General features: G+C 41.9%; 1 protein-coding gene and 1 long non-coding RNA gene across 2 annotated transcripts; one reads left to right on the forward strand and one right to left on the reverse strand.

Moving 5' to 3' along the window:
* Nucleotides 1-8,402: 8,402 nt before the first annotated feature.
* On the reverse strand, nt 8,403-114,320 carry LOC123644695. The gene is made up of 3 exons (XR_006737221.1): nt 114,280-114,320; nt 95,640-95,772; nt 8,403-8,449 (listed from the first exon to the last, which is right to left on the reverse strand). It is a non-coding gene; the product is annotated as an uncharacterized LOC123644695 (long non-coding RNA).
* Nucleotides 114,321-134,349: 20,029 nt separating this feature from the next.
* On the forward strand, nt 134,350-140,183 carry PENK (proenkephalin). Its single transcript, XM_045560923.1, has 4 exons — nt 134,350-134,512; nt 134,596-134,652; nt 135,095-135,235; nt 139,198-140,183. Exons 3-4 carry the CDS (start codon nt 135,098-135,100, stop codon nt 139,861-139,863), a joined length of 804 nt encoding a protein of 267 aa, XP_045416879.1. The 5' UTR covers nt 134,350-134,512; nt 134,596-134,652; nt 135,095-135,097; the 3' UTR covers nt 139,864-140,183.
* Nucleotides 140,184-144,179: the final 3,996 nt, after the last annotated feature.

Below are 144,179 nucleotides of genomic sequence, written 5' to 3' on the forward strand. Positions count from 1 at the left end.
TCATTGTAAAGCCAGCTTTGGGAGTTCTAAAGAACCTTCTATTTACTTAAACGAATACAATTATCTCATGATGGAATTTTTAAAGTCTAATTTGAAATTCAAGAGATGAGATTGAAATGCAAAACTGATCATCAACCCTCCCCTTCCTGGGAGCCTTAACACCAAAGCGTAGCCTTAGGAGAACTGCAAAGCTGCAAGAAGGAAACAAAATAAGAAATGATGGAGTAGGGGAAAACACATTGGGTGAAGTTCCAAAGCTTTATCCTATACATTTATATTAAATTAGAGAGACTGCAATTTTATTTGTGCCTTATAAGTCCCCTGGTATCCTGGTAAGGAGATGCTTCCTGGGGGATTTGAAAAGCTCCATGTGTATGTAGTAGTGTTGGCTCGGTTATACCAAAGGGTCAGAAATACTCATTTACTAACAGGGAAACACATACATAGGCCAGTAACCGTCGTCACTATCTCTCCCTTAGCTGGGGTCTGACTGGAATACAGAATTGGTCTGAGCCTCTCAGCAGCTCTGACAGGGTTTTGGGAGTCAGTGGGGGCTCACACAGGGCCCTGCCAGAGCATCCTCCTGCCCTGGTTAGCATCCCACCCATCAGACAAGACAAATTCCCTGCTTTTAGCTTAAGTCAGTGGGAGGTTCCCTCAGGGAAGAGCTGCGGAGACTAATTGCTGGCAGCTGGAGGACCCTCGCTGCTGGAACCACTTGTAACTTTTGCTCTGCCAACAGCCCTAGGAAAAATGGAGGCGCTTACACAAGGGACACCAGGAGACAGACATGCTCTGGAAGAAAGCTAACCACTGCGTGTGCATTGTGTTTGAATATGTTAGATTCAACTCCGCCCGCTAGAGACTGGCCAGAGTCCAGGGCTACCTGCACCGGGAGCTTCCCCAGGAAGAAGGCCACGCGGCACTGGTCACCGTGTTTTACGCAGCAAGGATTAGGGCACGAGATCTGATAAATGATGTTTTCTCCAACATGTGAAAACGTACATGAGTAAATTCTGTTTGTTTATGCAAATCATCACGTTCAATAATAAGAGAGTTAAGAAAAGGGGACCGTGACAGAGATGCACGAGGCAGAGGGAAGGCGCATCTGAGCGACACACACGCACGCGAGCTCCCCATTCCCACCGCGCTGGGAGCAGATCATCCTTCAGCTCCTGGTCGCTAGGCCCTGTCTGTGCGGGTTGAGGTCTCTCTTTTCAATTATTTGTAGGCCTACCTAGAGAATAAACCAGCCGGCAGGCATCTGGCCCACAGGCATGGTCTTATCTTTAGTAATTCTTCCCGCCACTCTGCGGGTCCTAGTGACAGCAAGTGAAGCCTCCAGCCTGCGACAGTCCCAGTCCCCGTGTCATCAGGTTGTGGGCGGTCACTCGGGGCAAGCAGGGCTGCGCATCCTTCACGTACACCTTGTTTCAAGAAAATTCTTAAGAATTCTGTCCCCTTATCAGACTTGGAGAATAAAATGTTTTGATATGTATAAAATGCCTTGCCCAAACTCAGAAAATCATGGCATTACTGTGACTTTAGCTGGAAGGATGTGGCTCAGTCGGTCCCCCTTATTTTGGGGGAGAACTCGGAGGCCTGGTGGTAACTGCCATTTTTCACTTGGGCAGTGAAGGCTGCAGGACTCAAGACCGGTCTCCTGTAAATCATGATTCCCAGGTATTGAGTGGCACTCAGTGCTGACACTAAAACATGTGCCAGTTTCTTCTTCTTTCACATTATCTATGTTCTCAGCCTTCATTCTGTAGAATGCAATTTTTTAAAAGTGTGGGTTCTGCAGTCAGATTGCCTCGCTTCGGACACTGGTTTTACCATTTAATAACTCTGAGACACTAGATAAGTTACTCAGCATTTTTAAGCCTTTGCTTCCCCCTGAAAATTAGGAATAATAACAATTCTTATCTCAAAGGTTTGTCGGGAGGAGAAAGCAAAGTAATGCCGTGAAGTACTGAACACATAAGAAGGCCTGACCCATGAGAACTGCGAGTAGGATTATCGTCTACCATCTCTACAAGAGATGATTTAAGATCCTTTGCCTGCTTTCTGCACAAACAGAAGCCGTGGTTTTGCTTGAAAAGTAAGGCATTGATCTTGGCTAGCAAGAGGAGAGAAATCTGAGGGAGCGTGCTGTGCCCGGGTGGTTCTCCCTTCCCCGGGGACACCTGAGTGTCAGACCTCTCTGGGACACAGCAGGGGCCGTCTTCACTAATCTGAAGGCTCTATCTGTGGAACAATTTCCCTACAAGATCTTGGGACGCTATTTCCAGATTATTCTCTCCACATTATAGCTCCCACAAATCCCTGCCACTATCGTGATCTATACTCATAGGGGAGCCCGTGTCAGGCTGGGGCACCCACCCGGGAACTGCTGGATAGAAGCTCATTAGTTTTCTTGCTGTTCTGCAAATGCTCTGGCAGCCCATCGTCAGGGGAGGTAAGAGCTGGGGGAGAGCCCGGGGGGGGGGGGGGGGGGGGGCAGCTGCCTGGGGCGGAGCAAGAAGAGCGAGCACCTGCCTTTTCCAAGCCTCCCGGAAACTAGGGTTTCCTTGCAAAGCTCGGGGAGACTTGGAAAGGCAACGTGGGTGTAGGGATACGTGAGGTGTCCCTTGAGTCAACAGAGAAGCTCGGCTCAGCAGGACCCAGAGGCTAACTTGAACATGTTGTCTCTAATTAATCTTTTTTTCACAAAAGTCACATTTTGAGCCTTTAGGATTTTATCTTCTTCTTTTATCTTCTTCTGCTACCCATCACAAACTTCTCCCCAGACGTTTTCCTAACTAGGGCAGAATGTCTTTGCCCTATTTGCTATTCAACCGTATGTGTCTGTATGTGGAGTTTTTTGTTGTGTCCCAATACAGTAAGTGGTGACACTCTAACCAGGTCCTTAACCTGACCCCCCTGGCCTTCCCACCACACGCTTGCTTTCCTTGCTCTTGTGGTTAAAATGCTGCAAACCATTTCACATGGTTTTCTCTTATTCGTCTCTCTCACCTGAAAGATGAGTTGCCCTGCAGTTTTTCCAAGTTCGCTAGATTAACATCTTCTGGTTCTATCAGGCAAATGCAACATCTTTCTTCTCTTCCTGCCCCTCAGATTCCCCTGATGGTGGCATTTCCCTGGCCACACGCTAAGGAACGCCCTGCCTCCTCACTGATTGCTCGGACCCTGAAGCGCCTGCCAAGCTGAGCCAGGGGTCCCAGCTTAGGACCACACTTCTCTGCACCCTCTGAGGCTCTGCCCGATGACACGCCCCAACCCCAGCCCTGCCGGCTCCCATCCGATTGGTCCCTGCAGAGTCCTATACTCTTCTGTCCCAATCTAATCACTGTGGGACATGTCAGTATTCCCCATAAGCATACTGAAATGGAGAGCTTGTGGTCATTTATCATAGTCTTTAATTTTCAGTACAATAATTTTTTAGTCTAACTGGAAACATTTTCTAATGTTTAAATAAAATATTGTGAGTCCTGTCTGGTCGGGGAGGGAGCTCCCTACTCAATTCAGCCCACAGCTACTTGCTTGTGTTCTTACTAAAGTGAGGTTGTGTTTCCATACCCCGGATACCAACAGACTGGCAAATCTTTAGACACTGTCCCACTGGGGGACTGACTGAGTGGAAGGAACCAGATGATTGGCCTAGGTTGAACCCCCCTTATCTAAAAGGAAAACTTCAGAGCTGGGATAAAGGCTGAGAAGGGATCAGCCATTTGCTATGCTTTCTGGAGGTCTGAGCAGAAGGCAAAGTCACCAAAGTGTGGCTGCACTTCCAATCACAGATAGATACGGGGTAGGGGGGAGGCGGGGTGTGGAGGCTACTGAGGAAGCTGCACATTTGCATCGCAGGCAGATTCAAAGTCAAAGCCCACAAAGGGAAATACGTGTTTTCTCTTCCACGTGTAACCTTGAGACAAGGCCGAAACAGTGTTTCAACCCAGCAGAGTCATACCTTAAGTATATAAAAGGGCAAAAATCCAGTAAGTCACAACAAGCATCACAGCCCCTGAACAATCTCAGAGACTTTCAGAAACTTGCCCAGATGATTTGAAAAGACATTATAAAATGTTCTAAAATAACTGTTATGCACAGCAACCAAAATATGGAGGGCCGTGTTTTTAGTGAAAGAAGAGGGAAAAAGAGGCAAAGTTTCTCAGAATTACAGAAAATTTTCAAAAGTGCTCAAAGTTCCCAATAGTGCTCTTGAAAATCAGGCCAGATAAGATGGCTCTTTAACTTTAATTGTATTTTTTTCAGGGATTCTTTGGCTTCCCAGTGTTATTTTTTAAGTGCCCTCAAAACTGTGACTAACCATGACCTCCGTCATTCTCCTGTAGATTGTAATGACAAATGTTGTGTTCTTGGTAGTGTTCAGGAAATGTGAAAAGATCTTATGTAAAATTTTCACTCAATTTTATAAAAATTTTAATGTGTGATTCAAACACCACTGCAGATATGATCCTATTTCTAAATGGCTCACTTATAAGCTATGTTCCCAATTCCTTCAGATGTTTTCTCAAGTTGAGGAGTCAATGACCCAGTCTAGGGACGGGACGGATGCTCTAGGCAGGGGCCACAGGCAGGCTGAGGACAGGAGCAGGGAGCTGGGCCCTGTCTCCTCTGCCCCGCCAGGCCCATCACGAGGTGGGGATGGCCCCCGACATGTGCTAAACTGCTTGTTGGAACCTCAAACTCATCCACGCATTTCCCAATGCGCTTTGCTTGTTACGAATGGTCTGTCTCTCTTGCATATCTCCAATGCTTACATTTCAAAATGTGATTCTGTCTCCTTTGTTGCTCTGATCAGATCCTATGTTCCTTGATGGCTGAGACCTTATGAATCCTTTTGTCCTCCTCCAACGTTTGGCTGGAACAATGCTTTGTACCCAGGGAAAGCTCAGTGAAATTAGTGAGCAATAAAAGAATGTATAAACGTCTTCTCTTCCAGTCTTCCCCCAAGTTCTTTCCTACCCGTCATTTCCTCCCACAAACCTCAGCTCCACTGCTGTGGGGTAGGGAATCAGATCAGTTGCAGCCACCGAGAGCCTGAGGGAACTGGGCAGGTTCATGCCACGGCTGTGGGCTGCTGCCAGAGGGGCCAGGCGGAAGGCAAGGATGGGGCAGGATGGCCGCAAGGAGGGTTACAGATGAGGGGATGTGGGGAGCTGGTGGGAAGAGGAGAAGGGGCGGTGTTGGGAGTGGTTCAGAACAGGCTCTGACGCCACCTGGATTCCCGTCCCAGTCCTGCCGCTCACGGGCAGGATGGCGACCCCTCCACTTCAGTCTCCTTGAGCCCAGAGTGAAGACAAGACAGTGCAGCCCTCCCAGGGGTGCTATAAAGATAAAAGATACAACGTGGGCAAGTAACTTTGATAGAGTTCTGGCACATGCTAAGTACTCACGCTTCTTGGTATTACTGGGGAGGGGAATTAGAGTTCAAAGGGCATAGAAGCGTCCAGGAAAAGGTGAGCTTGGCAGTTACCTACACAATTCTAGCTCTCGTTTTATCAAGAGTTGGTCCTGGTTGCCAAATAAAACTGTCTCCCACTTGGCGGTGTAGACAGGATGCAGGGAAAGGGGTATGGAGTCAAATGAACCTGAGGTCCGGTCCTGCTGACTGGCTCTGAGGCCTTGACTGAGTCCCACAAAGCCTCTCCGAGCCCAAATTCCTCACCGGGGGAAGGCTGGGAACAGCAGAGAAGCAAAGTGAAAGCACCGATTACCACCCGGACAGCTGAACGCCCAAGAAAGTCAACTCTGTCCCCCACCTGCCCCCGTATATGTGAATAAAGAATCTCTGCAAAGATTTGGAGCTTAATGAACAAATGCCTCATGTTTATTTCTTTAATCCAAGCATGCAAGCAAATTGGAAATAATTGAAATGCTGAAAGAGAGCACTGCTTGTGTTGAGAGCACACTAAAGGCCATAGCCCGTCCTGTCCGGGCCAGGGCACTCATCTAATGACATTGTAGAGTGCTCGGCAAAAGCGCTGGTGCTCTGGGAGTCTGGCCCAGTGCAAGAGGCGCTACTTCGCTTTACGCTCTTCCAGCGCCACCAAAAGCATGGCGCACTGCACACAGTATGTGATCATTTGTTTGTTTTGCCTTTCGGTGTGAGCTGTGGGAACACTGATCTTTGCTGTGTTTGGTTTTATGTTGCTTCTTTTTTTTCCCCAGATCACACTCAGGGAACACATTTGTGACCACATGTCATTGCTACTATTTCTGATAATGATATTTGGTGATTCTCTATGTAAAAGAAAATTCTATTCCCGAGAATGTCACTGAAAAGACAAGCTGCAAACAAAATGATTAAAAGGCAGGTAAACACTCAGTTTTCTCTTCAGATCACATAAATCTTTTGCCTTTTAAATGGCAGATAAATAATCAACTGAAAGCTACAGTCCAATTGCTTCTGAATACTTTGAACTGCAGATGATGTGTTTAAAGCTCTGACTCTCCTAAGAGTTCAAAGGAAACTCCAGAAAGGCACAGGATACACAAACACTCCTGTGTGTGACCACTGCGCACGGGCACCGCCAAGCGTGGGTGTGCTGCCTGCTGGCAACGCTTGCCCTTCCTGGCAGAGCACCATGAAGTAAAGAGACTGGCATGAATGGACACATGGATTTCTCCAGAACACAGGTCACTTGTGTCAACTTGGACTTGGGAAAGTGGTTTTTCTAACATATGGTAATTGGGTTTGTTTTGAAATAAAACCAATACAAAAACAATGCGTCTTTCTTTTTTCTCTTCCCAAAATTTGAACACAGTTACGAGCCTTAGATTAGAGCTGCTTGTGATATGCTAGACTATTACCTGTCAGCAAGCAGTGGAGGAAAAGGAATTGAATTTAGATTTAGGGCTTGCTAGCTAGCAGAACACAGCAACTGGAGAAAACAGCAAAAGAATGAGTAGAATATTTTGGATTTTTTTTTCTCCTACTTAAAAAAAAAAAAAAAGAAAAAGGAAGGAAGCAAGGAAGGAAGGGAGGAAGGAAGGGAGGGAAAGAGGAATGGAAATCTCAGTTCCTCCTAAAAAGAATCGAAGACAAACTGCACTTTATGAAGAGTTACAGAAAATTACCACCATGATAGAGAAAGGCAAAGGATGTAAGGGAACGATCTGTGTGACTGAGAAATGGCACATGTGGACTTGCTCCGGACATCAAATATTTAAGAGAAATAAAAATGAAGAAAACATTCAAGATGCCATGAAGTTCCCAAGAGGAGAAAGCATACACTTGTCTGTAGTTGAGTGAGCACATTTTGTCTTATTGTGACAACTCGAGCCCTCCCTGAGGTGTATTATGTTATGTAAGCAAAAACTAGTAGGTAAAAAACAAGTTGCTGGCAATTTCTTTAAAAGGAAAAATATCATCCCAATAATTACTACAAAAAATCTCTGGAAACATATTTGTTTTTCTAGCTACTGTGCCCAAAGCTGCTGCTTCTACTTCATCAAGAACCACAGACAATATGTTCCACCTCCTCCTCTGACATGGTGACTGTTCCCTAACTAGCGCTCAGCATTGTGACAGAACCCCGGGGAGGGGGAGGGCAGTATAAATGCAGTTGACAGTCAATAACATGAACCATTCTATGTGGCAGGCACTGTGCAGTTTCCATAGAATCCTCTCAACACTCCTACAAAGTAGGTATGACATCTAGTTCTCAGATGCGGAGTCTCAGAGAGGTTATCTACTATAACTGGTGCCAGTTTGTGCAGATGCTAAACAGCCTACACATTTTCCCCTCGGTCACACCGCCATTACTTAGCTGGAGAAATAAAACTAAGCCATGAAGCAATTAATAAACCATAGATAGCAATACTACGTTGGAATAAACAAATGAATGTATGGGGGGATTCAGAGGAAGAATACAGAGGTACAGAAGAGATAAAAGAGCAACTGAGTCTTGGCAGAAGACAGATGCTTTTCAGAAGGGTTTGCCTTGACGTAGCTCTTTTACTGGGGATGTGGGGTGTGGATGGGTGGGGTTGAGAGAGAGCAGTGTGACTGCTCAGAGGACCATTCCAAGCAAAGGCACTGGGGCAGTGGCTGGCACGGTGAGCAGACAGGCATCCCTGAAAGGTTTGTGAGGGGTCATATGGTATGTGAGCGCCTGACTAAGTTCACTGCAAAACTTATCATCCAAACAGAAGGTTCTGAGGATGAAAAGGAGCACCAACTAGACGACACTCTATGGTTCCAGTACAAGGTGGGATGGCCCAGGACAAACGGGGCTATGTGGCCACCTACACTTGATCCATGTGCCAGGAAGCCCAATAAATGTAAGTAAATTAAACTCACCTCTGAACCTGTTGTCATCGTAAGCCAAATTTTACGTGTATCTTTGTGTGTTTTCCTAAGGAGAAGATTGATGGTTTCCATGACATTTCCAAAGAGGTCTGTGGTTCCTTCCCCATCTGCCTCCAAAAGCAAAAACAAAGGTTGGAAACTACCTGACCAGATTGAAGGAGCATGTTCAAAGAGGTGATGGCCAGATAATATTTCATCTTAGAAGATTAGGCTTGATGCAATAGGAGACAGGGAGCATTTCAAAAATCCAAAGTAACATGATAAGACCAAGAGAATAATCTGTTTCCATGAGTGGGGTGCTGGCTCCCACAAGCTGAGAGCCATCCACTCAAAATTGCCAATTGCTCGCCCCACTGAGACCTCAAACTCCATGCGTGGAACAGTGCACTCAGGAGCAATCCCCCAAGCCTGCTTCTTCCTCATCTTCCCCTACAGTGAAGAACAGAACCTCCATCCACCCAGCTGCTCAAGGTGGAAACCTGGGAGCCTTTTTTCTTCACTCCCTCTTTATCATAGCAGCCACCTGCAGACAAGCCCCAGTCTGGAACCTACTTACTACCTACTACTGTCTCTCTCAGCACCCTCCTTGTCTCCAACCTAACTGCCAGTACACTGGACCATGCCAGCATCATCGCTGCCTGAAACCTGTGATGGCCACCTAGTGAGGCCACCACAAGCCCCTCCTACCTCCTCCAGCCCAGGCTCCACACTGCACCTAAAATATTCTCTTTCAAAACCCAAATACAACTTTTTGTTATTTTCTGTTTTAAAATCTTTTCACCAATTCCCTCTGACCCTAAAAAAAAGAAGCCCTAAATCAATAAGCAGCCGAGAAGTTCCTGAATAACTTAGTCCTTTCCTCAGTGATGACATCCTTGTCCTCCCAGCCCCTGCTCCTAAAGACACTTTTCATGCCTGTAGCACCCATCACACATGTGATCACCGGTCATACCTGTCTTTCCTGTGGCCTAAAGGAAGCCCCGAGATCTCATGCTCTCAGCAGTGCCTGCACACTGCGGCTGCTCTAGAAATCGTTTTCCAATGAATGAATGAACAAATCACACATGACCATCAGTCTTACACACACACATGCACACACACACCCCGCCCCTGCACACCCGTGTGATATGAACTCTAAGCAAAGCCTCTAAAAGCAAGTTTGGGCTTTGGCAGTTAAAAGAGAGAGAGAGAGAGAGAGAGAGAGGCTCCAGCAAGAGGTAGACTGGCAAAATATTTCCGTGGGCCCCTGCTCAGACTGCTGCTCCAGGCTAGCTGGCCACTCTCTGTACTCCATGCCCCGTGGGGGGCCTTACCCTAAAAGCATTTATATCAACTGTGGGAATTTACACCTGGTCTATGCAAAAACTTTGCTCAAAAAAGACGACTCTGGAGTTCAATAATTATTTATGGAATGAATGAATGGAAAGCGAGTGGCCCCTCCCAAAAGTGTGAGGCTTGAATGTTGCCTTCTCCTTTCAGCATTTCCCCTCTGCAGTGTGCCCTGTGTCCACTCCTGTGGGCCACCCGGGTGCCCTCAGCTGTCTCATCTCTGAGGAAAAGACTGTAAATGAAATCATCCTAACGGTGTAAATGACTGCAAAGGCACAATCATGTGTTACCAACCTAAGAGTCATTCCGCAGAAATAGGAAAGACAATTTTAAGCTAAATGAGTGCATTGTAAATCCAAAATTCCAAGCAGTCGCTAGCTGGCACGGTGTGAAATAAAGACTCCTTGATACCTCTCAACACACAGCAAATGGGCAACTGCTTTCTCTGCCCATTTGTGGAACCTGCTCCTCAGGCTAAATTGCCTTGTTTGCTGCCTCTGTTTCCTGCTATTCAAAATCTCAACTAATTGGCCAACAGCTGAGGTCAAGGTGCCTCCTTTATACTGTCCCCTTTGACTTGCCCTCAGACATCTTGCCCTCCCTCGCCATCATTCTCTACCATACTCCCAAAAAGTGGTTTTAAGGAGATCACCTCTTCTATGAAAAAGAACACCCAGGAATCACTTAATAAATAAATACTTGTGGAGTTAAACTGTTTGCAAATGAGTAGACCTCAAAATTGGCCATGAGTTCTTCTTATTGAATGCTAACTTTGACCCCTTAAATTATTCAAAATTATAGCATTTCCACTATTTCAAAACCATGAAAAGAGTTTGGCAATTTTGCCACATCCTGGATTAGTTCCTAAGGAAAACTGGACCCTTTCTGCAAGTGGTCCCAATGCTATCATGATATCCTTTCTTTCCCTGTTCTATGCCCTTGGCCATGACTAGGCAATGGACTAGGAAAGCCAGTGGAGTAAATTGTTTAGGAATTTTATTCATCCTTTTAGATGAATTTTGAGGAACGGCTTGAATTTTGAGTAGTAGAATGGGACTCAACCATGGAACACCTGGAACAGCAAGCTGGGGCGTTCTGCAGCATGCAATAGCATGATCTGAAAATTGCTGGTGCTTGTAAATTATTCAAGAAATATTAATGAGTGCCCCTGGGACAGTGTTCCATGTTAGGAACACAGTCAAGAACCAGAAAATAACATTTCCTGCCTTTGTGGGACTTCCAGATGAGTGGTCAAACTTGTGAAAGATTCAGATCTCCAGGATGAATTGGCGGTTCAAAAGGTTTCAGTTTGGACAGCAAGGAGGAGGCATTTCTCCAGTGCAGCCTATGGGCTGCATGGACATATGAGATGAATAAAAGGGTGGCCAGGATGACTCCAAGGTGTTGGGTCTGAGGCTCTGGATAGCTGTTATTAATAGTATTAAGAGAAAGATGGAATTTTGAAAGAGTTTGGAGGGCAAGTTGATGACTTTGATTTTGGATATGTTCAGTTTAGGAAACATCATAAAGGCTGGTTGGAGATGTCCAACTGGCAGTGATGATACTAGACCTAAAGCTTGGGAAAGAAAGGTTTGGGAGCCAAATGAACACAGCAGGCATTGTATTAATAGAAGTATCTGAGGTTGACCAGAAAGAAGATAGAAAAGGGAGTAGGGACACTAAACTAGTCTTTGTATCCAAAGTTGAACAAAAAATCCTACATTACTTGCATTCTATCATCCATGTTTACACCCACAGCTGTGGTGCCTGTGAAATATTATGATAAGGGCAGAGAGGAAATCTATAATTCAGTGCATTCTGTCCTCCTTAAATGAATAAAAATCAGATGAATCCACACCCTAGAAGGGAAGAGGTTTGCAGCATTTCTGCCTGGGTCAGCTATTCGCCAGAGTCCCTGATGGTCTGGAATCTCTCAGGTGGCAGGTCCCAAGCTCCCTGTGCCTTTAATTAATAAGAGAGATCACAATGTTCCAGGCCTGTGTTGTTTGCGAGAGAGATGAAGTTAGACAGTTGCTGAATGTATTCCAAAGAAAGAACTCACAACAGCAGATGCCTGATACAGACATCCATTTACTACTGCAAATCCCACAGAAAGGGTAGTTTTGCTGGCATGGAGGGGGCACTTATCAGGGGCATGGAAACTGATAAACTTCTGTGGCCCCTGAAACACTGTCTGAAACAAGCAAGCAGCTCAGAACCTACAGGTTGATCAGCATTTGGGAACCAAATATATTACAGATGAGATCCTGAAAGAGCATGCTGTGCAAAGGTCAACTCCTAAGCAACCAAAATGCTGTGTTGTTCTTGGTGCAAGCCAGGGAAGACTCAGATAATTTGGGAAGAAGGCTCCGCAGAGATGTGTATAGAGGAACTCTCTTAGTTTTTAAATTGTTTGATGAAGAATAGTAACATATTTATGTTCAGTGTACTACTCAGAGATCACACACATAGGCTTTCAATATAAAATAAATGTGATAAGTAGGACATTTATATAAAGCAATATAATTTGAGGAGGAGGGTAGAAATTGGGAATACAGTGAATTTGAATAAATCAAACACCCTCATACTGTTAATTGCCAATGGATTCGGTAAAACACTCAGAAATATACAAGTAGGACAAAATATGTTTAATGCATCACCTAAGTCATCTATACAACGTTGTTACCACATGTTAATGGCTGTTTCAGTCTCCACAAGAACATGATGGTCCCATTCTAAGCCTGACCTGCTGAGGGTGCATCTGAACCATTGTTCAATTTTGAGTACCCCACTGGAAGCTGTTCAAAACAACAAAAAACAGCCACAATAAGACATAAACCAAAAGCTATGCGACAAGGAATTATTGAGGAAGCTTACATGTTTATTTTAAGAAAAATAAGATTTAAGAGGAGTATGTTACTGCAAGCATATATTTTAGAGGGTTTCACTTATTCTTAATAACTATATAGGAAAAAATAAGAACTAATTTTTTCATTTAACAAATATTTCTTGAGGCTCTGCTATGCACTAGATGCTTGGTATACAAAGTGAATAAAAACAGATGTATCCTTGCCCTCTTGAAGTTTACAGTCTAGCACAGGAGAGGATAACTTATCAAATATCCAGGCACAAAAGTAAAAAGTCTACAAAGAGGTGCAGGCCATAGGGAAGCGCATAACAGAGGACTTGACGAAGCCAGGTGGAAGAGGCTCATTTCCTCACAGAAGTGATTCAAGGAGATACAGATGTGGGCTTAATACAAAGAAAATCATTTAAAGAATCATTCACAATGGGCTGCCTCTGGGGGAAGTGAGCCTCTCGACCCTGGAGGTGTTCAAATGGGGTCTGAATGTCTGGTGGCTGGTTGATTTATAGAGGAAGTCACCCACTAGGAAGGGTTATACCACATAAGCTGAGAACCCAGCCAACCCTGAGAGTGGGGAATCTACAAACAGAACACTAAGCAGTCCCCATGAAAGCTTTGCTAGTGGGCTTTTAACATGTCTAATTGAATAGTGCTTTGTAGTCACAAAACTACAAAACCAAGCAACCAGAGACATTTACATATGTATGAATATACAAATGTACCTGGACAGAGACATAGATTTATACATATCTATATATGAGCATATATAGATGTCCATGTTTTTAATTACAATAAGCAGTTATCCATATCATTTTATCAAAGCAACGCCATTGCCCCTGCCATTCTCTCTACCTATGTTTTCCATTGCTTTCCTTCCCCTTTTCAGACTCAACAGAAATACATTTTGGTAGCATGCAGAGATAGAGCAAGGATTAAATACAAGACTTTATGATGTGCATTTGCTTTACATTTTTATCTTAGTACATAGGTTATGATACTTTAGAACAGGGGTCCACCAACAATGGCCTTTGGGCCTGTCTTTTATAAATAAAGAACACAGCCACGCTCATCCATGGCACAACGTCCATGGCAATTGCAACGGAGAACTTATGGCCTGCAAAGCCTAAAAATATGTACCGTTGAGTCATAACAGAATACAAGGAAGCTCTCATAGCTCCCTAGGGTTGTGTCATAGGCACCTGCTAAACATAAATAGGTTAATCGAGTATCAATAAGGGTCATACCTACAATGAATTAAAGTGTTAAATATAATTAAATTAAGCCAATATGTTAATAATTATACTTTAAAAAATGCACCATTTATCTTTGGGATATAGGTAGGAACCACTCACTATTTTGAAAACTGGTAAATCAATGGAAAAAACATTTATTCTGCCTTTTCTATGCAATCTGTACTTCACAGTAACTCAAAAATTGACAAAAGGAAGTTTCTCTTTATAGACGTTTTTCTAGCTAATGAATAATAAATGAAAAATTAGAATTTTACGTTTTCGTGATTTCTAGGAAAGTAATAGATGTAGACAATACTCAGTTGTCGGTAGCCTGACAAGAAAAGAGACAACCTAGATGTTGTGTGGCTCCTGATGAGAGGAAACACCACCACCACCTTGGAGAAAGTCTTATTTTAAAAAAACATTAAACCTGAATCCACTCAAGCCTCTAGATCTAACTACCAATTTACAGAAGACACAGGGACCAAAGAACATGTTTCCTAACACCATGGGCATGAAATTCACAAACATGTAGACCTCAGAGAAACTCTGCAGGATGAATGACCCAGCAAGCTCAATAAAAGAAAAAAAAAAAAAGTAAGCAGAGATGAAGGGGAAGATTACAGATTACTGAAATAAATTAAGAGATATATCACCAACCTCAATGTATGGAACTTACTTCAATTCTGTTCAAACATATACACTATAAAAAACAAGGTCTATTGGAGAAATGTGAATACCAAGTAGATGTTTGATGATATTAATGAATTATTAATTTTTTAGATGCAATAATGGTACTGTTTTTCGTAAAAAGTACTCATCTTTTAAAATACACACTAAAATATGTAGTAATGAAACAATGTGATAATTTTGCTTCAGAATAGTCTTTGGCATGGGGGAGTGGGCAGAGGGATAGATGAAAAAGATGAAGCACATATTGACAGTTGTAGAAACTAAACGCTGGCATACTGGAATCAGTGTTTTACTGTCTACACTTTTGTATATCATGAAAAACATTCAAAATAAAAGGCTATTTTGTCTTCTTTTCATCTAGATCACACAGAAGTGTAGTGATCAGAATTGCAATTAGGGACAGGTATACAGGTACAGCATTTTACCAATGGAAAAAAGCGTAGAAGTCAGCTCTCTAGCTTGAGAAAGAAATAACCGAGGATCTATCCTGTAGCACACATGGTACAGGATAAAAAGCAAGTCTATGTCTCATTCTCCTTTTCTGCTAGAGACAGCAGGACTCTTGCAACTCCATCCTGAGCTCTCTTCTCCTCGATTGTTCAACTTGGGGGACTTCAGAGGGAGAATCCCAAGGAGGGGAGACTGACATAGATCAACACAGACTGGCTCCGTGTGTATGGGGCTCACAGACCTGTGCGAGCCAGTCATTTCAGAGGAAAAGGCAGAGTGCCGTGGAAGGAATAAATCGTGCTTTGTTTTTAAGCCAAAATCGTGTCTCCGTTTTTAGAAATCAATAATCCCGATCCCACTAATTTCTTAATGAGTAAATGAAGGCTTTTATTTGTTTCCGTCCTGTGTCACACAGCAAAGTAGTAATAGAGGAACTCGGCACTAATTCACTCAGCCCACATTTAGTCCTCACCTACGAGGTGCCAGGCCCTATGCTAGGAATGGGAAACACCGACTGAATGGAAATAACAAACGGGTCTGTGCAGACCCATCTTTCCAATCGGCCGGGGATCCCTGGCCGTGGATGCCCGGGCACAGGGGCACACAGCCCACCATGTGAGCATCCTCCAATTTTATTCATTAGCTGACTGATCCCTTCAGGCCCCTTCGAGGCAGGTGGTGGAGGCTTCCTTTCGGGAGGACCAGGCATTGCTTCCCTGTCATCCCTGAGAGCTCCTGGTTGTCGCCAACGTCCACCTGTACTCAAGAGAAGGGTTAGGGGCTGGCAGCCTGTCACCTCCTTTGTACCTCATATGAGAAGCTGCTTCCTATGCCCCCGAGAAACATCCTCTCCCACGTTGGGACCTCCAATACTACTGCTCCCAAGTTTGCCTATGGCTCTTACAAAAGTAAACTTACATTTTTGATGTTTTTTTTCTGCAGTTCTACAACCATAGAGTAAGTGCTATGAGTGCAGTCGTCAGCAGTGCCACTCCCAATCTCCTAAACACAAGTAGCAGATTGCTCTCCTCCCGGTGGGGTGGGGATGCCGTACTTCCCAGTGCTCCTGGGAGAAGCACACAATGAAGCCCCAGCTTCAGGCTGTCCCCTGAGGGGGTGTTTGTGTTTTTCCATCAAGGTGTCCCAAATGCAGAACAAGAAGTTTGACATATTACAGGTGTTTGAAAAACCTCTGTGGACTGTATTGAACGAATGAGTAATAAATCTGTGAGCCCAGTAAATCTGCAATGAGCTCCATTTACAGCCAGCCCCTTCTGTAGGTACAGAGTAGATAGGCCATTAAATATGAAATGTCCAATTTCAAATCAAAAGCATAGTTTATTATATCTTGAACAAGAAGCATACACCTGAACTGTTGACACAGTTTTGCCATCTTAACGGTAGCTTGTTTATGCCAGCAACGAAGGAGCCTGGAGAGCAAGTGGCAATGAAATCGCAAAAGGCTTTTCCACAGCTTGTTGAGAATTGAACATTTTTCCTTGCAAGAAGGGGTCCAAAGCCTGGAAGAAGTGGTGGTCAATTGGTGCAAGGTCTGGTGAATAGGGTGGATGACAGAGAGTTTCCAAATCCGGCCTCTGTAGTTTGAGCAGCATTGTTTTTGGTGACATGTGGTCTTGCATGAGGATTGTTCTGTCACCATTGACCAATCTCGACTGCTTAATCACAAGCATCCTCATCATTTAATCCAACTGGTTGCAGTAGATACCACTGTAATGGATTGACCAGGTATCATGAAGCTGTAGTGAATAATGCCAGTGCTGGACCACCAAATAGACACCATTAGCTTTTTTGATAAATATTCAGATTTTAACTGTGTTTCCACACTTCATCTTTATCCAATCATTTGTCAAACACATGTGATTGTCAGAAAGAACCCCTTTTTCATCACACATAACAATATCGTGTAGAAATGGTTCACTTTTATGTCATGACAGCAGAAAAAGCCAAGCTTCGAAAAGATTTCTCTTCTGATGCTCATTTAATTATGAGATACCCATATATCCACCTTCTTTACCTTGCCCATTTGTTTCAAATGGTCCAATATTATTGGAATAGTTATGTCAAACCTTGCTGCTAGTTCACACCTAGGTTGAGATGGATTTGCTTCCACTACAGCTTTCAGCTCATCGTTATCCAACTTGGTCTTAGGTAGCCCGTGTGGATCATTTTCAAGATTAAAATTACCAGAACGGAACGTCTCAAAGCTTCGATGTACTATGTGCTCATTAGCCACATCCTTCCCAAGCACTTCATTGATACTTTGAGCTATCTGTGCCGCATTGGTTCCACAATGGAATCCATATTCAAAAGTAACATGAATTTTTGACTTTTCCATGGTTTCACAAAAATTGCTCTAAAAAAATGTTGAAAGATAATCACAAGACAAAACATGCATTTGAAAGACTGAAGATGCACCTTCACAATAAAAATAAATAAGAAGTGTCAAAGTGAAATGTCGGAGATATCAACTGTCAAACTTAGTACTTAAGGAAATCGGACATTTCTTACTTAATAACCTATTGAACAACTACTCTTCATGCTATCACAGTTATACCTGAGTTTACAGCACTACTGCACTGTTGTCATTTGGAGTAATATGCAAAATTCAGCTGCATTGAATAATGTATCATTTTAACTGGTGTCAGATATGCTTTATGGTATATATCAAGATGCCATGAATTTAAGTGGAAAAAAAATGCTTGAAATTCTTTAAGTGCCACTTGGAATTGAGTCTTGCGTTCCTGCAAAATTAGGAAGAAAACAAATTTAACTAGGTGCAGCCAAAATGATGGCTGTTTCTAGAATAAGGCAAAAGCTTCTCTAAATGGAATAAAGTACCTTAGGGAGGCAATCCACCCTTTAACTAGAAAACAGGTTAAAATGTAGAAATATGAGAATGCTGAGATCTAATATTTTCTTTGAATTTTTTTTTTTTTTTAGTATTTCACAAGGTAGGTTTTTAAAAAGAGGATTTCTCTATTTATTTTCATTTGAAAAACAGCTTTTCAAATAGTTTATAGAGGACGGTCTGATTTTTCTCTCCTAAAGCAGTTGCTTTAGCTCCAGCGTATAAGCAGGTCACAGAATATAAAAGGACAGCAAAGATCAGAGAATCTCAATAGCCAGTTATCAAACTCCAAGCACTGCTTTCTTTTCAATAAGGTTGACTCCCAGAAACATTCATAAATGTCTTTTTTTTTCCTTTTAAGATATTAGCTATCCCAAAATCAGTGACACATTTAGACTTATGATTTACTCTTCAAGTGGACAGAGAGCCACTTCAAAGAAATATAATTAACGTATTTCTAATTATAAAATTGGAAACTTAAAATCATTAAATGCACCTAATAAAACCTAATATGAAACTCCAAACAAATCCTTCTAAAGTTATGAGAAAATAGACTTTTAATTTTTTTTTGCCTAATTTCAAATCTATTAACAAACAAAACAAAGTTTGAGTGCAATAGACTTTATATCAATGTAATCTCACCAAACTTTTGTATTTGCTACTCAAGATTGTTTATGTAAACTAACTTGGGAATGAAACTATAATTTAGATTGTTGAAATAAATTTACTTATCTGATTAAATGTATTTCTTTGCCTTCTCCAAGAAAGAACTCAAGCTTTTGTTTGTAATCCCTAAGTAATAACTTTTAATTTTAAAAGCCTCTCATCGTTATTTAAAACCCAAATGGTGTAAATCTGATGCTTCTGAAAAAGAAATTACCTGGGTCAGAATTTTCTCAACATCTATGAATTAAAAACCCTAGTAAAATAGTCTCTAAAGACTCAAAAGGATTCAATCTGTTTGGGAAAATATGTTTGTCAGGCATGAGCTTTTAGTTTTCCACTTAACTTTGTTTTGCAGTTTTACAGTAAAAGAGTTGTTTCTGCCATAATTAAAAGATTTTAAGCAGCTGCCTGACTGTTCTTTCAGTGCCCTAAGGGGTTTGTTTTTCTATAAATATGTAAACTTATCAAAGGAAACAAATAGACTTTATGTGCATCCAAGGTCTATTAGCTCATTAGAGGTGGGAATTTAGCAAATACAGCCAATAAAGAAAATAAACAAATGGGCTCTCTGGTGCCCCGTATGCCTCAGTAGCTCCAAAGGTTTTCTCCAAGGGGTTGTTTTCACCAGAGAGAAGAGATAAATTGCTCATCCTTCAGGGTGTAGTAATTTCTTCACAATGAAGCACTTTGCTCCCTGTTCACTTGTGAGAGTAGGAACAGAGAAAAGCCTTCTTAAGGTCTCTAAGAAGCCCTAGGAAGTCTGATGAATTAAGAATCTGCCTTTGGAACTGGGAAGGGAGCAGGCACTCCATAACTCACCTGATGAACGTGCGCGAATAAGGTGAGCCCCAAACCCAGTGCTGGCCTGTCTGCCATGCTCTCTCCTCTAGGGCTCCCTCCCAGCTGCCTCTCTGCAGTCCCGCATGGCAGCCTGATTCTCACCAGCTCCACCCTCAACTTCAGCTGGCCTCATGCTGCCTCCCGCCCTCCCTTACACTGCCCTGAACGCCCCCCAATCCCCAGCAAGCACATGTGCACACATCTGCTCCCAGGAAACATCCCTGCCTTCTCCTATCGAGGCACCTCATTAGTGTCCCAGGAAGGCCTTACGTGGAGCCAAATAGCTCATGCTCAGAGCTTAACAGCGCAGTGTGGCCCAGGGAGAAAGTGCCCAGAAGAAGAAATTTGAGGGTGCTGTCCCAGCCCTGTTGCTAATTATTGGCTTAACACCCTGTGGACAAATCACTTATGTCCTCTGGGTTTCAAGTTCCTCATTCTTAAGTGAAGCATATGTAGTAAATGATCTCCAAGGCGCTTCCCGTTCAAATATGATCTTCATTCATACTGGGGTATTACAGGCTGATGAGGGCCGGTCATGCTCCCCACTCTCAATCCTGGGGAATTTTTATGTCACAACAGCCTTAAAGCCTTGATACCAAAGTAAAGGGGAATAGGAATAACTTTTTAATGGAAATTTTGTCAAGATGCCACACTGCATTATTTTAATGCACACAAATTATTCAGGTAGGAAGCTAAGGCATTTAGGAATTCTCTAGCATACTAATATATTGGAAACTTTCAGTGGTGAAGATATAATAGACTATATTCACACAATAAAATGTATTTTTAAATGCCTATTTTCTTTGGCATTTGTGAAGCAGAAATGACTGTTATTAAGTGAGCTCACTTTATATATTCTACAAAGTAGGTAAAATCTGTCCATAACTTTTGAATGATTACCTTATTTGGAATTGGATATAGAAACACTCATTGGGAAAAAAAAGAAACCAGATACTCAACATGACCCAATAGTAGGGCGGAACCATGAATATTTAAATCACCAAGGAATTGCTTATATTTTCTTCTCCATAAGCTCATATGTCTTTGATTGTAGGTACTTGTCGCACTTTCATTGCGAGTTTCCTGGGGACAGAAATTGAGTTCTGTTTCTCTTGCATCCCTTCATGACAAGGGGTTCCCGGGAGATCCTTAGGAACCACAGGCAGACGACCTTGCCTGGCAACTAGAGGTTCAAGGACACTCTGATGAGGTCACACAGGACATCTAATTAGAGGTCACAATGCAGAACTGAAGGCATGTATGTGCTGAGATGTCCCTTTTTCCAAATGTCACATGGACAATCACAGGAAGATCTTCAAGTCTTCTCAAGGACTTAAAGGACAGGAAAGAGAAAATTCCTGTGGGCCGTTTGCATGGGGCTCTCTGACAAGGTGTCTTCTCATAGCCCCTCTCAGCCCCTCTCAGCCCCCCTCAGCCTTCCTGGGCCAGAGAGAGAGGGAGAAAGTGGACCAGAATGAGCTGTGGTTTCCAGACCCCTTTCGTCTAGAACTGGATTATTCTAGGAATTGCCCGGGAGAAAGGAGACTTAAATTCAACACAAGGATTAAGCCTGAAGAGGTATGAGGGTAACCAGAACCCTGAAAACACATCTGCTGTCATGCTGACCTGTCCCCCCAGAATGTTTTACACGGATTCCCTCTTTATTTCTTATGTAGCAAGTACACACATGCACTGCTTATCTACAGCACAACCGCCCCCACCCCAGCAGCACAGAAAAAGCCCCATCCAGTTACCCAGAGCTGTGCCTTCATGTGAATTCTCTGGGTGGGCATGTGCTCGCTACCTTTCCCTTCGTTTTCTGCTCCTGATACAAATGTCTACTCCTCAGCCCCAGCAGCATGAGGGCACATCTTCTCTCGTCTGGTCTAAACAAGCAGAGTCCTGCGACAGTTTGCTTCTCTTTGTGTTCCTCCGTGTCCCTTCCAGTCACACCCTCACCACACAGCCCAGACACCCTGCCAGCTCCTAGCCACTTTCGTAGGTCAAGCTGTGAGCCTCCTCCCTAGGGCAGTAACCTCCTGACCATCCACAAGTTTGTCTTTCCAACAGCTACAAGGACAGCCCTCCCTTTTTCTGCTCAAAAGCAGGGGCTCCAGGATGTGGCTGTGCACCCAGCCCTCTCTGCCAAGGGGAGGAGAGAACTGGCCTCCCGAGGTTGTCCCAATGGCTTTGAGCTCCCCGCTGTCTGGCCAGCAGTGGTGGTCTCTTCCTCTACACAGATGACATCCTCTCTGGCCAGATAACCTCAAGAAAACTCATAGCTTTTCTTGCAACTCATAAGCAAAGTTTCAGAGTTAATGAAGCCTCTACCATCTCCTGCTATTTCTGAGGTTGCAAGTACAAACATGGAACATCTTGTCCAGGGCTCTGTCCCAGGAGATCTCTGGGACTACCCTGGCATTTATTTCCCAGGGCTTGCTTAGCCTCCACTGACACAAATCTTACACCAGAGTCTTCTGATGTGGGGGGAATTCAAGTTCAGCTGCAAACCTTCTCCTACAAGAATGTGAGAGTCTGCAGGAAGAAAATGTTCTTTTCTAAAAAATACTTCAGCCTTAGATTTCAGGCAAATTCAAGATAATTGGCACCTTACTGAAATGGAGGGGAGCTGGAATTTGAGCTTGTACATATTTCTTTCCTCTCTCTCCAAATAAGATTTTACCTTTCAGAAGAAAGGAATAAAATTCAAGAGACAGAGTTTTATTTCCAGTTTAGTCACTGCATGCAGTTTTTATGGTGTAGCCACTTTGTGTTTCAGGTCTCAACCTCTCTCTTGATCTATCCAAATACTAATAATAGAAGCAAATGCTAACATAACTCACTGAACAAAATACACTGGACTAAGACCTACCCCTAACCCAAAACACTTATACTCAGATTAAAAGATTCATAGCTAATATCTAGCACTGATTCACCTAACAGTGACAGAAGTAATTCACATTAATAATTGTGAAGACAATTATTTTTTTAGGCTGGTCTAGGCATCAGAAGTGCAAAGATAGTAAGAGCCCTTAAGAAACTTCCAGCTTTCATGGAAACTGCAGATCAAGGAAATGTCACATATTCTGGTATCAAACAACAACCTGGGGGTTTCTTTCTGTAAGTCACAATTCTGGGGTGCCCTGTGCTCTTCAACATGAGAAAGTGTGTACACCCTTGGGCACCCTATTGCTTTGTGCATAACTTTACCACGTCCAGAGAGGGGATCCCTTGATTGTAGCTGGTGTCATGAGGTGTAACCACTTCAGAAGAAAAGAGGCCTAAAACAAGACCAAAGAGGTCAAGAACAACAACAACAAAAAGATGTAGGAAACAGAAATGGAAAACTGAAGTATGAAGCTAGTGGGAAAGCAGGCGCTGGAATGTTCTCACAAAAGGTCTATCACTTGCCAAGCTTTGTGCTAAGCACTGGGCTACAAAGATGAAAGGCCATGGTCCCTGTCCTCAGAGAGCTTACAGTCTAGAGGAGAGCCCAGCAAATAAAGAAACTATTATAAATGTATTAGACCATAGTCTGAATGGACGTGCACACCAAATGCAGTGAGAGGAGAGGTAACAGGAGCCCTGAGGCCGGTCTGAGGTGAAAAGAAGATACGGCAAAGAAGGCAGCATTGGAGTTGCAACACAATTACGTCTGTGAGTTTTCCAGTGGCAAGGTGAGGGGAAGGTATTCTGCCTGCTGAAAGGGCCACACATTCAAAAGTGTGAAGGCCTCAGACAGCGTGCTTGTCTAAATGTGGGTAATTGCATGCTATTTAAATATAAAGTGAGAGAAAGAGAGATAAAGAGAGAGACTAAAAAAGGGAAGAGAGAGAAATTGTGTTAGGCCATAGATAAGATTTGGCAGCTACTGACAATCTAGATCAGAAAATACCGAATATGCAATATAATGCAGTTTACAACTTCTAAAAGAATTTTTTACAATGAGTAAATAGACGAACCAAAAAATGAATTGGAGAATTTTGATGATGGGAGAGCCATGAGCATATTCAGAAGATGGGAAGATTACAAAGACCATTCTGACAGCAACATGTATTCCTAGAAGTGAGGCAGCTGGACAGTAAGGAATTGGGGTGATCCTGCAGCACAGCTGTGTCAAGCAGCATTAGAAAGGACGAGGGATAGACACAAGAAGTGTGGAGGATCTTGCATGGACAGACTTGCTGATAGTTGACAAACAGAAATAAGTCCGTGAGCTCTCAGAGGTTTCTGACTTGGATTGCTAAATGGATCAGGGAGCCATCATTTGGGAGGGAAACACAAAAGGGCAGTTGGTGAGTCTGGTGTGGGGAAGCCACGTAGAGAGATGTTTAATAACTAGCAGCTAGAGCTCGGAGGAAAGGGATTGCAAGAAATGAAGCCTAAGAGTTTTTCTTTGAATTTCTTGTCCAGATTGCCTTGCTCTCTTGATATGCAACTTCTGTCTATGCATATTTGATGAATAAGTATACAAAACACACCTGCTACTAGCAGGCTTAAGCAATATGTTGACAGGTGGAACAGGAGCCACAAAAATGAAAAGAAGAAACAGGGAGAAATTATAAATAGTAGAAGAGAAGCAGCCTTATGATATGCGTAGGTAAGTAGAAGAGGAATAAATTGTACGACATTGATCAGTGCATTAGACTAGCAAAAGTAAGTAGTAGTAACTAGTAATATCACCCAGAAAGGAAACCAACAAATAGGAAGAAAAGAACAGAGATAAAGAAATGGCAACCCCTAAGAAGGAGCAAAACTTCAGAATTTAGATAATATCCTTCCCATGATAACACAAAGACCAAGTACAAAAAGATGAAGCTGGACACTTGCCTTATACTATTTACAAAAATTAACTCAAAATGAATCCAAAACCACTGGATTTGGCATTGGTATGACACCAAGATCAAAAGAAAAAATAGATAAGTTTGACTTCTAAATTAAAAACCTTTGTTCATCAAAGAACACAATCAACAGAGTGAAAGGCAGCCCATGGAAGGGGAGGAAGTATTTATAGATCACATATCTGATAAGGGACTGATATCCAGAATATACAAAGAACTTGTATAACTCAACAAAAATAAAACAAACAACACAATTTAAAAATAAGCAAAGGACTTGAATAGACATTTCTCCAAAGAAGATATACAAATGAGCACATGGAAAGATGCTCAACATCACTAATCACTAGGGAAATACAAATCAAACCACATTGAGATATTATTTCACACCCATTAGGATGGCCATTATCCAAAATTTAAAAATTAAATTTAAAATACAGAAAATAACAAGTATTGGCAAGAATGTGGAGAAATTGGAACCCTTGTGCTTTACTGGTGGGAATGTAAAATCAATGGTGCAGCCACTGTGGAAAACGGTATGGCAACTCCTCAGAAAATTAAATATAGAATTACCATGTGATTTAACAATGCCATTTCTGGGTACATACCCAAAAGAATTGAAATTACTAGTTTGCTGGGGTTGTCATAACAAGCAACCACAGATTGGGTGGCCTGAACAACAGAAATTTATTTTCTCACAATTCTGGAGGCCGGAAGTCCTAGATCGAGGTGTCAGCAGGGTTGGTTTCTCCTGCAGTCTCTGTCCATGGCTTGTGGATCGCTGTCTTCTCTGTGTCTTCACATGGTCTTCCTCTGTTCGCCTTACTCTCATCTCCTTACAAGGATACCAGTTGTTAGATTAGGGCCCACCCATACAATCTCGTTTTAAATTAATTACCTTTTTAAAGACTCTATCTCCAAATATAGTCACATTCTGATGTCCTCAGGGTTGGGACTTCAACATATGAGTTGGGGGGGTGTGGATAATTCAGTCTATAACATCCGTGTTTAACGCAATATTATCCACGATACCCAAAACGTAGAAACAATCCAAATGTCCATTGACAGATGAATAGATAATCAAAACATGGTGTATACATACAACGAAATATTATTCCACCTTTATAAGGAAGGAAATTTTGACACATTACAACACAGATGAATCTGAAGACATTATACTAAGTGAAATAATTCAGTCACGATAGGACAAATATAGTATGATTCCACTGTATGTATGAGGTTGCTGGAGTAGTCAAATTCATAGACACAAAAAGTAGAATGGTGGTTCCCAGGGACTGGGGAGAGCACACAGTGTAGAGTTAGTGTTTAATGAGTATAGAGTTTCAGCTGAGGAGATGAAAAAGTTCAGGAAATGGATGGTGATGATGGTCACACAACAGTGTGAATGCACTTAATGCCACAGAACTGTACACTTTAAAATGAGTAGAATAGTAAATTTTACATTACTACAATTTTTTAAAAAATAAAAACATACAGAAAAATTAAATTAATTGCTATATTTTTGTTTATAGCCCAGCTCAGGGACTTTGATCAATGAGGAGTCTAATTTTAACAACAAACTCCACTACCAAAATAGAGCATTGCGAGAGCTGGAGCTGACCACCTCCATTGCAAGAGGGTTTTCTTGGTTTGTGCTCACGTGCATGCTCCTTTGTCCCATCAGACTTCACTGACAAAGCTCAAGTTCAAAGATGAAATTGTCGAGAATTTCAAGACAGTGACAGCAGAGCCTTAAACCCAGCATGGGCCATTCTGAGCATGGACCCCATGTGACTATGCACGTTGAACATCAGCTTGCACATGTTGGTGAAATCCTTAAGGGGCTGTCTAGGAAGGCTCAAGGTGGGCAACAAGACAGCACTCAATGGCTTATCACTGCAGGGTGGTTCCTTCACCAAAGCATCCACTGAGTGATGCTCAGAACATTATCAGCTCTGGTATTCTAGTATTGCCACATCGAGATACTACTGACATGCTTCTCAGTGGCATTTCCATCCAAAAATAAGCACATTGATTTAAAAAATCAAATACACAAATATAATGCATAATTAATACTTAAGCAGGAGCCAGCAGGAAAGAATCATGGAACACTATCAAATCATCTAACAAGGCAGCACACCTCACAGACAAAATCTCAGCTACGGAATTATGTTTCAAATGTCACCTGATGAGCTCCTCAAAAGACGTTCTGAATTAATAAAGGATATTGAAATGCATGCTTTTCTTCTGCTTACAGCTCTACTCATTTTAAAGTCATGCATGTCCAGAGTAAAGAGAAAATTTTAGGAAAATTGCTTTTACATTTCTTTTTTCCCCTTCATTATAATTCAGGAATCCTTAAAAATCATATAAACAGGCTGTAACTTCATGATGCAACAAAAGCATCATAAATAAGGAAGACACATCGATTTTAGTTAAAATGAAAGGAGCAGATACAGCATAACACTTAAAAAAAGAAAAATCCCAGTTTTTCAAGGCACAGAGAGCAAACACACTGGCAGTATTCTGCATTTCACCATTTCAGTTCACATCTTGGTGGGATTTACTATCTACTTTGAAGGAGAGTATTGACATGTTCAGCCTGTAATGGAATAATGAATATAGGCATCAGTGATCGATTGTTACTAAAACATGAGGAGTTGATGGAGAAGATTACAGTGGGTAGATGAGGTTGGCAACCCAGGATCTTATGGGTCAACCTTAATACTGCCCAAAAAGACTGTATGTGTCTCCTCATAGAAATATACATCACCACCTAGGAAGCATTAATGCAAAACATTGAACATGAATCTGATCCGGCATCTAGATCTAACCACAACTTAGAAGAACATGGTAACTGTATATTAGTGTGATTGTACACCCATCATGCTAATCATCGAAGTCCAGAATGTGGTGAATGCTACGTGACAAACAACCTGGTTTCTTTCGTAAATAAATTGCAAGGAACCAGAAATGTCAGAATGTGGACACCTATAGATGATAGAGATTTAAGCTACAAATCAACCAAATGTAATGAACTCTATTTGGATTCTGATTCAAACCAACCAACTGGGAAAAAAATGTCTGTGACAATTTGGACATTGACTGCGTAACCTGGTAATATTTAAAACTCATTATTAATACTTTAGGTGAGATAATGGTTGCATAATTGTTTTTTGTTTGTTTGGGGGTTTTCATTTGTTTGTTTTTGTTTTTGAGACAGAGTCTCTTTCTATCACCTGGGCCAGAGTGCAGTGGCATCATCATAGCTCACCACAACCTCAAACTTCTGGGCTCAAGCGATCCTCCTGGCTCACCCTCCCAAGTAGCTGGCAATACAGGCGTGTGCCACCATGCCCAGCTAATTTTTCTATTTACTGCAGAGATGGGGTCTTGCTCTTGCTCGGTATGGGCTCGAACTTCTGGCCTCAAGCCATCCTCCCACCTCAGCCTCCAGAGTGCTAGGGTTACAGACATGAGCCACCACACCTGGTCATATTTATGTTTTTAGAAAAAAAAAAAAAAAAGAATTAACTTGTAGAGATAAATACAGAAACATTTACATATGCAACTATTAACAATCATATGACGTCTGGAATTCAAAATCATCCTGTGGTGGGGGATGAGGAGCATCCATCAGACAAGACTGGTTGTGAGAAGATAATAGTTGAAGTCAGGGGATGGGTGTATGTGGGAGTCATTTTATTATTATATTATTATAACTTACACAATTCTCTATACCTTTGCATATGTTTGAAGTTGCCTGTAATAAAAAGTTTAAAACATAAATTTTTTAAAACAGTATTCAAGCAATGGTTTCAGCCCATTGTTAGGGTGCAGTTAGGGGAGGAGTACGCCTCAGCAAGGAGGCGGGTGCAGGCAGAGTTTCCCCCAGCCGCCAACGGTTGAGGAAACAAGATTAAACAAGCAACTCCATGGGGTTAAACGATAAAAGAAGGAGTGATTCAACACAATGGGAAGTTGTGGCTTTCCCCTGCACAAAGTATATGCACTGGTAGCAGAGGGGTGACCGAGCGTAACCTTATGACATTGCTACATTGTGGTTTCACCACCCCCTGGCCCCCGCCCCATGGATTTTCAGAGAGAATTATGGAAAACCATGATGCAGGGAACGGTTTCCACCCTAGAAGCTTCAGTTCACCCATCCATAATAAAAAGAACAAACCTTGTATTCCACAAGGTTGTCTCCACTCATGGGGACCAACCTGTCCCTTCTCCGGGGCGTACTCTCACTTTGCAAATAAAGGCTGCTTGTGTGACTTGTGGATTTATGGCTTGTTAATTGCTCTGTCTGTCATTCCTCCAGCTGTGATTCTTCGGGTTGGAGGTTAAGAACCAGTCATCGCCCTAACACCATGAGCTGTTGTAGTCTTTATTCATATTTCACTCCTCTTCACGGTGTCTTTAGTGACACCAGGTGTGCATGTTACTCACCACACTATTGCTGCCTCACAGGAGCTGTTGCTCTGTGCCCACAACTTACTTCTCCCCCTACCCCCCACAACCCCCACACCCCCCACACCCTTTCTTCTGTTTCCTGCCTAGAAACAGAGAATTCAATACAAAGGAAACACATTTACCCATTGGTTGGATTCTCCAGTGAACTTAGTCTGTCAGCAGTTAGTCTTCATTCATCCTTATCTTTCTCTCGAGCACTGAGATAGACACCAAGTACTTAACACTCCTTGGTATAAACAGATGAAAACCATGTAATTATCATTTTCATCCATCTTTTTTGACTTCCTTAACCAAAGTCCTTCTTCTATGATCTCATCAAACTCTTCAAACTTCTGCTAGCATGCTCACTCATTCTAGTGCAACTATTGCCTTACATATACCTATTCCTACCTGCTTGTTCCTCCACTTGAAAGTGAGGTTGTGAAGGTAGCAAGTGTTCCCCCCTTATCCCTCTATTTCCAGTTTGACACACATTAAGAATTCAATAACTCTTTTTTTTTTTTTTGGCAAAGGAATTAAGGGAGGTAAGAGAAAGAGAAAGAAGAAAGGAAATAGTTAAGTAAATACATTGAGAGATTGTGAAGATAAATAGTTTAAATGTTTGACCCTTATATCTTACCAGTCTTGTTTGATAAATCTGTAGGGTTCATACTTTAAATCTGAATCATGCTTTACTACTTATGACATGTTTCCACAAACTCTCCAATTGTATAAGAAGACAAGGGCTATAAAAATCCACAAATATGTTATCTAACGAAAATGTTAGAGTTTAGTGCCCCGGTTTCCTTGCCGCACTGCCTTTGTAGATATAGGTGTGACAGAAAGCAGGTACATGCACTTTGGCATCTCTGCAAAGGGCTTTGTGTGATGTTCCTTTGATCACAGCCCAAACTCTTCTTACACAGGCTCTACGAGTCGCTTAACGATTGAAAGACATAAAATGGAAATGAAATTATGCCCATGTTAGATCAGTAACTTGATTTTTATTTTCTTGGACACACAAGCTACAAAAACAAGCTGTTTGTGTTCCTGCCCAGAACCTGTCGTTTGAGCTTTTCTTTCTCTTCTCAATTCTTCTGGACCCTACACAGGTATGCACTCTTCCTGGAATACTTCAGGTAATTATCTTCAAGCCCCACTGTGATGATGCTGGTTCTCCCTTTACTATCTGGGAATTAGACCAACTCTCTCCAGAGGACAGTGACCTGAACACAACACACACACTCACAATTGAATACCAAGGGGAAAAACCACTGGATAAAAATAGTACTGATACGTATAACATATTCTGTTTGTCTTTCAGGTTTCAGCTCAAAATTCACTAAATCACAGTTTTCCCTGATCCCCAAACCAGATCACGATCCACATATTGTTCCTTCAAAACACCTATAATCAAGTCTCATAATTCTGATGTATATTTATTTGTGAGCTTCTTTGATGTCTCATGGCACACAGTAGGTGGTCCACACACAGGTGATGAACAAACAGTACTGAGTAAACATCTCTCAGAGCCTGCATAAGCACTATGCTAAAGAAAAATATTAAGATTTCATCCCAATTTGGAAAATGAAATTGGTTCATTAAAAATGCATTTTTTTGAATACCAAATTAGGTAAAAATTGCAAAAAATTAAAATTCCTACCAAAGTAAAATAGAGCAAATGTGTATACAACTTCAAAATTTATCAAAATGGACATTATTTAAAGAGGAATTAGTTTGAAAGGTTCTAAGTCTTAGTTTATTTCATTTCTATGTGTTCAAAAATAGTGAAATGCATAATTTCTAGGACATAGTAACCAAATACATTTTATTTAATCATCATCCCACATGCTTCTACCTGTCGGGAACAGATCATCTTTATCAGGTCCTGTCTGTTTTAAGTCAACATCATTCTATTCATCAAGTTGACAATCTTAAATGGAAGTCAGTGTTCTATTTGATTCTCTGCTATCATAATGTGCCTGCAGCACAACCACCTTCAAATTGCTTTTTCCTGGGGAAGATTGCAATATGATAAGCTCACAGCAGAGAAGCCCTAATAAATCAACTGACATAGAGAATAAAAGTGAAAAATGTACTAAAAGAGGATGTCAGATCTAATTTATTTTTAAATTTATTCTTTCAGTACACATATCTTTTTTATGTTGAGATATTATCTTCAAATCATCCATTCAAGAGGAGACTTTCAAATTAATTTAATTTCCATATCATGTGCAAGCAAACACAATAAGCAAACAAACAAAATAGTCTCTCAGTGACCAAGCTGTGTTTTTTCTTTCTTAGTGGATACCTGGAGGCTGCACTAACTTCTGTGGGAACTCAGGCACTGTCTCAGAACGTGCATTGGTTTTTAATACAAATTTAAACCAGAGTAGCTAGAAGAAATGGTTCTGGGGCCTACCAAAAACCAGGGATGTCTATTGTCTTAGTCCATTCTCCGCTGCTATGAAAGAATACCACAGACTGGGTAATTTATAAAGTAAAGAAATGTATTTGGCTCACAGTTCTAGAGGCTGCGAAGTCCAAGATTGAGGGGCTGCCTCTGGTCAGGGCATCATAACATGGTGGAAGTCCTCACACGGTGAGAGAGCCTACAAGATGCAGCATGCAAGCCAGAGAGAGGGTGGGGACTGGAACTGCATCCTTTTTTAAATCAGGAACGCACTCCCATAATAACAGCACGAGTCCATTCATGAGGGTTCTGCCCTCAACAAGCAATGGCAAGAGCACACAACATGGCTTAAAACATTGTTCACTTCATACGGATTCAGAGACAGGCAGTGACAGAGGTGGTCAGGCACACCAACAATGCCACCAAGGACTCTGTGCTTTTTACCCTTTCTCATGATCCTTAGCATGTGAGCTTTTGCCCTTGGGCTTCTCTCCTTTCAGACATCATGTGCTCACACAACAGTTGTTCAAAGGGGGAAAAGAAAAAAGGCAAAAGGGGCTTTCTTTTTGCCTCACTCTCTTCTGTAAAGGAGAGAAATATTTCCCAGAATTCCATTTAAGCTCATTGGCCAGAACTGGGTCACATGCAGAACCCTGGACCAATCATTGGCAAAAGAAATGGGGTTAATATGATTAGCCTGGATCAAATACAATGCAATCCCTGAGTCCTCACATTGCCAAAACAAAAGGAGAATTTACCATTTGCTAGATGTTCAATGAACCACAAATTACATATTCATCCCTCAAAGATACCTATAATTCCATTTTTAGCAAGGGACACGCAGTGAAATAGGATAAGATCAAAGTATAAAAGATTGATAAAATATTAGCCCTGAATAGTTGAAGTTTTAATAAAAGTCTAAAAGAGTTTTATTCTTACTTTTAAGATAATTCTAGGTGTGTGATATTTACCATAAAGACTCCATTACTGAATATTAGAGATTTATCATTTTCCTTTCACATAATGACCTTTACCATTTACTAAATGACATTTGTTAAATTAAATCAAAAGTCCTGCAAGAAGAAACACGCAATTGTAGAGAAGCATCTAAATGTTAATGCTGCAAGCCCATGGATAACCCTTACGCTGTCTCTGCAGAGGCTATTTCATCACTGAACGTGTCCGGCTCACCACCACTGAGGATACCAGCAGCACCTGTTTTCTACACTGTCATCACCATTATTCAAATGCCACATAAGGATTTTTCAACCACCCACATGTCAGTTTACCTGACTATATCATCACCCTACTTGTGTTTATCATTTTGTCCACAAAGATATCAAAAGGGACTTCCCAAGTTCTCACTTGAACACAGCTATACCATTTCCCTGGTGTACCGGTACACAATTGTATCCCAAAACTTTATTCTGGAAAGATTTTTCCTGAGAAAACACGCTGACTCCCAGATCTCAGCACTTAGGTTCTCACTAACTGTTCCTTTGAGAATCGCCCACTAGTGTCACCTTGGCTAAGCCCTGAGGGCCACTCTCAGAGAGGAGCACAGCTGTCCTTCCTCGCTTCTCTGGAGCAGTCACGCTCCCTACAGCTTCTCAAATATCACATGCACTGTGGTATCGTGAGGCATCCCTGTCTGTTTGGCTCTATCTTGAGACAAATGCTTCTGGAAAAGGATCCCAGATCCTTTGTGTCCGTATTAGTTTTACTCTGAAACATCCTTCAACTTGCCGTAAAGCAATGGCAGCCGAGTGAAGGCTGTGTTTTCTCCTTCTGATACCTCAGCTTATGCTACCTGCCCAGAGAATGAAACTTTACACTTACTGTACATTTCCTTCATCCAAACATGATGTTGAAAGGAACAAATATTTATTTTCTTTTATTCAGAAAATGAAACACCTCTGACAAATTTGTAATGACCATCAATTCTGGGTGATGGGACGTGGAGTCTGATACAGCATTCTCCACTGTCCTAGGCTTTTACAAATTCCCAACAGAAACAGGGCCTTTAGAATCTTTTAAGTTTTTTCCAGTGGAGAACCAGCAATTTTGAATTCCCACTATTCATTCAGTCAATACTTAAGCACTTTCTGTGCACTAGGTGTTGAGCTAGACACCCAGGAAATGCCATATCTAAAGTGTTGGTGATGGCTGGTAACCGTCTCAGTGTTTTCTGCACTTCTCTGACAAGGGAGTGGAGGCACAGAGAGCTTATGTAACTGGCTCAGTGTCCCACAGATAATAAGTGGAGGTGCCAGAAACCCACATTACTTCCCAGTTTGTTTGGGTTTATTTTTCTAACACTACTATTAAGAATTGTGTCACTTTGTTCAACAAAAATACAAAATTGGGAAAGGAGAGCTGCTTCAGTAAATGGTGCTGGGAAAACTGTATATCCACATGCAACCGAAAGAAACTGAACCCTTATCATACACTAACTAAAAGTGGATGAAAAACTTAAACATAAGACCAGAAACTGTATAACTACTAGAAGAAAATATAGGTGGAAAGCTCTATGACATTTGTCTGAGCAATGATTTTTAGATATGACCCAAAAAGCAGAAACAAAAGCAAAAATAGATGAACAGGATTACATCAAAATAAAACGATTCTACACAGCAAAGGAAACAATTATGAAATAATGAAAACACAACCTATGGAATGGGAGAAAATATTTACAAACCATGTATCAGATAAGGGGTTAATATCCAAAATACATAAGGAATACAAACAACTCAATAACAGGAAAACAAATAGCACTATGAAAAAATGGGCAAAAGACCTGAATAGACATTTCTCAAAAGAAGACATACAAATGGCCAAGGAGTGTATGAGAAATGCTTAAAATCACTAATCATCAGAGAAATGCAAATTAAAAGCACAATGAGGTATCACCTCACACCTATTAGAATGGCTGTTATCAAAAAAGTGAAAGAACAAGTATTGGCAAGGACATGAAGAATAGGGAACCCCTGTACGCAGTTGGTAGGAATATAAATAAGTATAACAATTATGGAAAACAGAATGGAGATTCCTAAAAAAATTAAAAATAGAACTACCATATGATCCATCAATTCTATTACTGAGTATATATCCAGAGAAACTGAAATCAGTATGTCAAAGAGATATCTGCAATCCCATGCTCACTGCAGCGTTGTTCAGAGTAGCTAAAATATGTAATCAACCCAAGTGTCCATCCACAGATGAATGGAGAAAGAAAACATGGGGTATATATGCAATGGAATACTATTCAGCCTTAAAAGGGGGGGAAATTCTGTCATTTGTGACAACGTGGATTAACCTAGAGGACATTATGTCAAGTGAAATAAGCCAGGCACAGAGACACAAATACTGCATGATCTCACTTATATGTAAAATCTAAAAAAGTCAAACTCAAAAATGCAGAGAATAGAAAGTTGGTCACCAGGGGCTGGGGTTGGGGGCAGAGGGAAGGATGTGGGTGAGGTTAGGAAGATGTTGGTCAAAGAATGCAAAATTTCAATTAGACAGAAGAAATAAATTCAAGAGATCTATTATACAACATGGTGACTATAGTCTATGGCAATGTATTGTATTCTTGAAAAAATTTAAAATAAAAATATGTAATAATTTTTAAAAAGGGAAAAAGAATTGTGCCACTCGATTATACCTTGCTTTGCTTATGTGGCTCTCTCGTGCAGTTAGCACTCACCCTTCTTATTCCTGAGCCACTGATACACTCTGTGTTTGTAGAGTGGCTGCTTCAGGCTTTAGACACTTCCCAGTTGCCATCTTCAACAGGATCATCCATAGCTCTGATGGTGACATTTCAATTTTAGTGTGTTTCAACTGACTCCAAGAGTATAACTCTGAGGCACAGCCACCCCCAAAGGCACCAAGGCAGAAAGCCCAGGAGAAACACAGGAACAAATCCCGGTCAGGAAGAGATGGCGTGAATTCTCCTCGGGCCCCAGAGCCACTGGCTCTCAGGCCCATCCCTCGGTCTCCCGCCTTGCTTTTGCCCCCGTGCTTTGCTCTGGACAACGACGGTAAACTCTACATCCCATAAACCCAACCAATTTTCCCTCTTTTGCTCTGCAACTTCGGCTCTGACACGTTGCGAAGTCCCTGTCCCCGGCTGGAGTTCCTGATCCCGCCTCACTTTCTGTGCTCAGAACTCTCCCGCCTCCTCTGAGTTCCCGACAAACACGACGGCAGAATCCGCCCTCAGAGGCCTGGTGCACTCCAGGGCCGGCTTTCCTCTTGGTGCTGGACAGTGAAAGCACAGCTGTTTGTTGTACTCCTCTTTGTTTTGTTTTATGTTATTCTTACTTAGCAAATAATGATTCTGTACATGTATGGTGGGGACGTGCGAGGAAAGCAGAGACTCGGTCAAAGAGAACGAAGTTCCAGTGAGATGGGAGGAATAAGATCCGGTGACCTATTGCACGGCATGGTGACTATAGCTAATGATAATGCATTACTTTTACTACATTATTTTAAATAATAATTTTAAGTAATATATTTCAAAACAGCTAAAACAGAAGATTTTAAATGTTCTCACTACAAAGAAATGATAAATATTTGAGGTGGTGAACTCTCCAAAACTTACATTCTTACATTCTTTAACCCTCGTCTAATTAAGCCCAGAGTTCCCATCTGTGGCAGCGTGAGACTGGAAGATGATTTAATGAGGGAGCTGTTGAAAGCAGAGGCTGGGGCCAGACTCCTCGCATGAAACCCTGCTTCTATCAAGTGCTAGCTGTGTAACGTTGGGTAAGTCATTAAGCCCCTCTGTGCCTTGGTTTCTGTTTTATATAAAATTGGATTGAATATAGAATCTACTCGTAGAGATGTTACGAGGACGAAATGAGCTAATACTTATAAAGTGCTTACAACCATGTCTGGCACACAGAAATTACTATGTAGTAGTACTTGACAAACACTAAGAGGTAAATTTTTTTTTTTTTTTAAAAAGAGAGATAGCTTTGACTTGTTACAGAACCAAAAGAATCTGAGTTATTAATGCCAGATTTGGGGATTGTTAAAATGTTCCTTTGCCTTAGGTGTAGAAGGAAGAATTTGATCCCCTTAACGTAATGTCAGGCTATGAGGAAAAGGAAATGTGGTTGTGGTTGGGCAGAGTGAAGACAAGATTGGAGGAAAAAAGCCCCACTAGTCTTGTGGGGACTTAAGGCAGCCACGGAAGGAAAAACTGATGCAGAGCCGCCAGAAACCAACCCCGAATGTAAGGAAGAAGGTATAGACAGATGGATCAACTCTGAGGATGGCACTGCTCCAGGAAGAAGCCATGTGACTGATACCTCTTCCCAAATGGTTCACACGGTCACTCTTTTTTCATTTACAATTTGTATAAAATCAATCACACTCCATTTTTTATTCATACTAAGTGCAGCTTGATAGTGGGTCATGCTGGCACTTACTGAGCGCTAACCCACACTGGGCGCCGCAGGGAGCATCATCTCAATTAACACAGCAATCCTGCAAGAGGGATACAGTGGCTGGCATTTTGCACAAGCACCTGTGGCTGAGACGGGTCGTAACCTCTCTCAAAGTCACAGAGCTAATGAGAGCAGAGGTGAAACTCCAAGTCAAAGCCATCTGCCCCCAGAGTACTGTCAACCACTCCACTAGGCCCCATATCTTACAGTCTTATGGGGCAAATCCCTCCAAGTGGGAAGAACCACAGAGGAGGAAGGAGACAGGTGGGTTTGTCTCTGCTCTTGCCCTGCCGTAAACCAGCGGCACTATTTGTATTTGAACCAGAGCAAGAAAATCCTGAGGCCGGGCCTGTCATATTCAAGACAGAGATCTTGCAACTCTGGTAAGGACGAGCAAGAATTTTAACTTTTATGATACTTCATTTAGTAGCTTATTTTATCATATTTTGCCAAGCATGAAGAACATTTAACCTGGAGGCTGTAAGTTCCACTTATAAGGGAAAAATAAAGAATTAACTCAGTCAGAAGTGAGAAATCTGTAAGAATCAAACTCTCATTTCCTCCTGGCTACACAGAGAATATTTTTTTCAGAGTCAGTCAAGATGAAAATCAAACACAGGAATCCACAGAAAACACTTCTGCATTACTGAAGGAGTGGCCGCTGCCGCCAGTGCCCCCAGGGAGCTCCGCTAGGGGGCAGCACCAGGCACTCTCCGCTCTCCCTCTCCAGCTCCCCAGGCCAGCGCTGTCCCTGGCCGTGTTAGGGACTGACTTCTGTTCCTGCGGGAGGAATTAGTGCCCCCTTTGGCCCACAGGTAAACCCCTATTCTCCCATCTGGCCTTGCTAAGTCCTAAAGCTGGTATTTTGATCTCTGCTTCTCAGGCTCTAATATGTCTCTTAGTTGGATCTGACCCCAGGAAAAGAAAGAGGAGGCTGTCAACAGCAGCAACAACTAACACAGAAGTCATGCTAAATTGTGCCCTTGAACTTGGCCTATTGCAGCATGACTATTGATTTAGATGTATGTCAACAAAATGAATTTTGTTGACCATTTTAAATACAGGAGGGAATGCGAAATGTCTCAATTTCTGATTCCCTGCATAGTCCCAAGGAATATTCTGGAACTGTATTTATACTGCCGTCCATCAACATAAGTAGTCATCTCATCACTTGGCACTAATGAGGGTCTAGGTCTCTGTGCTGATTTTTGTTTCTGTGAATTTTAGAAGCTCCTGCACCCTTTCTTTTTCCAAGTAACGTGTTGGCATTCTACTGATGCCTCATTATCCTTTCAGCCTTCTTCCTTGAGAGGAATGATGCTGCTGTAATTTTTCTAATGACTGTTTAAATGATAATATCTTTTAGAATTAATTGGCATTTTTTATTACTTTCTTGATATAAGAGCAAGTATTTGAATTTACCTTGAGAAGCCATCATCACAGACTCCGAGGGCTTGTGTACCTCCTGGGTTGATGAAAATGGCAAAGCAAGGTCTCCCCTTACAACCTCAGCCCTGCTCTGGGGACGGTTATGATGATAAACCCTTCTGGAGACTTTCATTCTGCCTCATTAACAACTCATATTTATTTGACAGACACTGGGTCCAGCTACTCTCAAATGTCCTTCCTACTAAGCACAAATTAGTCGAAAGGGGCGACTTTATCCAGACTACATGAGTAAAGCAAAAGTAGAACTGAGATGCCAAGAAACATCTAGAAAAGATTTCTTGGGTTATGCTGTAAGTTTTTTTTAAAAAAGAAACCAATGTGTTTAACAGCTGACAAAAATCTTCAAAAAGACAACTAGGAAGCACAAATGTTACCAGCAAATGTGACAAACCATACAAACATAAGCTACTTAGGATAGTAAGTCGCTACTAAAATGGACTTTTTAACTACTCTGGGAGAATCTTTGATATGAATAAAATTCTGTCATGCTAAAATTTCCTGCTGGCTGTACAGCTCTCCCTGCTATCTATACGCTGAGCATTGCCTATTCGGGCCAATTCTGCAAGATGTTTTGTTTTTTTTTTCAAAGCAGAGAATACATAGTAATTCCTGTCCTGGAGAAACTAGAAGGCTCTTAAATGGGGAGAGAAGAGATACAAATATGAAATACTCAGAGAACATTTTAAAGTAATACACATACAATCTCAGTGTGTACACAATGTCTGTAAGACATTTATGCCTCCCTTACCGGACTTAAATAAATCAGATAAGCATAAGCACAGAAGTAGTCTTGCAGTTTATTTTTTTTTCCTTCTTTCAATGACAATTTCTTGTCTTTTGTTACAGGTAGCATTAGTTCAATGACATTTAATTCCTTAGATAACTACATAAATTTTTTTAAAAAATAAGCAGGCAGTTCTTCGATCAGCAAAAATAAAAGGAAAAGAAAGGGAAAAACTTTTAAAAAGACTAAGTGACTTTAAAAAATTTAACCCCTTTTTGAGTTTGACTGAATTCAATTACATAGTCCCTGTGCAGAAATAATTCTAAAGAAGTAATCCAAGCAACATTTCTCAGCTGATTCAATTTAGTTAATAACTGGCATTGTTGTCAATCAATCAGTCAAACACCAATTAATTCATAAGGTGGCTGGAAAGAAAGCTTAGGGCAAAACTTATGTTCTACCTTGGGAAGTTATTTATGTTATCAATGTTTGTATTAGACTCATTCGTGTTTCCTGTTGTTTGTTAATTTCTGCCCTTGATTAGTTTCTTCTTTTAACTCTCCTCCTAACCTCATCACTTGCACAAGTCATGATACCCAGTGTCGGCTGAGCACTGGCGGTGGGACAGCTACTGCTCTACCCATGTCCTGTCTTACGAGCAACAAGACCTGTTGCTAATCAGAAGTGCAACCAGAGAGAAGATTCTCCACAGAGTTCTCATTTGAGTACCCTATGTAGCATGATGAATAATGTCTTTAACAATATTTTCATAGCCATAAACCCAAATTTCATAAAATTGTTTCTTGTAGGGTCTGTCAGTTCAAGCTTTACATCTCAAGTGCACTACAAGAAAAACAAACACACTAAAAGACGAAAACAAGGCATCCAGGCTCTCTGTAACTGACCAGGGGTCATGTACCCTTCTATGCTCTCATTTCATAAGTCTTACCACATATATTCCATATATATACTTCTGAAACAGTGTTTCTCTAGCCGTTTTCCCTGCTCTGTGAAAATGGTCCTGGGCCATGCAGATATTTTCGCTTTGGCCAGCTGGTAGGATGTTAAGCTGTGCCAGTGAGGGCCACTGGGGAGGCTCTGCAGGAGTGTTCCTGTTTCGGGCAGGCTCCTCCACGGCAGGCAGCTTCCCCGTGCCCAGCTCCTTCAGGGCATGGTGGCCGGGGGTGTGGGCAGCCTCCCTCAGCGCCTCCATGGAGACACACCCCTGCAAACAGAGAGATTTCCAGAGGGTGGATTTCCTACAAGTGCTACAGGTGCAGCACCACAGTGACGTGACCCATCTGCCGTCAGTGAACCAGGGCTGTGCCCTCCCCATTGGGGTCTGGCTCTCAGCCCTTCTCTGGGGATCCATCTCAGCCCCAGGGCTGGTGGCTGCTCCTTACATCTGCTACTGCCATTTTCTTTAGCATCTTCTACTTCTTATTAACCAACTCTCATTAGCCAACTCAATCCCCTGCTACAGTTAGTAATTCTTTACGTTAAACTTTCCCTGTCCAAATTTCTGGGTGGTTTCTCTCTCCTAACTGGTACCAAACTGATACTTAGAGTAACTATCAATAATAATGATTAATACTAAAGTCATATCTTACTAACACCTCTTGAAATTAACCAAAGTTAACCAAAGGCCAATGCTCACCCATTACCTTTTTATTATCACCCCTATTATTATTTTTATTTTGGCACCAAAATAAATCTAAAATTAGTTATGAATAATTGTTAGTTGAGTGATACAAAAAACAGTTAAGAATTTTTATATTTGGAGGTGAGGGGCCTCATTTTTTTTCTCTAGTGGGTGCTGTGGTTTAAGGTCAGGGTTTGCTTCCTAGGAGTTAAAATAGCTGCACAATAAGAGTCCCTGATGGTCGTGAGGGACCACCAGGTACCAAAACCAGGGTATGGGCTGTACAAATATTACCTTATTTGATTCTGTTAATAAAAGTCTTCAAGGCACGTATTGCTGGTGACCATTTTACAGACAAGGTAACTGAGCCTCAAAGAAGTTAGGCTCAGATTCACGTAATCCATAAGTGGTAAAGCATAGATTGAAAGCCAGATTCTCTGGGACTCCAGAGAAATTTTTTCCTAACACAATGCAAGGAATCATGGCAGCTTCTGCCGAAAATCTGTGGCCAGACCTTTGCTGCCTCCACATAACAGCGGCTGCGCCACTATTGCAGCGTGGCCCCTCTCTTTATTTTTCTCATTTATCAATTTAGTCTCATTCCCTGGATATATATGCAAAATAATAGACTCTCATGTTTTCACATATCTTGGATAACTCTAATCTCTTGTTGTGTTGGGCAAGTGACAACTTATAATTAAAAATAATTCTTCACACTTTTTCCTCTTCACATACACATTTCCTGTTCTAACGTACTGCCTTGGGATCCCTAACTAATGGTGAAAAATAAATTTTATATTTCATCTATACCTTGATGTGGAAACAAGCATCTCCTTTGATTGCCTCTAAATAAAACACTTCCATTAGAAGAAACTGAAGAATAGTCTCCCAGTTGCTAAAATGTTTCACATACTTTATCATCTCTTACTGAGAAGAAGACTATTGGAACCTTGTTTGTTTACAAATTGCAAAATCTATAAAAATAAAAGAACAGTATCCATAACTTGAATTTAAAGTAAAAATTTTGCATCGACGGGTAATTGTTGACTGCTTACTAACTTGTGTGATAGCGCTGTCACTTAACACTCAACACAGAACACACAGTTACAACAAAACGCTGGCTGAGAATGGAGAAAAGTTAAAGGGCTTATATTCTCTATAATTAAGAACTTTCTCCTAACAAAGAACAATCACAAAACATAGGATGGTTCAAAGACTATAAAAATCTTTACACAGAGGAGAGAAACAAAACAAACACCTAGTTGGCAAGGCCATCTCACCAAAACAATCTAAGATGTATAAAAACAGAGATCCGTTCAAACGATGTCCACGCAAGACTCAGCCGTGAGGAGGCGGCACCTGCTGATTTCATCTGCCCTCCCCAGCAGAGCCTCTTCCATAGCACAGGAGCTTTTTCATTGTTTTGGACTTGGAAATCACATTGTGTATTGCTCTTACAGGGGACGACTGTAGTTTTTAAAATTTGAGCTTCAAAATGCTAGGCTAATGGCTTGGCCAACTGAACTGATGACCAAAATGGAGCCTCATTCCAGCTTCCTCCTTGCTGCTAACACTCAGTCCAAAATAATTCTTCCAAGGAAAGTTGAGACAGAAGCCACAAATAGCCCTTTTTAAAAAGTGTATGATATCTCCTGTTCATTGGCTTTTTAAGACTCTGAGCCATCCAACTTGTACTGCAAACCATGGGAAACCTTGCCATGCTCTAGTTTTAAGGCAGAATATACCTTACACACTCTCACACAATAATTATAACAGTAATTCATCATTTAAACTCAGCCAAATGTTCCAGTTGTTTGGGGAGCATTCTATTCAATGACAATTTTTCATCATTTTAGAGACCAAACTATAATGACTATGAAGCATAAAATAGCTTAATTCAAGCTTCTGCTAAGATGTAGACATTTAAAAATGCTTTTGAAACTTGATACCTAAAGTCTATTCAGAAAATCATAGTCATACGTTTGAGAACCTTTTTGATTAAGAGTAGCTTGTCTCCACAAAATGGATTTTTACATTATCAGTGCCCTACATGACAAAAGAAAATTTTTTGCAGAGAATATTAGGACAGAATCAAGTTCACAAAATAATTGAATGATGTGTGAGCTCAGGTTGCTGTGATTTATTGCTGAAGTCGTTTCCATGCTCCTCAAAATTGAATTCTGTGACCTGAAAATCTAGGAGTAGAGCCTGAAGTAACTTCAAAATTGTTAATTCTGCTTCTTTTATATTAAATTTTTGTAAGAATTTTCCACTCTACTTCTTATATAAATCTGGGGGGGGGGGGCGGTTTAAACAGAGAAAAATTCCCTAAATCTTCACATACGGTCAACTCTCCACAAAGATGTTCCTTGTTTGTGCTGTGGTTTCTCACATCTGCTGGGAAACCACAGCACACCCCGGTTTGAGGAATACAGCTAATCAAAGCAGGAGGGCCTTGGCTATCTTTGAAAGAATTGTTTTCTGTCTCTGACAAGTTTTCTTTTTCAGTAAAATATTAGGTGCCAATAATCCCCACTAAAAAAACAAAAAAAGGTGTTCATAAGAGCAACAATCTACAGGGAGAGACTGTCCGGAGAAATTAACCCAACTGTGCCACCTGAATAGTCAGGTGTGGGGCTCGGAAGCGCCCACGCTGTCCGCCCGGCCTGCGCGCCCCTCCCCTGCGCGCACCGCGGTCCGGGAGCCGCACCCCTGCCTCCCAGGCTCCGCAGAAAGCACAGCGCCACCAAGCCGCTTGGTGTCCTCAAATCCGGGAAGGGATTGAAGTTCAAGGCTCACCATTCCTGCGTTTTCAAAGCAATGCCTTCCAAACACTAAACAGCAGTTATTTGCCATGTTTCTGTTTCTGGTGCCAGAAACCGGGCTTGTCCCCTTCACCGCTTCGATCCCAGGGCCGGGCAGAGCGCCCGGCACACACAGGGGTGAGGGTGGGGAGTCGGGGAGAGCCCCGGCCCCAGTGGAGAGATCTGGCGGAAGCCGCCTAACGTCTCTCGCCGTGGAGGGCTGCTTTGAGAACTGATGAGACTGTGTACAGTGTTTGGCGCCTGGTGACTACAGTTATGTTCCCCCTCTTTAATGAAGCCTTAATAGAGCAGAGGATGGAGACAAGATGAACCGCCCCCTTCGCCACGCTGAGGAGCTTAAGCCTGGTGTCCCAGCTGGGTGAGCCACCACTCCAGGCTGCCCAAGGCAGAGGGTCTCCCTGGAAATAGAATTTCAGTGCTAAAAGCCCAAACAAACCAGGGTGGTGGGTCATGCTCTCTTCCGGAACACAGTAAGATGGGGGGACCCCATAGAATGGGGTCCAACTATACCAAACTGCTGAAAAATACAAATACAGTCCTAAGCCCCGCACTGACCGGACAGACCTCCTCTTGCCTGAGGGGACCCCAGAGAAACCTTAAAAACTAAAATCTGGGCCGTGATGGGACGGGAAGTCAGATGCGACTCGTTATACCCCCTCCCTCTCTGGCTGCCAGCAGGCTTCCTTCCCCAAGGGTTAGGCAGAAACCAGCCCTGTGGACAGACTTGCTCGCCACTGACCTCAGCGACTGCCCCTCCTTTCTGCAGTCTCAGCGCGACAACTGGCCAGCGCTCCCCTGACGAGAGACCACCGACCACGGAGAGGCTCTGACAGTCTGCAGAGGCTGTGCACGGAGAGCCTTCATGTCTTCTGCTTCACCTCTCCACGTCAGAGGGCCACAAACTCCACCCTCCGATGCTAACGCTGCCATTTTCTTAACATGCAATCCATGAAGGCGCATGAAGCTCAATTGCTCCTACGCGTTTCTCCTTTCGTAAATATTCATAACTCCTCCTATAGCCTGTTACATACGTATATTTGGCCACCCTGCTCAGCATAAGTTCCTGTTCCCTGTCGCTGCCTTTCCCTGGAAATGCTTGCTCTCGGCTTCTGCCCGAGGCTCTGCTGCCGAGCCTCCAGGACGGCCACCTGCAGGCTGCAACCCTTTACGAGACATGAAGCTCTCCTTTCCAAATTTATGAACCTCTTCATTCCTCACTTGGCACTGCTAATATTTGACCGTTTTTAACCTACCAAAATGGCAAATTTGCATGCCTCAACCGGACAATTGTCAACTCCGGAAATGGTGGCTCCATGAGCTGCCTCCCATCCACTCCTCTTGCCTGGCTGGTGCCAGTATCTGAATTCACTCCAAGGCCTTGAGGGGGTGTGTCCCTGACGGAGTGGGTGGTCCATCGTAACAGAGGGAAATTGTAAGAATTATTCAAAAGATTCTCTTGTCCAGACTCCACAGGCCACAGACATGTTTTTTGGAAGAAAAAATTTTTCTCTGAACTTCCCAGATAAACAAAAGGATTTCCTGAAGGAAGAAGTGTTTAATCAGTGAGAGGAGCAAACCCAGCTGGTTCCAGCAGGTAGTGCTGAGGTCACTTGTATCGAGCTTGCCAGGTGATTTTGACCATCAGCTCATGCTGAATTTGGAGGCACTAATGCTTCCCCTTCTAGGTGCCCTTTGAAGTACAGTGACTCGTCCATATGGACTTGGAACCCCCGGGGCTGTCTTCACCACACACATTAATCAGACTGAAGTCAATTGGTTTTAAGTTACAAGGAATCTGGCCAAGAAGGAAACACACCACCTTTTGTGAATCTCTCTTACAACAGAATGAAAAAGCAGGGAGACAGAGGCAGCTACTGAACTTGAATCTGCAACGTGTTGCTTTGATGTGATGCAAACAGAGCCAGAGTCTGTGATGTTCACTTTTTCTGAAATTTAGTTCTTGGCTTGTTTGAGAAGAAGGTATGACATTTTCCATTCAACTGTAAAATGGATTTGGGATTTTCACTAGTCACTCCCTGGAGCTTTTAAGCAATAGAAGCCCAGTGAGGCAATGAGAAACTGTTGCTCAGAAAAGGACTTGACACGACATCCAGTTATCTCTTACTATCTGAGACATGAGAATAGGAGTCTGGAAGCAGCAGGAATTTGTGAAGCTTGGCCCTGTATTCAGTTGATAAGCAGAAGACTTTTGGTGGGAGTCCAGCCAAGCTATCCATTTTTGTTACCATTTATTAAAACAGCAGGGGCGGAGGTCTTTCATGTGCAAGGGCCGGATGGGTTATCCGCAGCAACTTCGTGAAGACCCTACAGTGATTTCCAATTTTCCCAAACACAAAATCTTGCACATTGGACCTGGCCCACATTGGAGCTGGCCATTTCCACCATTTCTATCCTTTCAGCAAATGTGCCCGGTCTCCCGTGCCCGCCCTCCCACTCCCAGAGCTGTCACCGTGGGAAGGGTATTCAGCCTCTCTGTCCCAGCCATTTTCCTCATCTGAGAAATGCACCTACTCACAAGAGAGCACGTGTGAGGATTGAACTAATACCTGCCAAGTGTTTACAGCAGATGCTGGCATGCCGTGAATTTCCAACGAGAACTGGCTTTATTATTCTTCCATTCTTGGTTTTCTCTCTGGTTCAGTAATTCTAAACTGTTTTCAAATATAAGTTTTATTATTATTTATTATATCTGTATGGTAGGGCCAACAGATCAGGAGACAACTGCCGTTGAGAAGATAGTTATACTCATAGATCCCAAGGTGGGGCTTGCCACATGGGGGGACATGGGGACATGAGTGACTTCCATGGGGAGGATGGGCAAGGTAGGGTAAGTAGGCTCAGGATTGGCTGGTTTGAATCATTTCAGGGCTCTAGGGCATAGGGGCTGTCCCTAGTTGTCTGGTTCCTGGGGTGACCAGGGCAGGGGACAGTGGCCCAGAGTGTGGATGGCCCAGAGTGTGGGATCCCCAGAGAGGAGGCGGTGGGGGGTGAGCTGTGAATTGGTTGGTTTGCATGTGAAAGGTGAGCTCCCAGAGGGGTTGTTTGTTATCTCCAGGAATTAACTAACCTTGGGAGGGGCAGTCCCTCCAGTCAGCAAGGCCCCAGCTGTCAAAGTATGAAGAAGAAAAAGGAACAGGCATGGTTAATAGACACGCTCTCCTTCCAAACCTCTGGAGGCCAGTGTCTAAGTTCACGCTATGCTCTTCCTCCCCCAGCTTCACCAAGTTCTCCAGGGGATCACTTAGGACCCCTGGTCAGTATATGGCCTCCCAGAAAGTGGAGGCCAGCCAGGGCAAAAGTTGGTCCCTTTCTTCTTCTTTCTGAAATCCAGAGGCATCGGCCCTGCAGTCCCAAGTCCCTGCAGGTGAGGTGAGAGACGCAGACTGACCTGAGTGAGAGGCACATAGAGAAGTGGGGAGAGGCAGGAACAACATCCACTTTTCAAGGTTGTGTCTCCTTTCCCCTCACAGAGATATGAGAGTGACAGTTCCTGATGGCCCCTTTCCCTGCTTGGAGTCAGACGCGGTGGAGAAGGACCCAGAGGCACACAGGTGGGGACGGAAGCCGCAGGTCTGGTGTGCATGAAGTGGAACTGGAAACACGCAGTTTGCTCTGGGGATGTGACAGGGCATTCACACCCTCCTCTCGGATTGCACTTCCCACCAGTCCACAGAGTGAGACCACTGCAGACCTCTCCACAGGGGAGGAAGTGTGTGGCCCAGGACAAGGTGTTCTGAAAGAGAGGCCACCCAAAGATGGGAGCTACCTGGCTCCAGCTCCTTCTCCCAGCGTCACAATAGGACCCTTCGATCCCCTCCCTCAGGGACCCGGACCATGTCTGCAGGGCAACGAAAGGAGGGAAACCACTCTCTAAAACTCCCGAAAGGGAGGAACTTCTTATTTTTTATTATGAGGCAAGATGGGGAGGGGGGAGAATGATGTTCCTACAAATGTACTCGTTCCATCCCGACCAACAGCCTCTGCCTGCGCTTGCTGAGTGCCGGGCTTCACGCTGGGTGCCGGGGAGATAATTAGGTAAAGTTCCTTTCCTAGAGCTCACAGCCTGGCAGGAGAAAGAAAGGCAGGTGAAACAAACCACTCTAGGCCACTGGGGTGTGTATTAGGTGTGTATCTGAGACCTGGAGCAGGATGGCTGCCTATCACCACACACACACACACACACACACACACAGCCAAGAGTCCACAGCAGCCACGTGTAAACCAACCTCTCCCAGAATCTCAGAAAGGCCATTTTACAAAGCAGTCAATAGTGAGCTCCTTGTATGTGCTCGTCCACGAGGATTCAAAGAAGTATAAGGCACAATGTTTGCCTTTTAGAGAGGAAAAAACAGAAAACAAGATCAACATTATTTCTAAGGCTAACGTGATAAAGGCAAGCTTGTGGTAAATTGGTAGAGACAATATAGGCAATCAGAAGAAGGAAAAACTGCCATAGACTGGCGTCACCAACAAAGGCTTCCTGGAGAAGTCAAGTCTCTGTCTAGACTTTGAAAAATGTGTCTAGACAGAGAAGGAGGAAAATTTCCAAATGAGAGAAACAGCTACTTGAAACTCCCTGATGCAGCAGGGTATGAGGCACATGGGGGAGGCCTTGGATTTGGTAAATATTCCATCAGAGCCTGAGGAACAGTAGCGTGTGTCTCCTTCCCTGTTGCGGGATAGCAGTTTGCCTGCTGCTCAAGGTAGGAAGGGACTTCCAACTCAGCCAGCTGACAGCCTGGTGCCCTCTTATCCCTAAACTCAGAGGACGGCAGCACTGAAGGAATGCTTGGCATAGCTGAGGCCAAAGGGAGAAAACACACAGAATAATCCTTCCATCTCCAAACCAGCCTGAGCCTGGCAAAGAGGTTGCAGTCAGATCTGCCAACTTGTCGCATTTGCCACCCCAGCTGGCCGTGTGACCCACAGGGCACAGTGACAGCCACTGAGGCACTCCTGCCTCTCTTTGAGGACAACAATGGAAATGGCAGTGAGCGTGCCAGTTATCTCAGAGCCACTTTCTAGAGGAGCACCCGTGTTGCCACCTTCCCCAGGACCCCAGGAACCTGACAGGCCACCTTCTCCGTTCCTCATGACCACCTGGGCACCATGCCGAGTCTTTCCCTGCAGATGTGCCTTTCCCTTGTGAGCATCCCCCGACCCCACCTTGGTGTCCACATTGTGCATGCTCATCCTTGGCTAATTTTGTGTTGAGGGTTGAACGGTGGAAGATTAATCCAGTCTAATAAACCACCCAAGACAAGCGCTCAGCAACAAATCCATTTTCTTGACAGTTGTAAGATTTAATCTCCTTGTTGCTAGAGGACACCATGCACGAGGTACAGAAGCTTGGTTCCTCCAGTCTGCATGTCCCTGAAGCATTGCACTGTGACAGCCTCTCCTGGGAGAGGAATAAACCCCTGGGGTGAGTCATTGCAGTGCTGGCAATATGGCTGTGTGTGGAGCACCGTGAACATTTTACCTTCTGATAAATAAGTTTCTCCCAGAATTGACACATTCTTGGCCATGTGACATGATCTAAACTAAGTTTCCTGGGGGTTTTCTTTTTCTTTTTCTCTTTCTCTTTTTAATTGAGGTTTTTGCCTGACAATCTAGAAACTGAACATACCGTGACAGGTGATGCTATTTGAAGCATTCATTACTGCAGGGATATGAAGAGGTGTGAGGCGTGTCCCCCAACAGATTCACCTCCCTCTGTCCTTGGAGAAAGTTTCTGAGCTTTGTGGAGCTCATGTGCCTCAAGTTCATGACTTTCGTGTCTCCCTTTGTCCATGGCACAAATAAATCTGTCACAGCAAACTGCTATAAACAGGGGTCTGGAAGACACGTGCTGGGGCTGAGGATCCAGCAGACCTGCCCCGAGTGTCCACTGTGTGCCTGGCCCCGCCTCAGCCTGGGGCAAGCGCTGCTTGGTTTAATTCTACCAGTTATCCTGCAGGGTAGATATATTGCTATCCCTATTGCACAGATGTGGACACTGAGTGACTGAAAGGTCAAGTACTTTTCTAAGGTGGTTGAGCCAGTCTTTGACTCTAGTCCAGGCAGAGGTTCTCAACCAGGGGAGATTTTGCCCCTAGAAGGCACTTGGCGATGTCTGGAGACAGCGTGGAATGGGAGGGGAGGTGCACTTGCATCTAGTCAGCTGAGGCTTGGGACACTGTCCAACATCCTGTAGTGCCCAAGACAGCCCCACAGCAAAGAATTTTCCAGCTCCAAACGCCAATAGTGTTGAGCTTAAGAAATCTCATTCTAGTGGTTGACTCCACACAGAGAGACAGCAGTGGGGTTTTCTGGACAAGTTATCCTTGTCATGATTCTGGTTTACATGAAAAAGAAAAGAAAGAACGTATTTTTCACTCTGTATGATTTGGTCCAGATTCACTTGGAAGTGTTCAGATGTCCTGGGAGGCAGCATGACTCCTGTCCGTAAGCACCTTGCATATCTCTGAGGCTATCTGGAACTGCAGCAAGAGCAGGCGTAAGAGATGGGGCGGGGCAGGAAGTAGTCCCCTCCAGCCCAACACTGTCCTTACTTTACACCACAGGAGGTGCACAGACTCACAGAGGTGTTCCAGGAAAGGCTGCAGAGCCTACCCCACCCCGCACGTGCACCTGGCTGTAGGATGGCATGGCAGACTGCACACCTGTCCTCCCGTGTGAAAATCAGAGGCCACACACATAGGAGGCCCACCCATTACTAGTCATTATTCTCTTGATGTTTCACAAAATTCAGTTCATGCCCTTATCATACATCTTACTCCATAGTAATGTTCATGATCTGTCTCCACTGTTAACTACGGAGATGGTTCTTATTTGTCTGCACATATTCCATGCTAGGTGCATAGTAGGCACTAAATAAATTTAGTCTTTCGTTCAACAAACTCTACAGAGCTCTTGTGAGGGGCCAGGGCAGAGCACTGAGCACAGGGCAGTCTCGGTCCTAGCCTCACCCTCAGGAAGTCTAATGGACAACAAAGAGAAGACACGGAGAGAGGACCGCTTGATTGCGTAACCAGAGCTGTGGTGACACCAGGAAGGAAAACCCGGGGTGCCAGGAGAGCACGCAATGGAGGTGTCAGATCTGGATTGTCAAGTCAGAGAAAGCAAACATCAGTTAAAAAGTCAGCCAGTAATCAAGAGTGCTGTTGACTGAATTCTGTTGACAATCCTAAGGCATTGCTTTCTCTTTTTTTTTTTTTTTGTGATAAATCCTAATATAATCTTTTATTTATTTTATTTTTTGACAAATAAAAATTGTATGTATTTATCAATTACAACATGTTGTTTTGAAATATGTATGCACTGTGGAATGGTTAAATCGAACTAATTAACAGGTGTGTTACCTCACATAGGTAGCTTTTTTTGTGTGTGGAGAAACCACTTAACATTTACTCTTTTCACAATTTTCAGGAATAAAATACATTGTCATGAACAATGGTCACCATGTTGTACCATAGACCTCTGGAACTTGTTTCTCCTGCCTAACGGAAATTTGTGTCCTTTTACCATTTCCCCAGGCCTCCCCCACCCCCACCCCGCATTGATTTCTTTCAAATAAGATGATACTTTCCTCTACACACATTCCTAGAAAACTTTTTTTCTTTTTAAATCGGCTCTATTGCAGTATCTTTACATTCAGTGAGGTGCACCCATTTTTGGTCAAAGATGAGCTTTGACAGATATCTACACCCATCTAAACACCACCACGACCAGGATACAAAACCTTTCTATCACCCAGAATGTTCCCTCCTGCCGGTCTGCAGCCAATCACATAGCCCCAGCCCCAGGCATCCAAGTTATGATAAGCTCCATAGGATTCATGTTATCCTTAATTCTAGGGCTCTAGTGTTGCAAGATAAAATTCCCACCTACATTATTTCCTAAAATTTTATTTGCTGCAACAAATCGTAGAATCAGCAGCTTCCAGTAGAAAACTGCCTTTATGGAAAGGATAAGATAAAAACAAATCGTTGTTTGTGAAGCTCAGAAAAATGCTCTTTCCTTGGGCAGCACTGGGGATGGCTTTGGAGGCGGAGGAGGCACAGGCCACATGGTGTGAATTACACAGGGTGGGAAAGAAGGCCCACAGCACCCGCCCACCGCGCCACTTCTCCAGATCCCGCATCGCCCGCGGTATGTGCGGCTGCACAGGATGCTGTCGTCAAGGAAAGCTCCCTGGAGAGGAGGTCAAATCCGAGCTGTCACTTCTTATTATGGATTCCTCATCCCTGGTCAAAAGAGAAGCCTTTAACACTTGGGTGCTATGAGTGCAAGGCTAAAAGGGCAGGTGGCACGAAGGAGGGCCAGCCACACCTAGGACAACCCTCACCTACCCCCACCTGGAGCTGACAGCCTCATCTGTCAGATGGCAGACAGATTGCCCAGAATCCACTGGGCTCCCAGTATCTGTTGAATACTGTATCCTTTGATTTCCTTTTCTTTCTCTGAAGTTTGTTCTCCTTGGAAGAAGAAGGAATGGGTGAGGAGAGGGAGATGGAAACCTCCTTGAAGATGAAGAGTCGCTGGAAGCACTGACACAACCATGGAGAAGGACTCATCGTAAGTGATGCCAGCCCCCTTGGCAACTGCTTTGTGCCCTCCCTGCAGCTGAGTACCCCGAATCTACCTTCCTGACTAGTGAAACAGGGCCTGGGAAAGCAAGGGGAAGGAGAAGGGGAGTTGCCGTGCCTCGCTCTGCTGCAGGAACAGTGTTACTGTGAGCAGAACTGCAGATCAGCCGCCAGCTGTGCACGTCGGGCCAAAACAGAACGAGTGGGCCGAATGTTCTCCTGGACTTCCGGAGAAAATCGACTCCATTTTGCAACCTCCTCCATTTTCCCTGGAAATGTTATGCTCTAATCAGCCTCGTGCTTGGCTACAGGGAAGCAGCTGTGGTGTCCAAACAGCGGCTGCCGCCTAGAAAGACTCACACACTTGCACCTCCACTGCATCGATCCGTCCACATCATAGCTCCTAGCATTCCCCGGGGCCCAGGCTCACAAACTCCCCCAGGCCTCCACCAAGTCACCCAGGGCATGTGTTGCAAGATGCAGCAGGACGCAGTAGGGAGTGTCTAACACGTGGAGTTAGCAGGCTCGAGTTGAATCCCTATCTGCCCCTTCCAGGTAGGGTGACTGGGCAAGTTAGTTGACCCTAAGACTCTGCGTTTTCTCACCAATACTAGGAGGATAATGACCACACCTGTCTGGGCAGCATCACAGGGCAGGTGTGAGGAACAAATGCAACAGAACTCAAGAAAGGGCTTCGTGAGCTGGACCACGCAGATGCCGTCCTCTTCCTCACTAGCACTAGCACGTCCGTTCCTGAGGCGGGAATGCCTGGCCCTTTTCGCACATTCCTAACACACATCGTCAACGGGACTGGGGGCTGGGGGGCTAGCGTGGTCCCAGGCCACACACAGTCTCTGGGACCTCTGCAGGGGTGGCTGAGAGGAACGCCGGGTCGTTCCTTATATCCCAGGCATCCTTGTACAACCGGAGTCTGGGACCTCTTTTCTGTTCTCCGTGGAGAACACTAGGGGACTCTTCACTCTAAATTCAGTGGCCGTGTTCCGTCTCATGCACTATTGCTTGAGGTCAGCTTAGGACAGGGTGGGGAACGTGAATCAACCTCTCTCTCCTCTCTCTGCCTCTGTCTCTCTCTCTCTCTCTCCCTCTGTCTCTCCCTCTCTCTCGCTCTCTCTGACTCCCTCTTTCCTCTGCTCCCTCTGTCCCCTCCTGCCCCCACGCTCACTTCCTGCTGCGCTGCCCCTGGCTCAGGGAAGTCTGGCCTGGAGCTCAGGCCGGCCGTTGAGATGTCTGGCTGTGCAAACGGCTGCTCGGCTGAAGAGCGAGCGCCTCGTCACGGAGACAGCATCTGTTTCGCCTCGTGGGGAAAGGAGAACCGTAGTTATGCCTTTTACGATGAGAACACTAGGCTGTGCCAAGCACATTATTCCAATGCAGGGGAATTTCGCTCGTTGTGTTGCCTTCCCTCCTCACCCTTCCTGTCCCCGCTCAGCGCTCTTCCTCTCCCATTATGGTGTCTTTCCTCAGCATGAGAGCGCAAATGTTTCCTGGCAGCTAGCTGGGAAGGGGGATGAAAAGGCACTTTTGATTTTTATTATGTAAACAAATTCATCTCAATTCTAAGAGACCTCAGAATCAAATTCATCATGCAAGAATCCCGCTATCATCAGATGAGCTTCTTAGTGGATTCAGAATGGATCTGTCACCCTTTGCCGTTTCCACCCAGGAAAATCTAAGTGTGAATTGGTGACTTTTAACAATCTAATGATCGTCTGTATGTCCAAAAGAGAAAGCGGCATTCATCAGAGCTACCTTTCTTTCTCTCTCTCTCTGTCTTTTTATTTCAGAATATTACAGGGGTACAAACACTTTCGTCACATAAATTGCCTTTGCACCGTCCGCGTCAAAGCTACAAGCGTGCCCGTCCCCAGACAGTGTGCACCTCACCCATTAGGTGTGAATTTACCCATCCCCTCCCCCTCCCACCTGCCTGATCCCTGATGAATGTTACTTCCCATATGTGCACATAAGTGTTGATCGATTAGTACCAATATAATGGTGAGTACATGTGGTGTTTGTTTTTCCATTCTTGTGCTACTTCACTTAAAAGAATGGGCTCTAGCTCCATCCAGGTTAATACAAGAGGTATTAGTTCAGAGCTACCTCTTTCTCCTCTTTCACGTGTGACTCTAATGGACAAAAAATCCTACAGACAGAGGCCCCGTGGGACAGGGAGAGGGAAGGCCATACCAGTGCAAGGGTCCATGGCCCCTTCCCACCAAGCACATCCCTTCTGGGCACTGTTGGCCCCAGGGGGAGGTATGGCAATTCGCCCCCTCCCTGGCCATGATGGGGCTCTGGCCACCAGCCGACAGATGTTGCAGAGACAGGAGCGCAGGTAGGAGGAGCTCCCCATGGGGCGGAAGTGCAGGGCGGGCAGCCTCCTCTTACTACACTGCCGTGGCTGGGCTGAAATAGTCCTCACCTCCACTCAGGTGAGCAAAACACACCTGTCTTGTTTATTTTCTACTACTGATCTTTCCTTTCTTAGTCTCCCACCCCAGCACCCAGCAAGGGAGGGGGAAAGTCCTTTTGAACTTGCCAGTTCTCACGACAACAGCGTCCTCAGCTTTCTGTCTGGTTCCTCCTTACAGCTGTCATTTCAGATGCACGCTCCTTGTCTAGCTTCTCCTGCCACAGTAGCACCTGGCTGGTGGAAGTCCGTGAGCTCACCTCTGCTCCCAAAGCCCACAGCTGGGCACCTCAAGGACAGCCTTGTCCCTGTCAGGCCTGACATCCTTCTCAGCTGCTGGTGTGGCCCTGCATTGGCTCTTATGGGCCCTGAGGGTCCCATTTTGTCTGCCCTGCAGCTCTGGCCAAACAGGTCACTGGGCCCCCTGTGGTAAGGCCCCTGGGCACTCACCGAGTGGTTCTGATGTCAGCTTCCCCACCTATCCCTTGGGTACATGGGAACTCTGAGACACTGTCCAGGCCACCCAAAATAACGACAGGCTCCTCTACCTACATACACCCAACTGACGTCTTATTTACTCTGATGTGGCTGCAGGGTGCTTCTGATGGGCCCCGTGCACTCCCAGGTCCCCGCGCACTCCCAGGTCCCCGCTGGTAAAGGGACAAAGGCCTATTTGCTTTCAGCTTTGTTCCCATCCTATGGAAGAGCACCCCCTGTTTGTAACGTGTGTGCTTAGGGTGGGGCTCACGCAGCTCCCAGGGCGTGGTGGCTGCCGCAGTCCCTCCGTGGTCCTTGGGCCAGAAGGAACCAGTTACCCTGCGCCATGCTCCTCCCTCCCAGGGGGCGTCCACCTGACCCTTTCCTGGAATAGAGCAACTATGAAGCAGAGTGAGGACACCAGCTTGCCGGTAAGAGAAAACCCCAAGTATTATCCCCATGATATGTCCCTAAAGCTTCCTACCAAAAATAATAATAATAACATAAAGTCATAGTCGTGGTTAAAGGAAAAAGGAAATGTGGCCATTCATCTCAATGTCGTTGAACTTAAGTAATCAAAGACTGTGATAGGAAGGGAATGGTTTAGGGGAACTTCTTATGGTGGCAAGATTTCAGAACTAAAAGTTCCAGAATCCTAGAGAGCATTTAGGACATTTCTGGTTTTAGTTTTGTTTTGTTTTGTTTTGTTTTGTTAGTGTGAAATGAAGTTTATGGAGGAAGGACAAGATAGGTTTACAGAGCAAAAGCAAGATATACTCTCCACAGAATGACAGACAGATCCCCCCCAACCCCCCGGTCATAACAAGAGGACCACACATCCATTTTGTAGATGAGAAAGTTGAAATGCTGCAAGTTGAAACGACTCAGCCCAGGTCCAGTGGAAGATTTAGCACCAGAAATCACAAGTCCTGGACTACCAGTAAAGTCAGACGCAATCAGCCCCAAAGTTTCCAGTGGTTAGCTATAGATAAAAGAAAAAACAAAATAACACAGGTAAACAACAACAAAAAAACAAACTAAAGGAGTACCAGGCCAAGGCAAGGCACACACCCAGCATGATCTGCTGGGAAGAACAGATGCAAACTGGAGAGATGTTGAGCAGCCTGGGATCCCTAGGCGAGTAGGCGCTGCTCCGGACTGCCTGGGTGTCGCCCAAAAGTCCAAATGTTGAAGCCCTACCCCACAATGTGATGGCATTTGGAGATGGGGCCTTTGGGGGTGATCAGGTCTTGAAAGTGGAGCTCTCTTGATGGCATTGGGGTCCTTATAAGAAGAGATAAAGAGAGCTTTCTTCCTCTCTCTCCCTCCCCATGTGAGGACACTGTGAGAAGACACTCTGCAAAACAGGACGAGAGCCCTGAGCAGAGCCTGACCCTGGTGGCCCCCAATCTCAGACTTCCAGCCCCCAGAACTGTCATTTATAAGCCACCCAGTCTGTGGTAATTTGTTATGGCAGCCTGAATGGGCACGGACTGTCATGTCAAAGGAAACATCAATGCCATATTGCTCCATCCATGCAGTAAAGCCTTTAGAAAGGTACAGTACATGCCAGGCACGAGAGTAAATCAGGGCAGAGCAGCAAATGAGAGCAAAATGGATAAAGAGTGAATCTGGGAACTTGAGAGCATGCATTCCAAGAACAAAACGAAAGAGGCCACAAACCGAGCAAGAAGTCAAAATAAAGACAGACAGAAATGTAAGAAAGAGTCCAGATTCCAAGCGAGATGTCTAGGCAAATCCCATACCATTTTGAAGATTGCTTACTGAATCGACTATCTACCTTAGGTGAAAAGCTTCTCTGGTGGTTCTGGCCAAGGCAGGAATCTCTCCCAAGAAAGAATCTGCAGGAACGTGCCCTATGCACCTGCCCACTGGGCCAGGTCCTTCCTCCTCTCTGCCTCCCAGACCCAGCTGCTACAACACCTGTTTCCAACTTTGCTGCTTTGCCCCCCAAAAATAACCATGTGGACCCACCAGAACAAAGGCTTCTGGGTAGCTAAATGTTCACCTTTTTATTATCATTATTTGGACCAAATTTTCCTCTTTTTTTCCCTCCTCTTCCCCTCCTCCCTATACTCTTTGACTATGTAATGGAAATTGGGAAAATCAGAACAATAAGACCAATTTGTCAACAAGCGTGATTCCAGCAACAAGGATTTCCTAATTACAAGAAATTCTCCAAATGGTGACACAAAATTCCCAACTTAAATATGATCTGGCTTTATAGAATGGAGGAGATAAATGTCTCATGGGAACCACCTGTGAGGTGTTTCTGTTGGCAGAGAGTATAAGACACCCAGTCATTATTCAGTAAGTATTTTATAACAATGCATTGCATTATAAATGCTACACCTAGAGGATTTTTAAACTATTCTTTTTTAAAAATTTACATCCACCTTCTTCCAAAAAGGATTTAAGGTGGGGCAAAAATGCCATTGCCATTTGTATGTGGCAGTTTCCTTTGATTTCATGCCCTCAAGATTCTAACATGGTACTAGGTCTCTAGTTTGCTTTGCATTTACAGTTGGCACTTAAACAACATGAGTTTGATCTTAGAGAGTTCACTGACAGGTGGATTTTCTTCCACCTCTGCCTCCCCCAAGACAGCAAGACCAACCCCTCCTCTTCCTCCTCCTCAGCCTCTCAACCGTGAAGGCAGAGACGATGAAGACCGACCTCCACTTAATGGATAGTAAATACGTTTTCTCCTCCTTATAATTTTCTTAATAACATCTTCTTTTCTCCAGCTTACTTTATTGTAAGAATATAGTATATAATACTTATAACATATAAAATATGTATTAATTGGTGGCTTCTGTTATTAGTAAGGCTTCTGATCAACAGTGGGCTCTTAATATTTGAGTTTTGGGGGAGGCAAAAATTATAAGCAGATTTTTGACTGTGCGGGAGATCGGCGTCCCTAACCCTGTGTTGTTCAGGGTCAACTGTTTTATATTTTATAATCCCTAAGGAAGAAAATAGACACATGTTGTAGAATTTTTTTGTTATAATTACACTTTTTCCCCCCTTTTTCTCTTCCATTCATTTGGTAATCCCATGACATTTCCATCATTAAGAGAGAATTGTGGATTACGTGGGCCTTCTGTTATGCTACGACACATGCCTCGCACCTCAGAGAACTCACTCGTATATTCTGATTAGAAGATGAAGTGACAGGCACAGGCCCCGCCCAAGTCCTTAGCCTGGAACCTGAGCCCTGCCCTCCACCCACCTCCCGCACACGCCACTCGCCCCGGCTGCCGTGGGCTAATCTGGTACCCTGTGTTCCCACAGACCTGTTTTTACTCCTTACTTTCCATCCACCTTGGGATGTTTTTCCCCAAATGATACTGTGAAATCTCCCCCTTCCTCCACCTCTCTCCATACACACTCTCCTGGTGTTCCATTTCCAGGCAATCCTCCCTGGCAGTCACTTATATCCATACCTCATTACCCATCTAGCTGCAGGAATTGGCTCTGCTATCAAGGTTGGTGCCAAAGTAATTGCAGTTTCAGCATTGTCGAAATTTGCTGTTTGCTATTGGAATACGTCCTTAAATAAATGTAGTTATGTTATATGGCATTTTAATGCACATTTCTTGCTTTATGTTTTTTTGCTAATGACTTTACTTGCTGTTTATTTTATATTTATTTTAGACTATGGGCATGATTGTAGACAAAAAGCAAATTCGAGCCATATTCTTATCTGAGTTCAAAATGGGTCGTAAAGCAACAGAGACAACTCGCAACATCAACAATGCATTTGGCCCAGGAACTGCTAACAAATGTACAGTGCAGTGATGACAGTTCAAGAAGTTTTGCAAAGGAGAGGAGAGCCTTGAAGATGAGGAGCACGGTGACCAGCTGTCGGAAGTTGACAACGACCAGTTGAGAGCAATCATCAAAGCTGATCCTCTTACAACTACACAAGAAGGTGCCAAACTCAAGCTTCTATTCTACTATTGTACGGTAGTTTGGCATTTGAAGCAAATTGGGAAGGTGAAAAAGCTTGATAAGTGGGTGCCTCGTGAGCTGACCAAAAATAAAAAAAAAATCGTCGTTTTGAAATGTCGTCTTCTCTTATTGTACACAACAACAACAAACCATTTCTCAATCAGATTGTGACATGCGATGAAAAGTGGATTTTATACGACAAGCGCCTACAATCAGCTCAGTGGTTGGACCAAGAAGCCCCAAAGCACTCCTTAAAGCCAAACTTGCACCAAAAAAAGGTCATGGTGACTGTTTGGTGGCCTGCTGCTGGTCTGATCCACTACAGCTTTCTGAATCCCAGCGACACCATTCCCTAGAAGTCTGCTCAGCAAATCCGTGAGGTGCACTGAAACTCCAACGCCTGTAGCCAGCATTGGCTAACAGAAAGGGCCCAAGTCTTCTCCACAGCAATGCCCAATGGCATGTCAACATGTCACACCACCAACATTTTGTAAGTTGAATGGATTGAGCTATGTCATCCGCCATATTAACCTGACCTCTTGCCAACCGACAACCACTTCTTCAAGCATCTTGACAACTTTGTGCAGGGAAAACGCTTCCACAACCAGCAGGATGCAGAAAATGCTTTCCAAGAGTTCATAGAATCCTGAAGCACAGATTTTTATGCTACAGGAATAAACAAACTTATTTCTCGTTGACAAAAATGTGTTGGTTGTAATGGCTCCTACTTTAATTAATAAAGATGTGTTTTAGCCTAGTTATAATGATTTAAAATTCATAGTCCGAAACCGCAATTACTTTTGCACCAGCCCAACGTTTTGCTGCCATTCTGCTCCCATTCACTTTGAATCCTGACCAACACACACTGCTTTGACGTCCCGTAGGCCTCAAAAAGGCAAGCCCCAAAGACCCACATTCTTCACACATTCATTCATTCATCTCACAGATATTTCCCTAGTGCCTAGTATGTGCAAGGAATTCTCTAAGTTGGGGCTGACTCAGGAATATCTTGCCATGTGCTTTTCATCAACTTTTGGCTTGGTCTGCTCTCCTTGATTCCAAATTCCTGGCCTGCACCTCATACCTCATAGCTGCACCTCGGGCCCTGGGCATCTAACTTGTCATCCTGATACCACAGTGGAATTCCATGGTCTTCTCCTACTTCTTATGAAAACTTCTTGCACCTGGACTTGGCACCCTGAGTCTTTTCCCTGAGTCAACACTCGATGGTTCCCCAGTGGGCCCTCGTCATGCCGTCCCTCCATTGCTGCCCTGACACAGGAAAATCATTTATTTATAGATCCACAGTATATGTGCCTTTACTGAAAACTAAAACTAAAAAAAATCAGATTAAAAAAATCCTTGAGAGTAGGTAATCAATCTATTAATATTAGTCTATTTACTGTGCTTATTCAAGTGTGACTTGTACAGCAGAAGCTCAGTTTCTTTCTGTTTTGTTTCAGTGAGTTGCAGGATAATAACATTTCCTGGCTATGATTTTCATCTATTCCTGAGTTGCTTTGGCTTAGCAAATGACTGGGTTTGAGCCAAGCTAAGGCCACCTCAGAAAGTCACTGGGCATTTTCCAACAGGCCAGTGGGGCAGTTTGTTCTCTTTGTTCTTCTCGGGTAGTGAACGCCTGATCACCCTGCAGCTCATACAATTGTGAAATTTTGATGTGGAAGGCAGGGAAGGAAAGGCCATCTTGCCCCTCATTCCATCCTATGTCGTAATTCAGCCTCTAGGGAGACTGATGGTGACAGACATTATTTATGTCACCAGAAAGTTCTCTTCTGGGAAAAGTTTACTTTTTCAACCTTCCTACATATGGTAAGTTAAATTGGTATATCGAGCAAGGGACAAATGCCACTGGATGTTCTAGACCAGCCAGTCCCCCTCAGTCCAGGGTCATTGTCACTGATGGAGGACAGAGTAGTCTAGGTGGTCACAGCAGCCCAACCAGCCCTGGGGGCCCTGGGGGCCGAAATGACACATCCAGGACACCAATTCCCTTCTATTAGGGTTAATCAAGTGATAACTCCCAGGAAATTTCACCCAACAATCTTACTGCTGCTTCTTGAAGTAGTACAAAATGTCAAGTTTCTCTTCCACAATAATAATTGTTGTCACAAAGACCAAATAATAATACATTTCACGTAAAGCACCTGGCTGTTTCATGTGGTTGAAATAAGGAGATGGTCATAGTATGATTTCACAAATCACACACTTTACTGCCATATGAAGAGATGTTTCTCATTGTCCACAGTTCTTACAGAGGGGAGAATAACAAGAACAAGGCTCACAAGAACACACTCGCTAGACGAGGTACACTAACTGCTCAGTGAGGGAGTTCCACACTTACAAGGTGCTCAATTAGGATGGAAGCAGGCCTCTGCAGACAGTAAAGTGTAATTAAAGATTGAGGTGTGCCTTTGTACCCATGGTTCTCAGAAGAGAAGGCATCCAACACAGCAGGGATCTGTGACTACACGCAAGGTCCCTGGACCCTAGCTAACTGTTTTGTCAGAGAAGTGGCTGACAGAGTGAAGCCTAAGCTCTCAAAGTGCCTGTCAAACTCTTGAGCTTGTGTGTGTTTTGGAGTCCAGAAGTTGAGGTCGACAGCTGACATACGGGGTCTCATAAAGTGTGAGGTCACATTCTTGTAGGGGGCAGGGGGGTTGAGGAATCTTCCAAGTTCTTATCACAGCAAGATATATGTCACTAACGTAGCAAACTGCCTAAGTGTTTGGAATCATTTCAAAGCTACGTAACACTGGCACAATACCTGGCACAAAATGAGCATTTGATATGTGCTGGCTTTGCAACCTATGTTTTAAAAGAGCTGGAGTATCTGCCTTTGGTTTTCTCCTCCTCTCCAGCTGTCATCCAAACCTAATAAGTGGTCCCTTATGGCATGAATCCTTAACCAATTCTTCCACATATTCCAGTGTAAACTGTGTGTGCGAACATAGTCCCATCCACCTCCTGAGGTGTAAACTTTGTATAAAGTATCCCTGTAAAACAGACTAAGTCCTACTTGTAGCCTTTGAAATGTATGCCTTTCTCATACTCCTATTTTGAAAAAATATAAACAATTCCAAAATTTCATTTAGTTCCCTAGATTTTCAAGAAATAATATCTTTATTTGAATTACAGCAGGGAGTTAATGTTTTTGCTATTTACCCTTTGTGAAATACTCCAACGAGAACATCTTGGCCAGGATCATGGCTCCAAAGATTGTCATGTACAGATCTGCCCTGGCCTTTCAGAAAACAGATATATAATTTCCCAGTTGTCTCTAAGTGACCAAAATGTTCAAAAGATGCCAAACAAATAAGAATGAAGAGCACACGAGAAGGCATATGAAGTATACAAAAGGAGGCATTTAAATGATTGTGTTTATGCTCTTAAATGAAACCCTATAAAGTGACAAATGGTAAAAGATGCTGCTGTATTTCCCAAATGCAGCAGTTAAAATATTCTACTCCAGAATGACAAAAAAGTAAATAAATTCTTTCATTAGAACTTATAGTGGATGAGTTCTTTTAATAGAAGATTTCATTTTAATCTTTATCTTTCTTAACAGTTACACCTTAGTTTGTACAGCATTGCACAAATTTCAAAGACACTACCATAGACCCCCAAACTTTCCAGGAATCTGACCATTCAATCTGTTCAACTCCCGATCTGACACATGAGCCTCTTCGCCAGCATCCACCATTCCGGGCCTGCGTCCCTGAGGCTCTGGCGATCCATCCCCTCCCACAACAGGGAGTTTATTTCCTTCTAAAGCAGCTCCCTCCACATTTATGGCTTTGTGCCTCAGAGTCAGCTGCGAATATTTTACTCCCACAACATGGCGCTGGGAACTGTATTCCTGTAAGATTTATAAGACTGATATTACTAGTTTATATGAAAAACATACATATTTGATCTCCACCTGCACCTGCATTTTTTAAAACAATAAAATGCCGCCCAAACGTAGGCATTATCCAAGAAAACAAGCATCACTGTGTTCTCTAAGGCTGAGGAAATGAGGTTTAAATAACGCCAGCTGATACCCAAAGCCCCTCAACAGATGAATCAGTAACATCTCATCAGCAGTCAAGAGGCCTCCAACTCCTTCCTAAGACAATATACACATCAAATCGAGGAGACTAGTTACAGCTGGTGTAGTCTTTTCCCCACGGATATGACTGGAAATTTTTTGACTACAAATAAAGCCGAGAGTTCAACATCTTGTCTCTGAGAAAAATCAAATTGAAAAATTTAATAGCCATTTTGATCAAACAAGGAAAATAGACTCAGCTTGGTTCAAAATTTAGTACATCACCAGATGTTTCTTTCATCAAGAAAATTACGGAAATTCTGCAAGAAAGATACCTGCTCTGGAAGGCAGCGAAGAAAGCAGGCTTCCGAGATCCCTGCCCATTCTTAGGGCTTCTGATTCCACTGGTATGTTTGCTTCTGAGTGATACCATGAAGATACAGCCTGCCCTTGATTCTCCAAGACTCCAACATTTGGAGCTGGGTACTGTGGCTTTAAATACTATGTAGCACTTAGATTTGTATGCCTACCAGCATCATTATGAATTAGCCTCTCTGAGTCACGAATATCCTTCAAATAAAGCTATGAACAAAAGCTTAGTAATTTCTAAGTTGCACTTACTTTTCCACACCATGGTTCCAGAAATTTTTTTCTAGGCACGTTTTATTTACCATTAATTATCAAATTACTTTAAATTGGCAGTATTTTCAATGTGTCTCATATATCAGCAGGTGCTCACATTACTCAGAGTTTTTGAGTCATAGGAAAGTTAATTATAATGGCTTTAATTATTTCTCTGCAACAGTAAAAATGGACCCTGAAAAATACCATTTGGGGGTTAGTGTTTGACTCACAGATTAAAATGAGCAGTGATTTTTTTTTTAAATCCACTGCATTAAAACACATAATTGGATACAAAAGATTCAGGTGCACCTTGGTTCTGTAATTTGTTCTAAGTGGTATAATTTTCAATTATACACAGAGTTCAGTGTTCATTCCTTGAATTTTTAAGCTGCAATTTTTCTTTTCTACCTGCAGCTCCTTTGTTCAGGCTCGCCTCTTTTTTGACATGAATTATTTGCATTCCTAACTCAACAATAGATACATAGCTTCCAGAATTTTACTTGTGCAACTGTAAGATGAAAAGTATATGGCTTGGGAAATACAGCATAACCTTGGGGATAAAAGTTACAAAAGTTTTCTCTAATAAGGAAAGGTTTTGAGAACGGTATGTGGCCGTTCCTTTCTCTCTCTCCTTCAGGCAAGGATCAACTGCCTTTGACACCGGACACCATCATCTGATATAGTGTGATAGTCACCAACATTGTACTTTCCAAAAAGGTCACTCCCCATGTCCTTCCCTTCGCCCTGATTTAAATACAGCAGGAAGCCCACAGCCATGGTGCACCTGGCAGGCTTGATTCACCTGGAAATGTGTGAGGGTCTGAACAACAGGTTGTTTACAGAGTCCAATTCACATCAGACAGATTTAGATGAAAACTCAAATGGAAAATCACACTTCTAGTAAGAAATTTTGCTGGGGCATCAACATTAAGACCCAAAGATATCTTGGGGAGAATGAGTAATAACAAAAATAACACTGGTAGCAGTAGTGAACTGACACAAGAGAAAGAAAAGAGCATTACTGGACAAACCTGCTGGAGGCAGCAAACCTAAGAATGAACTGGTCTCCAGTCTTCTTCACATCTCTCTTTCAGACACTGAGTTGCCTCACCCTTTCTTCTGACTACAATAATTACATTGTTTCAAGAAGACCTGCCAAATCTGCCCTTAGAAAAGAAAGTGTGAATTGTAACAAACGATGTTCAGGACTGTTGAAAGATTTATGGAAAAAGTCTGTAAGGTACCTAGAGCCTGACATTTAAATGACAGTTATTTTTATTTCATTACAGATAAAATATGCTATCGTGTGCTCAGTGGGACACCATGTTAGCCACGTAAGTAAGGTGCATAAGGATTATAATAAAATGGAAAACTTAATCTTCCATTGGTAAATGAAAAATCAAAAAACAGAATTATTTCAGCCATATAAAAATAAAATAAAGCAAAGAAACAAAGACCAGAAAAATATGTCATTCAATTCACCTGTGTTGGAAGGTGGGCCTTTAAGTGATTTTTCTTTTCCTAGTTACAGATTTTTGAAGTTTCCAGGTATCCCATGTTGATTATAAGTATATACTTTGTGATAAGAGAAAAATCAGTTTTATTCATTTGAAGAGGCTCCTGTCCCTACAGCACAACGAAGGTCACATTTACCGGCTGCTCTTTGTATACCAGCCACTGTTCTAAGCACTTTATGTGTATTACCTCATCGAATCCTTATAATAGCCCTACAAAGTGTGCATTATTGTTATTCCCACATACAGATAATAAAACTGAGGCATAGAGACGTTAAAACTGCACAGCCTCCAAATAGTAAAAGTTTCCTACCATCACGTGGCTTTGGAGTAGCGAAGCCAGCACTGCCTCCGGGGAGTGTGACTGATGCTGGTTCCGCTGCCCACCTGCCACTCAACCCCGCCCAGGCCGGCCATGACCCTGAACACAGACCCCTCCTTGAAGACCCCCAAAGCCTTGAACTCCCTTCCAAAGAGCTCAGATTTCCACCTTATAGCTACAGTCAAGGCAACATGTTCTGACTGACAGAGCCTTAGATTGAGAGCCAAGCCAAGGGCCTGTAAACTTTATCTGGCTCCTTCCTTAACCATTGAATAATTACTATCACCTCTTCTGCCTCTTCCACCCCACCCACTGATCCTCACTTGTAGCACCCATAGCTCTACCGTCTGCCAGAAATTGGAAACCTAGACAATCCGGCCAAGTACTGATCCCTGAGTTAATCTTCTTAGAACACTCTAAAATGATAGCCCCAAGGTCATGTCCAACTAATTCTTAATGATGCTAAATGCTGGAAGTGAAATTTAAAGGCTTCAGATTTCTCATTGCTCTGTACCATTTTCTTTGCTAATGACTACACAAGGCTAGCTGTGGGCTGAAGAATACATTTTCCTATCTTCCGTTTATTTCAGTCTATCAAGGGGAGTCACTATGTAATTCAATTCAAGACTGTGGTATAATAAAGAATTTTTTTTTTTTGAGACCAAGTCTCTCCGTCACCCCGGCTAGAATGCAGTGGTGTCATCATAGCTCACTGCAACCTCAAACTCCTGGGCTCAAGTGATCCTCCTGCCTCAGCCTCCCAAGTAGCTGGGACTACAAGGCTCACCACCACACCCAGCTAATTTTTTCCATTTTTAGTAGAGATGGGGTCTCGGTCTTGCTCAGGCTGGTCTCAAACTCCTGGCCTCAAGCAATCCTCCCACCTCAGCCTCCCAGAGTGCAGGATTACAGGCATGAGCCACTGCACCCAGCTAATAAAGAATATTATCTGGTCTTTTTCTCTCATTCCTAGCACAGAGCTTCAAAATACTCTGGAATTTCCTCCATGATTGGAGTGTCTTTGTTATGCTAATGAGGTGATGTGTGGCAGGGCTCCTGGATATCTTGAAGATGGGCCTGGTCACCAGAGAGACCATGCACATATTAGAGATTTGGGACTTTCATTTAGCCACCTGGCCTCTGGGAAAGGGAGCTAGGGATTGAGTTCAATCATGTGGCCAATGGTTTAATGAAATCTCAATAAAAACTCTGTGCACCAAGGCTCAGAGGAGCTTCCTAGTTGGAGAGGGAGGGCTATTCTACAAGGAGAGGGCACAGAAGTTCTGCATCCCCTCCCAGGCCTGCTCTGTGTTTACTGTTTATAATAAAACTGTGATAGTAAGTACAGAGCTTTTCTGAGTTCTGTGAATTATCAGACCCGATAGCATGGTCAGGCAGAGGTATGGGTGGCCCTGGGGACCCTGGAACCTGCTGCTGGCATCTGATGTGAGGGCTACCTTGTGGAAGACTGAATCCTTCACCTGTGGAGTCTAACACTAGTGTCAGAATTTAACTGCAGTACACCCACTTGGGGAGGAAAAGAAGCCAGAACAATCATAACTGGCTTTAATCCTAAGCCTAATTCAAAAGTACCCAGGTTCAGACAAATTGTTTCCCCACATTGTCCTTGGAAATCTCTGCTTGGTTACAGATCATAAGTCATGGAGTAAGTCAGGGATCGCCAACAAAAGTAAGTGAGAAAGGCATCCCAAACAGGGCAGGGGGGGTCTATGTGGACCCAGATTTTTCATAGTGTAATAGAAGGCCACAAGAATGTCTTTTGAAATATTGATGTGCCAAAAAACTACTGTTAGAACATAGAATATCCAGGACGATGCATGTCACCAGAGGACAGGCCGAGGGTGCAGAATGACAGAGCAACATGTAGCTTTCCTTGCAAAAGACAAGGGACGCAGTGGAGACCTCCATTCTCAGGAAGAAGCCAGCCCTCGGGAGGTGCTACTGAGGGGCATAGTTCATGCATGCCCACCTCCCCCAACTTTCATAACTCTTGCATCTACTTTTTTAAAAGTGCAAAAGACACAACAGTCTGAATTCCCAGTAATAAGGGCTCAGTTAAGTAAATTATAGGACATCCATCTAAAGAATACTATGTAGCCATGAGCAATCGTGTTGTAGGAGTGTGATGGTGTGGAAAGCTATTTGCTATAGATTAAGTGGAACAATGAGTGATCGAACAGTGCCTTCGGAGGAGCCTCTGTTTGTCCCAGGGGACAAGGCAGCCTGGATTCTGCCCATGATCACCTTCCCTCCTTCCATCCTTCCAACACCTTCCTCGGGCAGCCCTTGTGTGGCCTCTGGCTGCCATGCCCAGCATCCCAAATGCTCGTCTTTGCCAGGTCCTCTTCTCTCTGCTGGAAGAATGACAAAAGGAGGGAAGGAGAGAGTGGAAATGGGGGCAGTAATGGCTGACTCTTTGGTCTTGCCTTCTAAGGCTTCATCTAGGTAACCTGATGCCTCGGTGTGCTGACTACTGAGGAGCTCCAGAGAGCTGCAATGTTTACCCCTCCAGGAAGGGTGCCTGATTCTAATTGAGCCATTTATTCTAATTGAGTCATTTATTCACTGCACAGAAATTGGGTACCTGTGGAGTGGCGGGCACGAGAGGATGACAAAGAATACAAAGATAGAAAAGACAGTCCAGCCCAGTGAGCGAGCGGCTGACAGCAGCACATCCGATCCCAGGCACAGGCAGCCTGGAACGAGGCGCAAACAGCTGTCTGCATAAGTAAGAGAAAGCTTCACAGAGGAGACCATGTCCACTGGGCTCTTAAAAGCTGAGCAGGAATTTGTCATGCAGAGAAGAGTGAAGGGAAATTCTAAGAAGGATAATCAGAATGTGAAATGCTAGGCTCAGCCTGCTGTGGAAACAGGAAGAAGTCAATGTACGTGGAGCATAAAAAGGAGGTGGATGTATGTCTTCATTACAGCACTTCACTCACTATTTTTAAATCACTGAACTGTTTATCTGTTCACCCCTCCAGACTGCAAATTTCCCAGGTGTGTCTTAACCATCGTTATTTTCCCTATGTCTTGCATGTACTAGGTATAACAGTGGGGTTGAATATAAAGGATTTTGTAACATGCTGAGTGTGGGTATCATCCTATGCACGGTTAGGGTGAAATCAGAGACTCTGCTGAAGACTTTAAACAACAGGATGAAGGAAGCACATCTGTCTTTTAGGGAGGAAAATCTGCTGGATGTGTCTGTGTTGGGGACAACAAGGAATAGGTCCCGTGGTAGGAATTGGAGGCAGGAAGGCCCACTGGGATTGTGATGACGTCACAGATTTAGGAAACTGATGCCACAGATTCCATAGAGGCTGGGGACTGAGGGACTGCTAAGAAGATGTAGTCAAAACTAACCCTATGAAAAATAGGTGGCTGGCAGGCATCCACCATGATTGAGAATAGAAAAGCCAGGTAAGTTTTAAGCTTGAGAGGATTAACCTAAATTTTAGATTAACCTAAATTGACGTTGATGTCTAAAGCTCCCAGGGGAAGCAATCAGTAGGCAACTGAAACTTGGGCCTGGGACTAGACAGCAAACGGAAGCAACGCAGATTTGGTAGATGCCCCAATGGGACTCGGAAAGAGGACTAAGGACATGACCAGAGTAAACAAACCACAGAAACGCTCAGGCAAAGGAGGGTGGATGGGGGAGGGAGAAGGGTGGTCCAGCCTGCACAGGTGGGTGAGCTCAGAAAGGCTGCAGGGCATTGGGAACCTCAGCAGAAGGGGTTTCAGAATAATTGTGGGTTATTGCAATCAGGAATTGAAGAATTGCGGAATTGGAGACTCTCATGAAGAAATCTATGGTCAACCAAGGTCCTCCTGGTAGGTGTGCTGCTGCAGGAAGCTGTCCTGACCTTCCAGCATCCAGAACGCTCTGTTGCCTACCTTTCTGCATCTAACCTTCCTGCTTTCTGCCGCCCACCTTCAATAAGCCCAGGCTTGAAAGCAGAATCACAAAAAAATTACTACAATTCTTTAGTACAGAAGACTTGCAAAGGAAAGTCAAATCTCCCAGATATCAGGATAAGAGAGGAAAATGCATCCACTTTCTGCACCAGCCGTTCCTGTGCCCAACTAGTCTCATTTAAATGATCCAGTATCTGTCACCCTGAACTGAGACCACATGACACAAACTCATTTAGAGGAATGGTTCTTTCTGTGCATTTCCTTTTGCTCCTGCACAGAGTATAGTTTAGATCCTCCAGGTACAAGAGAGATAAACCACTTACAACAGGGTAGTAGTACCTTGAAGATGAACTACTTGGCCCACCACCCATATTATACAACACATATTTATGTACTTCCACCTCTTTGATATTTAGTATGCACAGCCCAAAATGGCAATGTTATTATAAAAAGTAAATTCCCCCATATTCCTAAAATTACAAATATCCATTTCTTATAATGTAATAAGACTCTATGATAAGTTTAGCACAGACTCATTGTTCTAATTTAAATATGAGCACAAATTTCTCTTTAGCATATTAGGTAATATTTTCTAAAATTTTAATATTTTTAACTATGTTATTGTCAAGGTAACTTCATATTTCAGTTACAACAGCTTAGGAAAGAGAAAAAGAGCTATGATATTTCAGAAAAGAATGAAGCCTGTCTGAGTAATAATGCTGTCATACTTTGAAATTCAAAGGAACGCATTTGCTATCTTTATCAAAAAGAATAAAATGCCACTTTATTTGGAAAATTATTCAGAACTTATTGAAAAACAACACAAGAGAGAGAAATGGCTTCTCTATAATAAAATACATTCAGTTGATTGACTTTTGGGGGAAAAGGATTATAATCCTTCAAAAGTATGTGATTTCCAGTGACATGTGAATTTACATTTCACAGCTACTTTTACAATAAGCCTATATCCATGATCTTGGGTAAAACAGGGGAGAAACAAGAGAAGGCATGCACATACATATTTTTATTAAACAAATCTTAAAGCCATGTTTTATTTCTGGTTGAAAAACAGCTCCAAGAGAAAAAAACAAACCAAACAACAACAAAATAGAAAAGTTAGCACTCTCTGTAGCCAGTTCAGGATATAATATTGGAAAATCAGTCCTTCTACTTATCCACACCTCAAGCCAAATTCGGGAGGGGCTGGGACCAATTATTTCTCCCACCAGTAAGCCTCTAAAGGAAAAGCAAAGTGGCTGAAAGATATGCAGTCTCTTCAATGGTGACCTGAATCAGGTCATTCCCAGAACGAAAAGGGCATCAGCATCTTCGTAGCTACTGTTCCCTCTGCCAGGAATGCTTGTCCTCTGCTTCTTCCCTGCTGCTCAGTCCTTGTCATCCTGTGCAATGAGATTCACCTCCTCAGGGAGACCTTCCTGAGTCACCTTACCCACACTGCTTCTGAAACAAGCTCTTCTCTCTCCTGGAATCCTGTGTAGTGTCTCCATTGCTCTAATTCATATCTGTTATTACCTTATTATTCTATTGTTTCCTAGCATACTGTCTGTCTCCCGAAATAAAACACAAGCTTGTTGCTGAGCCTCCCCTAGGACTGGAGCAGACACTCAATAAACCTTTGAACTCTATTAAACTTGTAGTCACCACCAGAAAAGAATATTTTCATGAATTTTACCAAGAAGGCGGGTCTTCTGTGTTTCAGACCTTGGAGGTCTGTATCCTGTCCAAGCAGTGTCCCCTGCCTGCAGGTGGAGTCCACTTGGCAGAACAATTTTCTCCAGAAGCTGAAAACTGCTTGGGAAAAGCCGCTCAGAAAGTGGTCAGTGTTTGGGCCCAAGAAGAAAGAGGGCTCCTCGAGAAGAGAAGTGGAGCCCTAGCCCATGTCTGAAGCTTATTTCCACTGTTCCATTGGGAAGCAAAGAAGCGAGCTCCTTGGGGAATGGGCTTCTCCCTGGACCCTTCTCCCTTATTCCATCCTGTGGCAGCTGCATTAACCCCTCACAGCCCAGGACACTCCCAGCCTCTCATGTTTCAAAGTCTCACAGACTTTGGAAATGATGCCAGGTTTATACGGAGTAGATGCTAGTTTTAACAACCTGCAAGTGCACTATCATTTCCTCCTAAAACATGTTGAGATATCTACGCATGCCAAGGCTAGGCACCTCCTCTGACCCTCAGAAAGGTCAGACCCTTGGAATTTGAACTTGTTCCTTTGGGATAAGTCCTATCACCTGCACTCACTAACAGACTATTTTTTTTCCAGTGAGGTTCCATTCTGTTTCAGGTATTCTGCACTTTTGATGACAAATTTTTTTTTAAAGGGAGATAAAATCAAACCATACATTTAATATGACTATTGTCATCCCTCCCCTCCAGAAAAAGTAGAAATTATTCAAAACAAGGTGGTAAAAGAGCGGGGCTTCTAAACCCTGACTTCAGGCCAAAAATAACACAAATGCAAAAAGTGATCACAATAGCAGTCCGCGTGCTTTGACAGGGGTGTGTAAGAGAGGTGGTGAGCAATGTGGAAACCCCTTCAGACATTTGCAGAACTTCTGAGTGAAAGTGAAAGCCAAAATTAACATTAAAAATACAAAGTATTTTTAACCCAACATAAATTAACAATGTGCCTATTTCAGTTCTATTGCTCTAGAAATGACTATGTCCTTTGGAAAATCTTTAAATAACTTGAGATTTCCGCCATTAATTTACTATTTCAAGACTTTTTCTTTCTTAACTGCAAGATATCATTATGTTAGCAGCTAGCTGCTGAAACCTGGCTGAAGTTCTCCCATTTCATACTCTAAACAATGAAATTATTTATTGGTAATTGTGTTCCTTATCTACCTACTGGTCCATTTGTGTGGGCAAAATTTCAAAATACCTTCCTAAAAAAACATGATAAGAAAAATGTGGCTGCAGGCATTGTGAGGAACTCCCACACAGTACGGCTCAGAAAAATTGCCTTTAATGGGACTGCAAACTAGTGCAACCCCTGTGGAAAGCAATATGGAGATACCTTAAACAGATTCAAGTAGACCTCGATCCAGCAATCCCATTATTGGGCATCTACCCAAAGGAAAAAAAGTCATTCTATAAAAAAGACACCTGTACCTGAATGTTTATAGCAGCACAATTCACAATTGCAAAGATGTGCAAACAACCCAAATGCCCATCAATTCGTGAGTGGATTAGTAAATTGTGGTATATGTATACCATGGAGTATTACTCAGCTATAAGAAATAACGGTGATATGGAATCCCTTTTGTTCTCCTGGAGAGAGTTGGAACCCCTTCTATTAAGTGAAGTATCCCAAGAATGGAAAAATAAGCGCCACATGTACTCACCAGCAAATTGGTTTCCCTGATCATCACCTAAGTGCACATTTGGGAATAACACCAATTGGGTATCGGACTGAGGTGGGGGGTGGGGAGAGGGGATGGGTGCATACCTACATGATGAATGCGATGTGCACTGTCTGGGAAATGGACACGCTTGAAGCTCTGACTCAGGGGGATGGCGGGGCATGGGCAATATATATAACCTGAACTTTTGTACCCCCATAATAAGCTGAAATAAAAAAAATTAATCCTCCAAAACTTTGCTGGTTTTCAGCTACAACTCCTTTAGAATAGTCCCTGTCTGGAGATAGAAGAGCCACAGAGTAAGATTATAATAATGTAGGCCATTTCTAGAAATTTCCCATAGCTTTATTACATGGACAAGGACAGTAAAGAGAAACGGGGCTGCAGGGTTGGGAATGGGGCACCTGCTGGGTGAGTAATAACAGTATTCGAAGGAAATTTAAAATGCCTGCTGGAAAGCAACAAACTGCTTCAGTATTGTCACCAAGACAGAATCATCACCATAAAACTGTCCTCTCTCCTGCCTCCTGGACACTTCGTGTCTCTTTAGGTTAAGCAGAGAGAGGCCTGTGTTGCCGCCGCACCCCTATGCTGCAGAGGGGCTGCCCCCAGCACCAGCCCAGGTGCCCACCCGCCCCAGGCCCAGAGCAGACCAGGTGGTTCTAGGTAATAAATAGTCAAAACTTCTTCTGGAGCTAATTAGAGCTTTACTGTGTCTCAGACACTAGCAAAATAGAGAAGCCTCTGATAGCTTTAGGTCTGGAAATACGTTCTTAAAAAATGCTAAAAATTTAACATGCTTTATAAATTCTTTAAAGACATTTTTCAGTTTTGTGACATACCATTAATTGCCTACATGTTCCAACTTGCAGAGAGGAAAGAGTTTCTTTCTATTTATTTGCTTATTTATTTGAGACAGAGTCTCACTCTTTTGCCCAGGGTAGAGTGCAGTGGTGTCATCATGGCTCACTGCAACCTCAAACTCCTGGGCTCAACCTGTCTTCCAACCTCAGCCTCCCAAAGAACAAGGATTACTTTGGGAGGAAGAGGTGGGAGTATCACCATACCTGGCTGATTTTTTATATTTAAAAATGTGTACATCATAGTTCATAATGATGATTTATTTCCAGAATAGTGATTCCTGCTAGGATTATGTATAAAATATCACATATGGATTTATTAATATATATAATAATGCATAAGTGTAGTGTATTAATTATTATGACATAATCTAGGGGCAGAGATTTGTATTAATTTATTTCTCTTTAAATTAATAAATATTTTACTTAAGTAAAACCATTATATATTGATTTATATATCATTTTATATATAAACAAAACAATACACTGAGTATTGTTTTGAGCCATCTGTAGCTTATTTTAAATTCTAATAAACTTTAAAGATGTTGAGAACTACATAAAATCAAAGGAAACTTTTCATTCAAATAAAAAGTGCAATGAGCCATTCCTAAATGGCAACCTGGTTTTTAACTATAAATGGGAAAAGTGATAAGAGGAGGCCCTGAAAATCTAAGTTATGCAAAATGTCAACTTATTCCGGGATGGCTAAACCCAGGATCCACAGTCTAGGCTTAACAGACAATATGGCTGCAGAAAAAGAAAATGGAGAGTAGTTGTTATAATCAGGAAAGACCAAATGATCAAACAGATATTCACAAGTATCTGTGGATAAATTTGCATTATATTCACCTAGAATCAATTGTAATTTCAAGTTTGATCTTGTGGTCTCAGTAGCTTCCATCTATAATTCAATTATGATAAATGCCATAATGATGCTGACCAAATCTCAGAAAGGTGCTCTGGCAAATTCCTAGATTAAATAGGTCTCTTAAAAGGAAAAAAAAAAACCAATAAAAATAAAAAGAATCAAGCTATCTCATGAAAAGCCATATTAAGCAGCTAACTTTCGACTGCTTTGTTAAGAGTTATCACTATACCAGACAGAGACTGTGTCTTAATACTAAGCATACTAAGTACCAAATACTAAGTAATGTGGTCAGCTTACATTACCACAACAGCCTCAAAGACCACTGAACTTAATTTTCTGCTATTTTGTGTCATGCATAATTTGAAATTATCAAAGAATTTTCTAATGCTCTACTGCTGTCCTAGATTAATATGCTTTTCTCTTCTCTGTCAAATCTTGAGAAATAGTAGCACTAAGGATGCAAATTTGCTAAAAGTGCATGGAGGCAAGAAACAAATTCTCTTCTTTTTATGCCATGAACACTGTCCTCACCTGCCTGAAGTTTCCAGCAGGGGAACTGTATATCAAGCAGGCACAGAAATGGTCCCTGGTGTTCAGGGTTTACAATCTAAGAAATAGCTTATTGGCGAACATATCCCTCTAAAGAGTAATCTCAGCTGGTTTTAAGTCTATTTCCTTTTTTATTTATAGTGAAAACTGGTACCAGATAACCCTTGCAAAAGCACACCATGTCATTTCCCTTTTAAAGAACGTGCAATTGTTTCCTACTAACCAGTGGATCTGGTCTCTGGATTAAGATTCATGGCCCTCCATCATCTGCCTCTGCTTCCTCCTGCCCACATTTATCTTCCTGTACCTTCTAAAATAAATCCTAAGCTCCAGCCAGGATTCTAACTGTTTTCGCTACTTACACTCGTTCTTGTGGGTACTGCCCCCCACTTGAAATGCCACTTGATCCACGCCACACACACATACTCACTCTACACACATCCCAGCCCTGGGAGCCCCCGGGAATCGTGGAGACCCAGGTTGCACTCCAGGTCTCCCCTCATTGACATTGCTGAAGGAAACTGAATTTGAAATGTGCCTGGCACAAAGGAGACCCTCAGTTAAAGTTAGCTCCCTCCCTCCCTCACCTCCACTTCTCAAAGCCCTAAGCACCTAACCCTGCGCAGGCAGAAAGTGGTGCTTCTGCTGTAATTCTGCTACGGTTCACGACATGCTTAGAATTCTTCTTATGGAATTGTCTTCACTACTGTTTGGAATACGTTTGGTTACAAGTCACCGACAATCAGACAAACAGATGCTTAGTAAGTCAAAGGCATATTTTGCTCATGTAACAGGACATCCAGAGACGTGCAGTCCCGGACTGGGATGGCAGCTCTGTGATGTTGTCAGAGTCCCAGATCCTCCGATTGTTCTGCCCAACCACCCTTAGGATGTGGATTTGTCCTCAAGGTGTCCTCACAGTTGTAAGCTGACTAATCGTCCCACCGTATCTGTACACAGGCACAGAAGAAGGCCAAAGGGCCGAAAGCTTTCTCCACCTGAGGCTTTGTCTTTTAATTAGAGAAGAGAATCTTTCCCAGGAACTTCCACCTGCATGTTGTTGGCAAGGACTGCGTTGCCTGGCCACCCCGAGCTGCACACAAAAGACCAGAGATTGAATGTCTAGCTTTCCAGCCTTTATAATAAAGAAAGATGAGGGGTAGTGGGGCTGAGATGCACTTTGAACAAGTCAACCTATAATATCTGCCACATGTTCATAGTTAATTACCCTACATGTTAATCAAAGAATTGATTCAATTTTTCCAAGGTTAAATCCAACCTTGGAAAAATTATATTTCCTGTGGATATTCCAGAGGATGTGTCTTGGACTCTGTAGGCAATTCCAAAAGAGGAAATGCAAACACGATTTGGACAATAGGAACAACATTGCAATAATTACTCAGATTCCAAAAGTAACAAGTTTCAAGTGGACATCATTCATCTAAATAGACGACGTCTTCTATATTTGGGCTTTAAACCAAGTCAGCGTGTCACTGCAGAGTGGCACGTACTCTCTCATTTCCGTAGGGTGCATATGTGCATAAGCAGCCTTCCAGGAAAAGCAGGAAGCTATTAGAAGGTGGCCTGTGTTCTGTACCTTTTCCTTTCCCCTGTTGCACCCAGCAGGGGACATGATAGAGGACACTGAGGTGCATGGTTTAACCCGCAGAAGGTGAACGGAGTGCCACTTTAGAGATTTCTAAGGCAGGATGATGGGCAGCTGCAAATTTGTGCTGGGCACATTTAGGCATTGCAGTGTTATGGAGTACTTGGCAGAATTATTATATGTGGTAACCACTCAATAAATCTTTGCTGAATCGGGTATGGGCGACTCATCTGCCCTAGGGCTAAACAGGGGCTGATTCCTTTTCCATTCATCCGAAAAACTGCTCTATTAACGTGTGTCAAACAATTCTGACATTTCTGATTTTCTGGCTAATTGGTTGTCAACTTCTCTGCTGAGTATGGTAGGGAATGCGTATAAATACAAATAGAAATCGCAACTGCATCGCACAACTCCACGGGCACCGTTGCCATCCCAGCTGACAGGAAGGGCATCTCCACAGCTGTGTTGTGCACAACCCATGTAGCCATATGTGATGACCCCTTTGGGGACACTCAAATCAACATGGCGCCTGCCTGCACTGTCCTTATTCACTTAACAGCTGAATGATGGCTTAGGCAGAAAAAGTGTTCTGCAGGAACAGACCATAATTCCAAGGAACCCGTTGCTATTAGATCTGTTACTAATTAGATCCATTTTACACACCATATGGCAAACAAGTGTTCTCCTTTTGATGAAATAACCCAAAATGCAGGTAAATTTTGACATTTTTCATTGTGACATCCAGGATCATGAAGGAGACCCGACAACACTGCCCACAGTGCTGCTGTGTGATGTGCAGGAGGCATGTTGGATGTGAATTTGGATTAGACCCAGGATCTCCTGAAAGTTAGATGCCAGTTGGGACACCAGCCCACTGCAGTGAATTCTGACAGTAGAGTCAAGCACCACCTGAGTCCCCTGCTTTCCAGTTTTAAAGAGGTCCAATTGCAGGGTGCCCAGCAGCTCAGAAAAGTCGACTGCAAAACTTTAAGGACTTTTGTGAGCCAGTTCATGTCATGATGGTAGCTAGAAACTGGCCATGGTGAAACTATTTACACCACAGAAATGCACAAATCAGGGCTTTTTTTTTTTTTAGCTGGTTGGTAAGTGTTTACAAGCACACCACTGATCGTGTGTAAAATGGGAAAGAGGCAGCAGCCTCGGGTTTGCCTGGGCAGAACCAGGCAAGCCACAATCACAAAAGGCAGGTTGTGCTAATAGAAAATCATCAAACTCTGGGAAGAAGAGTCAAATGACAAGTATTCAGCAACTACAGATGTTCTGCCCCATGCAGAGATGAAACAGGAAGCTCAAAGCCAATTCCCTGGCTTTGAAGAGCTCCCAACTGACTTTCCAACTACGATAGTATCAGTAAGAGCAAACACTCAATGAACCCTGGCTGTGTGCCAGACATCTGTCACCTCACTTCATCCTCCAAACCCTACAACATTGGTCCCATTCTTAGCCTTGTTTTATAGATGAGGCAGTGGAGGTTGGAGAAGCTGAGTGCATCACTCAGGCTTGCACAGAGAGTGGGCAAAGCTGCGGATCCGCCTCCAGCTGGCAGGGCCAGCAGAGGGTGACTCCACCACCCAAGAGCACAGCACGAGCGAGGGCTGGCCGTGGGCAAGGACGCCCATGCCAGGCCATGTGTGTAGGTCAAGGGGCACCCCAGACATGGGAGAAGGACAGGGGATTTGAAGGTGGAGGAAGCAGAAAGGGCAGCAGGGGACAAGGGCTGAAGAAGGGTCCAGAGCTGGTGAGAGCACGGGGTGGACCCTGGGCCGGTGGTTCGAGCTTGACCAGAGCAAGGGTGTCCCTCACCCTGTAGACACCACACAGATCTCCTCCAAGCGAGCTTTTTCGGAGGCATGCATTGCACACATCTCCCGAGAGAAGCTGCCAGGAGACAATGCTTGAACTGGCCCGTCTACACTGGGTGGAGGAGTGTGCATCTGATCATATCCCTGTGGAATTTCCCTTTTCTTAGAAATTCAAAGTCATTACTCATTCCCCACAATTAAAATTGAACTAAAACTAATTCTTTCTCAGTGTACCAAAGCATATGTTAATGGGCTAATTACAAAAACTCTGGTGGTAGAAATTATACTTTGCATTCATGTCATGATTTAACTAAAGCTGATGATCCTGGAAACTGTAAAACTCTAGTCTAAAACATCCCAAAACAGATTAAGTATTAATTAATGATTTCCTCTCTTCAGTAAGTCTGACATCTCATGAACCAGTTATTATCAATCCTTAACTCTTTCAAAGCCGGGCGCTCTCCCTGCCGAGGGTCTGCGGATTGTTTCCTTGACACCCCGGCGTGTTCCCCCAGCCCAGCTCCAACGCAGCAGAGCCGTGTCCTTTGGAATCTCAGACTCCGTGAGCCAAGTTGTACCCTCCGAGATATACGAATGCCACACAGAACAGCTTCATTAAAACAGCCACTGAAGTAGTTACAGCGCTTTCCCGAGGTGCGAGTGCCGGAACTAACAAGGGCCTCCCCGTCCTGCAGACCCATAATGGACACAGAGAGAGGAGAGTCCTTTGTCTGTGCCGGGTGGGGAGAGCAGGCTAGGAGGAGCTCTCCCAGGCGCCTTTCCTTCCTCTGAGAGCAAGAGATTCGGAAAGTGATTCCACTAGCTCACTTTGGAAATGTTTCCTGACTCAGTTCCAGCGGGACGCTAACTTAGAACATAGTCATCCCTGGCTTGGGCTTATTAAAGGAGCCACATGCTGACACAATCAAAAATACACACTAACGTGTAAGTTCAGGATCACTCATTGAAGCTTTTTTTAATAATAATTATGAATATTTGGAAACTATAAATGGCCCAAATAAAATAATAATTCATTTTGACTATGACATTATGTATCATATGGCTGTTAGAAATCATGTATTTGAAGAATATCAAATCCCATGAGGAAAATATCACAATGTTAGATGAACCAAAGCAAAATACAAACTTTTTATTCCAAATTTTAAAAATACTTTTTGTGTTTCTGCATATATATGTGAACATATACATTACGTATAAATAACTAGTGATATTTTGTGTATATTCTTCTCAATATTAAATATATAACATATTTAATATAAACATTATATAGTATATTTGTATATATTATATATAAAGGCATAATAAATATTTGTAAATATATACGTAATACATATACTTTATATTGAAAGACTATACATAAAATGCTGCTACAGTTATTTTTGACTAATTGGTTTACAGGGGAGTTTTATATTATCCTTTACCTTTTTTAATGTTTCCTAATTCTCTATAATAAGCATGTTATCATTTGATAGTAGGAAAACATTTAAGAAGCCTCAAATTAATTTGCTCACCAAAACCACACTGTTCCTAGACGTGAATATGTTGTGACTCTCCAGCGTGGCTTCCCAGCTTCCTACCGTCGGTCCTGCTCCGCTTTACTGGCCCTGGAGGCCTGGTGGCTCTTGCCCTCGTGGCTCCCAGAGCAGGCGTGTCATCGGAGCTCCCCACATCCCCGCACGCTCACCTGTGTCCCCAGTCGTGGGCAGGGCAGAGACAGAGTCATAGGACAAGCGTGAGGCTGGACTGTCTCTGGATGTCAGGGGACACTGTGCTTCCACTCGCGTAGGGAACAGAAGCCCTTTCCAGCTCCAGAACATAAGGCAAAGGTGGAAAGGGCCTCTGGAGGAAGACCAGTGACAGAGCCAGGAGTTCCCTTCAAGACTTAAAATAGGTAAGATGCTGGAGCCTTCCACATGACTCTTTCTTCATCTAAAGAGGAAAATTATGTTCCAGAAGTTTTTATTAACAAGCAACTTATATAGTCAGAATATCTTTAAATCGTGCACCCATACTGCCATGTTTAAATTTTGTTGCATGGACATTTCACCCATCAGAGGAGGGCAGGCGTCTAAGCAAGACCTATTCTGCCCAGTCTTCACCCTGGAGTTCCCTTCACCACGCTTAGCTCATTCCTGAGGGCGACTCTAAGGAAAAACGCTTAGGCTGTGGGAACTGCTGCTTCTAGAAGAGTTTAAAGCTTTGCCCATGAGCATGTGTATGAGAATCACCTGTGGCTTTTTTAAAAAGTTAAGTTTCTGGGCTCTGTGTTGGGGCTACCGAATCAGCAGTCCTGGGTCTCAACCCTGCAGTCTGCACTTCACCGCCTCATAGCTGATCTGCACGCACGCTGGAGGTTCCGAAACTGCTTTCCACCTTAGGTACTGTCAAACTTTGCGTTTTGAGGATTTCTTCCTCAGTTCTTTCCTTTTCTTTCACCTGTTCTCTCTTATAGACAGCAAGTTGTTTTTTCACTTTAGGACCCTTGTTTCTTAGTGCAGTTTAAGCCTCCGAGGATATATATTTCACTGGGTCCAGACAGTTTTCTCTCACTGTCAATGAAAGTAGAGTTTTCAAAGAATCTACGTGAACTGGAAACATGAAAATGAAACGCAGCGTGACGTCACCGAGTCACTCTGGGGACTTGAAAGGCAGCTGCGCTGGGAGCAGAGGCCCTGACGAGGGAGCGAGACTAAATACCACAGCCCAGGGGAGACGGGCAGAGGGGCATCCACAGGCCAGACTCAGCAAGCACAACGGTGCTCACACTCCCCAGGGGCTTTGAGGGCCAATCACAGCCCCAGCCCAGAAGAGTGGAAGGAGAGAGAGACCAACAGGACCAAGACTGAGTGAAGATGACGGGGCATCACAGGCACCTGCAACCCAAGGGCTGGCAGCCCAGCTCTCCGTGTGGCCCTAACTTACAGCGTCAGTCTGGCAGGGAATTTGGGCAGCTTCGAACCAAGGAAAGTCATGGAGAATCCTTGGTCATCACCACTCCCACTGGCTTCTTCTGGAATTCTGATTCTCTTGCTTTAATGGCTCATAATTTCATATCCTTGAAAGAATTCCAGAACACCTCTGTCCACTTTATTTACTAAATCCCTAGAACTGGATTCTTAGAAATTAGATATCTAGAAATAATGGGACTTTACTAGGGCATCCCATAAAAGAATCATGCCGAACAGCCCTGTGGAGGTGGGTAACAAAGCATAGAATTGCAGTATGTGGAATGTTTAAAGTTCCCTTCTAGTTCCTGCTTATTTCGTTCATTTTGTATTCACTCACGAAGTGTTTATTCGGCACTTCCAGCGTACATGAGGATAGGTAGTAGGTGAAGACAAACATGCTTTCTGCCCTCAAGGAGAGAGGTTCAGAGCGGGAGACAGGAAGGAGTCAAGCCATCCTATGAGCCAACGTAACGTCGCAGGGCTGAATGAGCCGGGAAGGACAGGTTCAAACCTGGGGGAGTCCAGAATAGGGACCTGCTCAGGCCAGGAAGGCCAGGGGAGGCTTCGTGAGGAGGTTTCACTGGAACTGGAGGCAGGAGGGCAAGTAGGGGGTGACCAGACAAAGAGGAAGAAAGAAGTTAGTGTGGCTAGAGGGCGGGCCTGGCGAGGCGAGGTGGGAGGAAGGTCTGAAGGGGTGGGGAGCCAGACTGGCACAGGCATGGAGGCCTAAGGATGGGGAAGGGGCTTGTCATCATTCCAAAGGCCACAGGAAGACACTGAAGACAGCCATTGGAAAAGACAGACCTGTGGTGTGAGAATAGACGTGAAGGAAGGGGTTGGTGAGGCAGTAAAATCAGACAGCTCAGTTAGGGCTTGGAACATGCAGCGCTTCAGCAAGAGAGAGTGACCGCTGCGACCAGAGTGGGCGTGGGTGGCAGGTGGTAAGTGGATGGCTTTGAAAGATCCGCTCTCAACTCCATGCTGCAGAAAGGAGGACAGATGTCTAGAGAGGTTAGCTGGCCTCCCCAAAGTCCCACATCTAGATAGGGTGTGTGGGGGCTGGAGCCCAGGCCCCCAAGCCTCGCACAGGAGGAATGAGCAGTAAAGCAAGCGTGTGTCTCTCACACGGTGCATTTACATTAATACTCTGGGCTTGTACAATGATATGACCCAGTTCACAATCAAAATTAGACGCAAGTGGAACACAAGGAAATGTGAGCTACGGTGTTCAAGTAGCCTCTGCCAGTAGTGCCCCAACAGACAGGCACCCTCCCCAAAGCTCCTCTGGTCTTTTGTCTTCGTAACAACAACAAATTTGTCACATTTATATATAATACTTTGTGCTTTTAAAAACAATTTAATATGTATGATTTCATATGATTCACATGACCTCCCTGTGAGGGCGTTGGTGTGTCCCTACAGGTGCTCTACAGGTGTCCCTACAGGTGTCCTTACAGGTGTCCCTACAGGTGCTCCTACAGGTGTCCCTACAGGTGCTCCTACAGGTGTCCTTACAGGTGTCCCTACAGGTGTCCCTACAGGTGTCCTTACAGGTGTTCCTACAGGTGCTCCTACAGGTGTCCTTACAGGTGTCCCTACAGGTGTCCCTACAGGTGTCCCTACAGGTGTCCTTACAGGTGTCCCTACAGGTGCTCCTACAGTTGTCCTTACAGGTGTCCTTACAGGTGTCTCTACAGAGGTCCTTACAGGTGTCCCTACAGGTGTCCTTCCAAGTGTTCCTACAGGTGTCCCTACAGGTGTCCTTACAGGTGTCCCTACAGGTGTCCTTACAGGTGTCCTTACAGGTGTCCCTACAGGTGCTCCTACAGGTGTCCCTACAGGGGTCCCTACACCCCTGGTAATGAGAAAGGTAAAACTCAGAAGACTGAGATGTCCATGGTCGCAAAGCCAATCAGAAGGGAACCCAGATTTCTGCTTCTGGTTTCCATATTTTTCTACTAACATCTGCTGTTTCTGAAGTTTACCCTTGGTGCTTCCCCATAACCATAATTCCACTCTTCCAAAATGATACCAGAAATGTCAACAGAGTACCAGAGAGTTCCACAGATGATGAGGGGGAGGACAGCAGCTACGCCTCAGCAAGACGCTTAGTGCTCACAAATGGTGTCTGGTTTGATTTTTCAGTAACCCTGTGAAAGAGGTGGTACCATTATGCCAGTTTTACAGTCAAAGAAATCAAGGCTCAGAGAAGTCAACTAACTCAAGACCAGCGAGTTTAGAAGCGACTGAGATTCTAACCCACATCTGACTCCAAAGCCTGACTCCAACCACCAACCCGTATTTCCCCACGTCTCAGGAGCCTGAGGCTCTCAGCCACCTCTTATTTGGTCTATACCACGATCACACACGACACAGCCTGGTGGGTCTCAGCAGTTTTCAATAAATCCTTTATGATCTCTTTATTGCTTACCTGGTCACACACGTAACAGTTTAGCCTGAGACTATATTTACACAAACTCTTTGTAAGGTATACGTCATATAAATAGACCATGAACATTCACCTCCAAAAGAAACAAATCATTAAGATTTTTCTTTCCAAACTGCATCTTCCATCACAGTAAGAGGAAGTGTCCAGCCTGGACAAGTCTATGTGATATTGCATAGGATGGGATATGAGGAAGATCAGTTTGGGGCTTCAGGGGAGTGTTTGGTATACTGAGGCGGGATACCTGTGATGTCATGCGGGTTTAAGTTTTGCACTGATGGCTTCACAGATGAGACTGGGTACTTCGTCAAGGCTGCTACCAGGGCCCACTGATAACAAAGCACCCAACCCCAGGTCCCAGCTCAGACATGAACTGTGTTTGGGAAGGACAGCACATGGCCAAAACTAGGTCAGGAGGAAAAATAAATATGGCCATAAATTAAGCAATCTCATATCACCAATCTCAGTGTAATAATAAAGTCACTAAAAGCAATAAGTAGGTGACAAACCTTATCATCTAACTAGGGCAGTTTTGATAGTGGAAAAGGGTCCTGTTAACAACCAAGTCAGGACAACACACACTGAGCTGTCCCAACAAATAATTTGTGAGGTCACCCTCGATAGGTAGAACATGGAGAAAGACACATCGAAATAAGCATGTCTAACTGAAAGTTATGAGAGCAGAAAGGATCACGTGACAGGAAAGTTAAGAGACGAGATGAGTTGCCGGGAGGACAGACACGTGGCCACAGACGTCCACAGGGGAAAGATCGATGAAGCTGCCTGTAGACAGAGGCTGATACCGTGTGTACATTATGCTGAAGCTTTGGGACCCCTTCCAAGATCCCAGAAATATGTTCACATGGTCCCATATTTCATAAAATAAGGAAAAGTAAGAGATTTTTGTCCTCTTTTACTTAAAGCAGTTCCACCAAGCTGTGTGAGTACCAAGCCCTACCACCATTGGACGCGTTCTTACCTGCAAAGCTGGGTCATCCATGTGGCTGCCACTGGGCTCCCAGGCTTTAGTGCTGGCCTTAGGCCATGTGGAAACAAAAGATTTTCTAAAATGCCAACACTAATTCTCTGAATTCTTACATCTTCCTCAGGCCACAGTCATCAGAAGCAGACCAGGCAGTCAGTATTAGAGAGCCCACCAACCGGGTTGCACCGCACTAGCCATTGAAATGCTACTGACTGAGTGGTCCAAGGAAGCAGCTATACCCTGACCTTCACAGACAAGGTTGCAGGAGCTCGAGATAAGTATGTGGAAGGGCCCACTGCCCAGCTGAGTTTGTGGATGAAGCTGGATCCTGTCTGTCAGTTTCGAAAGCTCTCACCTAACTGTGTTAGAACAGGTGTCCCCCAGTGCATAAGTGTCAGCTCATGGGCTTCCTCCTGTTGGTGCACAGCAAACGCACCCTTTTGTCCCCCTCCCCTTTAGCCACAAAGAGGCTATGGAAAGTGAGGAGCAGGGGAAGAGGACCAAGAGTCAGAGCTTTCTAGAACAGACCTCAGGATATCCCGGAAGCAAACACCAGCCTGTGTTGAAGCACCTAAAAAAGATCCATGATCCACTTTCTTAAACTGAAGCAGTGGAGGGGAGAGGGGAGATGACAATTTCTTCCTCAGAACAATGAACCTCTGAGAGCTGAGTGGGAGGAATTAGTGACAATAACATGATGCCTGTCAACTTTTGAAAACTGGAATCAGGAAATCCAAAAGTCAAGTTGAAAGAAGACAAATTAGGTATATCAAGATTTGACACATCGCTGAATACCTGCTAATGAAAAAAACGATTTCCTTTTAACTTTCTTACTGTCTTTATGCATAATACTTAAAAAAATCACAAAACATTTTCATAACAGCATGAAGAATATTTTTTTTAAAAAACCTTGCTGCTAATATGGAAGACAGTGTAACAGGCACATGAAGCTCATCCTCTAAAAGAGGCAGCAGCTCCTTCTTGAATATAATTTATTTGTTGTAACTTCCTAATGCTTCGCTCTCAATAATCCAGGTGCAAGCAGAGAGTGAAGCCTTGAAACATGAGGACTGCGAGAGCCGTGGCCGCTCTGCTGCAAGTTGGAAGAGACGATCGCAGTGAACCCAGTGACACGGCAGGGAAGCAAAGTGCAGATGATTTTCCGATCTCAGTATGTTCCTCAAGGGACTGAAATGCAGTTTGTCCCGGTAATAGACTGAGTCATTTTCCGTGGTCTATAGATGTGACAAAGCCACACAGCCACATGGCTTCTTAGACGTGACTGAACATTTAGTAATAGTAATGCTAAGGATCACTTACAGATCACCAGCAATTATTTCACGAGCAGCCACCCCAGAAGGTCTCACTCCAAAATATTCACTGCTAGTGCATGTTCACAGCCACACTGGGGCCACACAGAGGCAGTCCAGAGTCCAGGAGGCCTGGTCTCAATCCCCTGTGCCCCTTATGAGCTGTATAACTTTGAGCAAGTTAGGTAACACCTCCAGACCTCAGTTCAGTGTGTTGTGTGGAACCAATGAGGTAAAACACTTAGCATACAACCTAGCACCTTATAAGCCCTAAATAGTGTTAAGAAGACCAGGGAAATGGCTTTCTGGCTTAGGTGGAAAGTGTAAGAAGAAGGCCATCTATCCGAGTTACTATGCTGGCAAAGGAAGTAACTCAGGTCAAATATCCTTGTAAACATACAGATTCTTGATAATTTAAGGGAGCAATGATTTCAGAAGCTTCTAAATAAATGAAGCATTCCAATGTTGGCAACTGAATGACACATTTCACACGAACCATGGGTATCCCAGGCCTGAATTTCCCAAGGTCTGATTCCCTTTGTGTCTCTCATGCCCAACACTGAGAACTCTGGCTACTCTTTCTCTCATTCTATTGTCTTTCTTCCTAGGAAAGAAGAGAAACAGTGAGAGAAAGAGGAAAGGGTCACCCAACGATCAACTTTATTCTTTGTGAATAGCTTTTTAAAATGCAGTGGAGCTACTATAGAACGTGGTGTTGATGATTTTGGCCAACATAATAAGACAAGAGAAAGCAATTAGTGGCCTAAGAATTAAAAAGCAGTATTTGTGTGTATAGAATTATGTATCTGTAATATCCCACTTAAAAATAAGTCAGTGAAGAGCCAGTACTATGAGATAATTCAGTACAGTAGTTTAAATTGATATTTAAAAAGCTCTCACATATAAAACAAAAACCAACTTAAAATATAATGGAAAAGAAGATTCTATTTACATTTAGAAAAGAAAACATTGGGCATAACCTTAACATGATTAAGAAATATATAAAACCTATATAAGGAAAATCATAAAACACTCCTAAAAACTACAGAGCTTACTGAAAAATGGAAAGACTTGCCTCAGTAGAATATCAACAGCCTTTTTTTCTGGAGCTAGATAAGGTGGTAATAAAGTTCATTTGAAAGAACAAACATGCAAGAATAATTACAAAACCCTGGGAAAGATCACAGTGTGTTGAGTGGGTGGGAAGCTTTTTCTATCATATGTGAAATGGCATCATAAATGACTGTTATTGTATAAATGATAAAGTCTATATAATTAAAAATAGAATGATATTGGTTCATGAATACGCAGGCAGACTGATGAGATGAAATAGAAACTCCAGAAACAGGCATAGCTGTATGTGGAAATTTCGTGCATGAGGAAAACATAATCTCAAATCAGTGGGAAAAGGATGGATCCCTTAAGTGGTGCTGGAATAACTGAATAGTGATATAAAAAATGACAAAATGGCAGCTATTTCTTACAATAGACACCCAGAAAATTCGAAATGGTTTAGAGATTTAAATGTAAAAAATAAAACCACAAAGTATGAGAAGAAAACAGAGATGCATTTCTTTATTACCAGAAAATGCACGAGCATTCTTAAGCATGATTCAAAATACAGAAGCAACGTGGGGAAATAGTGATAAACTTAGCCCCATGAAATTAAAGCATTTTTACAGTAGCAAACTACAAGACAAATGACTACAGAAGTATATTTGCCATTCATATCACAAATACAAGGGGCTATACACAAAGAGCTTCTAAAAGTACAGAAGAAAAAGACTAACAACCTGGTAGAAAAATGAGCAAGAAGTAACAATAAAAATTATTTTTAAAAGAATGCAAATGATCTTTAAACATAAAACAATACGCTCAACCTTGCTCATTAAAAAACATAAATTAAAATTCAGTCTTCCAGCAGATTGGCAAAACATCAAAATATTTGACAGTTATACCCACCACCACCTTTCCCTTCCAATATTCTACCAGCAGCTATAACATGTACAAAGAGAAATAAACAGACACAAAAATCTATGGAAATCTTTTCCAGTTCTGTACATGCCAGATGGAGCTGTCTGCTCTCACCTGGCCAGAATGACAGGAAGAATGTAAAACCCAAGGTAATCAAAAATTTTGACTTAGTAGATAGAATGTTGTACTATGTCCAAGACTAAGTCTTTTTAAAAAGTTTTCAGTTTAAGAAGTAATAAAGTCAACCAAGATGAATTTTGCCTTTCACTTAGCAAACCAATATTGATCCCCTAGCATGCACCAGACACCACCTCCTTTCCCCGTCCAAACCTGCACCTTTGCAGAAGCATTAATATTTAACACTTTCGCCATGCCCTGGATACTCAGAGAGGCAGATGGGGAGAGCTGTGCACAGAAGGGAGAGGAGGACAGGTGCAGGATGCACAAAAGGAAACTGGCCCGTCGTAAGGCTGAATACATGTCCTTAAGTCTTACTCAGTGGCGGTTCAGGATATATTCTGTATATATATGGTTTGAAGGCTGCAAAAATCCCCTATCAAAATGCTTCAGTGGTTGTTTCTTTCCCTCGTCCTCACAACTGAGATTACTACTGTAACTTCCTGGTTTGTTCTGTTCCTACACCTGGGATTTCCAGCCTCCTTATGATGATGTTTAGCTCTGCTGAGAATCACTGTGCTCAGGGCCCTAGCAAGGCACCCCTGCTCCCCCAAAAATGACCCTCTGTTTGGAGTGAAAGCAATTTTGACATTAGACCTCGCCTACATTACAGTGGCACATAAAATCCCACATCAAGCAACAGATGTCATTTTGCTGTTATGTCCTTCATCATTAGAGTCAGTAAGGACATTGGGGAGGTTTTGTTGCTACCATCTTTTAGGAGGTTGAATGCCAACATAGGAACCCCTCCCCTCTGTTACCAAGGGCGAGACATTGTGAAGTAAGTACTCTGAAATGGGAGAAAGATAAAAAAAAAAAAAAAAAAAAGAAAAGGAAATGTTTTGTACATATGCACCCTTCCTCAACTGGACAAATCTGGAATGTGGGGGAAGTTTTCTGAGATATGCACTTCTATAATTCAATCTGGTACACTTTAATCGGAAACTGTCAGGGTAATTGGCTCTTTTGGACATTTAAAAGCAAAACAGCCAGGTCTGTTAATGGAAGATCAGGTGTTGGGCCTTTCAAAATATTATTCACAGTCATTAAAACGGTTCCAGGAAAAGCACTCGAGAACAATGTGGTGCCCATTAGGCAGCGCGGCGAGATGCAGCTGACAGGCGTGGCGTCACCGACCCTGGCACCGGGACGGGGAGCGCCCCGGCCCCCACAGGCTGCGCCAGAACGCCTGGCCCGGGCCCAGTCCTGCGGCCAAGAAAAAGAAAGAAGTAGGGCTTTTATGTGACCTGAAGGAGAACTTGAAACTAAAATGCCCTAAAATATGGAATGCCCTGATGGGTCTCAGCTAGATGTGTTTATAACTTTCTAATTTCTCCTTCCGAGTGTGGAGCCTTTGCCCGCGTTACCCCCTCGGGCTGTGAGGTGTACTTGAACTCGGCCAACAACCAAATGAAAGGCTCTCTGCAGCCAAGAAGGAGGGCTTGCTTCTCCCTCTGGTCATTATCCAAGTTTGCTTTTGAAAGATCCCCCTCGCCAGGGTTCGCCATCTTGGCCTGTGGGAAGGAATGTTCATTTTCTTCCAAACAGCGTCATATGCCTGAACCCACGCGGCAGCCAGAAGGAAGTGCGGGACTGGGAAGTGCAGGCTGTTGCAGACTTGGACGCAGGATGACTGCAGCCGGGGAGCAGGGAGAGGGGCCGCCCTCGCTTTCCACTGGGGCAAAAACCCAGACAGTCCTGTGGCGAGGTAAGCCCAAACAAACCTTCCTATCAAAACACATTTTATTTTTTTCTTAGATGCATTGTAAGAACTATTCATATTGTATTTTTAAAAATTTTCCTGACTTCCTCATGGGGCTCATTCTCAACCATCATAAATTCATTTTCAGGGCTTTTGGTGCTGCAACAGGCAAAACTCGGTTACAAGAAAAATACTGTCACACTCAGGGGGAAATGCAGCAAAGTAGGTCATAAAGCTATGCAGCACCATCACCATATAATTTGTCAATTCCCTGTTGCTGCTACTGATGAAGCACACTTCCTTCCTCCCTCACCACCCAGAACAGGATTCTGTGAGAGACACACCTCCTTCGTGACCCATAATCAGACTCTTTTTGGAATTCTTTGCAATCACCTTGCCTGTAGGGAGCTAGGTTAGTTTTCATAAAAGTTAAATAAGCCTTTTCTTTCAGTTGATTTAACATTTGCTCAGAAGTATCTATAATTTTTATTTCTGATTCTTATGTACTTATTCCTCTAGGTTTAATTGTAGAGTACTAAAGTAAAGGGTGCTGTTATGCGAAAGTTGGTATAGTACTATTTGGGCTTGAATATGGAGAGACTGCAAATGTATGCAGTTTACAATTCTATAAAGATGTGCTTGGATGTGGGCTTTGTCATTGAAACGGGACAAGGAAGGCACTAACCCGGTGGAAATTCCACCACTTCCAGGAATAAAAGAAACAGCCTAAGTTTCCAAATGGCTTTGGGTATATTTCTAGCATTTTTATCTCCAATCTGATTTTTAGTGATATGAATGTAGCTCTTATTCATAGTTGTAACATTTATTCCTCTGTATAGATGTTTTAGTAAATTTCCTTGTAGAGGTGTTTTGTGATTTTAAAAAAAATTAGTTCTTTATCTTTTCATTAAAAGATACACAGTACATTACAAAGGAAAATTGGCACTAACTGCAGACGTGTTCATTGGAAGCACAGTCAGGCTATTATTTCAAAGGAGAAGGTGAAATCTAAGTAAATGTTTTCTAGACTGCTACTTTCCAGGACATGATACAGCTCCTTAGAAAAACACATGAAACTGAAATTGTACCATCTGTGCTTCTCCAAAAGATAGAGGGTATATCAAAGTGAATTTTTGTCAGATTTTTTCCTAAACACAGGAAGTAAAATGCTTCTGGTGGCACATAAAATATACTCTCAACATGTTTATTTATTTGCAGGTTAAAATTCTTACTAACAGCTTATAATAGCACTCTTATTCCATTGTGAGGGTTCTTCAAAAACTTCAGAAAAAATGTATATTATGAAAAAACTATGTATGGATTTCAAAACCTTTTGCACCAAAATAAACTGATGCTAACTTGTTTAACATGTCTGAACAGGATTTAGTTTGAGGTACTGAGAAGGATAAGACATCAGCTGGAAAAGATCGACTATCAGAGCAACATGAATTCTGCTAAAATTGAAACAAGAACAAACATCAAATTTATGGTGAAGCTTGGGTAGAAGAATGGTGAAATCACTGATGCTTTATGAAAAGTTTATGAGGACAATGCCCAAAAGAAATCAACAGTTTACAAATGCATAGCTCATTGTAAGAAGGAACAGGATGATGTTGAAGATGAAGCTCACAGCAGCAGAGCATCCACATCAATTTGTAAGGAAAAAATTATTCTTGTTCATGCCCTAATTGAAGAGGATGGACTATTAACAACAGAAACAAAAGCCAGCATCACAGACATCTCAATTGGTTCAGCTTACACAATTTTGAGTGGAAAATTAAAGTTGAGCAAACTTTCCACTTGATGGGTGCCAAAATTATTGCACCCAGATCCGCTGCAGACAAGACAAGAGCTTTCAATGGAAATTTTAAACAAGGGAAATGGAGACTCTGAAGCATTTCTTTGAAGAATTGTAACAAGAGGTGAAACATGTCTTTACCAGTACTATCCTGAAGACAAAGCACAATCAAAGCAGTGGCTACCAAGAGGTAGAAATGGACCAGTCAAAACAAAAGCAGACCAGTCAAGAGCAAAGTCATGCCAGCAGTTTTGGGGGGATGTTCAAGGCATTTTGGTTGTTGACTTTCTAGAGGACCAAAAAACAATAAAATGTTTATTGTGAGAGTGTTAGCAGAAAAAGTCTTGAGAATTTTGGTGAAGACCAGAGAGTTCTTTTCCACCACAACAATGCTCCTACTCATTTTTCTCATCAAATAAGGGCAATTTTGTGAGAGTGTCCTTGGAAAATCATTAGGCATCCACCTTACAATTCTGATTTGGCTCCTTCTGACTTGTTTCTGTTTCCTAATCTTAAAAAATCTCTAAAGGGCACCCATTATTCTTCAGTTAATAATATAAAAAAGATTCCATTTTTCCATGAACTTTTTGAAGTCACTCATATATTACAGATATATATTCAACAGATGTTTGTTATTGCTACAGTATTAATTTGTTATTTAAAAAATTGGAAATAAAAAGATTTATCTGCCTTTCTTATATGCACTGTATTTTAGAGTAGACAAATAGTTGATGAGGGAAAGCTCTTTACATAAGAGTTCCAGTTAACAAATGCAGAAAAAAAATGATAGAATTAAAAATCAGAACTTTACAATTTTTAATGAAATGATTGATCTGCACAGTGATAGCTAAAACTCTTCAGCAAAAAGCTTATGGGGGATTTTACAATGTGTGGATCAAACTCACAATATGCAAAACTGGTCAATTTTAACATCACTAGAAGTGGGATAAACAGGAATTAGTGCCATCTGATATAACACAAATTAGAAATACACACATCACCTATGACATATTCTTGCCAAAAATTGAACTTGTATCAAATAGAGCCTCTAGATACATTTGCCAGTTAACAGGAAATATATTGAATAGAGAAATATGTTAAACAGCATCTCAAGGGTGCAATCAGCCAAGTCTGCAACATAGGGAGGTCTACAGAAAAATTACTTGATTTCTTTAATCCATAAATAGCAGAAAAAGAACTGTTAAATGTTTGAGGGAAAAAAAATCTTTACAAGACATTATGTGCCTAATGCAATGCAGGGTCCTTGTCCTTATTCTGATTGTAATTTGAAAAAACCTACTGTCAAAAGTAACTTTCTTGAGAAAATTAACAAAAACTAAATATAGACTGGGTATTGGGTGATACTATCAAGAAATTATTGTTGATTTTATTAAGCATGATAATGGTATTTCAGAATTATTATAAATACAAATGGAAGTATTTATAAGAAAAATAATATGGTCTGGGATTAATTTTAAAATACTTAGCAATTAAAAAGAGAGTATAGATAAAATCAAAAGAAAGGCAAAATATTGGTAATGGTTAGAGCTGGGTTTTCTGCCTATGAGGGTTCATTTTTATATTCTCTCTACTTTTTCACAATGGAAAAAGTTATTATGTAAGCATAGATCATGTGGCACCTGTGTAAGAGGGATGTATGATACAATCATTTCAGCTAATAGCACCACACTACTCCAAAATGATTCCAAGTCAGAGGCAAGATGCACAGAGGAAAGAATATTGGGCTGGAAGCCTAGACGCTGGGTTCAGTCCCTGCTGTCCCACTAAACATCTGTATGACCTCGAGCAAGTCATTTTTCTTCTCTACATCTCAATATTCTCATCTGTATAAAAAAGGAGTTGAACTAAATATTTTCTTCCAGCAATGCTGGCCTCAGTGTGTCCTAAGATGATAGTAGACAATATTGGCATGGCTCTCTGGGGTAGTCTGCCCTGAATCCATGCTCTCATTCTGTTGCAGATGTTTAGGAGAGGAGACCCTTCATGAAGCTGCTCCAGATGGTATCTGGCATACTGTACATGCTCATTAACCATTAAACGACAGCAAAACCATTTTAAAATGTCAATTCCAGAAATAGAAGGGTCCATGGTAATGTGATTTGCCTGATGTCTCCCAGATAGTAACAGAACTGGGACTATAAGTTAGCTTGCTTCCTTATTTCTTCCAAATGCTCCAAGCTGCATAAAGGAGGCTCTGAGACATTTAATTTCCGAGTACAGGCAGAAATGAGACAGGACTGAATCGTAGAGCCAAGAGGGTCCTGAAGGACACCTAAGATAGGAAACAAGGAGTCCTGCCCAAGAAAGTCACTCAAGAAAAATAAGAGCCAGCAAACAGCAGGGCTGGGCATTGTCAGGGTTAGCCTAGGAGGGCCCAGGAACTGAGTGCATCCCAGCTGCTCCTCACTCTTCTGAGCTGACCCTCTGACCCCTGCTCCTGGAGAGTCGTGGTAGTCTGAGTCCCGAGCTTTGTGCACGTAGTTGCAAAGGTGCTGTAAGCAGCAGGAGTGCTATGACAACTAAAATGCTAAGAACCTCAGTGGTTTCAGTGACACAAAATATGCAGTGAGCACCAATTACCTATGAGTCTATTCCAAGAATATGGAAAGCATTCTTTCAGCAAACTTGCCACCCATACATACTTATGACTGAATGCTTGAATATGGGCTGAGTTTTATAGAGAGCACACAGTACTCTACACACAATATACAATCAACATGTGGTGAGTGAATAAATGAACAAATGAATGAATGAATGAAAACATTAATTGAAAATCAATACCTTATTTCTTTTCTCAACCCATGGAGGGCAGGGACAGAATGGTGGGGGTAGAGGAAGAACACCTTACATTTTTCTTTGCCTTGGAGTTGAGAATTGTGTTGTCAAGATGGAGAAAGAGAATTTTGGCTTTTTTCTGATTAATGGTTCAGTGTTCTTCCACACTGCTTTCCAAATGAACATGTAGAGAATGACTCACCTTGTACGTCACTTTTCTAATACTACACTATGGACCAAAGAATGGACTACTAAGAAATAAATTTGTTTTATTATAAATCTTAGTTAAGAAATTAAAATAGATTTATTTAGCTTCTAACACAGAGTATAGAGAACAATAGCTACAAACAGTTTGGGTAAAATATAATTAAAGAAAAGACTCTGGGTGAGCAGTAGGAAGGTTCCTAGCTTTGGGACAAAGTGCAAACAATCTGTCCACCTGCTCATGATGAGAGTCGAAATTGCTTCCTATTCTTTATTGATGACAATGACAATTCAGTGTCCCAGTTATTTCTGATCTCATTAAAACCCAAATGACTTCAGAAAGACTCTCCTGGAGATTTCCTATACCAACTGAGGTCTAACGCAACTATTCCATGTGAGGCCTTCATTTTCTCAGTCTCTGCAACTTTCAGGAATTATCTCATTCATTCCATTGTCCCTCTCCCCCTCGTTTCTGGGTGGTAGAGGCCCAGAGGGCAGTGCTGGAGAAACTAAGCTATCTCCTTACTAAAGAATTTGCTGGGGACGAGCGAGAGCCAAAGGCCAAATAAAGTAATTCCTGTGTTAATCTCCCCATTCTTGACTGGGGGGAGAAGTGAAGGATAATCTACTAGATAAGCCACTGGAATAGGATTAGAAGGAGAATAAAGCAAAGTGGAAGAACAAAACTAGAAAGCCAAGTCCAAGATACACTGATGGGTGGATGTCCCAGCTTACGATAAGGAAGGAGGTCGTGAGAGGTCTCTTGTGCGTAGAGCCAAGGTGACCCTGGCTAGCAAGATGGCAGCTGTGGAGGAGCAGTGGCAAGTGTGTGATCCAGATGGGAAAACATAGAAGGAGGGATATGTGAGAGGAAGGTGGGAGAAGAAGCTGGCTAAGAGCTGGAGACATGAATGAAAGAGTTAATATTAACAAAACAGGGAGGTACTTGTGAACAAGAAGCATGCACCAAAACAGAGATAGGAGACCTGGGCCTACCTGTGGAAGTTTGCTCAAAACTGACCATCCTCAGCAGGAAGGGCCTCTAGGCTTGCCGTGCAACCGCTACATGACTGCCATGGGTCCCACTAGCTCCTTACTTCAATTCTCACCCAAAAGTACATTCTGTGAGCTAATCAGGTCTCTTGCAGCATCTTACTGAGTTTTCTTAAATCCAGCAGGTGGCTTCTTCTTGGACCTCTGAATGGTGGTGATATCAGCCTCCAGGGGTAGCCAAGCAGAGAACACAGTCCAAACGACGGGCTGCTTTTGTTTGGTGTCAGCTCAGCTTCCTACAAACAAAATTAAAGCAGCCTTGGGTTAGCAATTGGAAACAAATATCAAAGGGAGGAAGCTTAACTGGAAACACATTTTCCTAACCATCTTCCATGTACATGTGCAGGAAGAAGACAGCTTTTATTTGTAGCAATGCAAATGTTGGTGATTACAAACATGTGTGAGACAGTTTGCCAGCAATTTGTTCTTGCCCTTGAATGATGAGACTCACACAGAGTCCAGGGCAGAATGTGGAACTCCCATTGGCGTCGGCATGAAATATAGAGACGTGAACAGTGGTGACAAGAGGGGACACTGGAGAGCCTGTGAGAATAGCCCTTTGCAGGGAGGCGCACAGGTCTCTGGTTCTGCAGGGCGTACTTGATCTGGTGCACGCGTGTCCTCTCCCACCAAGACTAGGACTGCTTCAAGAATGCAAACATAACTGACTTTATTTGAGAGAAAAATTAATTTCCAAGGGCTGGTAAAAGAGAAATCTTTCTGAGGCGAGACACTCCGAGGAAGGGACGAGCCAGGAGAGCCCTCTGATGAGTACTGGCAGGAAGTCTCCTCTTCCCTTTCAGCATCCTGGATGTGTCTCCCAGACAAGCATTAGATTTGATCCCAGAAGGGAAAGGTTTTATTAGTAGGTGTTCTGAGTTCCTTTGTAAAAGGAAAAACCACTTCATCCTGTCTAAGAGTGTGTAGGGAAAAATGAAAACATCGTGCTTGGAGATGTCCTGGAGTTAATATCAGTTAACAGAATGTTTGCCTGTTGGTTTCTGTTTTACCAAACAAATGTAGCTGCCAATTCATCCATCTGTAAAAGTACTCCCTGTGGCTCCCCTCAAGAGAATTACTGAGTGATTTTGTTTGTGGAAGTTGTTTCCTTGGGTATTGTTTACTTTCTGTGGCTAAAGTGGGGACAACGTAGGTCCCTTTACTGAATTCTCAGATGCCATGTGTACTCTGTACTTTGAGGAGGCTGTTTCCTGGTCAGAACCTTTATTTTGTCATCCCAAATTCTTCAGTGTCTTCGGGGTCTATCTCAGGCTCCTAGAGAGCCTTGCCCAATCCCTCATCCCTGCATGGCTGTCCCCTTCTCTGTGCACCGACTGGCTGGTGCTGCGGTGCTCGTTACATGTGACCTCACAGTACAGCGTTATCTTCCATAAGGTCGTAAGGCCTTTGTGCATGGAGGCATTTTTCATACCTCCCACATATCACTCCAGACTTAAAATGGAACCAGAAATACATGAAGCGCTCAAATAAGAATTATGTTTCTGTTCTCCACAAATCTCCAAATGCATAATGGAGCAAACATGCAGGTTATTTGGGTATTTCATGCTATTATTTGATGAGAGAGGAAGAGAAAAAATGTGCAATAATGGGGAAAATCCTATTTAGTGATTCTGATAATTCAAGCAAAACAAAGATATAACTGGCGAGTAAATCCAAAGTGCACAGACCAATGGCGAGATTTGGAAATTGAAAACTAAAGAACAGAGACTCAGATGGTGGGGGGTGTGACTGTCCGGAAGGGGGATTTTTAAGAGAACTTCTTTAGATTTCTCAAAAGTTGTAAGCTTCAAGTAGAAAGATCCAGTTCTCACTCTTTTGGAAAATAATTTAGCATTTGATTTAAAACATTTGAAGCTTAAATAAATAAATCCAGAGGCTGAATTCTAAGGGTGCTTTTAGTCAGAAGGCAGATTCTTCAAGAAGACTGGATTACTGTCAATGCGACAGATCACCTGTTGTAAAGAGGCTCTATTCCTACTATAAACATAAAATGCTGGATTAAATAAGTATAAAAATATTTCAAGGCTGGGCGCGGTGGCTCATGCCTGTAATCCTAGCACTCTAGGAAGCCGAGGCGGGTGGATCGCTAGAGGTCAGGAGTTTGAGACCAGCCTGAGCAAGAGTGAGACCCCATCTCTACTAAAAATAGAAAGAAATTACCTGGTGAACTAAAAATGTATATAGAAAAAATTAGCCGGGCATGGTGGCACATGCCTGTAGTCCCAGCTACTCGGGAGGCTGAGGCAGTAGGATCGCTTGAGCCCAGGAGTTTGAGGTTTCTGTGAGCTAGGCTGATGCCATGGCACTCACTCTAGCCCGGGCAACAAAGCAAGACTCTGTCTAAAAAAAAAAATTATTTCAAAATATATAACCAGGCTTAAATCACAGGGAAAACCCCAGTTGTCAGATATCAAGAATGAAAGCAAAATCTGAACGCTAAGGGAAACCTGGCGCTACGGGGGCAGCGGGTGTGGCGGTGGGTAAGGTCACATGTGGGGATGCTGGCACCCACACAGGGAGAGGGGATGTTGCTACAAGCCTGCACTAGCAGAAGAAGGAGTTCCAGGCCTTCACAGGCACAGACACAAAGTCTGCACAGCAGCCTTGGGAAGCAGCGAGCAATGTTACGTATCCGGGCCTTGAAGCTGAGAGAAAGGTGTCTGTACACCTGCACCAGGTACACTTCTGAAATCACATTAAACCCCCAGCCAATAAATGAATATAAACACTGTTCCAGAAACACTAACACTGCCTTGTTTAAAAATAAGTTTCAGTTAGGCAAAGATTTCTTAGTAATCAAAAGGCACAAAACATAAAAGAAAAAAATTGCTAAATTAGACTTCTTTAAAATAAAAAGCTTATGCTCTTCAAACATACTGCAAAGAAATGAAAAGAGAAGTCACAGACTGGGAGAAAATAGCTATAAAACATATGTCTAATGAAGGACATGTATATAAATTATAAAGATCTCTTTCAATTTAATATAAGGTGGCACAAAACTCACTTTAAAAATAGACAAAAGATTTGAACAGACACTTTAACAACAAACTTTTAAAAATTTAAAACTGACAATACAAAGTGCTAGCAAGGATGCATAGCAACTAGAATTCCTGTGCATGATTGGGAAGCATACAGATGGTACCAACCACTTTGGAAACAGTTTCACTTTCTTAAAACATCCATAAGCAGCACCATACCTAAGATGTGACCGTAACAGCCCAGCAACCCCACTCCCAGGTATTTACCCAAGAGATATAAGAGCACCTATAGGTAAATGTTTGTAGCAGCTTTATTCAAAATTGCCAGAAAACCAGAAACAACTAAAATGCCCATTACTAGTGAATGGACAGACTACAATACACCCACATGTGGAACACTACTCAGCAACAAAAAGAATGGACTAAGGATACATGCCACAGTCTGGGTGAACCTCAAAAGCTTTATACTAAGTGAAAGAAGCGAAATACGAACAGCTACATTCTCTATGATTTCATTTATATGACATTCTGGAAAAGGTAAAACTATAGGAACAGAAATCAGATAAGTAATTTCCAGGGGCTGGAGTCGGGGAAGAGGATTAAATACAGAGGCATGAGGGAACTTACTGGAGTAATAAGAATAGTCTACATCTTAAAGTACTTACATGAGTGCATGCAGTTGCCAAAACTCATCAGACAGAGTACCTAAAGAGGACATTTTACTATATATAAATTATTTCTCCGTGAACTTAAAATTTTTAAAAAGGAATGCATATTGTGTTTTCTGACTTTGTAAACACTCTGTGGAATTAAAAGCTTCAACACACATTAAATGAAGGTTCAGAAGTAAAGAACAGAGGGAGTGGCAAAGGGGCAGTATTTAAAGGTTTAACAGCTGAAATTTTTACAAAATTAAAGAAATATATTTCTTCAGATCAAAGAAGCATGCTAAGTCCTGAGCTGGATAAATAAAACAAACTCAAGAATATCAAGTTAAAGAAAAGTCAAACAGCTTTTAAAGAAAAAAGATTAAAAGTAACAACAATTTTCTCAATGGATACAGGCTCTTCAGGTATCCTATTTTACTGTCTACTTCCTGTATACCTGTATACTGTGCTAACACAAATCCAACCCCCTTTTCCTCCCTTCCTAATAAAATAAAATCTCTTTGCTGCAACCTAGGAGTTGTTCAAACTTGAAGCATTTGTTTCTGTTTTGATTGATGTTCAACTCTGATGAAAATTCTAATATAATATCTAGAAATATCTCATATCTTAAGATTGACTAAGATATTCTTTGTGCTTATAAGTTGTAATTTATAAATATTTTCATATAAAATATTCGTCTATAATTCTACTCTCATAGCTCTGACATGAACATATCATCTTCCTAGATGTTTAAGAGTAAATATACTCAATATATATTGCCTTTGGAGTTATCCATGATTTTAGCATGCTATGGGGACAAAGGAGTTTAACTTATTCATGTGCCTCTCCACTGAAAATTTTTTTTTTTTTTATTTCAGCTCATCATGGGGGTACATAAGTTCAGGTCATATACATTGTCCATGTCCCGCCCATCCCCCCAAGTCAGAGTCCCAAGTGCGTCCGTTCTCATTCTCCAGACAGTGCGCCTGGCACTCATCATGTAGTCATACCTCCATTCCCTCCCTCCCCACCTCCCCGGGTCTGCACCTTCAAGCATGACCATTCCCCAGACGGTGTGCAACGCACTCATCATGTAGGCATACACCCAACCCCTCCCCCCACCCCCCATCCCAGTCTGATATCTAATTGGTATCCTTCCCCGATGTACATTTAGGTGATGATCAGGGAAACCAGTTTTCTGGTGAGTACATGTGATGCTTGTTTTTCCATTCTTTGGATACTTCACTTAATAGAATGGGTCCCAGCTCTCTCCAGGAGAACCAAAGAGATGTCGTATCACCGTTATTTCTTATAGCTGAGTAGTACTCCATGGTATACATATATCACAGTTTACTAATCCATTCGTGGATTGATGGGCACTTGGGTTGTTTCCACATCTTTGCAATTGTGAATTGTGCTGCTATAAACATTCGGGTACAGGTGTCTTTGTTAAAGAATGACTTTTGTTCTTCTGGGTATATGCCCAATAATGGGATTGCTGGATCAAATGGTAGGTCTACTTGAATCTGTTTAAGGTATCTCTATATTGCTTTCCATAGGGGTTGCACTAGTTTGCATTCCCACCAGCAGTGTATGAGTGTTCCTGTCTCTCCGCATCCACGCCAACATGTGTTGTTTTGGGATTTTTTGATAAAGGCCATTCTCACCGGAGTTAAGTGGTATCTCATTGTGGTTTTGATTTGCATTTCCTTGATGATTAGGGATGTTGAGCATTTTTTCATACGTTTTTTAGCCATTTTTATGTCTTCTTTTGAAAAATTTCTATTCATGTCATTTGCCCATTTTTTGATAGGATTGTTTGATTTTTTCTTGCTGATTTTCCTGAGTTCTAAATAGATTCTTGTTATCAGTCTTTTATCTGATGTGTAGTATGTGAAAATTTTTTCCCATTCTGTAGGCTGTCTGTTTATTTTCATGACTGTTTCTTTGGCTGTGCAGAAGCTTTTTAATTTAATCAGGTCCCATTCGTTTATTTTTGTTGTTGCTGCGATTGCCTTAGGGGTTTTCTTCATAAATTCTTTGCCTAGACCAATGTCTGTAAGAGTCTTTCCTACATTTTCTTCTAGAATTCTAATCGTTTCCCATTTAAGGTTTAAATCTGTTATCCACTGTGATTTGATTTTTGTGAAAGGTGAAATCTGTGGGTCCTGTTTCAGTCTTCTACATGTGGCTATCCAGTTTTCCCAGCACCATTTATTGAACAGGGACTCTTGTCCCCAGAGTATGTTTTTGTCTATTTTGTCAAAGATTAGATGGTTATATGACGATGGTTTTATATTTGGGTTTTCTGTTCTGTTCCACTGGTCTGTGTCCATGCCCTTGTGCCAATACCAAGCAGTTTTAAGAACCACAGCTTTGTAGTATAGTTTGAAGTCTGGCAAATCAATACCTCCCATTTTGTTTTTATTGCTTAAGATTGCTTTTGCTATACGGGGTCTTCTCTGATTCCATACAAAGTGTATAATTATTTTTTCTAAATCTGTGAAAAATGATGTTGGTAATTTAATAGGAATTGCATTGAATCTATAGATTACTTTGGGTAGTATAGACATTTTAACAGTGTTAATTCTTCCAATCCATGAGCATGGTATGGATTTCCACTTATTTACGTGTTCTGCAATTTCCTTCCTTAGCGTTTCATAGTTCTCTTTATAGAGGTCCTTTACCTTAAATGTAATTAACCACATAAATAGAAGCAAAAATAAAGACCATATGATCCTCTCAATAGATGCAGAAAAAGCATTTGACAAAATTCAACACCCTTTTATGATAAAAACACTTAACAACATAGGCATAAATGGGACCTACCTAAAAATGATACAAGCCATATATGACAAACCCACAGCCAACATCATACTGAACGGGGAAAAATTGAAAGCATTCCCACTCAGAACTGGAACCAGACAAGCCTGCCCACTGTCCCCATTACTTTTCAACATAGTATTGGAAGTCCTTGCGAGAGCTATCAGACAAGAGAGCAGAATCAAGGGTGTCCAAATGGGGACAGAAGAGATCAAACTCTCACTCTTCGCTGATGACATGATGTTGTGTCTGGAAAACCCCAAGGACTCAACCAAGAGACTCCTGGAATTAATTAACGAGTTCAGTAAAGTCTCAGGTTACAAAGTCAATACACACAAATCAGAGGCATTCATATATGCCAATACCATTCAATCGGAGAACCAAATTAAGGACTCAATACCTTTCCACTGAAAATTTTAAGAGAAATTAATAACCACTTACTGGAGACAACCCAAATCCAAAGAAAACCAAACTCAGTAATTTAGATTAAAGCCTATTCTAAAGATATACTTTTTAAATTATTTTTATTTTCAGATAATTATAGATTCACATATATTTATAAGAAATAATAAGAGAGATCTCCTGTACCCTTTATCCAGTTTCTCCCATTGGTAACATCTGGCAAAACCACAGTACAATATCATAACCAGGATATTGACATCGATACAGTCAAGACACAGAACATTTCCATAACCACAGGGCGTTTGTTGTATATTCCTTGGGATTTTCCACGTACATAAGCATGTCACCTGCAAATAGGGATAGTTTCATTTTCATGTTATTGTTTTTTGTTGCCTTACTGCACTTGCTAGAACTTCCAACATGATGTTGAATGAGAGAGGTAAGAGTGCACACCTTGGCCTTCGCCCCATCCTAGGGAGAAAGCACACAGTCGTTCAAGACTAATTACAAGGTTTGTCATAGGTTTGCTGCAGATGCTCTTTATCAAGCTGAGAAGTCCCTCTCTAGTCCCAGTTTTTACCATTAATGGATATTGTATATTGTCAAATGCTTTTCTGAATCAATTCATATACGCTGATGTGATTTTTCTTCTTTAGTCTGTCAATATGATGAATTACATTGATTGATTTTTTTAATTTTTTTTTTACAGACCAGGTCTTACTACATTGCCTAGGCTGGCCTCAAACTCCTGGGCTCAAGTATCCTCCTGCCTCAGCCTCCTGAGAAACTGGGACTACCGGTGCTCACCACCACACCTGGTGAGATTGATTGTTCTTTGGATAATTAACCAGCTTTGTATCTCTGTATACACTTAGTCATGGTGTATAATGCTTTTTATATATTGTTGACTTCTATCTGTTAATTTTTTTTTGAGACAGGGTCCTGCTTTGTCACCTGGACTAGAGTGCAGTGGTGTCATCTTAGCTCACTGTAGCCTCAAACTCCTGGGCTCAAATGATCCTCCTGCCTCAGCCTCCCAAGTAGCTGGGACTACAGGCACACGCCACTATGCCTGGCTAATATATCTTTCTTTTTTTTTTTTTTTTTTTTTGTAGAGATGGGGTTTTGCTCTTGCTCAGGCTGGTCTTGAACTCCTGGCCTCAAGCAATCCTCCTGCCTTGGCCTCCCAGAGTGCTATTAGCAAATAGTAACATATTTGCTAATATTTAGGATTTTTGCTTTATATTCATGAATCTATATGGTCCATAATTTTCTTTTTTGTGTACTATGTCTGGTTTTGGTGTCAAGGTAACACCAGCTTCATAAAGTAAGTTAAAAAGTACTCCCTCCTCTTCTATTTTCTGGAAGAGAGTGTATACAGGGGCATTGATTCTTCTTTAAACATTTGGGAGAATTTTCCAATGAACCCATTGGGACTGGAGCTTTCTTTCTGGGAGGAGTTTTTAAATTATGAATGTAATTTCCTTAATGGTTATAGGGCTATTCAAATTATCTGTTTTATGTTGAATGAGTTTTAATCATTTATATTTTTCAAGGGTCCATTTAATCTAAATTGTCACACATGTGCAGAATTTCTTATAATATTCCCTTATTACTCTTTTGCTATTTTAATATCTGTAGTGATATTTCCAACTGTAGTGATAGTCTCCAACTGTAGTTGTGGATTTGTCTGATTCTCCATTCAGATCCTTCAATTTTTCCTTCACACATTTTGCCTCTCTTGTTTGGTGTACACACATTCAGTATTGCTATGTCTGCTTAGTGTGTTGAACCTTTTTCATTATATAATGTCCCTTTATGTCTCTGATAATTTTCTTTGCTATGAAGTCTACTTCATTTGATATTAATAGAGCTAATCCTGATTTCCTTTAAAAATTTTTGCATGATATAACCATTTCCTTCCTTTTATTTTCAACCTGATTATATCATTATATTTTAATTGAGTTTCCTATAGACAGCATAGAGAAGAATTGTGATTTTTAATTCATGATTTTTAATTCATTTTGTCAATCTCTGCTCTTTAGTTGGTATATTTAGATTATTTATATTTAGTATAGTTATTGATATTTTAGGGCTTATGTCTGCCATTTTACTTTTGTTTTCTGCTTTTCTCTCTGTTTTTTATTTCTCACTTTTTTCTTTTTTATGCCTTCCTGTGGGATACTTGAACATATTTTAGAATTATCTATAGTGTTTTTTAGTCTATCTCTTTGTATAATTTTTTTAGTAGTTGTTTTAGATATTTTATATATGCATATGTGTGTCTATGTATATATACATATTTGTGTGCATAAAAAATGTGGTAAAAGTTGGTGTTATTAAATGAAGCATAGAAATTTTATCTCCCTTTATGCTCTTTTGCCACCCTCCATTTATATTTCTTAAATATTTTCTCTACATACACCTAGAACCACATCAGGCAGCATTATAATTTTTGCTTCAACTGACAAACATAATTTAGATGATTAGTGGAGAAGGAAAGTCTATTGTATTCATTCATATTTTTGTTTGTATTATTCTTTCCTCCTTCCTGGTATTCCAAAGTTCCTTCGTTTATCATTTCCTTTCTGTTTAAATAATTTCCTTCAGCAATTCTTCAGGGTAGATCTGCTGGCAACAAATTGCCTTTGCTTTCCTTTATCTGAAAATATCCTAATTGCCTTCGTCTCAGAAGGATATATTCACCGGCTATAGAACTCACTGGCTTCACAACTCTATAGAACTCTAGGTTGACCAGTATTTTCTTCAGCACTTGAAAATTATTGAGCCCCTTCCTTCTGACCTTCATGATTTCTGATAAGAAACTTTCTGTAATTTGTATTGTTTTTTTCTCATGTAGGTAGGTGTCATTTCTCTCTTGCTATTTTTAAGACTTTTCCTTTGTTTTGCTTGGGTTTTTTTAAGTTTAATTATGATGTGTCTTGGTGTTGATTTCTTTTTTTTATTTCAGGAAATTATGAGGGTACAAATATTTTGGTTACATGTTATGACTTTGCCACATCCCAACCATGATTTGAGACATGCCCTTCCCCCACTACAACACTCACCGCATCTATTAGTTGTGAGTTTACCCACCCCTAAGCCCCCTACCCCCAAAGAATATTACTACTGTGTGAGCACGTTAGTGTTGATCAGTCAGTGCCAGTTTGATGGCAAGTACATGTGGTGCCTATTCTTCCATTCTTTTGATACCTCATTTCAGAGGATGGGCTCAAGTTCTATCCAGGAAAATATAAGAGGTGCTAGATCACTGTCGTTTTTTATAATTGAGTAGTATTCCATTATATACATACACCATATTTTATTAATCCACTTCATGGATTGATGGGCACTTGGGTTGTTTCCACATCCTTGCTGTAGTGAATTGTGCTGCCATAAACATTCGAGTGCAGATGTCTTTTTTATAGAATGTCTTTTGTTCCTTTAGGTAGATGCCTAATAGTGCTATTGCTGGATCAAATGGTAGTTCTACTTGTAGCTCTTTGAGGTGTCTCCAAATTCCTTTCCACAGAGGTTGCACTAATTTGCAGTCCCACCAGCAGTATAAGAGTGTTCCTATCTCTCCACATCCTTGCCAGCATTTGTTGCTTTGGGATTTTTTGATAAAGGCCAATCTTACTGGAGTTAGGTGATATCTCATTGTGGTTTTGATTTCCATTTCCCTAATGATTAGAGATGTTGAACTTTTTTTATCTGTTTGCTGACCATTATTCTGTCTTCTTTTGAAAAGTTTCTGTTCATGTCCTGTGCCCATTTATTGATAGGGTTGTTTAATTTTTTCTTGTTGATTTTCTTGAGTTCTAGATAGATTCTTGTTATCAGCCCTTTATCATATGTGTAGAGAGCAAATATTTTCTACCATTCCATAGGTTGTCTATTCACTCTAATGATAGTTTCCTTGGCTGTACAAAAGCTTTTTAATTTGATCAGGTCCCATTTATTTATTTTGGTAGCTGCTGTGATTGCTTTGGGGGTCTTCTTCATAAATTCTTTGCCTAGGCCAATGTCTGAAAGAGTCTTTCCAACATTTTATTCTAGAATTCTCAAGGTTTCACCCTTTAAGTTTAAGTCTGTTATCCATTGTAAGGTAATTTTTGTGAGAGGTGAGAGGTGGGGATCCAGGTTCAATCTTCTGCTTGTGGTTATCCAGTTTTCCCAGCACCATTTATTGAATACAGATTCTTTTCCCAGGTGTATTTTTGTCTGCTTTGTCAAATATTAGATGACAATATGCAGATGGTTTCATATCTGGGTTCTCAGTCCTGTTCCAGAGGTCTATATCTCTGTTCTTGTGCCAGTACCATGCTGTTTTGGTTGCTATAGCCTTGTAGTACAGCTTGAAGTCTGGTAGACTGATACCTCCCAGTTTGTTCTTTTTGCTTAAGATTGCTTTGGCTATACAAGGTCTTCTCTGGTTCCATACAAAGCATAGAATTATTTTTTCTAGATCTGTAAAGAATGATGATGGTACTTTCTTTGGGGTTATCTTATTTTAGTTCACTCAGCTTCTTGAATCTAGATTTATGTCTCATGCCAAACATAGGAAATGTCCAGCCCCCTACCCTCTTTTACCTCTCCTTCTGGAACTCCATTGACATGAGTGTTAGGTATTTTGTTGTAGTCCCAAAAGGCCCTAAGGATGTTGTACATTTCTTTTTAGTCTATTTTTTCTCTTTTGTTTAGATTGGGTAATTTCTTTTGTTCTATCTTCCAGTTCACTGATTCTTTTCTCTGTCTCTCCATTCTGCTATTGAGTTCATCCTTAGCTTTTTATTTTGATTATTGTATTTTTCAGTTTTAACATTTATATTTGATTCTTTTTTATATCTTCTTATTTCTTTGCTGAAACTTTCTATTTCCTTGCTATTATGGGTCAAAATTGTGTCTTCAAAAAGTTCATATGTTAAAATCCTAACTCCCAGTATATCAGAATATGACTTATTTGGAAATAGGGCTATTGCAGATATAATTAGTTAAGATGAGGTCATACTAGAGTAGAGTGGACCCCTAAGCCAATATAACTAGTGTTATTATAAAAAGGGGGAAAATTTGGACACAGGTACACTGGGAAAATGCCATGTGAACATGAAGGCATAGATCAGGGTGATTTGTCCACAAACCAAGAAACATCAAAGATTGCCAGCAAACCACCCGAAGCTAGGAGAGAGAAAGTCCTGGAACAGATGCTCCCTCAAAGCCCTCAGAAGGAATCAACCATAATGACACCTTGATCTTGAACTTCTAGCCTCTAAAACTCTATAGACTGTTTAAACTGCTGTGTGTGGTACTTGATTACAGTATCCCTGGAAAACTTACATACTTGCTGAGGCTTTCTATTTTTTCATTTGTTTCAACTGTTTTCATAATTTTTCATTGAGTTATTTTTATCATTGTTGTTTTAAAATCTTTTTCAGATTTTTCCAAAATTTCTGTCATCTTGATGTTGGCATCTGTTGATTTTCTTTTTTCATTCAGTTTCAGATGTTTCTGGTTCTTGGTAGAACAAGTGACTTTTTACTGAAACCTAACATTTTTACATTATGTTTTGAGATGCTAGATCTTATTTAAACCTTCTGCTTTAACTAACTGTCTCTGACACCACTCCAACAGCTACTAAACCTATATGGTTTAAAAAGAAGAGGAACCCTCAGTTTTGGGAATTCTTCAGCTCTTTCCCAGAAATATTATGAATAATTCTTCATCTACTTAACATAAAATTAAATAGAAGATATAAAATAAGACCCTGGAAACTCACAAAGTGCTACTCCCTGTTGCTCTGAGAGATGGCTGCTGCTCTGCCTAAGGGGCAAGCCTTCCTTCTGTTTCTTTGTTCCATCAATAAACTTACTTTTGCTTTGCTCTGTGGGCTCGCTCTTGAATTTTTTCTTGCATGAAACCAAGAGCCCACCTGGTCTTTCAGGGTTTGGGGTCCACTTTCCTGTATCAATTCTATGGATCAAGTAGGTGCCCTTATGAGTAGATAGCTTCCTCCGAAAACTTTCATATTGAGACCCTTGATGGGCCATCAGACCTAGAGTTACATTTTTATTTTATTATGCATCTCCTCATTCTCTTCTTATTTTTTTTCATAATAGTCCTTTTTAACACTTTTCTCCACTGCCAAAGCTTCCAATGCTTAAATTTGATAATTGGCCTCAAAATACCCTATCAAGTATTAGTCTTCATACACTTACATATATTAACTATGTTCCAAGCCTCCAATAATTACATGCTGTCATAATACTTTCAAAGTTTTACAGGAATCCAAGGGATACCACCAAAAATAAAAGGGGGGGACATGGAAATGCTGACAAACTGTAGTCTAATGATTTTCTTAGAAAGCTATATAATAATCACTATAGAATGTTTTAATTCCCTCTATGGTTTTTTCCTTCAAAATTAGACAAACTAAATTTAGACATGTATTTTGGATACATTCATTTGGCCTTTTATTTGAAAAGGCCAAATAAAGAAACACCTTAATTACATTTTATTAAGAGGCAGACATGATAAATTTAGGGAAGGTTCCAAGACACCGGATTTTAATGGTTTGTAAAAGAGTTTCTGCTCTAGTTAAACTAGTTACTAGAGTATATAATTTCTAATTTGTTTATGGCTTAAATAACAAATAAAACAACCAAAACTTTAAAAGCCAGAGAGACTATTATAAAATTGTTAACTAAAATAGCCCTGAATAATAAAATTATCCTTGACTATTATCCAGCCACTATAGAATCTATATAATAATTAAGTGATTTTTTTTGTCATAGATGGATACACAAAAACAATCAATTAGAGTGGAAAAGGCCACTTTGTTAACTCAAGTCAATCAGACTAATCCTTGAGACTTACTCTTGTGGTTAGGCCTAAACTGACTTTTAAAAATGAATGCACAATACTTTAAAAATATGTTTTATAGTATTTGTGATGTTCTTACATGTTTTTTCCCTTCTCTGATGTCTAATATCCCATTTACTTCTACCTGATGATTCTGCATCAGAGAGACTAAAAACTCTTAAAGTCAAATTTGTTCCTTTCTAAAAAGAGAGAAAGTGAGATAATTCTGATGAGTAAATTGGTACAGGTCTTGCCTAACTAAAGTGAACATGCCAACAGAAGGATACTATGCAGATGCTACTCAGAGATGCCTGTCAAGTATATTCAACAGCTAAACTCTCAAAGTTTTGGTCCTGTTTTGTTTTGTTAGCTGCAAATTATTCAGTGTGTTTATCCCAAAAATGTAAAAACAAGACTCACTGTTCCCAAACTACCTGCAGATTTTTCTCTCCTTCCTTCCTTCCTTCCTTTTTCTTTCTTTCTCTTATACAACCTGTTTTTTTGTTTGTCATCTATAAAACACTTATATTGATATGTAAATTCTCTCCCCTTCATTTATACAAGTAAATTACATTTATATATCATCTCCATGTTATTCTTTAAGTTATTAAAGAAAATGAAACAGTAGCCAAATTTACCACCCAAAATTCCAAGCCCAGTAGGTTTTACATGTGAACCTTACCAAATGTACAAAGAACAAATAATCACTACCTTAGGGAAATTGTTTCAAAGAAAGTCACCAATTTATTTACTAAAAATAGAAAAGAAAAATGGACTAATATTATGAAAATCACAAAAAATATTAACAGGCCAAACCTAGCAGTGTATATGACATATATAAAATATATGTGTATGTATGTATACATGTATGTGAAATGGAAAAATCTTTTATATTTACAAAAACCTTTTAATGTTATTCACCTCATTAATAGATTAAAGAATAAAAACAATACAATCAAACTAGAAATTCAGAAAAAGCATTTGAATACACTTAATCCCACGATGACTAGAAAAATAATATTAATGAGGAATTAGAAGGGAACTCCTTTAACCTGAAAAAGAGTATCTATCAAAACCTACAGCAAATATGATATTAAAATGTGAAATGTTAAAAACCTCCCCTGAATGTCAAGGACAAGACTAAGAAGGTTATTGTCACCACTGCTCTGCTGCACTTCTATGTACTGGATATACTAACAAGTGCACAAAAGAAGAAAATAAAATTATAAAGATTGGAAAGGAAAAACAAATTCTCATTTTTCTTATATAACATATAAAAATTTTAATAAAATTTATACACAAAATATGACTACTAATGAAAGAGTCCCAACAACGTTGTTCTATACAAAGTCAATAAACCAAAATCAATAGCATTCTTATAAGCTTGAATCAACCTGTAAAAATATTTTAATAAAGAAGGTTCTCATTCACAATAACAAGAAGACATTTAAAGGTGGAAATAAATATCCAAAAAGAGGTCCAACATCTATATTTTAAAATTTATAAAACTTTATAGAAATACATTAAAGAAATCTTAACTAGATTTATCATGCCCATGGATAAGAAACTCAATACCATAAACTTTGCAATACACCCCAACTGAGTGGAATACCAACCAAAATCCAAATGAAATTTTTTTATGTTAAATTTGATAAGTTCTTCCTAAAATTTCATAGAAGATTAGTCAAGATTTTTTTTCTGAAAGAGAAGAACAATGAGGAAGGATTTACTTTATCAAAAACCAGGACTTTGACATAAGGCCATAGTAACTGAGACAGTGTGATCCTGGTTCAGAGCCACATGATAGACTAATGGGGAAATAAAGAAACCAGAAACTGACCCACAAATAACAGAAGAAGGATGGACTATGCAATAAATGAGATTGTAACACACACACTATATTCAAAAGTAAACTCTAGTTAGATTAAAGCCATAAGTACAAAAATCAAAAATTAAAACTATTATAGAAAATATAGAAAACCATCCTTATGATCTCCAATTTGATCAGGATTTCTTTTTTTTAATTTCAAGAAGTTTCAATTGTTGCAAAACAAAAACACATATTGTAAAATTTACCCATCTTAACCATTTTTAAGTGTACAGTTCACTAGTGTTAAGTATATTCACATTATTGTGCAAGAGATCTCCAGAACTTTTTGTCTTACAAAACTGAAACTCTACGCCCATTGAAAACAACTCTCCTTCTCTGCCCCCCAGCCATTGACAACCACCGTTCTATTTCTATAACAACAAATGTCACTACTTTAGATACCTCATATAAATGGAATCATACAGAGTTTGTCTTTTCAAGTCTGGCTTATTTCACTTAGCATAATGTCCTCAAGGTTCATCCCTGTTGTAGCAAGTGACAGGATTTCCTTCCTTTTTAAGGCTGAATACTGTTCCATTGTATGTATATGCCATATTTGGTTTATGCATTCATCCATCAGTGGACACTTGGGTTGCTTCCTCCTCTTAAGTATTGTGTCATGTGTGCTATGAATATGAGTGTGCAAATATCTCTTTGAGAGCCTGCTTTCAATGCTTTTAGATATGTACCCAGAAGTGGGATTACTGGATCCTATGTTAATTCTATTTTTTTTATAATTTTTGAGGAACCTCCATACTGTTTTCCACAGAAGTTGCACCATTGTACATTCCCCTCAAGAGTGCACCAGGGTTCCAATTTTTTCACATCCTTGCCAACACTCGTTATTTTAAGGGTTTTCTTGATGTAGCCATCCTAATGAGTTTGAGGTGTCGGCAGAATTTCTTAAGACAGAAAAGGCAAGAGCTATAAGGAAAAGATTAAAAAATTTGACTAATAAATTTGACTAACAATCTCATGATTCAAAAATTAATTTAATAAAAATCTTAGACTGAGAGAAGTCATTTGCAATGTATTTAACTGACAAAATTAGGATCCAGAAGACATAAGGAACTCCTACAAACAAAAAGAAAGAATTAAACCACTCAATAGAAAATGGCCAGAGAATATGCATAGACAGTTCGGAGAAACAGAAGCCCAAATGATCAATAAGTACACAGAAAAAAAAAAAATGTTCATCTCCCTTGCTATCAGGTTAGTGCCAAACTAAACAACAGTGAGGTGTCATTCCACATGTATCATATTGGAAACAATTTAATATCTGACAAGTTTTGGAGAAGATGTGAAGAAAATGGAACTTTTAATACTGCTGTTGGGACCATAAATTGAAACAACTGCTTCACAGACCAATTTGCCAATAACTAATACAATTAAAAATGTACATAACCCAACACCCTGATAATCCAAGGAAGGTATATTTCTTGAGTGACTCTGGAACATGTGAACAATGAAATACATTCAGGGATATGTAGTAGCATTGTTTGTAATGGAAATAACCTAAATGCTCATAACAAGGTAATGAATCATAATTTGTGGCTTAATCATTCCAGAAAGCAATTTAAGTGATTAATCTAGAAATAACTGTATTAACATGGATAAATCTTGAAGACATAATAATTAATGTCAGAAAGATACATACATATAGTCTGATACCATTATATGTGATTTTTAAAACACATAACAAAAAAAGAAAGAAAACAACAACAACAAAAAACACAATCCTGTGTATTTTATGAACCCAAAAAGATGAAGTTAAACTACAAAAATTATGGATAAGAATACCCACAAAGTTCAGAAAGTTGGCTCACTCTGAAGGCAGAGATAGGGAAATCATGTAGGAGAAGCAAGGAAAAATATGCTTTACCTCTTAACAATCTGTTCCCTTTAAAGTGAGAAATATGGCAGTATTTATCATGGACATTGCATCTAGGTCATGGGTATGTGGGTCTTTGCTTTATTACTCTGTATTTTTCTGTAAGTATTATTTGCAGGAGGCAGTGGGTATAAGTGGATAAAAGAGGCATTTAAATCTGCCACTATTCCAGGGGCTGGTGTCTGAGGGCCAGGTTTCTGTCTCATTTCCGTACACTCAGAATCCCCTATTCATTTCACAAAGAAACAAGCTATAATAGTTTAAATAATATTTAAAAATTCAAATCACACTTCTACCATAGCTGTCTTTCCATTGCTTCTTACATATTTTAAATTTTTCATCTGCACCAAACACAAACTACCGGAAATATAGTTTAATCGTGTAAGAAAGAGACTCACGGGCTTTTTTGTTTATTTTTTTCCAGAGAATCCCAATCATAAACTACATTGTCTCACTTGTTTGGCAATTCAGCTGACTGGGAAGTGATCTCACCTGCGCTTGTTCATTATACTTCACTAGGTATCTGCCACCAGATAGCTTTGTGTGTGTGTGTTCATGGAAGAAGATCTAACCTTGAGGACACCCGCCCTTGCTCCCGATGTGCCGCAGGAGTCTGAATGCCAGCCTGGCTACCGATGCAGCTACTGACTCAGCCAGTGTTCACCGAGAGCTAAACTGGAATTTAGTACCAAATACTACTACGAACTGAGCTGGAGGTGGAGGCTACTGTTGGGGTCCAAAGGGGGGCTTCTCCTATCCCTGCTGGCTCGGAACCCCTCCGGGGTACGAGTAGTCTGGCGGTGCAGAGGGAGGCAGGGAATGGAAGGAAAAGGAGGGTGCACAGTGAAGCATGGCATCCATGTGACAATGCCCGCTAACTGCAGCGTTCATAGCTAGATGGAGGATTGCTAGAACTGGAAGTGTCCTAGCTGGCTTTTACAGAGTAGTAAACTGAGGCCAAAGGGATTAAGTCTTTTCTAGACTCTGAGATCAGGCCCGTAATAAAGCGTTCACAGCCCCCGTAGCCTTCCAGGCTGCCAGACTAGAACGCGCCCAGCAGGCCGGGCCAGCCGTGTCGGGTGGGGAGCGGGGAGGGCACAGGGCGGCCCGATCGACCCACCTGCGCGACCAAGGCCAATGGGAGCCCAGGAGGGAGCCAGGTCTGATTTCCAAAATAAGTTGGAAATCTGGATTTTTATGTAAGATCTCTTATTCTTAGATACTGGAAACTGACTCAAAACTTTAAAACATACCACATGAGCCAAACAAAACACATCTGTGGTCCGGGTTCCAAGAGCTGGTCACTGTTTCACAACGTCTACTGTGAAGAACTGGGTCTGAGCCCTCCTCCTGGCCAGTTTTTATGGCTCCTGAATGCATGAAAAGAAAACAAGTTACTTTCAAAGCTGCTCGTAATGTTTGAGACGTCTGAAATTAAATGTTCACTGCCGAGATTTATTTTGATGAAAAGCAGAAGTTGTAAAACTGATTCATTTGTACCTTTGAAGATTACAAAGAATAAAACTGGCTGCCTGGTCCATCCAGAGAGAACATGACCGTCAGGGACGGAGTATCAGGCTCTGCGGTGGAAGGAGGGCGAGCAGGAGGCCACACCCAAGGGTCGCAAGGCCCACCCCGCTGTACTTCTTCCCCCCTGCTCCGTCCGCCTCACCCCGCCTGCAGCCCTGCGCGCCGTGCTCCTCCTCTCCTCTCCTCTCCCAGGAGTAGCTGGACTAGAGACTGACAGCTGAGGGCGGTGGCGAGCCCGTCTGGCAGCCTAAGCCGATCCAGGCATAGTTCTGCTTATTAACAGCAACTAACATTCACTGGGTCTTTGTTATGTTTCTCAGCCTTTCCATTTTAATCCTTACAACAATTCTATGCATGAGGCACTACAATTCCGCCCGCCTTGTAGATGAGGCTTAGAGAGATTAGAGGCTTAACCAAGGCCACAAGTAGCAGAGCTGGGACCAGCATCCAGATGGTTCCAACCCAAAGCCCAGAGCCCGGAAGCGGAGCTCTCCACCGCCTCCCGCCCCTCCCCGTCCACGTGACCCCATCCGTTTGTTTTCATTTGCCACTACATGGTGTCACTCAGCTTCCCAGCCCACAGAGAGAGTAAACATGGAATAAGTAGAAGATTGCATAGATGTGGGCCTTGGAAAAGTATTTTAGAATCTGCCTTGTCTCTTCATTATAACATCAGCAGAGCCCGTCTGCAGCACGGAGTCTGCTTTGTGAAGGACACACGGATGAGCTCATTCCCGCAACTTGAACTTTCTTTTTAAGGACTTCAAGAGACTTGGGGGAAAAAGATCTTTTTTCTCTAAAATATTGCTGTTGGATAAAAAGTAATGTTTTCCCTGAATTTTAAATGAAAAAGCAAAATTCTCATGCACATGTGTGTATGTGTGAGGGGTGTGTGTGTGTGTGTAGTGTGTGTGAGGGTGGGTGTGTATTTAGGGGAGTGTACATGTGTGATGTGTGTGTATGTGTGATGTGGTATGGTGTGTGTATGTGTGACATGTGTGTGGTAAGTTTGTGTGGTGTTTGCATGTGTGTGATGTGTATCTATATGTGAAGGTAAGTGTGTGGTATATATTTAGAATGTGATATGTAGGGTGCAGGAGGGGCGTGGTGTGTGTGTGAGGTGTGTGTGGTGTGGTAGGTATATTTAAGAAGATGTACATGTGTGGTGTGGCGTATGTATGTGTGCTGTGGCATGTGTATGTGTGATGTGTGTGGTAAGTTTGTATGGTGTTTGTATGTGTGTGGTGTGTGTATGTATGGGGGCATATGTGTGTGGTGTGTATTTGGAATATGGTATGTGGGGTGTGGGGGGTGTAGTGGGGTATGTGTATGAAGTGTGTGTGTGGTGTGTGTATGTAGGGGGTGGACATATGTGGCATGTGTGTACCTGTATGTGTGACTTTCAAGGGGACACTGAGGGCAATCAAGGCAACCACAGGATCTAAAGTCCGGAGGTTGGACGGTCAGCCTGGTCCACATCCATTTGTATATTGTTTTCCTATAGACAGCGCTTCTCTAAGTATGATCTGACGGTCCAACTGCGTGAGAATCACTGAGGAACTTGCCTCCTGGGCCCCTCCCGGTGTCCAGCATCAGAGCCCTGGGCATGGGCCGAGGAATCTGCACGCGTATGGAAGCTCAGACACTCCCGTCGCTGAGCCGCTGCTACAGGCTGTGGTTGTACGTGTGCATGCCCAGGTCAAGCATTTCAGCTGTAGATACCCCAGATAAAGGCCGGCAAAGGATCTGGCCATGGCCAAATTTTCTCTTTCTTTTCTTGTGCCATGCAGGTAAAATATATTAGTAAGAGGGCCAGGGCTAAGGCCGGTGGAGACCGTAAGAAACTGGAGACGGCACTCAGAGACAGCGGCTGCGCCTCAGTCCCGGCCATTTGCTGCCATTTCAGAACCAAGGCCAAGAGCTTCCCCAGGTTCCTGTTTTCAAGACAACCCAGAAATCCTTGTTTTCTCACAAAAAGTCTGATGTTAAAATCAGGATAATTAACTTTAAATTAATTACTAATTTTCATTTTAAAGTGTGGATTTTTAAAAAATAGAAATAGTGTATAGATCAAATAGAACATGCTGAGTGGGAGAGAAGGGTGGAGGTTGGACGTAGCCTGGAGCGTCCAGCTTCAAGCCTCAAAGACAGATGGTGGTGCTACTCACCAGGTGTCATGAAGTCTGTGTCCCCTCCAAAGTTCATGTTGAAATTTAATCTCCAATGCAATAGTATTAAGGGGTGGGGCCTTTAAGAGAGAATTAGGCCGTGAGGGCTCCTCCCCCGTGAATGAGATTAAGGCCCTTATGAAAGACGATTCACACAGGGTTTGGCCCCTTTTGCCCTTTCTGTCCCTTCTGCCATGTGAGCACACAGTGTTGATACCTTCTGGAGGATGCAGCACCTTGGAAGCAGAAGACCAGGCCCTCAACACACACCAAACCCGCTGGTGCCTTGATCTTGGACTTCCAGCCTCCAGAACTGTAAGAAATAAATTTCTGTTCTTTATAAATTACCCTCTACCAGTCTCCGGTATTTTGTTAAAGCAGCACAAGTGGACTAAGACAAAGATAAGAAATTCCTTCTCTCTCCAGACAATATGTTTAAAAAAAAGTTAGTATAAATCTATAATCTGGTCCAACTTCCATGGAAACTCAAGATTACTGAAGAACCTACCTTCATCTAACTCAACTGTCTTTCTAATTCTTGGAGCCTCTTTTTCTATGGTCCCTTTTGACCCTGAGACTCTACTACTCTGTGATGCTAGAATGGCCCTGAGATGCATCAGCTCCCTACACCATGTATCTGAGTGCAATATTGTTGCTTCGGGAGTCTTAGTTAGCTCTCCCTTTTCTCTTTTCTTAGGCTTCCTTCCTGAGATAACACAAGTGAGAGTGTGATTTGACACTTACCTTGTTAAGATGAACAATGGAAAATCTGAATGTCAGTCAAGTGTAGAAAAATGTCCATATTTCTCAAATCAGTCAAATAATTGTCAAATCACTTCACTCTGCTTTTTAGACATAGCTCAAGCTGCGAGAATCCCCAGAGCTTTAAATTCTGAGTGCTTTTTAATGGTCTTTTGAAACCTAAATCAAAATCAGCTTGATTTTGAAAGTGATACCTTCATTCAAAAAAATTTTATTGAGGGCCTATTATATACCAGTACCTGTGCATGGGGAACAAAAAGGAGAAGTCACTATGAGAAGTCACTTCAGGCTAGAAGAGGAGAATTGCACTATCAATTTTAATCTAAGGTATAATAACATTACTGCTTATAAGAGTTTGTTGCTTTTTATTATTATCAAGGCGGAACTAGTAACAAACTTTGGAAAATAACTCTTAAGTAATACTATTTGAAAAAGAACAAAATGTATGAAACACTTAGGGATGAATTTTACAAAATATGTATAATACCTGTATGCTTAAAATGATAAAACATTGCTGAGAGAAATTAAAGAAGAACTGAATAAATGAAGAGATATGCTGTGCTCATGGATTGGAAGACATAGTTATGAAGATATCTCCTGGAGTTAATTTACATATTTAATGTAGTCCAGTTAAAATTCCAGCAGGATTTTTTAATAGAAATTGATGGACTGATTCTAGCATCTATATAAAAATGTAAAGAATTTAAAATAGAAAAAAAAATTACAAAATCAAACACAAATTTGAAAGACTTACACTGTTGGATTTCAAGATTTAATAGAATGCTACAGCAATCAAGACAGTGTGGAATATTGGCATAAAGATAGATTCAATCCATACAGCAAAGAATCACACAGAATTTTAAAATAGATTCACACACATGTGGTCAATTGATTTCTTTAGGAAGTTGCCAGGATAATCAAATGGGAAAAGAATAGTCTTTTCAATAAATGGTACTGCGAAGAAACCAGGATTTGAGGGCCTCATGGGGGCTATGCAGAAATTTTGGATCTCCGGGGACTGCAATGAGGGGCACATCTGTGGCCAAGGCCAGGCGTGCCCTGCCTGAGCCCAGCCACACCCACATGCTGCCCAGAGCAGAGCTCAGCTAGGTCACTGTGTGCAACAAGGAGAGCAGAACACTGTGTCAGCCTCCAGGAGCCCACAGACTGGGGGTCAGGCATGCTCCCTATCCTAGGCATCCTGAGCTTCTCCCTGGGACAGTCCCCGAGCTGGGGGAGGGGAGCAGTAGATGGCTATGAGAAGGCCCTTGGCTGCATTTACCGGTTTAACAATTTGTATTGTGTCCTCCAATGTGGGGATGGAGCTAGTGTGACCTGAGTGAGCGGCTCTCTGCCTCACTCAGCTTTCCCTCTGAGACCAAAGGTGAATACAATGGGCAGCAAAGCAGACAGATGAGGAGTGGAGGTGGGCAGATGGCAGGCCCAGGGGAGTGTAATTTTTAAAGGGCCTCGCAGAGAAGGCAACTTCTGAACAAAGGCAAAGGAGGTGGGGGCAAGCAGTGCAGGTATCTTCAAGGAGAGCATTTGCATTCTCCAAGGAAGGCAGACAAATGGTCAGCAAGCACGTGAAAAAGACACTGGACATCACTAGTCATCAGAGAAATGTGAATCAAAACCATAATGAGACACCACATCATACCCACTAGGGTGGCTATAATCTAAAAGTCAGACAATAAAAAGTGCTGACAAAGGTGTGGAGGAATTGGAGCCCTCCTATGCTGCTGGTGGGAATGTACAATTGTTCAGCCGCTGTAGAAAACAGTCTAGTGGCTCCTCAAAATTTTAAAACTATACAGTGAATTATGATTGGGCCATTGTACTCCAGCCTGGGCAACAGAGCAAGACCTGATCTCTTAAAAAAGAAATTAAGCTAGAGTTACCACTCAACCCGGCAATTCTACTCCTAGGTATATGGCTAAAATAAATAAAAACCTATGTTCACACAGAAACTTGCACATGAATGTTCATAACAGTATTATTCATTATTGCCAAAAAGTAAAAAACAACCAAATGTCTACTAACTGATGAAAAGATAAACAAAATGTGATCTATCCATGCAATGGAATATTATTCAGCCTCAGAAAGGAAGGAAATTCTAACACATGCTACAACATGGATGGACCTTGAGGACATTATGTTAAGGAAATACATCAGTCACAGGAAGACAAATACTGAGTGATTCCTTTGATATGAGGTCCCTAGAATAGTCAAATCCATAAAGACAGAAAGTAGAATGGTGGTTGCCAGGGGCTAGGGGAGGAGAGGTGGAAAGTTAATGTTTAATGAGGACAGAGTTTCAGTTTAGAAAATGAAACATTCTGGAGATGGATGGTAGCGATGGTTGCACAACAATGTGAATGTACTTGATGCCACTGAACCATAAGCTTAAAAATAGTTAAAATGCAAATGTTATGTCACATATATCTTGCCACAATAAAAAAAGATTAAATCCAAAAAATAAATGGTGCTGGAACACTAAACATTCATTTTCAGAATAATGAATGTTTATCCTTATCTCATACCAGCCACAAATATTAACTAGACATATATTAAAGACCTAAATATGCAACTAAAACCATAAAACTTACGGAAGAAGACAAGACAATGTCTTTGCAATTTTGGAGTAGGCAAAGATTTCTTAGATAGGACAAAAAAAAACATGAGCTATAAAAGAAAAATTGATAAATTGTGGACTTTGGCAAAATAAAAGCATTCTGCCCTTCAAAATAAATGGTTAAGAAAATAAAAAGGCAAGCCTAACACTGGGAGAAAACATTCACAATAGATATATATATATATGAAAGGACTTGCAGCCAGAATATATAAAGAGCTCTTTTAACTCATTCATAAAGAGATAAACAATACAATAAAAATGGGTAAAATATTTCAATAGACACAACACAAACTGTATGAATAACCAAAAGGCACATGAAGAAAAGCTCAGCACCCTCAGTCATCATGGAAATGCAAATTTAAATTATGTTATGTCAATACACACCACTAGAATGGCTAAAATTAAAAATTAAAATTAAAAAAGATAATAACTTCCAGGTGAGAATTCACTGAGACTGAAATGCAGGAGCAAAGCAGAATAGAAGAAGAAAGTATTTAAAGTGGTTTAACACATGATGAGCTTGAGCTGCCTGCAGCACATGTGCATTAAAATATGTTTCTATGGATAAGAAAGGAGCCTGAGCAGGAGACAGATTCAGGAATAAGTGATACAAAGATGAGAAGTAAAGTCCAGGAGTGGATATATTTTCCCAAGCAGAATGCATAACTTGAGAAAAAGCTATATGGAACATCACCATTTAAGGGACACATGGAGAAAGAAAAATCCAGGACAGAATAAGAGCAACAACCAAAAAGTTGCCAGAAAACAGCATGGTGGAGAATATCCAGAAGGAGGGAGGGGATGGTGGGGTCCAATATTGAAGATACAGCAAGTGGTATAATGGCTGAACAGGGGTTTGTTGGATTTTCATCTAAAAGGTTTTTTTTTTCTGATTTTAACAAGTATAATTTTATCGGAATGATAAGAATAAAAACAAATTGTCAGCGGATAAGGGATTCATAGGAGATGAAGGAGGGCTAACAAAAGACCATTCTTCAGTGGTCTTGCCTGGGATGATGAGCTATGACAGAAGTTGGGCAAGAAGGAGAATCATTATAGATTTGGAAAGTGCTTTTGTAAAAACAGAAGAAAAGTAAGCAAGTTTGTATACTTATACAGATATATAAGGACTAAGAAGCAGTAGAGAGGCAAAAAATGACAATTTAAGAGAGAAGTAAGTGACCAGTTGTTCTCCCCCAGCACTGATCCCACAGAGGCTTCATCCTCACAGTCCTTGTCCCTCTGCCACATTGCCCAGGTAGCTACATACCTGCAGGCCTGAGCAAGGGTCCCTCCTGACTGCAGCTTCTCACTCAGAGTGGCTGAGGGATCAGTCTCCTCTCTTCCTCTTTGACTCCCACAGCCCTCCACCTGATCTCACCAGAAGCTGCTTCTATCAGACCAAGCCTTATGCATACTCCGTGGCCCCTCAACAGCTCCGTTCACTGGCAGGCTCCGTCCTGTCACTCTGCCTCGTCCTGGGCACCCTCTCCTGTCTCCTCCACTGGCGTGAATCCCGCCCCCCTGTAGAACCCTGAGCACCCTGGTCTAAACACTTCTCCTACGTATTTTTCCCCTAATTGGCTCTGCTACCTACAGAAGCACTGGAGATTAATGCTACATAATATATCCCAAATAAAATATCAATAATATTTCTGTGTTCTATCTATAGGTTCTTTTCTTTAGGAATATCTTGTAACAGTTTTATGAAGCAGTTTTCTACCTGCAGTTATTATAAATTGTTCTATCATTGTAATTTTTTATATGGAGCACTGGATCCATGTAGATAAATAGCCTGTTTCCTTCAACCATTATCAAAATACTCCCTTTCTGTCATTATTTGAACACTCTCCTAAGGCAACCAAATCATAGCTCCAAAAATAAGAGGCCAAGAACATGACAATCCAGTAACTGGGAAAAGGCCATTTTGGTCAGAAATTCAAGCTTAATTAAGAGTCAACAAAAAATAAATTCAAGCTAATATGGCACAACAAAAAGGGTCATTAATAAAGAAGTCCATTCCAAGCACATAATACTGAAATTGTCAAAGATGAAAAGAATTTTGAAAGCAGCAAGAGAAAAGCAAGTCATCACAGGCGAGGAAACCCCTGTAGACTATCAGTGGATTACTCAGCAGAAACTGGGAAAGTCACAAGGAAGTGAGATGTTATATTCAAAGTGATAAAAGATTTTTTATTTGCCAACCAAGAATATTGTATCTGACAGAATTATCCCTCAAAAATGGAGAGATAAATAGTTTCCTAGATAAACAAAAGCTGAGAGATTCGTCATGACAAGACCTGCCTTACAAGGAACACTAAGGAGAGTACTTCAGGTTAAAACAAACAAACAAAAAAAATGCTAAACACAAAAGCACAAGAAAATATAAAGTTTGCTGGTATATATATAGAGAGACAAATACAAAATATTGTAATATTGTAACAGCAGAACATAAATAATCTTTTAATTTTGGTATAGAAGTTAAAAGACAAAGATAAAAAAACAAACTATAAAATGTTATGGATACACAATGTAAAAATATATAATTTGTGATATCAATAACATAAAGGTGGAGGAGTAAAAGTATATAGTTTTTGTGTACGATTGAATTTAAGTTATTATCAGCTTAAAGTAGATTGTGATAACTAAAGGATGTTTTGTAACATCCACAAAAAAATATACCTTGGGAAGACACATAAGAGAAAATAAAAAAAGTATCAATGCATGTCACTGCAAATAGCCAACAAAAAACAAAGAAAGACAGCAAGAGAGGAAAAGAGACACAAAAGAGCTAAAGACAGACAGAAAACAATTAACAAAATGGCAATAGTAAATTCATCCTTATCAATAATTACTTTATCACAAGCTAAAAAGCTTCTGCTTAGCAAAGGAAACAATCAACAAAGTGAAGAGAGAACCCACAGAATGGGAAAAAATATTTGCCAACTACCCATCTGACAAGGGATTAAAAACTAAAATATGTAAGGAGCTCAATAGAAAAATATCAAATAATCTGATGTAAAAATGGGCAAAAGATCTGATTAGACATTTCTCAAAAGAAGACATAAATAACCAACAGGTATATGAAAAAATGCTCAATATCATTAGTCCTCAGAGAAATGCATATCAAAACTACAATGAGATGCCATCTAACCCCAGTTAAAATGGCTTTTATCAAAAAGACAGGCAATAACAAATACTGATGAAGATGTGGAGAAAGGGGAACTGTCATACACTGTTGGTGGGAATGTAAATTAGTGCAACCACTATGGAGAACAGTATGGAGGTTACTCAGAAAACTAAAAATAGAACTACCATATGATCTAGCAATCCCATTGCTGAGTACATATCCAAAAGATGGGAATTCAATATACCAAAAAGATATATATGCACTCTTATGTTTATTGCAGCACTATTCACAATAGCCAAGATATGTAATCAAACTAAATGTCCATCTAGAGATTATAAATGGATAAATAAATTGGGGTACACATATACAATGGAATATTATATAACCACAAAAAAGAATGAAATCCTGTCATTTGAAACAACATGGATGGAACTGGAGAACATTATGTTAGGTGAAATAAACCAAGCACATAAAGACAAATGTCACATATTCTCACTTATATATGGGAGCTAGATATTAAAAACAATTGATCTTATGGAGAGAGAGAGTAGAATGACAGCAGAGGCTGGGAAGGGTAGTAGGGATGGTTAACAAGTGCAAAAATATAGTTAGATAGAATGAACAATATTTGATAGCACAACAAAATGATATAATGAACAATAAGTTATATTATACTTTAAAATAACTAAAAGAGTAGAATTGGAATGTTCCTAACACGAAGAAACGTTAAATGCCAGAGGTGATAGATACCCCAATTACCCTGAATTGATTAATTCTCATTGTATGCCTGTATCAAAACATTACATGCACCCTATAAAGATATACAACTATAATATACCCATAATAAACATTTTAAAAATTTTAAAGAAAGAAAAATTAATGCAAATCTTTCTCAAACTTTTGTTAGCAATTGAAAATCAAAGACTACTTATAGATTCATTTTATGAGGCCAACATTACCCTGATATTAATGGCAGAAAAAGATACTGTGAGAATAGGAAACTACAGTCCAATATCCCTGATGAATGCAGATACAAAAATCTTCAACAATATTATGAGCAAACAGCACGTTAAAAGGATCATAACCATGACCAAGTGAGAATTATCCCTGAAACACAAAGATGGTTCAATATATGAAAATCATTCAATGTGATACCCTACGTTGACAGAACAGAGAATAAAAATCACATAATCATCTCAATATATGCAGAAAAACCATTTGACAAAATTCACCACTTTTATTTTTAAGAAAATTCAAGAAACTAGGAAAAGAAGAAAATTACCTCAACAGAATAAAGCTATATATGAAAATTCCACATATATTTCACACATATATTTCAATGGTGAAAAATTAAAAGCTTTTTCTCTTAAGATCAGGAACAAGGAAAGGACTTGTCTCACTCCTATTCAACATAGTAACTAAAGTCCTAGCCACAGCAATTCAGCAAGAAAAGAATATAAAAGGCATTCACATCTCAAAGGAAGAAATAAAATTATCTCTGTTTGCAGATGGCATGGTCTTATATATAGAAACCATAAAAAATACACCTAAATACTATTAAAACAAATAAACAAATTCAGTAAAGTTGCAGGACACAAAATCAGCATATAAAAATCAGTTTTGTTTCTATACACTAATAAATAATCTGAAAAGGAAATTAACAAAACAATGTGCTATAACATCAATAAAGGATAGGCTTAAGAATAAGCTTAACCAAAGAAATGAAAGACTTGTACACTGAAAACTATAAAACATTGCTGAAAGGAATTAAAGAAGACACAATAGATATACATTCCATGTTCATGGATTGGAAGGCAATATTGTTACAATGTCTGTACTACCCAAAGCAATCTGCAGATTTGACACAATCTCTATCAAAACCCCAATGGCATTTTTCACAAAAAATAAAAAATAAATTTAAATTCATAAGGAACCACAAAGGATTCTGAATAGCCAAAACAATCTTGAGGGAAAAAAAGACCAAAGCTTGAGGCCTCACAGTTCCTGATTTCAAAAAATATTAAAAATCTGCATTGATAAAAACAGTATAGTATTGGCATAAATACAGATACACTGACCAATGGAATAGGATAGAGAGCAAAGGAATAAACCCATGCCTATCTGGTCAATTGATTTTTGACAAAGGAGCATATACCACACAATGGGGAAAGGATAGTCTCTTCACTAGATGATGTTGAGTAAACTGGATATACAGATTTAAAAGAGTAAAATTGGACCCTTATACCATACACAAAAATCAACACAAAATGGCTTAAAGACTTACACATAAGACCTGAAACTACAAAACTACCAGAAGAAAAATGTCAGGGAAAATGTTCATTACATTGGTCTTAACAACAATTCCTTAGATATAACACCAAAATCACAGGCAACAAAAGCAAAATAAACAAATAGAACTATATCAATCTAAAAATCTTCTGCATAGTCAAGAAGATAATTAACAGAGTGAGAAGGCAACCTATAGAATGGGAGAAAATATTTGCAAACCATATATCTGATAAGGTGTTAATATCCAAAATATATAAGGCATACAACTCAATAGGAAAAAAAACAAGCAATCTGATTTAAAATGGACAAAGGACTTGAGTAGACATTTCTCCAGATAATACATATAAGTAGCCAATAGGTATATCAAAAGGTGCCCAACATGCATAATCATCAGGGAAATGCCAATCAAAACTACAATAAAATACTACCTCACACCTCTTATCCAAAAAAAACAGAAAATAACAGTTTTAGCAAGGTTGTAGAAAAGTTAGAACCCTTGTGACTGTTGATGGAAATATAAAATGATGCAGTAACTATGGAAAATCCTCAGAAAATCAAAAATAGAACTACCAAGTGATTCAGTAATCCCACTTCTGTATATTTACCCAAAATAATTGAAATCGGAATTTTGAAGAGATATTAGAACTCCAGTGTTCATTACAGCATTCAATATGTCGTAAGATAGGATCCAATTTCATTCTTCTGCTTGTTGTGGATATCCAGTTTTCCCAACACCATTTATTGAAGAGACTATCCATTCCCACTGTGTGTTCTTAGCACCTTTGTCAAAGATCAATTAACCATAAATGCATGGATTTACTTCTGGGCTTTCCATGCTGTTCTGCTTTCCCAAAGGTTTATATGTCTATTTTTATGACAGCATCATGCTGTTTTGATTATTATAGCTTTGTAGTATATTTTAAATCATGTAGTGTGACACTTTCAGTTTCATTCTTTTTGCTCAAAATTACTTTGGCTATTTGGGTGTTTTCTGGTTTCATACAAATTTAAGTATTCTTTTTCTATGTCTGCAGAAAAAAAGTCATTGGAATTTTGATAGGAGTTACATTGAATCTTTAGATCCCTTTGGGGAGTATGGACATTTTAACAATATTAGTTCTTCTAATTCATAAACATAGGATATCTTTCCATTTGTTTGTGTCTTCTTGAATTTATTTCATTGATGTTTTATTAGTTTTCAGTGTGAGGATCTGTTACCTTCTTGGTTAATTTTATGCCTAAGTAATTTTTATGCTATTATAAATGGAATTGTTTACTTGATTTCTTTTGCAGATAGTTCATTGTTAATGTGTGGAAACAATTAATTTTTATAGGTTGATTTTGTATCCTGCAATTTTACTGAATTCATTGACTAGTTCTAATAGGGATTTTGGTGTGTCATAGTTTTGTATTTTACATTTAGACCTGTCTGTGATTCATTTTGAGTTAATTTTTATAAAGAGTATAAGATCTGTGTCTAGATTCATTTTTTCGAATATAAATATCCATTTATTTCAGCACCATTTGTTGAAAAGACCATCTTTTCTCTATTGTAGTGCCTTTGCTCCTTTGTCAAAGATCAATGGACTATATTAATGTGGGTCTATTTCTGGGCTCTCTATTCTGTTCCATTGATCTATTTGTCTATTCTTTCATCACTACCACATTGTCTTGATTATTATAGCTTTATATAATAGTAAGTCTTGAAGTAGTATCAGTCCTCCAACTTTGTTCTTCTCCTTTAATATTTGTTGACTATTCTGGGTGATTCACCTCCCCATATAAACTTTAGAATCATTTTGTCAATAATCACAAAATAACTTGCTGGGATTTTGATTAGATGGCATTGAATCTATAAATCAAGTTGGGAAGAACTGACATCTTGACAATATTGAGTCTTCCTATCCATGAACATGTAATATCTCCCCATTTATTTAATTTTTCTTTGATTTCTTTTATCATAGTTTTATGGTTTTCCTATAGATCTTGCACATATTTTGTTATATTTATACCTATTTCATTTCTATGGATGTTAGTATAAATGGTATTGTGTTTTTAATTTCAAATTTCACTTGTTCATTGGTATATAGAAAAGTGATTGACTTTTGAGTAGTAACCTAATACCCTCCAACCCTGCTAGGATTGCTTATTAGTTCCAGGAGTTTTCTGGTTGGTTATTTCAGATTTTCTACATAGATTATCATGTCATCTGTGAACAAAGATAGTTTTATTTATCCCTTCCCAATCTGTATATCTTTTATGTTCTTTGCTTATCTTATTGTATTAGCTAGGGTTTCCAGTACAATGTTGAAAGGCCGTGATGAGAGAGGACATATTTGCCTTGTTCCTCTTCCTAATGGAAAAGCTTTGAGTTTGTCATTATCAATCATGATATTGGCTGTAGGTATTCTGTAGATAGTCTTTATTAGTTTGAAGAAGTTCTCTTCTATTCCTAGTTTACTGCGAGTTTTTATCATGAATAGTTGTTGGATTTTTGTCAAATGCTTTTTTGTATCTATTGATATGATCATGTAATGTTTATTTAGTCTATTGATGTGATTACTTACATTAACTGATTTTTAAATGTTGAACAAAATTTGCATAACTGGGATAAATTACACTTAGTCATGGTGTATAATTTTTTAAAATACATTGTTCAACTTGATTTGCTAGTTATTTTGTTGAGGATTTTTGCATCTATGTTCAGGGAAGATAATGGTCTTTAGTTTTCTTTTTTTATAATGCCTTTGTCTGTTTTTGGTGTCAGGGTGATACTGGCCTCACAGAATGAGTGGGAAAGTATTCCTTCTGCTTCTACCTTTTAAAAGATATTACAGAGAATTGGTATGCTTTCTTTCCAAAATGTTTAGTAGAATTCACCCAGTGAACTCATCTGGACGGGCCCGATGATTTCTGCATTGGAAGGTTACTAACCATTGTTTCAATTTCTTTAATAGGTCTATTAAGATTGTCTGTTTCTTCTTGTGTCAGTTTTTGTAGATTGTGCCTTTCAAGGAATTGTTTAATTTCATCTTGGTTATTGAATTTGTGGGTTGTTCATAGCATTCATAGAGTTGTTCATAGTATTCCTTTATTAGTCTTTTAATATACATGTGATCTGTAGTTATGTCCCCTTTTTAATTTCTGATATGAGTAATGTGTGTCCTCACTTTTTTTTCCCTTAATTAGTTAGTTTATTGGTTTTATTACTCCTTTCAGAAAATTAGCTTTCGGTTTTATGGTTTTTCTCTATTGATTTCCTGTTTTCAATTTCATTCATTTCTGCTCTTTTTTGTTGTTGTTGTTGTTGTTATTTTACTAAGTGGCTGTCAGTCTTTACTCAATACAAAGGCTGGTTACATGTCAAAAGAAGTTGTAAGAACTGAGGTTTCCAGCTGTCAAGACAGACAAGGGCTAGTTGGAGCTTATCACCTACTTGGTTCACAAGTAGACATTACACAAATCACCTCAAACAGAAATATAATAGCCCCCCTTATCTGTGTGGGATATGTTCCAAAAGGCAGGACATCTCAAAATAGGTGCTTACAGGTTATGGGTAGGTTCAGTGATTCTTTGATTTGTAATTGGTTAAAGAAATAAAGCTTTGTTTAAAGCCTTGGAATGTTTAAAGTTGAAACAAGGAAGTCAGAATCAGAGGGTAAGCCATGATATACTGACTCAGATGAACTATTAATATTAAGCAAATTGATGACCTACAGGTGTGACTGAACTTTTGCCTTGCATGGTCTTAGGTCCTGTTAATAATTTAGTATCTTACTGTCACAGAGTCTGTTTTGTCAATCTTACAATCTCTGTTTTAACATTGCTAGTCAATTTTGTCTAAACTCCAAAGCGGGGAAGCATATAATGAGGTGTGTCCAAACTCCCTTCCCTTCATGGCCAGGAACTCAGTTTTTAAGGTTCTTCTAGGATCCCTTTAGCCAAGATAGGGTCTGTTCAGTCAGCAAGGGGCTTAGGATTTTATTTTTAAATAAAGTTTCTCCTCCTCTTCTTCAGTGGGACATAATGGCTGCAATGGGCTGAAGTTGGGGATTTCTCTTCCCCTAGTCAGCTAGTTTCTGATAAAATTCCAGCAGTTAACTAGAGCAGATTAGGCTCTAGTTAACTAGTATCTCTTGAGGGAAGACCTTGTTAAGAAGAACAGGCTCTGGCATATTTCAAAATTGCTCCTTTTCCCCTTTCCCTCCTGGAAGGACAAGGGAATTTTTCTCCAATATTCACTGTGAGGATCAGGCTGAGCTCCGAGACGTAAAACTCACTAAAGTGTGATGGTCTCCATATGACTGGGTTACAGGATAAAAAATCCTGCTGGAATTTTTATCTCCGATTGCTTCACATTGAGACTCCAGGAATCTGTCAGCCTATAATTCAGGTTGCCCTACCTCTGCACTGGTTCTCTTGAAGGTTTGTGCTCATGGGCTTCTGCACCAGCAAGCTGAGATTCTTTGTGTTCACTTGTTGGGCTCTTCAATTTGGGATGGGGGGAGTGGTTTGTCCCGTGACCCCACCTCTCTAATGGATCTAAGAAGAGTTGATAGTTTTTCAATTTGTTCAGCTTTTTATTTATCAGCTTTGCAGGGATTCAAAGTCTTTCTCTGTATAATTTTATGAAAACATTTTGACTTCTTGAGTTCATCCAGGCACATGGGAGCTATGTAAGATGTAACTATAAGCAAGAACACATTTTTTAACAGCAACTTTACTGAGTACCTACTATGTGAAAATATCTGTGCTATAGGCCATATGCAAAGGAATTTTCTTAAGAACCTGGTAACCTGGAGCCATTGCATTTACTCCAATTATTTATTATTTCTCAAAACCTCTTTAGAACTTCTCTTTTAGCATTCTGTCAACTGTAGACATCGTTTCCTTGGTGGATGTTTCATTCATTCTTTCAATTAATATTTTTGAGTGCCTTCTATGTCCCATAGATGGGATATGGAATTTGATTTTAGAAACAACCAAAAACAAATCAAAGTCAAGTCATTAAATAAGGTTTGTGTCCAATGAGGCAATACAATTTTTAAACATGACTGATTCTCTGCAGTGGCTATTAAATTCCTCAAGGCAATTCCAAAAGTTGTTATTAAAAGTCAAGCTGCTCAAGAAAGCCTGTATTGGTTGGATTCACTGCTACATATTTTTTTAATCTAATGAGTCATTATATGACTTGCTTTATTCATTGTCTATTTAGCTATGCTTAATACTAAAATTTATCTTTTCCCTTTCTGAGAACTGAAGGTCAAATTTAGGAAGTGCAACTCAATTCTAAGTTTACAGTGCATAAACAGTATGTTTGATATCCTTAGTTTACCTTTCCTTTCTACCTCCCTGTACACACATTGACACATTTTCTATTTTTTAAACTCAATTATAGGCAACTTTGTATCAGGTTACTTTTTCTTCCAAGGGATTTTATTCTGTTTCCTGGATTTTTGGAAATGAGAACATACCAGCATTCACTTTCCTTAAAATGGGGACTTATGACACCATGAAAACATCTTCCTCAAACTGATTCCACTTACAGCTGCTCTGTTCCAGTGTTTTGAGCCAGTCTGAAAAAGAATCCCTTAACAGTGATACTTAATGGTAACACGCCCAGCTCACAGAATCACATTTTGCAAAGTGTATACTTTAGATTATAACTGAAAACAGGCAAAATTCCCTGCTTCTGGCTTGACTCCAAACATCTGAAATGTTAGAACACAGTGCTTTTACTCTGAAACATTATGCAATCTCTAGAGTGCAGAACTGCCTTGTTGCCACTACTGCTACTTTGGAGAGAGAAGGGCAGAAAACAAAACAGCTTTCTGTGATAAAATATATGTGTTTTGGAGGAGAGGAACAGATATCTGAAAGACTGAAAGACATAATTTAGGCATATTCCATTCTAAAAATGATGTAAGAGGACTTTTTAAAATCCCACCTTTTAGGCTCCCAGAACACCTAAGAACTGAGTAAAACAACATTCATCATTAGGGCTTTAAAAGTCACATTTCTTGGTCTCTGAGCTGAATCTCTTTGGGCTAATGCTTGGGATCCTACTATCAGAAAAAGATGAGATCTTAATTCTGATCTGAGAATCAGAACTCTCTGGATTAAATCCTTTAAGACAGATCCCCTTCAGTCTGACTTCTGGAGTAGTTTGTTTTCTTTCCCCAGACCATAACTGCAAAATCTATTAGTTCTTGATAAATATTTAAAAGATCATTAAAAAATGAATTTCTTACAACTCTTTGCCACCATTCAAATATAAAGAAATGAGTACAGAAATGTATGACTTTTATCTTCCCAGATAGATGGGGGAGGGTGATGGGAAGAGACTGTCACTGATTTGGGGTATGCAAACAAGGTGTCGACCTCCCCTTACTTCATTCATTCATTCAATCACCCAGTGAACAAATATTTATTGAGTACCGACTTCATCCCAAGCATCTGGGCTACTCGGCTAGTTGGGGACTCAGTTCCCTTGCGCTACGCCTGGGGGCGCCCTCTCTTTCCCTTTCTTTTCTCCTCCCCTTGACATTTAAGGAGCCACAGAGAAAAATGCAGAGGAACCAAGAGACACCAACTCAGAGCAAACATGTATATAATAATTCCAACAGAAACAATCTAGGCCTGAGGTAGGTGCCAGGGAACAAGCCCCCCTAGAGAGGCTAGGAAAGCTGGTTCCGCCACTGCCTGCGCAGGTCACCTGGATGTTCTGAGCCTCGGTTTTTGCCATCTGTAGAATGGTTGATTGGGATGAATTATCCTTAAGGCCCCTTCCAAACTTAAGCATCTACTTTTCCAAGATCCTAAGTAGACCTTCCGTGTCCAGCACCGTGTACCCTAAGGAAGCATCACGTGGTATGGTGATTCCACACAGACACACACACACACACCCTCCCCAGCCTCCTGGGTTAAACTTCTCGGTGGTCCCAGCTATGCAAGCGCTCGGATATGGCAAGTTTCCTTTACTACTTTCCGCACTGAGTTCTGCAGTGTACTTGGCTTCCTTCCCAAAGCCTGCGCAAAGACAGGGGACTAGCTCCTTTAAGTAAAGACGGACGAAATCTCTCATTTGCGTTGGGGAGAGGGTAAGGAGCTGGAGAGGACACCGTCAGCCCCCTGATGGGAAGAGCCTAAAAGGCCAAAGCGGAAAACTCCTGCTCTCCTGGTTTGAGGGCAGTGCTGGCTTCCTAGGGCCGTGCCCGGCGTTCTCCCGCCCCACGCCAGCGTTCTGCTTTCCCGCCGCGGCTACAGGGCTGCCCGGTCCGGGAAGACAGGGGTGTGCGGGTGCAGCTCCCGGGCTACTCCCGGTGCGGTGTCCCAAGCCCGCCTATTGAGAGCTGCGGAGAATCTAAAAGACCCCAGTGCCCAGAACGCCCAACCTACGCAGGAGAGTGCTGCCCTCTAGCGACTAAAATGGGAGAAGCTGCGCGGCTGGAGCTTTGCCGGAACAGTGCGGCTGCTTGTCCCCACGACGGTTGGTGGCTTGTCCTTTGCGGAGGGTGCAAATGGCTACGAAAGCCCCGGGGCTCTTTATGTATGGGCTCTGGAACTGTATGTGGTTTCTCCCTAGGTCCAGGAAAGATAGAAACATAGGTGGATGGATAAATAGACAATAGATGTAAGGTAGATGATGGACAGACAGACAGACAGAAAGGTAGATGGATGACAAATGGTTAAAAACACGCTTGGAGGGCTTGCTATATGCCAGGCACGAGGCTAAGTGATTTCATCCAGTATTTCATTTGAGTCTCTCCGGAACCCTATGAATGACGTATTACTTCTGTCCCTATTTTCCAAATGGGAAAACTGAGGCCTCAGACAATGTTAAGTAGCTTGCCACTTAGCAATCTTTTGCAGAGCCAGGAAGTGAGAGAGCGGGTCTCAGTCGACAGTCCCAGCTTCTCAGTCCCCTCCCTGTGGACAGGATGTTCCAATCCCTGGCGCCCTGGGGACCGCGTCCCTCATCGCTTTCTCATCACCACACTCCTGGAACGCTGACATCACACCCGCCCCAGCACCTCCTCTCACTCATCAAGCACCCCCAGGACACCCTGGACAGCGCGCTCAGGGCAGCGGGTCCCGGGCCTGGGAGCCCCCCTAGGGAGCTGGATAGATATGGGTCCCCTCCCACAGCGTCTGAACGGCGCGCGGTCCCAGGTGGAAAGCCTTTCGAAAACCTGAGGTTTTGCCTGCTTCTGCGCTTGACCAGGGTATCCCTAACTGGAAAAGGAAAAACTTCGTCCCCAGATTTTCAGATTCTCAGAAAGTTCCAATCATTCATTCCTGTAACCATTAATTGAGCGCCTAGTGCGCGCCTGAAGCTGTTAAGACGCTGCAGCAAGGAACTGGAAGTCAAGTGCAGGGGGGGGAGGAAGACTGGGGGATAAAAGGCCACCATTCGGGATGGCTGCGCTCGGTGCCCACGATGACCCACGAAGGGGCCCCGGGAGGAGGAGGGAAAAGGTCAGATTCATCCGCTTGGAGGGTCTCCAACACATCCCAGAAATCTAAGCCAGTCCATTTGCCCTTCCGAACGCCCCCACCTCGGTTGGCTGCCTGGAGCCCGCAGCCCCCCCCCCCCCCCCGTGCAATTTCGGTGACTTTATGCGGGGAAATTTGATCCTATTCCACTCTCTCCAAACTTCCTAACAGCCTTAGGTTTGTCACCCGGCACTGAGGTGAGCCACCAAGCGTCTCCATGCCCCCCAACCCCCACCGTCGGCGGGGGAGCGGCGCGTGGATGCGCGGGACCCACCCCTCCCGCGAAGGCGTCCGCGCGGGGCTGGCGTAGGGCCTGCGTCAGCTGCAGCCCGCCGGCGATTGGGGCGCGCGCGCCTCCTTCGGTTTGGGGCTAATTATAAAGTGGCTCCAGCCGCCGTTAGCCCCGCACGGCGAGGCAGGCGCTCGAGCCCGGCAGCCTGGCCCGGGGCCCCGCGGCGACGCTGAGGACCGCGACGGTGAGGCCCGCGCCTGCCAGCGCAACCCGGCCCGCTTCTCCCCGTCGCCGGCCCGCCTCACACTTGCCTTCTCTTCCTTCTAGAGTCGTGTCTGGGACCCGGTGTTTCTGACCAGCCTGCTCCATCCGAACAGCGTCCACGTGAGTGAATTGTCCCCAAACTCGCCTTTGCTGCGCGGGTTTGGGGACATCCATCTGCTCTCTTTTACTCCGCAATGGCATGGGTTCCCCAGCTTTCTCCCGGTGCCTCTTTGTGACCCGGGTCAATGTCGTGCCTCCCCGGGCGCCCACTCTCTGGCACTCGGTCTCGGGCGTTCCCTCCAGAATGCTGCCCCGGGCGGTGGACGCCGAGGAAGAGAGCCGGGTGCCCAGGCAGCCAACCCCGCAGCTTTGAGGAGATCTGGGCCGTCCCCAGGTCTCCCTAAAAGGTGTTGTCCGGGCGGGTGGAGGCCCAGAAAGGAACGTCCCTAAGGGCTCTTGCTCCACAATCCCCATCTGGGCTGTCGCGGCGAGGAGTCCCTCCGAGGGACCCGTGCTGCGCCCGGGCAGGCTCGGAGCGCGCGTCCTTCTTTCTCTCCTCCAGTCCATGGCGCGGTTCTTGAGATTTTGCACTTGGCTGCTGGTGCTCGGACCCGGGCTCCTGGCGACCGTGCGGGCGGAATGCAGCCAGGACTGCGGGACGTGCAGCTACCGCCTGGTGCGCCCGGCAGACATCAACTTCCTGGTGAGTGTTGCGTGCGGGGAGCGAGCGAGTCGCCGTTATAGTCCCCGGACAGCCCGCCGCCCGCCGTGAGGCGCGTCTCACGGTCACACGCGGTGGGAGCCGCAGTGGCACAAACACTTGGTGACCCGGGTGTCCCGGCTGGTCTTGGAACGCTGACCGAGGTCCCGCCCTGGCTGTTAGCTTCGGGGACCCACGACTCTCTAGGGACCGGTAAAGGCGGCGGTTTATCCTCGCAAATCACGTTTCTTTTAAACCTGGGGATTCGGGAACCCCAAAATGTGCTGTCTTCAGCACCTCGGATAGCACTGGGTTCTCTCCTAGGCTGTGGGAAGGAAGACGGTCAATCACCCCAGCTCCTATCACATCCCGAGTAAGGCCCCCTCCACACGGCCATCCTTCCTACAAAGAGTGTCATTTTTGTCGTTAGTGACTTGCGTGGCCTTTCTTTGACTTTCTTAGCTCTCTTAACCTCGGGTTCCTTATGCCCTTACCCTCACCTGTGGGTAGGAGAGAGCAAGGAGATGGGAAGGGGATAAAGGCAGGGGAAGGGGATAAAGGGCAGGGGAAGGGATAAAGGCAGGGAAAGGGGAAACCGCAGGAGACAGGAGAAAAAGAGCTCATAATTGTCTTACAAGCAAGTGACGCAGGAACTCAACTTGTCTTGTTTTTACTGCACTTTCGTAATATCAACTGAAAACATTTTAATTTGGCTATGAGACAGGCACAGGAGAGGTGACCAGTGTCCAAAGAGGTGGCAACAGTCCAAGGTCCTACACTAGGAGGACCCTGGGGCGGGGGGAAGCTGTGGACAAAAGCCTCATTTTAATCATAGTCCATGGGCTCTTGAATTACCTCTGGTGCTCTACGGAGGCAGAATGCCCCACCTTGAAACTCAGGGAGTTTCCTTTTAACTAGTTCCACTAACGATTTTTTGCACTGCCTTTGAAATTTATTGAAATTCTGTGATGACTTTAAAAGCTCAATGGAAAGTAATCTAAGCAGATTTAGGCTCATTTGAACAGTTGAAGAAATGCTATGTTATGTAGATGCTTGAAAAGGAGAGAAAATTAAGGAAAGGATTCCAAAATCTGTGGTATGTAAGGCAGGTTAGATGTTTGTTTGTTTCATTTGAGTATTTGAATTACCTGATCTATTTCATTTGATACATGTAGACTTGGCCTTAGTAGGGTTGCGTATTTAAACTATGAGAAAAATGTTCCATCGTCAATAGGGAACACAATCCACTTCATCCACCTTTCTTCCTTCTCCTGTAGTCATGAGCTTTTAAGCCATGCTTGAAAATTGAGCAAGTGCTGCAAACATAAAGATAGATCTTGTGAGTAAAGAATTTTACTCACAGATGGAGAGAGAGAAATCCAAACATGCCATTTGCAGGACCCCATTTTCTGGTCCCATAATTCCCCCTGCCCAGTCAGGTGGATTTTGAGGTTTCCCTGTTTGACATGTCCGGCCCTCAGCCCCCTCCCCTATCTTCTCTGTCATCTACATAAATGATATGTGGATTCTAGTAGAATTTTTCAAATCACACAGTCTGACCTCAAAGAAGTATCAGATTTACCCAAATTATGTGATTCAGTGAATTAATATAACTGACATTTAACAATGCCTGTTCAATTTTTTTCCATGTTTCATTTGCTTACTTCACCAAGCTCCCAAAAGGCTACTCATCTTCCTTTGGTGTTGTTGATGAACTTGAGCTCACTGGGTGGCAGCTAGTCTTTCCCTGGGTATCATCCAAAATCCTGACTTCTCTTCTTTCTCTCACCCTCCTCTCATCATTTAACAGGAGTAGGGGATGGGGGAGATGGAGACTAACTGCTCTTTCCAGAATTTTCCTCAGTGCTTTTTATGCTCTTGTTGTAGCTTTTTATTATTTTTTAATCCCCATGAAGGTATTGCACATGCAGTATTAGCAACTTGAAAAATAAAATAAAAATATAGTTTTGTAGAAAGGCATTTTGAATAATAACTAACTGATTTGTTTTGTGTTGGGGCTTATATTTAAGGATGTTATTTTCTCAGTGGCAAAAGGTTTAGTTAATGACTATGTTGCTAGAATGATGGCAGTTGGCAGAATGGCAGTTTTGGAAGTTTAGCTCAGATGCAACAGACATATGAGAAATGAGGTTGCCTAGCCAAAACTATATAGTAAAATCAATGTAACAAATATTTATTGTGCTTGTACCATGTGAAAGACACTTATGCTTGGTACTACGGTGCGTGCAAAGATGAGCAGGTGTGCCATAGCACAAGTACAAATAGCACTTACTATCTAACAGGATCTTGCCCATAGCACACAGAGTGAGATACATACCACAAAAGACATATACATGGCTATGGGAGCCATAAACTAACATCATTGCTTTAGTATGAGTGTGTTTTTCTGATTATTTGTCACTATTGGTTTTTGAAGAAATCCCATATTGCATACATTTAAAAGTCTTTTGGTATTAGTATACAAAATATTGAACATTAATTTTTGGCAACAAGATCATTTAAATAGAATTTTAGAATGGAAATATTATTGCCCCTTGAACATCTTAAGCTTTTAATGATGTTTGGTTGCTTCATCAGATATCAGGAATAAACTAAACCATTTTAATTGTATCATCTTTAGATTTTTATATACCCCTGTATTTAATTTGCTCAGATACAATGCTTAAATAATCATTAAGAACTGGTTAAATATGTACCCTAAGGATTTGTTGCATTAATAAGATGCTTTCTTTCACTGAGAAAATAATGTGTGTTTTTAACATCAATTAATATACCAGTATATTTTTAAATACCAAGAAAGGTCCTGGCTTTTCTGCCTATAACCCTGGGATCTATAACTAGATTTCAGACGACTATAAAAACCTCTGAAATGCTAGAAATATCATATGTATTTTCTAAATGTTCATGTAATATTGGTGCTATTTTTATCATACCCAAGTGATCTGTTGAATAGAAAAAAAAATCTTAAGATCATTAGAATATATAGACTTACAATGATTTGAATTTAATTACTGTTTAATAAAAAGGAAAGAATTTTATGCTGATCATTTCTATTTTATCAAATAACATGACTTCCCTGGGAAAGGATTTTTCTGTACACTAGTGTCTAAATGTTAAGAAAATAAACATGAATAATTTGTGCATTTGCATATGTATAATTTCATATCTGATCTCATCATTATAGACATTTGGTTCAGGTGATAAAATCTGTTTTAATCAACAAGGAAAAAGGAAAAAATAAAACATCTCTACTTTCAACAAATTAATATATCAGAATTCAAATAATTCATAAGATTTAAATTGAGATTTTAAACTTATTTTGAAATTTTTATTTGAAGATTGTGTTTGCAGGAATATTAGATACTATTTTAGGTAAAATATTAACACAAGAAAGCAAACGCATCTTATATTATTAATATAGATTCTATCAGTAAGACAAGAAGATAAAAGGAATTTTGAGGAAATGTCCCTGATTAGGTAAACAAAAATTTCTCCCTTTTGAATAGAAAAATCTCAAACAAAATGACATCAGCAGTAATTATCCAGGCAAATTCGATTGTAAAGGCAGACAATCTAAGTTAAAATAGGTGAAAAAATCTGTTAAGATATTGATAATTCATGTAACCAAAACGTTTGCACCCCCATAATATTCTGAAATTTAAAAAAATAATAAAATAAAATATTGAAATGGTGCAGTATCTACAATGGGTTTAAAATCCAAATGTGGATTTCCAATTTGATTCAGTTAATTCCCCCCCCTACTTTTCCAGTTTTCATTTGTTTCATTTGCCTGTTCAGTGTGATGAAAAGTTGTGATAAGAAAATAGAGATGACCTTATTAGATGGGAGTTTCTGTATCAAAGCAAGCATATCTTGGTCCACGAAAGTTCATTCACTTAATCAGAGAAGCCTTTTTTCCTCATTACATCAAATTGTTTTCCCAGGCTTGCGTGATGGAGTGCGAAGGAAAACTGCCTTCTCTCAAAATCTGGGAGACCTGCAAGGAGCTCCTGCAGCTGTCCAAGCCCGAGTTTCCTCAGGACGGCACGAGCACCCTGCGGGACAGCGGCAAACAGGAAGAGAGCCATTTGCTGGCCAGACGGTACGGGGGCTTCATGAAGCGGTACGGGGGCTTCATGAAGAAGATGGACGAGCTTTACCCCATGGAGCCGGAGGAAGAGGCCAACGGGGCTGAAATCCTTGCCAAGCGGTACGGGGGCTTCATGAAGAAGGACGCGGAGGAGGACGACTCCCCGGCCAACTCCTCGGACCTGCTGAAGGAGCTGCTGGAAACGGGGGACAACCGGGAGCGTGGCCGCCACCAGGACGGCGGTGATAATGATGAAGAGGTGAGCAAGAGATACGGGGGCTTCATGAGAGGCTTAAAGAGAAGCCCCCAACTGGAAGACGAAGCCAAAGAGCTGCAGAAGCGATATGGGGGCTTCATGAGAAGGGTGGGCCGCCCGGAGTGGTGGATGGACTACCAGAAACGGTACGGAGGCTTCCTGAAGCGCTTTGCGGAGTCTCTGCCCTCCGACGAAGAAGGCGAAAGTTATTCCAAAGAAGTTCCCGAAATGGAAAAGAGATATGGAGGATTTATGAGATTTTAATACCCTTTCCCATCAGTGGCCCCGGGCCCAGCAAGCCTCCCTCTACCCTCCAGTGAGCCCCCGCCTCCTTGATGGTGTTTTGCTGCCGTGTGTTGCTTGTATCGCACAGTTGACTTCATTGTCTGGGTGACTAGACAACCCGAAAGCTGTCACTTCACGTTCTGTGTCCTTCCTAGAGTCTTTAAGCTCAGTGTTGGTCTATTGCAGCTATCTTGTTTTTGTGCTAAAATAGTTTTTGTTATCTTGTCCCTTATTTTTGACAAAGCATCAGTAAATGCTTACTTGTATATAGATATAATAAACCTATTACCCCAACTGCATAATATCCTTGTCAGTCTCTTTTTCTCCAAGGCCCTCATTCACCATTAGGTTTCCACCATCAATTCTAGGCTCAGGGATGGTAGAACCGTCTGCTTTTGACAGAATAATCAATCCCTGGCCTCCTTCTCTTCCAGCTGTGGCTGCAAAAACTTTTTTTTATTTAATTCTTCATATATGAAATCTTAGATGAGTAAACACATTGGAGTAAAAAGTAAAATGTATTTTTATTTTCACTTCTAGAAATCAGATACATGAAGAAAAACCAAAGCCTAATAAAGGAACTAGTTATTTCCTCATATAAAAAAAAAAAAAACCTGTGTTGATATCAGATGTGTATGTCTCTTTTCTTCAGTAAAGTATTTTAAAAGTTGGTAAGAAATTGAAGATAATTTAGCCCCATTTTACAAATGAAGAGAGTGAAGCCCAGAAAGATGAAGTAGTTGGCCCAAGTTTGCCCAGCAGTTGGAAGATAAAAATGGGGACTACATCTTGTTCACCATTATACATCCCTACACTATGACTATAGCAGATTCTCCAATACCTGATGAATGATGAATATATTAATGAATGAATGAATTTGATAACCAGATAATCAGGAAAGGTCTTGCAAGTGTTTTGTAAGGCAAACTCCCAACACACAAGGCACTTATGATCGGACAACATTCACATGTAAGAAATGTAACTTTTCTTCATTTTTCTAATTGAAACTACATACAGCTCAAGCCCTATCCACTAAGTCATTTTTCCAGGACCCCCACCAATCCTTTCCCTTGTGTTCTTATAAATTAGAATTTAGCAATTCAGGAAAGTGGGGCCTGTGTGCTCCATTCTGATGATGCAGGTCCACTGTCTTCCGCAGTCATGCCTCTACATCCAGCCCTGCCAGGGCTCCCCGGACAGCCACGTGGCCATGCTCTGTTAGAAGACCTGCCCCCTCCTGATCAGTGCCAGACGTCACAGGTCCCCACCCTTGCAGGGCCCGACTGCCATCTACCTTCCTGACCCTTGGTAAACTAACTTTTGCTTCCAGGCAGAGCCCTGGGAGCCCTCCTCCTCCTGAACTAGAGAAGGGAGTGATGGAAGCCAAGCAGCTGAGAAAGGAGAGGATAAACAGAGCTGGCCCTAGGAATCCCTGTCGGGAGCAACAGGCATGGGGGCGCTGCAGCCCACGGACAGAGTAGGTCTCCATTCAGCCTCAGCCAATTGCTTCCCTTGGAAGTGCCAGCCCAGTATTTTCGGGCTTTTCCAAAGAAACCAGAACCCTAAATTCATAAGATAATATCCTACATTTTTAAATTCTGGCAATTGATTCCGTTTAAAACTGTGGGTCAAACAAAACACATGTTCAGATTAGATTTGGGAGAGAGGTATGGGCTAGTGTTTTGAGGAAAAAAGTCACTTAATTCTCTCCTCTGGAGCAAAGGATTCCCAAACCTTGGAAACGGAAGTTCAGCCTAACCCTTGAGACAGGTAAAGGGAAAATGCCCTTGTTCCTGATAAGATAATAATACGATTATTAGCTTACAGTAATACAGTATGTAAACACACGTGTCTTATACCGTATGTTTGAGAAAATAACACTAGGTTACCATCAGATGAATACATGTTTCAAAGCAAGCACAATTCTTTACCTAGGAGCTCTTTCTTTTCTATTTTGGGGTAGCTGTGCAGAACCGGCTAAAACACTCGAGGCCCCAGGGTAGGGGGCTAACGGCCACCTGCCTGCCGCCCCATTTCACCCCCCTCCCAGCAGAGGGACGACGGACACAGTCGCTGCAGAGCATTAAAGGGCTGCGCGCCCGCGGGGAGCAGACGGTCCTCACGGTGAGTGTGGGGGTTGTCCACACAGCAGGACTTGGGGGGTGCTGTGTAGGCCTCCCTCGCTCTCCAGATACCTCTGGTGCTATCCAGCCTTCAATCTGAAATTCTGTCACTAGAATTTTGCTTCTTTAACTCTTAAAGTCTTTGATGTTTTCAAGAGCATCCTATTTAAATTCTGAGGAGCACCTGCCTCAGGTCGCCTGGGATGCTATTCTCAACTCAGATGACCAGGCTCTGACCTTGGCCCTCAGTGCGTGCTCAGCACTGAGTTCCGTAAACAAGAGAAGGACGAGGGTCGGGACTAGCCTAGGGCTAGGGCTTAGGTGGGATCAACCCGAACCCTGCTGAGTGGTGGGCGTCCGGGAGAGGGCTGCGTGGCCAGGGCGGCGTGGAGACCCACACCACCTGCAGAGGGCGCTGCCGCTCCACGCGGTGCCTCTCCCGGGGCTGGGCTCCGTCTTCGCCTCATTCCCACGCGGCTGGGCCGGCCGGGTCCCACCTCCGAGCCGGAGCCCTGCTCTGGGTTCCTTCCGAGAGTTCATTTGTGAGCTCTGGAGCCAGGCTGCCTGCACGGAGATCCCAGTCTGCTGCGTGAACTGACGCTCTCCCTGCCTTACTCCCCTCCTGTGTCTCCCTAGGTTGTTGTAATGAGTAAACCTTAACAAGGTGCGCAAAGCCCTTAAGCCACAGCCGGCACACCCAGCACTTGCAAGGTTGGCTGCGGCTCTTGGTCAGCCTCCCGGTTCTTCCGGTTGGATCCTGGGCTCTCCCCACCGGTCCCACTTCACCCTCGGTCTCTCGGGGGTGAGATGCTATCTGTCAGCCTCAGTCCCGATCACCAGGTAGGGGGCTTGTTTCCTAAGGGTTGTGTCCCAGGAGGCAGAAACTACTTGCAGAACCTCTTCATACTCTCTTCTTCACTCTCTCGAGTTTCAATTACAAACCCGTGAAATCTGTGTCATCAGAGAGTTATCCACATGGCATTACACATTTGTCCAAACCCATAGAAGGTGAAACACCAAGAGTGAACCCCAATGTAAATGATGGAGTCCAGGTGACAATGACGTGTCAGTGCAAGTTCATCAACTGCAGCAAATAGACAGTTACAAATGGCGAGGATGTGGGGGGGCGGGCAGGGAGTACATGGGAAATGGAGCAAAATCTCAATTTTGCTGTGAACCTAAAACTGCCCTAAAAATAACATCTTTTAAAAAAAGAAGTTATGCAAAAATAAAAGGCATAAAGATTCTGAGCCTTGAGCTACTATACAAAGGTTTCTTAGGAGAAGACAGGGGAAGGGTGTAAAGTTTTAAATACTTGCACTTATGTGTTTGTTTTTCTTCTTCTCCTGAAATGTACAGAAGTATCCCCACATAAATCAGTTCACTCATTCAATAAGTGCATGAAGCCAGCTGTATTTGACACATCTGATGGAAGTGGATTCCAGATGAAGGGAAGAGCAAGTGCAACGCCCAGAAATGAGGACATGGCGGGTTAGTGGAGGAGCATCAAGCCTTGTGAGGCCTCCTGGAGCCTGGGAAAGGAAGGGGTTTGGGTTTTCTTCTCAAGGTGATAGAAAACGATTTGAGGCTGAGAGCAGGGAGTTGGCAGGATATGCTGACATGTGTAAACCTTGCCTTCTGCCATGGAGAACAAGATACCTCTCACTTCATTCCCCTGAGAGAAGAACGTACTACATATCTGTCCATTTTGCATCTAAGAAAGCATCTCGGTTTACCTTTAAAAAATTACATAAAACTTTCAGTGTTTTGTAATACAAATGCAATGAATAAGTTTTCTTTATCGATTCCTACACCAAAAATCAGAACTTACAATGCTCACCCATTGCCTTGAGAATGAAGAATGCAAACAAAACAAAACATGCAACAATGTTATCGACCATGAAGGTGTGTCTCCGCAAGGAAGGAATGTAAACATCACTCCTGCAGAGGGAGCCTGGCAAAAGCTTAAACACACCCATCCATGTCTTGTGCTTACACTTTTTCTCTTTTTTTTAATCAAGTATAACATACACACAGAATTTCACACATCATAAGTGCACTCACTGGATCTCTGTGAAGCAAACATACCATGAACCACTATCCAGATCAAGAGAGAGAATTTCACCAGCACCTCAAAAACCTGACCCATGACCCCTCCAGATTCCTATTCTT

This window comes from Lemur catta, chromosome 9 (genome assembly GCF_020740605.2).
Source record: "Lemur catta isolate mLemCat1 chromosome 9, mLemCat1.pri, whole genome shotgun sequence".
NCBI lineage: Eukaryota > Metazoa > Chordata > Mammalia > Primates > Lemuridae > Lemur > Lemur catta.

What these genes read in the sequence shown, in the direction of transcription:
- PENK (XM_045560923.1), top strand. Translation starts at nt 135,098, where the DNA reads ATGGCGCGGTTCTTGAGATTTTGCACTTGGCTGCTGGTGCTCGGACCC. An exon ending in CGGCAGACATCAACTTCCTG is followed by an intron (nt 135,236 to 139,197) that starts GTGAGTGTTGCG and finishes TTGTTTTCCCAG; the next exon opens with GCTTGCGTGATGGAGTGCGA.